The following is a 141178-nucleotide window of genomic DNA, read 5'->3' as shown; positions in this document are numbered from 1 at the left end:
AAACCCCGCATTGGGCTCTATGCTGACAGCTCAGAGCTTGGAGAGCGCCTTAAATTCTGTATCTCCCTCTCTCTCTGCCCCTTGCTTGCTCACACTCTTATCTCTCTCTCTCAAAAATAAATAAACATAAAAAAAAAAAGAGGGGCGCCTGGGTGGCTCAGTCGGTTGGGTGTCCGACCTCGGCTCAGGTCATGATCTCGCTGTGCGTGAGTTCAAGCCCCGTGTCAGGCTCTGTGCTGACAGCTCAGAGCCTGGAGCCTGTTTCAGATTCTGTGTCTCCCTCTCTCTCCGACCTTCCCCCATTCATGCTCTGTCTCTCTCTGTCTCAAAAATGAATAAACGTTAAAAAAAATGTTTTTTTTTTTTTAAAAAAAGAATGGTTATGGGTGCACAACCTGGTGAAAATATTAAAAACCAGTGAAACACACACTTAATTGTTTAACTTAAAAATGGTTTAATCTAGGGGCCCCTGGGTGGTTCACTCCGTTAAGCATCCAACTCTTGGTTTTGGCTCAGGTCATGATCTCACAGTTCGTGGGATCAAGCCCCATGTTGGGCACTGCACTGGCAGTTTAGAGCCTGCTTGGAATTCTCTGTCTCCTCCCTCTGCCCCTCCCCCACTCTGTCTCTCTAAAAATAAATAAATAAACTTTAAATTTTCTTAAAAAATTGTTTAATCTATTTTACCAGAAATGGCTACTGATTCAGCTGAATTCCTTTGGTCACACTAAGCCCAGACGTCCGTATACTTTTGTATTTGCTATTTTTTCTCCAGGGACTTGCTTATACATACTCTCAACCTCTTTATCTCTCGGGGTCTTAGTGTTGCTCTTGTAAATGTGGATTTTTTTATTTGGCAAAGGCAGCCTTGCACCCCATACCCACCTCTTCTCCAGTGAATCCATTTCTCTAACCATTGCCCACGAAGGGTTTCCACCTATGGCTTTATTGCCCCTCTCTGGTATCCGATGGGTGGAGTCTCTCCTCCCTAAATCTGTTCTCTCTTGGTCCGTAACATCACCCACCCTGGCTTCCCTCCTCCCTCCTAGGCCATTTCTTCGTCTGGCTGCCTCCTTTGTTTTTCCCACAATCAATTGCTTCTTTGGCCACCATCCCTAGTGCTCACCTAACATAATGAGAAGTCTACAAGGCTCTGGCCTACCTCACCCTGCCCGCTCTCCTCATCTCTTCTCTCTGATGCCCCACATCCCCTCCTGCATCATCACGTACCGTACCAGTCCCTGTGTGCAGCAGTCTTCCTTCCCTACCCCCAGGTTAGTCTCTCCTCCTCTTACAGCTTCCTGCTATTATTTTTGTTCTTTTCCCTGTTACAGCTCACGTTGATGTTTTCACGATTGTTTGATAAATAAACGGCCATCTTGCTTTCTAGCTGGACTGCTCCATGAGGCTCCATGAGGCTGGACACACTGTTGTATTCCCAACTATACTCCGCAGGGGATCAACGTGCCAACATCTGTTCAAACATCTCACCAAATGTTTGCCGATTTAAATGAACTGGAAGACATATTCCAATGTATTAAAATGATTGCCAACGACATGAGAGATTCTGGACGCAATTTCTTAATCTCATATTTTTCTGTACATTCTGAGAATTGTTAAAATCAGAAAACAACAAAGATATGCACTCAAGATATGGGTGCCCACTGTTCACTAGCACTGGTTCACCTCCATCTTAGTTCAAAAACATTTCTTGGGCACTTGCTGCACGATTCTAAGGGCCAGGATACAGCAGAAACAAGTTGTGTACAGTCCAGTAGGGGAGATAAACACATACAATGCATCATGTATCAATAAAGCAAGGAAACAGAATGGGGAATGTGTGTTGGGCAGGGACCGTTGCAATTTTAAATAGAGAAATCAGGAAAGGGCTCACTGAAAAGGTGATGTATAATGAATTGCAAGTGAGGAAGTGAGCCCAAATGTCTTGGGGGGAGAGGATCCCACAGCAGAAAGTGATTTCAGAGGTCCTGAGATAACATGACTGGCATTTGAGGAATCGCAGGGAGGCCTTGAGACTGGAACAGAGTGACCAAGGTGGGTATCAGAGAAGGGGCTAGGGAGGTGACAGAAGCTGTCAATTAAAAAACACTGCCAGCCCAAGGCACCTGGGTGGCTCAGGGGGTTAAACGTCTCACTCGATTTTGGCTCAGGTCATTTCATGGTTCGTGAGTTCGAGCCCCGCACTGACAGTGTGGAGCTTGTTTGGGATTCATTCCCTCTCTCTCTCCCTCTCTCTCTCTCTCTCTCTCTCTCCCTCCCTCCCTCCCTCCCTCCCTCAAAATGAACTTAAAAAACAAAAGCAAAAAAACCATTGCCAGACCAAAGAAATGATGGAAGACAAAGGAGATAACCTGATTATGGTTGAAGGTACTTGCTTCCTCTCCCCCATTGAGGATTATCCATCCCTGTCCCAGTGACTTCAGGCTTGTTGTGGACTTGCTTTGACAAGAAAAGGTGAGTGGAAGTGCAGGTGCTATTTCTGAGCAGAAGCTTTCAGAGCCTCTGGATGGATCCACTGGTCCTCCCTTCCCTCTGCCAGGAGGCCAGCAATGCCCCAGAGAGGCTGCTCCCTGGCTGAGCGAAGGCAAAATGAAGTAGAGCACTGGCGTTAGGAGCCCCAAAGACTTTTGCTGTCGTTTGTTACTGTAGCATAACTTACCTTAAGCTGCCTCATACAAGAAACCATTAGAAGTACTGCTTTAAGGTTGAAATTCAGAATGACAAAAAAAAAAAAAAAATTGACATTTCAAGTGGTGGCAAGGATGTAGATCAACAGGAAATCTCCTTTGTTGCTGGTGGGAGAGCAAAATGGTACCACCACTTTGGAAAGAACTTTGCAGTTTCGTACAAAGTTCAACACAGACTTACCACATGACCCAGCAATTGCGCTCCTAGGTATTTATCCAAGAGAAATGAAAACCTACATGTTAGAGACTGAAGGTTTGTGTCTTGCCCAAATCTATGCTGAACTCCTAAGCCCCAAATAATGGTACTTGGAGGTGGTGGCCTTTGGGCGTGATTAGATCTGAGGGTAGAGCCCACTTGAAAAGGATTAATGCCTTTATAAAAGAGACCCCTGAGAGCTCTCTCACCCTTTCTACTACGTAAGGACAGTGAGAAGACAACCAATCTGTGAACAAGGAGGCAGGTTCTCACTAGACACCAAACCTGCCGGTGCCTTGACTGTGTGCTTCCCAGGGTCCAGAACTGTGAGAAAGAAGTGTTTGTTATTTAAGCCATTCAGTCTATGGTAGTTTGTTATTGCAGCCTGAGGATTAAGAGAAGTTGAATTTTATTTGAGATCTCATGGATGACTCCCTTCTTTATCTGACTCCATAAAATTCCAGGCCCCCTTTCTTTTCTTTGAGATATTACACATTGATGAATACAAAGAGGGCTGCGGATTAATGAAACTAGAAATACGGTGGCAACCATCATGAACATCCCGTCTCATATTGGATTAGACAGCACATCTGGACCTTCCACACACATTCTTAGGCTATAGACTTCTTCCAGGATGCTGAAAGGTGTGTTCCTCTCACCCAACCTAGGGTGTGGGAGGTGTTAAGTAGAGGTAAAGGGCATCTCTTCCTTAATTTTTCTGAAATTTCCTTTCACTAATGGCTGTTCATTAATAGGACTTAATTTACTAGACTAGCTCTGGCAATAAGGGCTGTGTGGATTCCCAAGCGGCACCCGGCTGAGTAGGCCGTGCCTACTCTCAAAGCAGACAGAGACCAGCAGAGGATTTTGTTTTTCAAGTTGTGTTTATTAACTTGCTGAGAAAGAAACACACATTGAATACTTCACCAAGCAGGAGCTGGGAAGGTTAAAGGTCTGTAAGAACTAGAATGGGAGTGTGTTAATTTCCTATGGCTGCTGTAGCAAGTTAACACAAGCTTTGTGCCTTAAAAATACACACATATACTCTCTTACAGTTCTGGAAGCCTTAAGTCCAAAAATCACTTTCACTGGGTTCACAAGGTGTCAGCAGGGCTGGTGTCTTCTGGAGGCTGTGGAGGGAGAACCAGTTTCCCTGCCTCTGCCAGGTTCTAGGAGCGCCCCCATTCCTTGGCTCATGGCATCTCTCCATCTTCAAATGCATTGCTCTAACTTCTGGCTCCATCATCACCTCTCCTCTGACTTTGACCCACTGAGGACCCCTGTGATGACACCGCCCCCACCACATAACCCAGCATCAGCTCCACATCTTAAGATCTTCATCACTCCTTCAAATTCCCTTTGCATCTACACTAACAATCAAAGGTCCCACGGATTAGGATGTAGACACATTTGGGAGGCCATAATTTAGCCTTCCAACAGGAGTTCCTGATTGTTTGTTAAGGAAGAGTTGCAACCCAGCCTGTGGGAGGAAGGGGGAGGTCTTGGGTCTGGACATATGGTTAAACCTAGTCATACTGTCCGGGAGTCAGGCAGGGCTTGTAAGGGGTGATGCACCAGGCTCCTCAGTCTCTGAGCCTCACGGTCTTGGCGCTTAGCCCTGCCCACAGATGCAGCCCAGCACCCAGTTGTAATAGCTCTGAAGCAAGCGTTTTCCTCCCCCACTGCCCCAACGGGGCTCTTTTCCTAACTTATAAGAAAGAGTGGTGTAAATTGGCAATGGCCCTGCTGGAGTATCAGAAAGGAGCGCAAGGAAGAGAGGGAAAGGGCAGGCAAGTATTTTCTATAATGTGTGTTAGTTTTCTATCGTTTCCGTAACAGATTACCCCAAACTCAGCAGCTTAAAACAACATAAACTTATTATCTCACAGCCTTCATTCAGTGACTCTCAAGGGGAGCCACCCCCAGGGCTCTGCAGACCTGCCAACCAGCCTGGGCAGCTCTCCCCTGGCCAGCACTGTATTTCCCCAGGAGGGATGTTCCCAGATCATCCTAGACCTCTCAACAGCCTCCCACTCCCTATTTTCTCAGCCCTATTCTCTCACCTCCAGGTCTCCAAAAAAGGAAATTATTCTTATGCCTTGGGTCACGGGATGCCCTGACTTGAGAGAAACTTCTTCCTGGATGCCTTTCATCCATACTTATAGCTGCCCTGTGACGCTGAACTAGCCCCTTTTCATTAAAAAAAAAAAAAAAAAAAAAAAAAAGTCCAAAGAAACCCCAAATTTGCCTTTTGGCTTTCTCTTTTTATTCCTTATCAAAATATTATAGCAACAATGTATATTTTACAATATAGAAAAAATCAGACATGAATGGAGGCCCCTAAGAAAGCCATGTTTATTTCTCTATGACAAATTTCCAATCTACATCCGTATGTGCACATATCTTTACATGGCTGTAGTAACAGCAAGCCTTCTATTTTATGCTTTTTTTTATTGTTGTTGTTGCCTTCCATATTATAAGCATTTTCAACATGGTAACAAAACCTTTATAATCATGGTTCGGCATGACTGCATGGAACAAATTAGTAGTGTACTAGATGAACAATGGGGAGTGATAACAGAAATGTAAGAACTCGTTCTATTTTTATTTCCACAACTAAAGCAACGCATCACATTTCTCAGCAGCAACCTTTCCATCTTAGTACAAGCCCGCTCCAGTATTAAAAGGGAGAATTTCATTGTTCATTCACAAGCAACGTCCTCACCTACTTGCCCCTTCCGAAATAAATCCTGAACATCTGACGGGGCTGTAACATAGAAATACATACAAACAGCAAAATCTAACTGCGATTCTGTGGTTGCTGTGGGGTGGAGTGTTGTATGGGGTCTATCACCAGGATGTCTTTGTTGACACAGAGTAGACGGTAAGAGCTCCTGCCACTAATTACACTTGATCCTAATAAAAGTTTGCTTATGTACGAGGCAGATGTTCCTCATTAAAGTATTCCACATACTGATTACACACTGAACACATCCATAGGTTCTTTCTTAAGCACTCTGATGCATCTTCAGAGTACCTTCTTGACATCCACAGATTTTATTCCAGTGTGTGTGCTATTATGTTTGGTACTAGCTGCATCATTCCTGAAGCCTCTTCTACATTTACTACTACCCTGTGTTTTCTCCAGGAGTTCCTCAACGTATAGATTTAATAGTATGGCTAAGGAATGCCTCACATTCATCAGTTCACTGAATAGCTTAAAACATTATTGTCTGACAGGGAGAAGTCACCTCTGAAGACATTCCTCCTTCACACAGCTTCTTGAGAGCCAGTCAGTAGATGAATGTGGCCCACAATCATTATGCTTCCATGGGCTGCTCTCCAGAGTGTTTTCTTTGATGTCGGATGAGGGACGAGCTCCTTCTGAACGTTTTCCCACACTGAGGACACTGGCTGGGACCCTCCCTGCTGTGGAGTCTCTGATGTACCGCCAAGTGAGAGTTCTGCTTGAAGGACTTTCCACATTCAGGACACTGGTATGGGGTCTCCTTTGTGTGAATTCTCTGGTGCTTGGTCAGACAGGAACTGTCTCTGAAAGCTTTACCACACTGATTACACTCGTAGGGCTTCTCACCAGTATGAGTCCTCTGGTGCCGGATGAGGCCAGCAATGTTCCTGAAAAGTTTCTGACACTGGTTACAGCCATAGGGCTTCTCACCAGTATGAATCCTCTGGTGCCTGATGAGGTAAGCACTCTCAATGAAAGTTTTCCCACACTCTTTACATTCATAGGGTTTCTCCCCAGAGTGAATTTTTTGATGCACAATGAGGTGAGAGTTTCGGTTGAAGGACTTCCCGCACTCCACACATTCAAAGGGCTTCTCTCCAGTGTGAGTCCTCTCATGCTGGGTAAGGTATGAGCCATCCCGGAAAGCCTTTCCGCATTTGCTACATTCATAGGGCTTCTCCCCAGTGTGGATTCTGAGATGCACGGTGAGGTGGGAGATGTCGGTGAAAGGTTTCCCACACTCATTACATCTATATGGTTTTTCCCCTGTATGAGTTCTTTGATGCAAAATCAGTGATGAATTTCGGTTGAAGGTTTTCCCACATTCTAGACATTCATAAGGTTTTTCCCCAGTGTGAATTCTCTGGTGTTGTGTGAGAGCTGACCCATCACTGAAGGCTTTCCCACATTTATTGCATTTATAGGGCTTCTCTCCTGTATGGATTCTTTGATGCACAATTAGGTTGTAGTTTTTGGAGAATGATTTTCCACATTCAGTACAGGTATAAGGTTTCTCTCCAGTGTGAGTTCGGTGATGCAAAACAAGAGAAGAGTTCCGTTTGAAGCATTTGCCACATTCACTGCATTTATACAGTTTCTCTCCAAGGTGACTCCTCCTGTTTTCATTAAGAGACGAACTCAGGGTAAAGATGTCCCCCAAATCCTTACCTTCATACAGTTTCTTCCCCTTTTTCAGTACTTTTGGTTCACCAAGAGGAGTAAAATGATTGAAAGATTTAACACTTTCAGGGTATTTATAGGGTTTCTCTCTTGTTTGATCTCTTCCAAGTTGAAAAACCTCGCCAGAATGGTCGAAGGCTCTTCCACAAGCATCACTGTCACTAGTTCTCTTAGCTACGTAATTTTTTGCACAACTGTGTAAAGCTGGGTCGCAATCCAAACTTTTAACATCTGAGTCACGTATATGAAAACCATTTGTAGGAACTCTCTTAGATGGCAGAAGGTCTGAACTTGCACTCAAACGCTCCCCAAGTCCAGAATATTCACAAATTATTTCCTGAGTCCCTGGTTTCTCCTGAGTTAAAGCTGACTGCCTCAAATGTCCCTCCCAGTTCTTACAGTCCCGATTATTACCTAGAATGGAAAGATGGGAACCCTCTCTTGCAAATCCTTCCATTTCCACGTCACAGGATAGTTCTTCCTCAGGAATATTCTGAGGTGTCATTTTCAATCTCATTTCCCAGGCTGAAAAGTAAAGAATGAAAAAGACTTAAGTACATAAAGTTATATCTGAAAGGGAATAAAAAATGATGACAGGCCAGGTATGTGAATCCATATTTTTATTTTGTTATTAATTTTGCCCGGCTTATTTTTTTATTGAAATAAAGATGACACACTATGTTACATTGGTTTCAGATGTACAACACAGTGACTTGACAAGTCTACAGGTTATGCTATGCTCAGTACAAGTGGCTACCATCTGTTACCATATAACACCATTACAATACTATTGACTATATTCCCTATACTGTACCTTTAATCCCATGACTTGTTCACTCCGTAACTAAAAGTCTATACCTCACACTCCCCTTCACCATTTTGCCCATCCCCACATCCCTCCCTTCTGGCAACCATCAGTCTGATCTCAGTTTGATTCTACTTTTTATATGTTTGTTCATTTGGGTTTTTTTGATTCCCCATATAAATGAAATCATATGGTATGTCTTTCTCTGCTTGACTTATTTCACTTAGCATAATAGCCTCTAGATCCATCCGTGTTGTTGCAAATGGCAAAATCTCACTTTTTTATGACTGAGTAATATTCATAAGTATGAGTAATATGTACATAGCACAATCTTTATCCATTCATCTATTGATAGACACTTGGGTTGCTTCCATATTTTGGCTATTGTAAATAATGCTGCAATAAACAGGGGGCATATACCATTTTGAATTAGTGTTTTATTTTCTTTTTGGGGGTAAATACCCAGGAGTGGAATTACTAGATAATATGGTATTTTTATTTTTAATTTTTTCGAGGAAGCTCCCCACTGTTTTCCACAGTGGTTGCACCAATTTACATTCTGTGCTGTGTATTTTTACTTTTTCAAATTAGTATCTGTATAAGGGGAAGGTAAAGTGAGACTTTAGGGATGGAGGCAAGAACAGGTTAAAAGAGCCATACAGCATTTCATCTTCCTAGAGAAGAAGCAGGAAGAAGGGTAATGGAGAAAAATATTACCAAAAGAATGAAAGTGAGATGTGGGAGATGAGAGGCCAGGTGTCACTGCTCACTGGAACACCACCTTGGCTACTGTGTGCTTATTCTACCACCCACTACCCATATCAACAATCAGGACACATTTTCAAAGCCCCAACTTCACAATGTGCTTATGACAGTGCTGAATGAGCAGTTTTTATCCCGGCTTTGTGGTCGAGTTCTGCTTTCACTCCATGACCTGGAAGTTCTGAAAGTCCTGGAGCTGTGAATGACCGCCCCTCACCGTTATTGTGAGAGCTAGGTCACGTCTGAGTCTAGCTCTGACATGGGAAATGGATGCCATTCTGTAAGTGGCTACCAGTGTCTCCACCATTACTGATTGTCCTCTAACCACCCTCCCAACCCTTTGCATGATATCAAGACAAATGACTCCTCATATTTTGTAAGCAAAATGAAATAAGATCCTTACCTCAGAAAGAAATATTTTTTTAAATATTCTAAATGGAGAAAGATCCCAACGTAATATCAAAGTTTAAATCATGTAGGACACCTTCATGATCAACAAGCAAAAAACCGGGGCACCTGGGTGGCTCAGTCAGTGAAGCATCTAACTCGATTTCTGCTCAGGTCATGACTGTACAGTTCATGAGTCCAAACCCTGTGTTGGGCTCTGTGCCCTGACAGCCTGCTTGGGCTTCTCTCTCTCCCTCTCTCTCTGCCCCTCCTCAGCTCATATTCGTTCTCCCTCCCTCTCTCTTTATGGCGCCCCCCCCATCATAAATAAATAAACTTAAAAAAAAAAAAAGCAAAAACCATACAGATAAAGATGAACAAATGTGGTATCAACGTTTTAAATTTCCACACCAACAAAAACACAGTAAGAGTCAAAACACAAGTGGCAAATGGAGAAACAATATTATAAAATACAAAAGAGGCAAAGGAATAATGCCCAAGATCTATAAAGAATTCTTACAGAACAGAACAAAAAAGGGGGGAAGGAGATACAAAAAGGCACTTCATGGAGAGAAAATTCAAATATCCTGAACACAGGAGTATCTGCTCATTCTCACCATCACTGAGACAATTATAAATTGCAACTTTAAGAACACAAAATATGTAGGGGTGCCTGAGTGACTCAGTTACACATCTGACTCTTGATTTCGGCTCAGGTCATGATCTCAGGGTTGTGGGACTCAGCAAGGAGACTGTTTAAGAATGTCTCTCTCCTAAAAAAAAAAAAAAAAAAGTCTCTCTCCTTCTCTCTCTGCTCCGTCCTCATTCACATGTTCACTCTCTCTAAAAAAAAATTAAAGGGGCACCTGGGTGGCGCAGTCGGTTAAGCGTCCGACTTCAGCCAGGTCACGATCTCGCGGTCCGGGAGTTCGAGCCCCGCGTCGGGCTCTGGGTTGATGGCTCGGAGCCTGGAGCCTGTTTCCGATTCTGTGTCTCCCTCTCTCTCTGCCCCTCCCCCGTTCATGCTCTGTCTCTCTCTGTCCCAAAAATAAATAAACGTTGAAAAAAAAAAATTAAAAAAAAACCACAAAATATGCACTTTTCATATGAGTAAAAATAAAACAAGCTGTGAGAATAAAAACCATATGCAGCAACCATCCAAATATAAAATGGGCATATTCCACTACCCAGCAATTCTACCCAGCAACACTACTTAGGCATCTCAGACTCAAAAAACATGGAGTCTCAAGCATAAATAGAGAGCAATCTATACCTAAGAAGATAGTCTTAAAGACCAGCAGAAAGAAGAGAGAACACTGGTGAAGGAGTAAAAAGTATCGTGACAGACCACTTGAGAGAAAAATAGAAACCTGAAAGTATTGGAAGCCTACTTCAAAAGTGCTGAGGGAGAGGCAGCTCTTTCCACCCACGGACCCTGTCCCTGTGCTTTCATAAAACCATCTTTTTCTGCTCTGGGAAAAAAAAAAGTGCTGAGGGGGAAAACCTCTCGGATACACTATTAATCAAGAGTGAGGGTGAGAAGGGGCATCTGGGTGGCTCAGTCAGTTAAGCGTATGACTTCGGCTCAGGTCACAGTCCATGAGTTTGCACCCCATGTCAGGTTCTGGAGGCTGCTTCTCTCTCTCTGCTCCTCCCCAACTCATGCTCTTTCTCTTTCTCAAAAATAAATAAACATTTAAAAAAAAAAAAAAGTAAGGGTAAGACAAAGAGAGCTTCAGAAAAACAAAAAAAATTTATCTCCAAGGACATTAGCCAGAAGAATTAGAAAAAGTTGTTTTCTTCACCAAAAAAACTCACAAAAAAACAAAAACAAACAAACAAACAAAACCAAAACAAAACCCAGAAGGAAGAAATGCAAAGAAAAGGAAATGATGAACTTGGATTTAAATCAAATCCAGGGGCTCCTGGGTAGCTCATTCAATTAAGCATCCAACTCTTGATTTTGACTCAGGTCATGAACTCATGGTTTGTGGGTTCAAGCCCCAGGTTAGGCTCCAGGCTGACAGCACAGAGCCTGTTTGGGATTCTCCCCCCATCTCTCTCTCTCTCTCTCTCTCTCTCTCTCTCTCTGCCCCTTCCCCGCTCATACTTATGCGCTCTCAAAATAAACTTCAAAAAATATATACATCAAATCTAGCAATGACCATATTATATGCACCAGTATCATATAAAATGCAGCAATAACAACTGGATGAAGAGCCATGAGTCAATAATTAGAGCCTAACAAATGCTTTCCAGGTGCAAGTGGAACATTTGCTAACACTGACAATACCAGGCCAAAGAACAAGTTCAACCAAAGCCACACCACAGTATGACACGGACCACAGCCTCTTGACTACAAATGTGGTCATGTTAAAAACGAGTAGCAGAAAGAAAACCAAACATAAGAAAAACAGTAAGTGGAGTGGCTGCGTGGCTCAGTGGGTTAAACATCCAACTCCTGATTTTGGCTCAGGTCATGATCTCACAGTTCATGAGTTCCAGGACAGCATGAGGCTCTGTGCTGACAGAGTAGAGCCTGCTTGGGATTCTCTGTCTCTCCCTCTCTCTCTGCCCCTCCCCCACTCATGTTTTCTTTCTTTCTCTCTCTCTCTCTCAAAATTAAGTAAGAAACTTAAAAAAAGAAAGAAAAACAGTAAGTAAAACAAACCTCTATTTTTTTTGGAAAAATGAAAACCTATTTCTCAGTAATTCACAGATTAAAGAGAAATCTCAACAAATTAGGAAACACCTAGCACCAAACTAAACAATGGAACTGGTGTATCTCAAAACATGTGGCAAATGAGGATGCAGCTAACAGTTCCTCAGAAAGTGTTGGCCTTGTGGGGTGCCTGCACAGCTCAGTTGGTTGAGCTTCCCACTCTTGGTTTTGGCTCAGGTCATGGTCTCACACTTTGTGGGATCAAGCCCTGCCTCAGGCTGACAGCACAGAGCCTGCTCGGGATTTTCTCTCTCTCCCTCTCTCAAAATAAATAAACTTAAAAAAAAAAAAAAAAAGTTGGTGGGGCACCTGGGTGGTTTAGTTGGTTAAGTGTCCAACTTTAGCTCAGGTCATGATCTCGCGGTTTGTGAGTTCGAGCCCTATGTTCTTATTTGAAATGCCGCCAGTCTGTTATTTGAAAAGCCTGACAAAACAGGCACACTTTGGTGAGAGTGATCATAAAAAAAAAAGTCACACAAGGGGCGCCTGGGTTGCTCAGTCGGTTGAGCGTCCGACTTTGACTCAGGTCACGATCTCGTGGTTTGTGGGTTCGAGTTCTGTGTTGGGCTCTGTGCTAACAGCTCAGAGCCTGGAGCCTCCTTCAGATTCTATGTCTCCCTCTCTCTCTGCCCCTCTCCTGCTCGCGCGCTCTCTCTCTCAAAAATAAATATACATTAAAAAAAAAAAAAAGCACATATAAGCATTATCAGTCATGAGAAGGGGATTTAACTAAGAAACGGTAGAAAGTTACCAAAATGGCAACTTGGATTTATCCTAGGAATGCAAGGACTGGGGTACATTAGAATGTCAATTGATACAATTCCCCATATTTTCAGATAAAAGTAGAAGTCCTCTACACCCTATCTCAAAAAATTAAGAAAGTAATTTGTGGAAATCTCACCCAGATTCATGATCAAATGCTCTCAATTAAAGTGGTAGACCCCTTTGGTGTGCCTGAGTGGCTCAGCTGGTTAAGCGACTGACTCAATCTCAGCTCAGGTCTTGATCTTGGGGTCATGGGTTCAGTCCCTGCATTGGGCTCCACACTGGGCATAAAACCTACTTTAAAAAAAAAAAAAAGTAGACCCCTTTAACCTATATTAATAAATTCTGAAAGTACTTTAAGGAAAACTCCAATTCCTGATGAAAATTCTTAACAATTAAGGATATAAGGAATCAAGGTAAATATCACACCTAATAATAAAACATCAGAATAGTTTACTTTAAAGCCAAGACCAAGACCCTAGAAACCTGCTACATCCACAGCATTCAATAGTGATGTGGAGGAGCTAGCTGCTCAAGAGGGCCATGTCCCAGATGTCACTCCTGGTCATTATGAGTTCTTCACCTACAGGAACAGGCCTCCTGAGGCTGCCTTGCCACCATACTGCATGTTTCCCATACTAGACCCTCTGAGTACACTGGGGCCTGGGTGGCCTTGGATGTCCTGTGAAGACAAGATGGAAAGCACCTTCCTAGAGGTCTGTAGGGGAAGGATGAATGTGTGTATTTAAAAAAACTAAGTCAGACATATACACCATGATACCACTTGGGGAAATTTTTTAGACATACAAAAATTCTGGAAGTAAAAATATTAAAATGCCCTGGCAAGATACCTACCAAAGCTGTGATCACGACTGTTCTGGGAATATGGAAAATAGGCCTTAAGGAGTAAAGGGAACATCCATTTAATCTATAATAGATGCTTCCTTTATTGAAATAAGAGTTATTCACCCTTAAGAAAGTGAAATGACAACCCACCAAATGGGAGAGAATACTTACAAAGCATACATCTAATAAATGATTTGTATACAGAAGATATTAAACTCTTACAACTCAAAACCAAAACAATCCAAATTTTAAAAATAGGCAAAAGATAGGGGCACCTGGGTGGCTCAGTTGGTTAAGCGTCCAACTTCAATTCTGGTCATAATCTCATGGTTCGTGAGTTCAAGCCCTGTGTCAGGCTTTGCGCTGACAGCTGAGAGCCTGCTTTGGAATCAATCTCTCTCTCTCTCTCTCTGCCCCTCACTCTCCCTCTCTTTCTCAAAAATAAATTTTTAATTTTTAAAAACAGGCAAAGGATCTGAATAGACATTTCTCCAAAGAAGACATCCAGATGGCCAACAAGCACATGAAAAGATGATCGACATCATTGTCATTAGGGAAATTCTAATCAAAACCACAGTGAGATGCCACTTCAAACTCACAAGTGTTGCCAATATAAAAAACGGACAATAACATGTGTTGTGAGGATGTGGAGAAACTGGAACCCAGTTTCCAGTTGGTGGGAATTAAAATGGTGCAGCTGCTTAGGATAACAGTCTGACAGCTCCTCAAAAAGTTAAACAGAGAGTTATGTTACCCAGAAATCTACTCCTACCTATCTACTCAAGACAAATGCAAACATATATCCAAACATAAACTTGTATGTGAATTGCAAGTTCATAGCAGCTCTATTCATAATAAACAAAAAGTTGAAACTCAAATAAAATGTCCATCAACTGAAGAATGGCTAAACAAAATATGGAAACTCACACAATGGAACATTCTTCAGCCATAAGAAGGAATGCGGTACTGATAAATGAATGCTTCAACAACATAGATAAACCTTAAAAACATTATCCTCAGTGAAAGAACTCAGACACAAAAGACTATACATTGTGTATGATCATATTTATATGAAATGTCCAGAACAGGTAATTCTATATAGACAGAAAGTCAATTAGTGGTTGCTAGGTGCTAGGAGAAAGAGCATGGGGTTTCTTGTTGGCCTGATGAAAACATTTGGAATTACATAGCAGTGATGGTTGCTCAGCTTTGTAAACATACTGAAAGCCACTGAATTGTGCACTTTGGATGAATTTATGTATGTGAAGTATATCTCAATAAACCTGTAATAAGTCAATGCATGCTTAATAAATTTGATAATTATTAAGTTATTAATAAAGTGTCCAAATTTTGATCTTGGCACAGGTCGCGATCTCACAAGTCATGAGGTCAAGCCCTGCATCAGGCTCTGCACTGACAGTACGGAGCCTACTTGGGATTCTCTCTCTCTCCCTTTCTCTCTGCTCCTCCCTCCCTCTCTGTTTCTCTCCCAAAATAAATAAATAAACTTAAAAAAAAAAATAACACGGAATAGGTTAAGATATTTGCAAATCATATATATGATAGGGCACAGATATCTGGAATAAATAAATAACCCTTTCAACCCAATAATTAAAAGATGAATAACCCACTTAATAAACGGGCAAAGGATCTGAACTGATAGTTCTCCAAAGATATACAAATGGACAAATAAGCACAATGAAAAAGATGCTCAACATCATTAACTATCAGGGAAATGCATATCAATACCACAGTGAGATACCACTTCATGCCCAGTAGAATGGATATAATCAGTCCCACTCCTAATGCAGTTATCCAAGAAAATAAAAAAATACATCCACCCCCACAAAAGTATACATGAATGTTTACAGAAGTGTTATTCCTAATATCCAAAAAGTGGAAACAACTCAAATGTTCATCTACTAATGAACGGAAACAAATGAGGTGTATCCATACAATGGGACATTACTTACACATAAAAATGAACTAGGTACTGATAGATGCTGCTACAAGGATGAACCTTGAAAACATTATGCGAAGCCAAAGAAGCCCCCCCAAAAAGGACTATATATTGTATGGCCATTTATGAACAGTTTAGAATAGGCAAATGCATAGAGACAAAAAGATTAATGATTGCCTAGGGCTCAAAGGGATAAAAGAGATGAGGAGTGGCTGCTAATTGGCACAGGTTTTCTTTTCCTTTTTCTTTGGGGGGGGGGGCAGAGGTTTTCTATTGGGGGATAATAAAAATATTTTAACTTGATAGTGGTGATGGATGCACAATATAGTGAATATACTAAGAAGCACTAAATTGTATACCTTAAAGGGTTAATTGTATATACCAATAAAGCTGTGAAATATATCTCAATTAAGCTGTCTTTAGAATTTTTAATTTCATATTTATTTTTGAGAGAGAGACAGAGCGTGAGCAGGGGATGGGTAGAGAAAGGGAGACACAGAATCTGAAGCAGGCTCCAGGCTCTGAGATGTCAGCACAGTCTGACCAGAGCTCTCGATCATGACCTGAGGCGAAATCGGAAGCTTAACTGACTGAGCCACCCAGGCGCTACTCAATAAAGCTGTCTTAAAAAAAAAAAAAAGGTGATGAGTCTGCTGGGGTCAGAACCACTTGTCTAGATCCCATTGGAATGCTTCTGATACCTTAAGATTTCACAAGAGAAGTAACAGTTTTATATGGATGTGCCAAGCTTGTATAGAAATCTATTCCAAGGCACTGACGTCTGAAGGGCTTTATCCCCAGTCTCTACAAACCTGCAAAGGGTTCCACCTAGGCTTGATGCCTGCATGTCTGACATCAAATTGTGGCAGACCTCAGCTGTCCAACCCCATCCACATGGTTCCCCCCGATCTCTTTGGACCACCCATGATAATGTTTACTTTACTTGTTTAAGTGATGTATTCTTTAACAAAAATAGTTTCCTACCAACTTCAACTCTATCCTAATGCCAATTGTGACAAAGTGTGACTCCATTTTGATGATGACTGCTAGCATTTTTCAAGACTCCCCTGTCCCCCCCTACTGCCCCACATGTAGGTAAGCTAACTAGAAAGCCTGTGTACTTTCTCCTTGGTGTTAGCAGGGTGCTCACACCATGCAAGCCCCAACAAAAGCTAGGCCACCCTCATCCCAATTCCACTCTCTAATCACAGTTAAAGCCCAGCCAGTCTCCTTTTCCTGCTCTCAAGCTCTTTTTGGATTACCTGGGGAAATCTGCCCTACTCTCCCAAGAAAGTCTTATTATGTGAGTAATAAACCTTTTACTCTCTTGGGAGGGGTGTGTGTGTGTGTGTGTGTGTGCGTGTGTAAAATATAAAAACAGTATGTGTGTGCACATGTTTGAGGCAGGGAGAAAAGAAAAGCTAATGTGACAAAGTATTAATAACTTGAGAATCTGGATAGTTTTACAAGTCTTAATTGAACTATTCCTGCCACTTCTCTGTGTGAAACTTTTAAAAATAAAAAAATTGGGTGTGAAGAGAGAAACAAGCAATAGAATGGAGGAAAGTTCTGCTGGGGGTGGCAGGGGGAGAAAGAAAGAAAACAAAGGCTTGGTAGTCAACACATATTTTTACAAGCTCAAGTCCCTAACAACCAACTTTTTTTTTTTTTTAATTGGCAAAGGATAACAGACCTTTCTGTGGTCATGGTAATTCTGATAAAAGTTTGGGTAGTATTTGTCAAAACTATGCAGTGGTACAATGAAGATCTATGCATTTCACCATCTCACTGTAAGTCAATTTTGCCTCAAAAACTTAAAAAAGCAGTAGTGTAGTGTTTGAGAGGGAAACATTGAGGGGGAAACACTGTACTATCTGCAACTTACTTTGAATGCGCCCCAAAAAGATTAATGAATGGCTGAAAGGATGGACAGAGGAAAATATACGGATACAGCAAATATACATCAGATGTTAACGGGTCGGTATGAGGTCGCAAAAGTATTTCAACTTCTCTGTATGTACAAAAACTTTTGGGGGGTTAGAGGGATTAAAAAAAAAAGAACTACTGGGGGTTAGAGGAGTTAAAAAAACATGAACCACGAAACCAAGGAAGAGGAAGGTGAAACGGCCCCTAAACAGGTGGAACAACGCGGCCCTGAGAGTGGCAATATCTGACTTCCAGGTATTAGGTGGAGGGGAAAAAAAAAAAAAACAAAACAGGTGCGGGGTGACACCTGCGGGACTCCGTGAGAAATGGCACAATCTACCGGCGCAACGCGGCCACTTGGGCCTGAGACCCACCGACGCGGATCTACCTACTATCCGGCAGATGAGCGGTCGACTAGGGGTTCGCCCCAGCGGCCGGGCCAGGACACCCGGCAGGCCGGGGCAAACGTTCCCTGGGGAAGGACCAGCCGGATACGAGCGCAGATACCCTGAGCAACGCGAAGGAAAGAGTTGAGACGTCTTCACCCGCCGGGGGCGTCCACCCCCACCGGGGAACGTCCACACCAGCGGCGGATTTGCGTCTTTAGTCGCTAGGGCAGCCATGCCCCGGGCCGACCCGCGCCCCTACGAGCCGGACGCACCCGCTCCACCCGTGAAAACCTCCCGCGGACGCACCGGACACACCACACCGACATCCGGCTGACCCCTCCCCGCCTCCACATACCCCGCCCCCCACATCACTGTCCGGAGGGAAAGTGAGGAACCGAGAAGCCGAGGGGCGCGGCGGCACTCACCTCCCGCAGGCGGGCGGCCGGGCCCGAGGCGGCGGCCATGTTTGGGGCGGGTGCGCGTGCGCGCGCCAAGACCCGGATGTGTGCGTCCCAGGAGGCTCCGCGGCCCCGCCCCGCCCCGGGCAGTGGCGCGGCGGTTTCGGGACTTCCGCTGTTCTGGTGGCTGCGCGGAGCTGTAGACCCTCCGCGACGTCCGTGGGAGGGCTGGGGTCAGGACTCAGCCGGCGGGTCGTGCGCCTGTGCCTCACTCAGCCCTGACCCCCACCGGCGCGGGTCGTCGGAGAAAGTTGCCCGGAAGAGCTGTCCTGTCGTCTCCAATTATTTATTCACCTATTTATTGATATCAATATGGACTCGTGGGTAATTTTTTTCTCCTGTGGTTTTAATCCGACGCCATTATTATTGTATACAGCCTTATTTTTACTTACTGCGTATTTTATAATTTTGAATAAAATAATTATCTTACTGTATATATATATATATATATTTTTTTTTTTTTCAGAAAAATCTGTTAAAATTCAGGAGCGCCTGAGTGGCTCAGTGGATTAAGCATTGGACTTCGCCTTGCATCATGATCTCATGGTTCCTGGGTTCCAGCCCTGCCTCTGGCAGCGAGGAGCCTGCTTGGGATTCTCTCTCTCTCCCTCTCTCCTCCTCCTTGACTCGTGCTTTCTCTCTCTCTCTCAAAATAAATAAACTTTAAATAAATAAAAATAAAATTCAGATTAAGTACACTCATTATTCATTGACAGTATTATTTACTTAATCAAAATAAGCTACACAATTTTTAATGTTTATTTATTTGAAGAGAGAGAGTAAGTATGGGAATGGCAGAGAGAGGGAGTGAATCCCAAGCAGGCTCCATGCTGTCAGTGCAGAGCCCCTTTCCGGGCTGTCTCTTGAACCATGAGATCATGACCTGAGGGTAAATCAAGACTCAGACACTTAACCGACTGAGCCATCCAGGTACCCGCACAATTTTGAATTAATAGGAAAGCTAAGTAAGGATTTTAGATAGAATATGAATACTAAAAATCAGTGTATGCATTATAGAAAAAAATATGTAAGTTATAATTAGTAATAGACAACATGCTTGAAAAAAGATACACATTCTCAGTCTTATGTATATATGTGTGTAAATTCCAATAACCATTCGGATATATACAAAAAAATAAATATTCCTACTCCCACCATCCAGCATTAACATTGGGAATGGATGGTAGGACCCCCAGAGTAGCCCATGTAGGGTTTGAGGCCCAAGGTACTAGGTTGGCATCCTCCAACACAGCCTGGGAAAGAATGAGATGATTCTCCTAGAATCTCCCACAATATGTTTATTTTTTTTAATTTTTAATTAATTAACTTTTTTTTTTTTTTTTGAGAGAGAGCACATCAGTAGGGGGTGGGGGGGGCAGTGGGAGAGGAAATCGGAGAATCTCACGCAGGCTCTGTGCCCAGTGTGCAGACTAACCTGAGCTAAATAAAATCAAGGGTCCCACACTTAACAAATTGAACCACCCAGGCACCCCTGTTATTTAATTATGAAGGGAAAAACAGTAACTTGACAGTGGAGAAACCTGGCAGGCATCACCTTAACCATGACCTTCGTGGAATTCTTGTCAAAGATGCACCATCTCAATCTAATCATGAAAACACCAGACAAACCCAAACTGAGAGACATTATAGAAAATAACTGAGCAGTATTCTGCAAAAGTATTGAGGTCATGAAAGACAAGGAAAGACTGAGGAATTGTCACAGACTGGAGAAGACTAAGGAGACACCACAAATAAATGCAATGTGGGATCCTGAAACAAAAATGGACATTAGGGGGGGAAAAATTCAAATAAAGTCTGTACTTCAGTCAGTAGCATTGAACCAATGGTAATTTCCTAGGTTAAAAAAATTCTTTTTTAATTTCTAAGTAATCTCTACATCCAACGTAGGGCTCGAACCCCCAAGATCAAGAGTCGCATGCTTTTTCGATTAGCGCCAGCCAGGCACACTGGTAATTTCCTAGCTTTGATAAATATATCATGGTTACCTACAATGTTAACATTAGGGAAAGCTAGTGAAAGGTCTACAGGAAGTCTACTATTGTTACAACTTTTCCGTGTTAAAAAGAAAACCATACAAGTGTCTGGCTGACTCAGTAGGTGGAGCATGAGACTCTTGATCTCGAGTTTGTGAGTTTGAGCCCCATATTATGCGTAGAGATTACTTAAAAATAAAATCTTAACACAGCAAAGGAAACAATCAGCAAAACTAAAAGGCAACCGACAGAATGGGAAAAGATATTTGCAAATGACATAGCAGATAAAGGGTTAGTATCCAAAATCTACAAAGAACTTATCAAACTCAACACCCAAAAAAACAAATAATCCGGTGAAGAAATGGGCAAAAGACATGAATAGACACTTCTCCAAGGAAGACATCCAGATGGCCAACCGACACATGAAAAAATGCTCAACATCACTCATCATCAGGGAAACACAAATCAAAACCACCATGAGACACCACCTTACACCTGTCAGAATGGCTAACATTAACAACTCAGGCAACAACAGATGTTGGCGAGGATGCAGAGAAAGAGGGTCTCTTTTGCATTGTTGGTGGCAATGCGAGCTGGTGCAGCCACTCCAGAAAAACAGTATGGAGGTTCCTCAAAAAACTAAAAATAGAACTACCCTACGACCCAGCAGTTGCACTTCTAGGCATTTATCCACGGGATACAGGTGTGCTGTTTTGAAGGGACACATGTACTCCCATGTTTATAGCAGCACTATCAACAATAGCCAAAGTATGGAAAGAGCCCAAATGTCCCTTGATGGATGAATGGATAAAGAAAATGTGGTATATATATGCAATGGAGTATTACTCGGGAAACAAAAAGAATGAAATCTTGCCATTTGCAACTATGTGGATGGAACTGGAGGGTATTATGCTAAGTGAAATTAATCAGTCAAAGACAAAAATCATATGACTTCACTCATATGAGGACTTTAAGATACAAAATAGATGAACATAAGGGAAGGGAAGCAAAAATAATATAAAAACAGGGAGGGGGACAAAACAGAAGAGACTCATAAATATGGAGAACAAACAGTGTTGCTGGAGGGGTTGTGGGAGGGGGGATGGGCTAAATGGGTAAGGGGCATTAAGGAATCTACTCCTGAAATCATTGTTTCACTATATGCTAACTAATTTGGATGTAAATTTTAAAAAGTAAAAATTAAAAAAAAAAGCTGAGAGTAAACTGAGGGTTGATGGGGAGTGGGAGGGAGAGGGGGGTGGGTGATGGGCATTGAGGAGAGCACCTGTTGGGAGGAGCGCTGGGTGTTGTATGGAAACCAATTTGACAATAAATTTCATATGAAAAATAAAATAAAATCTTAAAAATATAAAACCACAGGCCCAAAATGGTGTTACTTAAGCCTAGCAATCAAATCCGGATTTAATACATTCTAAACTAACTGCACTCTCAATCTCCCTCAGAAGTATAGTCTTAACTTGTTGTCACAAATTTCCTAGTCTGTACCGAAAACGTAATCTGTTATATGGGCCATCTTCATCCCCCAGAGTTCAAATTTACTTGGTTGAATTTTGCTTTTTAACATTTGTAAGATTAAAATTATTTCTAAGATAAAAATTTAGGAAGGGGCACCTGGGCGGCTCAGTTGGTTAAGTGTCCAACTTCGGCTCAGGTGATGATCTCACAGTTCGTGAGTTGAGGCGCGAGTCTAGCTCTGTGCTGACAGCCCAGAGCCTGGAGCCTGCTTCGGATTCTGTGTCTCCCTCTCTCTCTCTGCCCCTCCCCTACTCATGCATTGTGTAAGTCTCTCTCTCTCTCTCAAGAATAAATAAACCTAAAATTAAAAAAAAAAAAAATAGGAAGAAAGCTCTAGTCCTGAAAAGGGATAGAAGCAGAAAAATGTTCACCTTTAGCCCAGAAGGCTGAACTATATAGCCTGCATAGTTCCAACAAGGTCAAATAAATACTGGTTGCTACATTCTTTTTTTTTTTTTTTTTCAACGTTTATGTATTTTTGGGACAGAGAGAGACACAGCATGAACGGGGGAGGGGCAGAGAGAGAGGGAGGCACAGAATCGGAAACAGGCTCCAGGCTCTGAGCCATCAGCCCAGAGCCTGATGCGGGGCTCGAACTCACGGACCGTGAGATCGTGACCTGGCTGATGTCGGACGCTTAACCGACTGCGCCACCCAGGCGCCCCTCTTTTTTTTTTTAATAGTTTGATCATGTCATTTTTATTCAATCCAATTAATGTAATTTGAAGTGGGGTTCCAGGAGAAATGTTATACTGTGCCTGACTCAAGTATTTGTCAACGGGTTATAAGGAAATTTACTTTATCTACCATTTCCTTCCGCCTTTGTTCCCCACATCATGACCCCCTGAGCAATCTTGACCCTTAAATCTTTAAGGTTGCTGAGGGTGCAAAGTTTTCTCTTCTTCTTAAAGAGATTCATGACTGCCTGAACATCTCACTGATAGTTAATATCCAGCTGAATGATAAGTACCAGAGAAATCTTGCAAAAGTAGTTTCACAAGTGGAAATTCAAAGAAGACATTTATGACCTAATACTCCCTGCACATCCCCACACCTTCAGCACTAAAAGCATATAACACCAGTTTCATACAGCAAAAGTGCAGCTCTTTCTGCCCACAGGTCCTGTCCCTGTGTGACTTAAATAAACTTAAGTAACTCGACCTGGAAAACGTCTTAAGAATTCTTTCTTGACCTTCACACTCAAGGGTCCCACAACAAGCCTATAATTATTCATATACAAATAAGTTCACCATATAGTGAGCAAAAGATTATATTAAGCAGTATTGTGATTCAGTTTTTGTAAAAAAAAAAAAAGAGTATAGGAAGGGGCGCATGGCTGGCTCAGTGGGTAGAGCATGTGACTCTTGATCTTGGGGTCATGAATTCAAGCCCCACGTTAGGTGTAGAGCCCACTTAAAATAATTTTTTTAAGTATGGGAAAATGGGTCAGAAATGTGGTTTATGATGGGGCAAATCACAAACTAGTGAAGTTTGTTCATAGTGTTATTTGAGTCTTCTATATTTTCATAAATCTCCAACTACTTGTTCTCTTTTTTTTTAATGTCTATTTATTTATTTTGAGAGGCAGGGAGGGGCAGAGAGAGGGTGAGAGAGAATCCCAAGCAGGCTCCACACTGTCAGCACAGAGCCAGACAAGGGGCCTGACCCCATGAACCGTGAGATCATGACCTAAGCCGAAATTAAATGAGTCAGACGCTCACCTGACTGAGCTACCCGACTTGTTCTATTAATTACAAAGAGAGGAGTATTAAAGTCTCCCACTATAATTATGGATCTAGTTTTTCTTTAATTCTACCAGTTTTTGCCTCATTTATTTTGGAGTTCTATTGTCAGGCGCATGCACATTTAGATGAATTATGTCTTTTTCATAAATTTGAACTTTTACCTTTATGTTATGTCCTTTCTAATCTTTGGCCATTTTCTTTGCTCTGAAATCTACTTTGTCTGGGGCGCTTGGGTGGCTTAGTTGCTTAAGTATCAGACTCTTGGTTTCGGCTCAGGTCGTGATCTTTCACCTTCCTGGGTTGGAGCACCAAATCAGGCTCTGTGCTGGCGGCACAGAGCCTGCTTGGGATTCTCTCTCCCTCTCTCTCTGCCCCTCCCCCACTCACGTTGTCTCTGTCTGTCAAAATAGGTAAATAAACTTAAAAAAAAAGTCTACTTTGTCTGATAACAGCATAGTCACTCCAACTTTCTTCTGATTGGTGTTTGCCATATATTTTTTCCCCAATTTTTACCTTTAACCTACCTATATCATTGTATTAAAATGGGAATCTTGAAGATACCATACAGTTGGGTCTTGTTTTTGTTTGTGTTTTATCCATTATCAAAACTACTTAAACGCATCAAGCTGAACAAAATTCAAAATGGCTGCACTAATGCTTCAGCAAAGCTCGATTTTATTTTATTTAAAAAAATTTTCTTTATGTTTATTTATTTTTGAGAGAGAGAGAGACAGAGCATGAGTGGCAGAGGGTCAGAGAGAGACACAGAATCCAAAGCAGGCTCCGTGGTCTGATCTGTTAGTGCAGAGCTCGATGCAGGGCTCGAACTCAGGAACTGAGAGATCATGACCTGGGCCAAAATCGGATGCTTAACTGACTGAGCCACTCAGGTGCCCGCAAAGCTTGCTTTTAAAGTAACCTTTTTTCTGGGCACCTGGGTGGCTCAACTGGTTAAGCGTTGGAGCCTACTTGGGATTCTCTCTCTCTCCTGTCTCTCTGCCCCTCCCCCTGCTTTCACTCTCTCGTTCAAAAATAAATAAATAAACATTTAAAAATAAATAAATAAATAGGGGCACCTGGGTGTCTCAGTCAGACAAAGGAGGCTAGCAGCAAACACACAATTCTTGTCAAAAACATCTAGATCCTGTATTTCCCTATGAATCCCCCAACCCCTTCCTCCAGACAGGCTTGTAGTTTTTTGAAGGTCATTGCCTGCTGTAACCTTCTCTGCCCGGAAAAGCAATAAAGCTATTGTTTCTCTTTATCCCAAACTCTATCTTTGCATTATATTGTGGCTCCAAAGCATGGGGGTTGGTTTTCAACAATATGACACTGTTTTTTAACTTGTTTATGTCATTCACTTTTTAAAAAGTTTTTGTACATTTATTTATTTTTGAGAGACAAAGTGTGAATGGGGGAGGGGCAGGGAGAGAAGAAGACACAGAATCCAAAGCTCTGTGAATCCAAGGCTCCAGGCTCTGAGCAAGCTGTCAGCACAGAACCCGACTTGGGGCTCGAACCCACGAACTGTGAGATCATGACCTGAGCTGAGGTCGGATGCTCAACTGACTGAGCCACCCAGGCGCCCCTGTCATTCACTTTCTTTAAGACTAAACTCTACAGGGGCGCCTGGGTGGCTCGGTCAGTTAAGCATCCGACTTCAGCTCAGCTCATGATCTCATGGTCCGTGAGTCTGAGCCCCGCGTCGGGCTCTGTGCTGACCGCTCAGAACCTGGAGCCCGCTTCAGATTCTGTGTCTCCCTCTCTCTCTGCCCCTCCCCTGTTCATGCTCTGTCTCTCTCTGTCTCAAAAATAAATAAACGTTAAAAAAATTAAAAAAAAAAAAAACTAAACTCTACACCCAATGTAGTGCTCAAACTCCCAACCCTGATATCAAGAGTCACATATTCTATAGATGGAGCCAGTCAGGCACTCGTACATCATTTACTTTTAATGTACTTATTTATAAGGTTGGATTTAGGCCTAAAATATTGTTTGTCTTCAGTTTACCTCTCCCGTGATTTGTTCCTTTGTTTGCGTTTTCCTGACTTCTCTGGATTATTTGAACACTTTGTAGCATTCCATCTTAGTTTATCTATAGACATTTTAACTATATATCTTTGCATTTTTCAGTAGTTCCTCTAGGGATTATGGTATACATACCTAACTTTTATTTAAAAAAATTTTTTTAATGCTTTTATTTATTTTTGAGACAGAGAGAGACAGAGCATGAGCAGGGGAGGAGAAGAGAGAGAGGGAGACACAGAATCTGAAGCGGGCTCCAGGCTCTGAGCTGTCAGCACAGAGCCCGACGCAGGGCTCGAACTCACAGAGTGTGAGATCATGACCTGAGCTGAAGTCGGACGCTCAGCTGACTGAGCCACCCAGGCGCCCCACATATCTAACTTGTAGTAGTCTATCTAGGGGTAATATTTTATACTTCAAGTAAAATATAGGTGCCTTACGGCCACATAGATCCCTTTACCCATGTGTATTATATCTACATACATTCAAAAGTTCTCAGGCAATATAATTTTTGCTGTCAATATTCATGCGGTGAAATTAATACAGGCAAAACTCACTACAAAGGAGTTGGGAGGCCAGAGGTGGAGCTGTCATGCTGTACCACTCCACGTCGAGAGTTGTCAGTAACAGAACCCATCAGAAGACTCCCAACAGAAAAGAATCATCTATTACAGGTCCCAACAGAAGATGGAAACTGCATTTCCCACAAGAAATCAACCGCCCCTACAACTGAGCCAATGAGAAACTGTCATCACCCGAACTCTTGCTTTTTTTCTAATGGAATTTTGTTCAAAATTCTGTGCTGACAGCTCAGAGCCTGGAGCCTGCTTCAGATTCTGTGTCTCCTCTCTCTGCCCCCCCCTTTCATTCTCTCTTTTCTCTCTCTCTCTCTCAAAAATAAATAAAACATTTTTTTAAAAAGGAGAAAAAAGTTATTATGTTTACCCAAATAGTTAATCATTTCAGCTGTTCTTCCTTCATTCTTGAAGTTCCAGTTATCCTTCTGGTGTTATTTCCTTTCAGCCTGAAGAAGTTCCATTAGCATTTTAATAGAGCAGGTTTGCTGGTGGTGAAGTCTCTTACTTTTTCTTCATCTAAGAATGCCTTTCCTTTGCTTCATTTCTGATGGATATTTTTGCTAGATATGGGTCTTCCATTTGACAGAGAGTTTTTTGTTTTTGTTTTTTTTTTCCTTTCAGCACTTTAAAGATGTTTTCCCACCCTCTCGTCACTTCTATGATTTCTGATGTGATGTCCTCCATCACTGGAATCATTGCTCTTTTACACGAAATGTTTCCTTTTTAAAATTATTTTTAGCTTGTTGCTTTCAATATTCTCTTTTGTCCTTCCTTCCTTCCTTTGGTGGGGGGCAGTACTTAGCAGCTTATGATATATGGGCATAAGTTTTCTGTTGGGGATGACTGAGACTCCTGAGTTCGTAAATGTATGCCTTTTTCCAAATTTGGGGAGTTTGTAGCCATTATTTCTTCAAGTATTTTTTCCTTCACTACTCTTTATCCTTTCCTGATGTTTTAATGACACAACTTGAGATCTTTTGATATTTTCCCATAGGTCACCGAGGTTCTGTTCATTATTTTTTTATCATTTTGTTCTGCTTATTCTTCAGTTTGATCTATCTTCAAGCTCACTGATTCTTTCCTCTGCTATTTTATTCTGCTCCTGAGCACATCCATTTGGTGAACTCTCTATTTCAGTCCAAAATTTGCTACGGTCTAATTTCAAGTTCCAGTTTTAACTTCCGTACTGAGGGACAATTCCACCTTTCTATTTCATTTGTGTTTACCTTTACCTCAAGGAGCGTGGTTATAATAGCTGCTTTTTTTTTTAATTTTTTTTCAACATTTATTTATTTTTGGGACAGAGAGAGACAGAGCATGAACGGAGGAGGGGCAGAGAGAGGGAGACACAGAATCGGAAACAGGCTCCAGGCTCTGAGCCATCAGCCCAGAGCCTGACGCGGGGCTCGAACTCATGGACCGCGAGATCGTGACCTGGCTGATTGAAGTCGGATGCTCAACCGACTGCGCCACCCAGGCGCCCCGTATAATAGCTGCTTTAAAGTCTTTGATAATTGCAACATCTGGGTCATCTCAGGATTGGCATCTGAGTCTTTTTCTCTAAGTGTTGGTCATTGGTCATATTTCCCTGGTCATTTTTATATCAAATAATTTGGATTGTGCCCTGGATATTTTGAATATTATGTTGTGAGACTCCGGGATTTGTTAAAATTAGCTGGAAATGTCGAATTGTTTGTTCTATCAGCAATCAACCCAGCTAGGTTTAGACTGTAAGTTCTGCCTCATTTTCTGTGGATGGTATTCCAATGTCATTTCAGTTTCAAAGTGTCCTATGGTGTTGGGGTCTACCTGACATATGCATCGCTCAGGGGTATCCTGGAATGTTGGTTTTGTTTTATATTTGTTTCAGTTCCCAAAGCCTTTCTTATGCCTCTTTGGCTCTGTTTCATGTTTGGTCATGACGGTGAGCCCAGGACTTATGTCAGTTCAGAAATGGAGTGTGAGGCTCCTCTTCTTCAGCTCTCTCCTCACCAGGATTTCCCCTCCCAATTTTGGGCAACCAGCAGCTCTTTTCCCTAGTTTCTCTGGCCAGAAACTTGGGTTTCTTTCAGAGTTCAGTTCTGTGCCACTGGGCCATCTTTGGGACTTAGGAGTGAGAAGAAAGCAACAGAAAAAGTAATTGGGAAATTCCCCCACATTCTTCAGACAGAAGTGTCCTCTTTCTGCTTTCTCTGACCACAGAGGCAGGTCTCTCTAAGCTTTGGCTTTGTTCTATTGTGCAGTTCTGTGCAATGGGGTGTGCTTTCCAGACAAAGTGGTGGGTGGAAAGAGCAGGAAAAGATTAGAATTCCCCTGAAACTCTTCAGTCAACTAAGGTTTCTTTTACTGGTCCTCTGGCTAGAAATGGAGGAGGAGGAGTTTCCTGGAGTCTTGCTGTCTGAACCTATTTTACAGTTCCAGGATTTGGGCTGTCCATCTGTCAAAACTGGGAGAAAATATAAGGGGAGAAAACACAAACACACCTCTATTACATACATATCATTATTCAAGTTTTTAAATTCTGTACCAAATCACCCAATCTGCCTGATATTGTTTACTTTTCAGCATTCTTAGGTAGTTGGGTTTTTTTTTTAATGTTTATTTTTGAGAAAGAGAGAGAGACAGAGTGTGGGCAGGGGAGGGGCATAAAGAGAGGGAGACACAGAATCCAAAGCAGGCTCCAGGCTCCTAGCTGTCAGCACAGAGTCTGATGCGGGGCTTGAACCCACGAACCGAATCATGAGATCATGACCTGAGCAGAAGTCGGACATGTAACTGACTGGGCCACCCAGGCACCCCAGGTAGTTGTTTTTGAATTCTATTCAGAGATTTCAGCTGTAGTCAGTTGGAGAGATAGGGTGTAATTGGCTTACACCAGCTTGAACACCAGAGATTATATCAGATGTTAGAAAGGACAAAACTGTAGAAACAGAAAGCGATCAGGGTTGCAAGAGTCTTGGGTGAGAGGAGGGAATCAACTAAAAGGGGCACAGGACACTTTTGGAGTAATGGAAATGTTCCCTGCATTGGTTATGTGGGTGGTTATAGGATTGCATACATTTGCCAAAACACACTGAACTATGCACTTAGAATGGGTGCATTTTGTTGCTCATAAATTATAGCTCAATCAGGGAAATTAAAAAAAAAAATGGACATAGCACTTCACACCTACCAGAATGGCTAAAATTAAAAGGACTCATAATATCTTTGTGTTGGCAAGAATGTAGAGCAATTGAAACTTCTACATACTACTTTAGGAGTATAAAGTAATATAACCACCTTGGAAAACTGTTTGGCAGCATCTACTAAAGCTCAACAATAGGACAACCTGTCACCCAGCAATTCCACTCCTGGGCCTATTCGCAATCAGAAAGGCATACCAAGATGCAACCAGTGTACATGCAAGAATGTCCATAACAATAGTGTTCATGAAAGTCCCAAAGCGTCATCCACCCAAATATCTACCAATAGTAGAATTAAGTGAATTTGGCGTTTTCATACAGTGGAACACTGGACCAAACTGCTACAAAAACAACAACAAAAAGGATGAATCTCACAAACACAGCGTTGAGCAAAAGAAGAGAAACAAAAACGCATACTTCAAAACCCCATTTATGTAAAGTTCAAAAACCGACAAAAAGTCTCCATGGTAACAGAAATCGGGATAATGTTTGTGAACCTTTGGAGGGGAAATGATATTGACTGGAATGAAACAGAAGCGGGGGTATCTGGGGGTGATGTTAATATTTTATTTTTTGATTTGTGTGTTTGTGATGCCCCCTTCCAGAATGGAGAAAAGGCCTCCCAGAGGCCTGGCCAGGGATCCCAGAGGACATAGAATAGAGGGTTTCTCTCAGAGGGAGGAATCAGGGTCTAAAAAAAAAAAAGAAAGAAAGAAAAAAAAAAAAGCCTCCTCTGTAATCAGGGCAGGATTTCGTTAAGTGCTGTACACTGGAAACTGCCTTTTCCTTTGAGAATCCAGTCCCTGCTCACCACCATACACTGGGAGTGGGGATGGGGCTCAGAACTTGCCTCTTGGCAAGTGGGTCCGAGGACTCTTGGGACCTGAGCTGTCTCCTGTGACTGGACAGGACTTGAACTACTCCTTTGGGAGGGGGGAGGGGGCGTTGGACCCGGAGAAAGTGAGGCCCCCGCCGGGACAGCGGATCTGGGGGACGACCTCCAGTGACGGCCACCAGTAGGCACCTGCCCCCGCTGGAGCCGCCTGCGACCCCGCCCGGGTCCTCCCGGCTGCCCCGCCGCTTCCTCGTCCCTAGCGCTACCCGCGCAGCTTTACCACCGGCAGCAAGATAGACGCCAGGTTCTACACCGCATGCCACTAGCGAAGCAGACGCCCACCCCTCCCTGCTCAAGTCACCCGCTTCTGAGATTCTCCACTACGCATGCGTGTTCCCCCGCCCCCCCGGTCGCCTACATCTCCCAGAAGGCCGCGGGACCGGGCGCGCCATCTCCTCGCGGAATCTAGTTAGCTGCAGCGGTGTCGCCCTCTACCAGCGACGGAGGGAGAGGGCAGCGGATCGTGGATGTCTAGGTCTTCAAGGTGTTCAGGGAGGATCCTGGCCGCTGGGCTCTAAGGTGACCTCCCAAGTGGAAGGAAAAATCGTCCGGAGAGTCTAGCTCAGGCCGTCCAGAGCCTGAAACCCACCGCAGTCCTCCCTGGATTCACCCTTGCGGGCTACATGCGTTGCTACAAGGAGATGGCCTGTAGGGGGCGGTAGAGACCTAGGTATTCTTACCGGAATATGGTGAGAGAGGTAGAGCAGGAGCAAGTGGGGGAGGGGCAGAGAGCGAGAGCGAGAGAATCCAAGCAGGTGCCGTGCTATCAGCGCAGAGATCAAAGTTGGGGTTGAACCCACAAACCGTGAGATCATGACCTGAGCCAAAATCAAGAGTCCCACGCTTAACAGACTGAGCCACTCAGGCGCCCCCAGGATTTTTTTTTAATACAAGGGAAATCAATGGCTTGGAGACTGTGTCTAGAAAGGAATGAGGGGTAACTCCCTCAGCCAAAGATACATGAACCTTAGAAAATATTGCATTTATTGGATTTACTTTTCCTCAACATTCTATTTAGAACATTTTCAAACAGTCAGAAAACTTAAGATTGTGTGAGCACCCATGTACCCTGCCCCTAAATTGAACAATAAACATTTGGCAATATGTGATTTATCACTATCTACATATCCAACATTGGGCTTATTTTGATAATAATCAAATGAGATTAAGAATGGCTGTGAATTTAGGGGCGCCTGAGTGGCTCAGTCGGTTGAGCGTCCGACTTCAGCTCAGGTCACGATCTCACGGTTCATGAGTTCGAGCCCCGCGTCAGGCTCTGGGCTGATGGCTCAGAGCCTGGAGCCTGCTTCCGATTCTGTGTCTCCCTCTCTCTCTGCCCCTCCCCCATTCATGCTCTGTCTCTCTCTGTCTCAAAAATAAATAAACATTAAAAAAAATTAAAAAAAAAAAAAGAATGGCTGTGAATTCAAACAGGCACAGCCTGTGCCTCAGATTAGCACAGATGCTTTCTAGCTTCATCACTTAAGTAAAAAGACCTCAACTCTCTAAAACTAACCTTCGTCATCTGAAAATCGGAGTAGAGAGCTGTGTGAGGACTGTATTGCTAATACCTATGTGCTCTACACACACTAAACTCTCAATGCGAATTTACTATTGTTTAACTACTAAGGCCTTTTAAAGAACTAATAGAAGTGGAATTCGTAAATGCCAGAAAGAATAGTATGAACATTTTAAACAGTTTTATACAGGAGCACCCGGGTGGCTCAGTCAGTGAAGCATCTGACTCCTGACTTTTGCTTAGGTCATGATTTCATGGTCCTGAGTTCAAGCCCTGTGTAGGGCTCCGCAGTGATAGTGTAGAGCCTGCTTGGAATTCTCTCTCTCCCTCTCAGAATAAATAAATAAACTTTGGGGCGCCTGGGTGGCTCAGTCGGTTAAGCGTCCGACTTCATCTCAGGTCATGATCTCACGGTTGGTGGGTTCGAGCTCAGAGCCTGGAGCCTGTTTCAGATTCTGTGTCTCTCTCTCCCTGCCCCTCCCCCATTCATGCTCTGTTTCTATCTCAAGAATAAACATAAAAATTATTTTTAAAAGAATAAATAAACTTAAAAAAAAGTTTCATGTATTAATGAAATCTCCCTTCATACATCGGTCACCTACACTCACCAGCAGGTGTCTCCAGAGTCAAGTTCTCGGGACCAGCAACTATACAAATAAAGTGGGAGGAGAAATCAAAGGCACAAGCAAGGCTTTATTGCGGTCACAGCTCAAGCTGAAAGGAGACAGCACTAACAGACAGCAGTGAAACTCACCTCTCATAGTAGGGGAAAGGCCCTGCTTACTTAGGAGTGTTCTCTCAAGTTCCCACACTGGCCCAACACTCTGATGGGGGGGGGGGGGGGAGGATGCGTCATTCTGATTGGCCCTGATTGGCCGATATTGGCAGGTTACTCAGCCAGCTCTTTTAGTGCTTTTTGGAGCCAGGATCCTGTTTGAAGTCTAGCTTGTATATAAGTCGGGGCCCCAGCCTGGCTGCATCATGGTTCTACTCTGTAGGAGAAGCAGTGCAACAACAGAAAGCGCCCCAGGTACACAATGTTTTTTCCCCCACCTGGGGCTTGTTCCCAGGTCCGTTTCATATCTCTATTGCTTTTCTTGCTGTGTAACAAACTACCATAAATTTAGCAGCTGAAAACAACATGCATTTATTATCTCATAGTTACTGTGAGTCAGAAGTTTGGCATAGCTTAACTGTGTCTCTGTCTAAGGGTCTACAAAGGCTGCAGTCAGGGTGTCACGTATACACTTGACGGGGTAAGACTCTGCTTCAAGCTCATTTGGGTCGTGACTGAGTACATCTCCTTGCACTTGTAGAGCTCACAACAGCTTGCTTCTTCCAAACCAGCAGGAGAGAGTCTCTAAACACTCTTAAAGACTTCAGACTAAGGCCGACCCAGAATAATCTCCCTTTTGATTAGCCTATGTCAACTAATTTGGAACCTATCTTCAAAATCCCCTCGTCTTTGCCATACAACCCAAACTAATCATGGTATAACATTCTCACAATTCTACCACAATATCCAATCCAGAAATTGCAGCGTATCGTTGATTTAACTTGCATGTCCTTAATAATTAGCAAATATGCACATTTCCTGTATGTTGCTTCATTAATACCCAGTTTGGGGGGGGGGAACTAATCACTTAATATTGTTTATTCATTTTATGCTGGAATCTATTGATTTCACAAATGTGTATGAACTTTTACATGGAAGCTCCTTTTCCTCTGATTTTGTCTGGCTTCCCTAGGTGGTGCAGTTCCGGGTCAGCATACACTGAGATGGGCGTTAAAAGTGCAAAAGTGATACCAGAAACTAGGGGAGTTCTCCACACCTGAGACTTTGACCATTAGCCAGTGCCAGATTCTTGACTTCAGGGTAGAAAGATTTCAAGGATGAATCAGAGTAAAGTATAGCAGAATCAGCTTTATTGCAAAGCAAAAAAAGAGGGGGAGGGCTGCAGGGGCATTTAGCTAGAGCATCTTAGTCGCAGGGTACGTGTACGGTTCTGATCTTTGTGAACAGTTATAATAAAGAGGTGAAATATTCATGTAGAATTCTGGGAACAGGCGGGGACTTCCAGGCCTTCTGCGTATCATTACACACGCGCAGTGCTGGACTACACGCAGGCGCAGTATGATTTTTCTCGTGGGGCTACTCTAGCCAAGATCTACCAGGAGTCCGCTAGCGCCCCCAGTGGATGCGGTCATTCTCACTCATTTGCAAGCTAAATGTGTCTTGGTGTGCACGCGTGCTTTGGGCTTGGGCAAAAACAAGATGCTTGTGGCAGTGAGAAACCACAGGGATATAAAGAGGTTGTTTAATCGCCAAAAAGTCTGTGAGGTGGCCGACTCTGTTTCCCCGTTTTTTGTCCCTCCAGCAATTTCTCAAGGCTTCCCTATTCTTACTCCCTCAGATGGTTTGTTGGGGAATAACACTGGTAAAAGAAAGAAAAAAAATAAAGAGGAGGAAGCCGGATTGCGCAGGAGGCACTGTCAGACCACAGTGCTACCCAGCAATGAGCTCCAGAACAGAGACGGCCAGTTAACGGAGTGTCATGTTAAGTGCAAACATTCAGGCCTTTGGACCACGGCCTTATTCGCTGAGTGGCCGGGGCTGCTGGGCAAGGAGCATTACCTTGGCTCCTGAAAGAGCTCACAGCTAACAGCAGGACCCTCCGTGAAGGGGAATTTGGGCAGCAGCCAAACCAAGTGTCTATCCTTGGTGCCTTCTCCGTTCGTATACATATTCCTCTTAAAAATAAAATCCTTCACTCAGTTTACAAGGCCATGCCTGATCTGAGCCCTGAGCGCCCCCCGCCCCCCCCCCCCCAGCTTCATCAGGCTCTAGCCCCTCGGTGTGTGTGGCCTCTGATCTTCTTTCAATTCCCAGACTTCTCCATCAGTTACAGAAAACACAGTATCCGGGGCCCAAGATACCTTTGAGGGTCCACAAAAATGGTATAATTTCTTTTAAAATTAGAAGTGAAAAATCCTATCTGGACTACATTAATCTTTATACCAATGCAGTCATCAAATATAATTTTCTAATTTTTTTTTTTATGAAAGAAGAAGCCCACGAAGGCCAAAGTGCCTCAGGTTTGGGAAAGAAAGTCCCAATCTGCCCCTGCTGTGTTGCTTCTCACACTACGTTCTCTGCCATTTATCGGGCTCCTCTGCTAATTAGCACTCCCCCCTCTGCTCCTTCTTCTAGTCAGCCTTCTCATTTCTTTGGATCTTCCATTGCTTTCTATGACCCCAGGTGTATAATCTCAGCCCAGACTCTTCCCTGAAGTCCAGACTAAAACAGTCACCTGCCTCCTTGACACTGCACTTGAAAGTCTAATGAACATCTTACATGCCCCAAACCAAATGCTGGTGCTTCCCCCATTCCCAGCCCCTCTCACAGCCTTGTCTGTATTGTCACCAGCATTGTGTTCTTTCCCTGGTGCAGGCTGAAACCTCATTGGTGTCTGCACCCTCCTAATTCCTATCCTGAGTGTGACCGGGCAGCAGGTCCTGACAGTATCATGCTCAAATCCACCCAGAACGCAGCCTGCTTTCACTTTCTGCCCAGCTGCCAGAATCTCTCAGAGTGATCATGTCACCAACCTTCCTGCTTCTATCCTCGTTCTCAGGTCTATTTCTCCACAGCAGCCAGAGTTCCTGTGGCACCTCCCTCCTTTGCTCAAAACTATTATGGGTTTCCACCTCCGTCAGGGTAAAAGCCCATGCCACAGCCTGAAAGGCCTGACCAGGTTAGTTCGTAATGCCTTTCTGAGCTCATTGTCCACTCCTTTTCCTCTGCCTCACTCAGGTCCAGCCACATGGGTCCTCTTCCTGGTGCTCTTACATGCACGATATGCTCGCACCTCAGGGCGTGTACGCATGCTGTACCTCTTGACTGGAACACCCTTCCACCAGATACCTGCCCAGATTATTCCTTTACCTCTTTAGGTCATTACCCATACCTGGCACATACTAGATGCTTAATGATTTCAATGACTGAAAAACCATCAATTGAATTGTTGATCCCAATATTTTGCTACCCTTCCCTAAAGGACACTTGCATGTCCTCACATTTGCTAGTGACTTGCAAGACCTCCTTGTGGGATTAGGAAGGAGGCATATATATGGGTGATATACATGTACGTCTATGTTTCTGTGTGTGTGTGTGTGTGTGTGTGTGTGTGTATTCATATACATTTAAAGAACAAAGGAAGAATAAACCAAAACTAATGAAAAAGGATTTATTTACAGGTAGAAGAATCGAAGTTGAAAGGACAGGGATGGGGGCACCTGGCTGGCCCAGCTGGAGAAGCATGCAATTCTTGATCTAGGGGTCATGAGTTTGAGCCTCATGTTGGGTGTAGAGATTACTTACATAGATTAAAAAGCTTTAAAAAAAGAAAAGAAAGGACAGCGATGGAAGGTAGACTTCTCTGAGTATACTTTGGCATCATATAAATGGATTACAGGATTTAAAAAATTTAAAGACCTTATCAGTTAGAAATAGTTTAATATTAAATTAACACTAAAAATAATGTTCAGGGGGTGCCCGGGTGGCTCAGTCGGTTAAGTATCTGACTTCGGCTCAGATCATGATCCCGTGGTTCGTGGGTTCGAGCCCCTCATTGGGCTCTGTGCTGACAACTCAAAGCCTGGAACCTGCTTCAGATGATCTGTCTCCCCCTCTCTCTCTGCCCCTTTCCCACTTCCGCTGTCTCCCTCTCTCAAGAATAAATAAACATTTAAAAACTTTTCAAAAATAATTTTCTTTTTTTTTTTTTTTTTAAATTTTTTTTTCAACGTTTATTTATTTTTGGGACAGAGAGAGACAGAGCATGAACGGGGGAGGGGCAGAGAGAGAGGGAGACACAGAATCGGAAACAGGCTCCAGGCTCTGAGCCGTCAGCCCAGAGCCCGACGCGGGGCTCGAACTCCCGGACCGCGAGATCGTGACCTGGCTGAAGTCGGACGCTTAACCGACTGCGCCACCCAGGCGCCCCTCAAAAATAATTTTCAAATGTTTAGTAAAAAGAGAAAAATAGGAAGGGAATTGCCCAAGGGACTCCCTGGGGAGGACTGCGGGGACTCTAATTGTCCTCACACCTACCTCTTCAGGCAATGCCGCCCACCTACAGCACATCACAGGCCGTTGCTGTCTGGCAGGTGGCTTATGCTCTGCCTCTGGTGTATTGGTGCGGATGTGGGTACCTGACTGCGGTTAGGCCCTTTTCAGTCCTCCTCCAGGATGATGTGGTCAGGAACACGGAAGCCGGCAGAAAGACAAGCTGGGACCCATGGATGGTGATGCTATCCTCACAAAGACTATAAGCTCTGGCAGAAGAAGGCAGGAGCTACGTTTTTTGTAGCAAAGTTCTTCGATGCTTTCTTGGATTCCAGAACAAATTTTCTTGTTTTCCACAACTGCTTACAGTAAGTTATTACTAGCAACAATGGAACAAGGGTACGTGTACGGAGAAGCTCAAATAATTGAAACATGATCTCTGTGAAGATTTTAGCATACTTACTTTCATTAGTTGTTTTCTTCTCCTTGTGCTTTTTTCTTTTGTCCTAGTTAAGATCATACCATATAGAATTTTTTTAACCTTATATCAAGATTAAAAACAATGACCATTTCTGTTTTGACCAAAAGCCACTGATAACTGAGAATATGTATCGGTCAGTTATTACCATAAGAAAACTGTGCAACAAGTCGCCCTTAAAATTCAGTGGCTTAAAACAACATTTCATTTCATTTTTGTTTTTAATGTTTATTTATTTATTTATTTATTTATTTTATTTATTTTTTTTTTTTGGAGAGAGAGAGACAGCGTGCAAGCAGGGGAGGGGCAGAGAGAAAGGGAAACACAGAATCCGAAGCAGGCTCCAGGCTCTGCGCTGTCAGCACAGAGCCCGACGCAGGGCTTCAACTCACAAGTCATGAGATCATGACCTGAGCTGAAGTTGGGTGCTGAACCGACTGAGCCACCCAGGTACCCCAACAAAGTCATTTCTTCTGGCACAATATGCCCACAGGTCAACTGGGGGTTTGCTGAGCTAGGCTGGGTTTAGCTGGCCTTCAGAATGATCATCTTGTTCTTGTCATCACAATGGCAGAGGCACAAAAGGGTAAGTCCAGCCACATTAGCACATTCTATACCTCTACTCACATGATACCTGCTAACCTCCTATTTGCCAAAGCAAGTCTCGTGCCTTAGTCCAAAGTCAGGGGCAAGGAGATATAGTGTATATTAGTTATACACTATATAACTAATATATAGTTATATATTATTTTATATATTATATATATGTATATAATATATAAATTTTACACTTGAGGTAAAAATTACCCCAAAATAGGGGCGCCTGGGTGGCGCAGTCGGTTAAGCGTCCGACTTCAGCCAGGTCACGATCTCGCGGTCCGTGAGTTCGAGCCCCGCGTCAGGCTCTGGGCTGATGGCTCGGAGCCTGGAGCCTGTTTCCGATTCTGTGTCTCCCTCTCTCTCTGCCCCTCCCCCGTTCATGCTCTGTCTCTCTCAGTCCCAAAAATAAATAAAAAGGTTGAAAAAAAAATTAAAAAAAAAATTACCCCAAAATATAATGGCTTAGAATAAGAGTAGCAAGCTTTTTCTATAAAGAGCCAGATAGTAAATATTTTAATTTTTTAATGTTTATTTGTGAGACAGAGAGAGACAGAGCATGAGTGGGGCAGGACCAGAGAGAAAGGGGGACACAGAATCCAAAGCAGGCTCCAGGCTCTGAGCTGTCAGCCCAGAGCCCGATGCGGGGCTCGAACCCAGGAACTGTGAGATCATGACATGAGCAGAAGTCAGACACTTAGCCGACCAAACCACCCAGGCACCCCGATACGAAATATTTTAGATTTGGTGGGCCACATGGTCTCTGTTGCAGCTACTCAATGCTGCTTTTATTGTAGACAATAAGTAATGAATGGACATGACTGTGTTCCCATGAAGCTCTAGGGATAGTGACATTTGAATTTGACATTTTCACATGGCATACAATATAATTCTTCTTTTGATTTTTTTAGCCATTTAAAAAATGGAAAAACTGTTCTGTCTGTGAGCCATCCAAAACCAAACCAAGACAAAAAAGACAGCTAACTAGATTAGGCCTGGAGGCTGTAGTTTGCTGACTCCTTGCTTAAAACAACAAACATTTGATATCCTCACAGTCTCTGTAGGTCAAGAATTTAGGAGCAGCTTAACTGAATGTTCTTTCTCAGGGTCTCTCATGAGGCTGTAATCGAGATATTATTCGGGGCGATGGTCATTGGTCATATGAAGCCTAACAGCAATAGAGGGTACATTTACATGTTTATCTATGTAGTTGTTGGCAAGAGGCCTCAGTTTCTCCTTGAGCCTCTCTCCACATGGTTACTTCACTGTCCTCTTAACATGACATCTGGCTTCCTCCAGAATGAGAAGAGATAAAGAAACAATAAAGACTAAAGCCACAGTGCCTTTTATAATCTGCTCTTAGAAGGGATATACCATCACTTCTGCCACATTCTGTGAGTCACACATACCAATCCCAGCACAGTGTGGAAGGAGGGAACCAGAGGAAAGTGTGAATTCCAGGAGTGGGGAATCACCAGAGGCCATCTTGGAAGCTGCCTACCACACCAGCATCTATTTATTTTCCTTCTACTTGACCTGTTGTGAAACATGGTCTGTGGGACTGTAAAGTTTCCCATGGTCTGGATTTTGTTGATCAGATCCTTATGGTGTGCAATTTAGGATGTGTTCCATCATCTATGTTCCCTGAAGTTTGCAGGCCAGGCTTCTTTCTTGCCTAAAGTCATTCCTGCCTTGGTGTTTTTGGTTTACACTGCACTCATGACCTGGCGTCTCCATGTTTCTCCTCCTCCCAACAAGATTGCTTGCGGCCTGCAGTGTCCCTGGGATGAGTCTTCCCTAAGGACTGTAGGCTATAGGCAGCTCTTATGTCTCTCAGTTGAACACCCAAATAATTTACTAAGGAGGAAAGTGGAAGCCCAAGGCTTCCCAGTGAGCCCAGGTCACCATGCTGGAGAGATTAGAGTTCAAGACCAGTGGAACCATAGAGTGTCAAAAATGATGTTCCTGGGGCATAGGAAAATTACTCTGGTATCAGGGTGAGTCACAGAGCAAAGACTAAAGATAGAAGATTAAGATTGCTTCAGTAATCCAAGTATGAGGTACTAGGGCCCAGACTCTTCCTTCATAGTTCCTTTTAAGTCCATCACCTCTGTTTATTTATCAACTCTATTCAGTTCCTACTCCATACCAGGCAGCTGTTGGGCCAGGGGCTGAATATTCTCTGAAGAATCTTCCCTGTATACAAGTCATCATCATATATCATGATAAGCATGGCAAGTGAAAAGAGCAAGAAATTATGAGGGAACAAAGGAGAAGGTGCCTTAGATCATATGGACTATCTTAGTTTCCTGTTGCTGCTGCAACAAATTACCAGAAACCTAGTGGTTTAAAATAATACAAATTTATTATCCTATAGTTCTGGAAGTCAGAAGTCTAAAATGGTATTCCTTCTGGAGACTCTAGGGGAGAATCCATTTCCTTGCCTTGTCCAGCTTCTAGAAGACACATTGTGTGCTTCATGACCTTAAATCACTCCAATCTCTGATTCTGTCATCAAAAATCTTCTGATTTTGACTCTCCTGCATTCCTCTTACACTTTTGAGGACCTTGTGATTACACTGGGCCCACCCACATGACCCAAGATAAACTATCCATCTCAAAATCCTTAACTTAATCATATCTGCAAAGTCCCTTAGGCTACATGAGGTAACAGGTTCTCAGGTTCTGCAGATTAGTACATAGACGTCTTTGGGGGACTATTACTGAATTCACCACACAGCTCAAGAAAGCCTCTCTGATGAAGTCAACTTTAATCTGAACTCTCAGGTGTGAGAAGGAGCCAGTATATAATGACTTGGGGAAGAGCATTTTAGCAAAAGGAGAAGGGCTAGCAAAGGCTCTGAAGTGGGAAGAATCTGATGCAATCAAGAAACTGATGGCAGGCAGTGAGGCCAGAATGGATGGATGAGGGAAAAGAGCAGAAGGACAAGAGTCAGATGCAATGAGCTCAGACGTTCCAGGTCTTGTGGACACTAATTAGGAGTTGGAGCTTCCTTCTGAATGCAATGGGAAGTCACCTGGGTTGAGGTTACCCTGGAGAGAGATAAAATTAGATTTACATCATTAGAAATTCATACTATGTTGTGTAGGAAAGATCTTCAGACATTCTGTCACTAACTTTGGAAATTTAGAAGCTGGGGTTTAATGATCTTGACTTGGAAGTCATCCACATACTGGTCAAGAGTGAAGTGGTGAGGAGTCTGAATGACCTCAAACAACTGGCCAATAAATAGTCTTGGCTTTCCCGTGCAGATGCTGGGACTAAAAGAATAAACAAACAGATATGGTATTTGCCTGTATGTATCTGTCATCATAGTGGAGGTGGATATTCTAGAAAAATATATAAATAGGTAAGAGCAACCATTGATTAAGTTCAAGTAGAAAAATGTCAAAATCAGATTTATATTTTTGAAAGATTTTGCCGGATGAGTGTTGGGACAGAAGTAAAAACAAGATGGGATGACAGAGCTCTACTGCAGTAGTTAAACTAACAAGTGCAGTGACTCGGAGTAGGAGGGGGCTATGGAAATGAAAAGGAGAGCAATTCAATGTATACTTAAGGTGGACTCAAAAGTTGGTGACTGATTCAAAATAGAGGGTGGGGGGGGGGGGTCCATGGCTGCTCACACAAGCAACTGGAATGGTGATGTTGTCCATTAGTAGAGAAAGGCTAGGATAAGAGCAAGTGGTGGGTGTGGGATTAGTATTCAATTTTGACAGGCTATGGTTGTAGAATAGAGATGCCCAACAGGCCGTTGAATGTGTTCAATGCTCAGAAAAGAATCTGGGATGAAGCTAGAGAAGTATGATTTATCAACATTAAAAATAGTGTTTGAGGGGCGCCTGGGTGGCTCAGTTAAATGTCCAACTCTCTGATTTTGGCTCAGGTCATGATATCACGGTTTGTGAGGTGGAGCCCTACATCAGTACAGAGCCTGCTTGGGATTCTTTCTCTCCCTCTCTCTCAAAATAAATAAATAAACATTTTTATAAAATGGTGTTCGAATACGGGAGAATGAAAGAGCTCACACTGGCAGGAGACAAAAAAAGGGCTCAGGACAGGTCCTCAAAGAATTGGGGTCCAAAAGAGCTTCTGGAAAAGGAGAGGGAGGAGTGATCAATAGCCAAGATTGACCTATCTTCCCATCAGCCACCTCAAGTGGTTGGGCTCATTCTCTCTCACAGGTCAGTCACTCTTTGAAAGGCAGATTTGAAAAAAAAATCCACATGCTTCCAATGTGCTTCTTCACTTAATCTCACTATTTTATCTCCAGAAGTTTTTCTCTAAGCACTTAAAACTATCTTTTTCAGATTGGGAAAGTAGACTCAAAAGTGAAGAGTGAACCAGAAAGCAGAATATTTCTCGTAGAAGCATATGCTGCCCTGAAAATAGAAAGATTCACAAGAGATGAACTGTATCCTTCCATATTTGTCAAAGACCAGTAATATAAGCCCACTTAAGGAAGCAGAAGGAAAACCAAGGAAGATGGGTGGAACATATCAGGAAACAATGATTCAGGACAGAGGCTGTAAGAATAGTGTATTGGGGGGAAAAGTTAATTAGGATGCAATCGTTCTTCCACTATGTAATGACATCAGAGAGGTCATACTTAAGAAAAATCATATAAATGTAATGAATGTAGAGAAGTTTGAACAGAGCTCAACCCTTTTAACTTTGAGAAAATCCACTCAGGGGACAAACTTTACAAATGTGTTGAGTGTGGGAGAGTCTTCACTGATAAGTATTGCCTTTCATTGGTTTCAGAACTCATAGAAGATAAAAACCATATAAATGTATAAAACACAAATTATTCCTTACTCAGTATGAAAGAATTTATACTTAAGAGAAACATTATATTTGCAGTGAATTCAGGAAATAATTTTTCTTTATTTTTTTTTTAATTTTTTAATGTTTATTTATTTTTGAGAGAGAGACAGAGTGTGAGTTGGGGAGGAGCAGAGAGAGAGGGAGACACAGAATCTGAAGCAGGCTCCAGGATCTGAGCTGTCAGCACAGAGCCCGATGCAGGACTCGAACCCACAAACCATGAGATCGTGACCTGAGCTGAAGTTGGATGCTTACCAACTGAGCCACCCAGGTGCCCCAGGAAATAATTTTTCAAAGAGGGACTGTTTCACACTACACCTAAGAATTTATAAAGAAGGGAAACACTACAATGCAATTATTCAAGGAAAGTTTCATGCTTTTCTCCTTCCTTACTTGACATCACAGAATGTACACTGAAGAGAAACCTATGGATGTACTCATTGTGCGAAAGGCTTTAAGCATAACTCAGCAATGGGGCACCTTGGTGACTCAGTCAGTTGAGCTTCTGACTTCGGCTCAGGTCATGATCTCATGGTTCATGGGTTCGAGCCCCGCATGGGGCTCTCTGGGGTCAGCACGGAGCCCATTTTAGATCTTCTGCCCCCTCTCTCTCTGCACCTCCCCTACTTGTTTGTGCTCTCTGTCTCTCAAAAATAAATAAATGTTTTTAAAAATTAAAAAATTAATTAATAAACATGGCTCAGTACTCATGTTGCTACATCAGAGAACTCATACTGGGAAAAACCCCTATATATGTAATCAGCATGCAAGAGCCTTCAGGAGGTGTTCCTCCTATATTCAACACAAGAGGACTCATACTACAGAACACTGTGAATGAAGTCAATGTTGGCAGGCTTTCAACTATGGTTATCATCTTATTACCTTATTTGACACTGGGAAATTCATATAGATTTGAGAAACTTATTGAATGTAATCAATATGGAAAAGCTATTAGTTAAAATTCCATTTTATTTGACATCAGAAATCACAAAGGAGGCAGAATACACAAGGTATATTTGACCCATAAACAGGTAACTGCATGTAATAAGACTTTGCACTTGTGGTTCACTACAATCATGGATAAGCAGTTATAAGCAGTTGTGTTCTACATATCTCCTTGATTTGCCATAGAAACACCATTTAATGGGATTCAGGGTCTAGGGATGATGGAAAATGTCTCATAGGGATGACTGCCACAAACAATAAAATGTAAAGGTTATAACAATACCATATCTATCTTCTTACATCCTATATGAATTAGAAAACCATCAAATTTGAGGTGTCATGCAAAGATCACTTATCTTTTAGTATCATGGGGATCAATATATGCATAATTTTTTTTAAAAAAAAAATTTTTTTAACGTTTTATTTTTGAGACAGAGAGAGAGAGCATGAACGGGGGAGGGGCAGAGAGAGAGGGAGACACAGAATCAGAAGCAGGCTCCAGGCTCTGAGCCATCAGCCCAGAGCCCGATGCGGGGCTCGAACTCACGGACCGTGAGATCGTGACCTGAGCCGAAGTCGGACGCCCACCCGACTGAGCCACCCAGGCGCCCCAATATATGCATAATTTTATAGTATTCATGGGGAGAACTGAAGAATAGGTCATCAAATTTTTCCCCTGCATAATCCAAATGCCTTCACTTCAAACAAATCAGAGAGCTTTATACTAACTCACCAATATTTCACAAACGGCATTCTACTATTAACTTTAAGAAAGATATCATAGGGGCGCCTGGGTGGCGCAGTCGGTTAAGCGTCCGACTTCAGCCAGGTCACGATCTCGCGGTCCGTGAGTTCGAGCCCCGCGTCAGGCTCTGGGCTGATGGCTCGGAGCCTGGAGCCTGTTTCCGATTCTGTGTCTCCCTCTCTCTCTGCCCCTCCCCCATTCATGCTCTGTCTCTCTCTGTCCCCCCCCCCCAAAAAAAAATATCATAAAGAGTAGTGTGCATCTTCACACTTCTAGGGGCATAGTCAGGATACAGGAAGGATTAAAAAAGACATACCCTAACCTGGTGGAATGTCCACACTCCATGGATCATCTACATCTCACAAACTTCAACTAAAATACCTTTACAAGTTGGGATCGGGAGGAAACCTCACCCATAGCTGCCCAAAAGGGTATCTGGTGTGTTCTTGGGGAAAAGATGAAGAGGAAGGTCCCACATGTTAATTCTGAAGACTTTCCCCTCCCTCCCCCTTTATAAGAATCTTTTGAAATGCTGGCTTCCCTCCTAGACCCAAGGAAGAGATCCTGCTCCTCTAATACTCCATGGAATACCACCTTTTCTTTCCAGCACAACCATCAAATCCTCTTCCAGGATCCCCATCTCCTTGCTGTCCCCTGGATGTTGAAACTTCATTCAGTTCTAGATCTCTGCTTCTAGTAGCAAGCCCAGAAAATTCCAGTATCAGCTGCTCTCAGATTTGGCATGTGGCCTTATAACTCAACTTGAGAGGCCTATGTGGCAGAGGGGCCTCACCTAAGAAGACTTTTTTGACAACCTCCATTGCTGTGTCACCCTCCTCATTGTCAAGAGCCCATCTCCCTCTACAGATGCCAAAACGTCAGCCACTCTCTTTAACAGCTTTTCTCACAGACAGGATACAGACACAAGTGTCAATCCTGGCCAATGGGGTTTGAGGAAGTCTATGAGAAAAAGGGTTTCTGGGGAAAGATTTTATCCCTTCTCTGTGCTACGAAGAGTAATGGCTCCCCCAAATGCGCATATCCTAATGCCTGGAAACTGTGAATGTGTTATTTTACAGGGCAAAAGGGACTTCACAAATGTAATTAAGTTAAGGATCTTGAGATGGGGAGATCATCCTGGATTACTTGTAGTGGGCCCAATGTCATCACAATCATCCTTGCTTAAGAGGAGGCAGGAGAAGCAGAGTCCAAGAAAGCAATGTGATTATTGAAGCAGAGGTCAGAGTCAGAGGGAGACTTGAAAATGGCATGCTGCTGACTTTAGTGTTGGAGGAAGAGACCATGGGCCAAGGAATGCAGGCAGTCTCTACAAGCTGGAAAGGACAAGGAAATGGATTCTCCCCTAGAGAATCTCCTCTAGAAGGAATGCAGCTCTGCCAACATCTTGATTTTAGCCCATTAACCCATTTGACTTTCTGACCTCCAGAGCTGTGAGATGGGAAATTTGTGTTGCTTTAGGTCACAAAGCATGTGGTAATTTGTTACAGTGGTACAGGAAACAAATACACTCCCTGATGCCAATATCTTCAGCCGAATGTTGCATGGCTTCATGTAATGTGTGGAACTGTGACAACCACTTTAAGACCATGAGGACACAAGCTTTAGGAATAACTAAGGCAATACACTAAGAAAAGATGGACAGTACCTGGCTAAGGGTGATAGTCGAGCCCAGGAACCATCCCTGGAAGCCCTCTGCCTCTGGATTTCATGCAAAATCAGATAATGAATGGTGACATATTCTGTCACTTGGGGGAAATCAAACCAAACCAAACTAAACCAAACCAAACCAAACTTCTTACACTACAACCCTTTCTTGCTCCCAAAACTAGCTTCTGCTTTCAAGTCTCTTGCTTAGTCACGCTGAGCTACTATGCAGGGACTCCTAGAAGTAGCCATCACAGGTAACCAAATTCTGCAGGCTCAGGCTGACCCTTGCTCACCTGATTTAGAGCCAATCCTCTGGAGGTGGACAACCCACAAAGAGCAGAGATCCACCGCAATCAGCAGGAAGGGCCAAGTCACCTCAGCAGCAATCTCCAAGGCACAGGCAAGGCTGCAGAGAAGGCAGCGAGACATTTCAGACATCCAAGGGTATGATGTAAAAATGCAGAGTGGGACCCAGGGGAGGTGGTAGCTTCATCAAATTACACATGCAGATATGGGTAGTCTTCCCCTCATGTCCCTGTTTATAGAAGGTGACATAAGTGTTTGAAATGAAGCACACACCTCTACCTAAAAAACTTGTGCCAACTTGCTGAACCATAAAATGAGTCTTCTACCACCACCATAAAAAAGTTCTGTGGCTATAACTGTATGCTATGGATGGCTTTGAAGTCTAAATTTTTTTTTTTAATTTTAAAATATTTATTTATTTTTGAGAGACAGAGCGTGAGCAGGGGAGGGGAAGAGAGAGAGGGAGACACAGAATCTGAAGCAGCTCCAGGCTCTGAGCGGTCAGCGCAGAGCCCGAGGTGGGGCTCAAACCCACAAATGGTGAGATCATGCCCAGAACTGAAGTTGGACGCTTAACTGACTGAGCCACCCAGGCACCCCTGAAGTCTAAATTTATTGACAAAAAAACAAAGAATGTTTTTGAAGTAATAGTTTCTAGGAATATTTCTCCTTGAGAGGAATTTGATTCCATATTGATTGTTCTTATGAAAAACTACAGTCAGTTCCTTCTCCTACATTTTGAGAAAGAAGGAAATACAGAGTAAAGTGTGAGGGCCAGTATTCCAAAAGGCCCTGCTGTAATCCTGTTTACTATTGCATTGAGCCTAGTGATGATTTGGGATTTAACAATTGGCCTTCCCATCCTGCAACATGATAAGCATTTTTATTTATGCAAATTTTTTTTTTTTAATTTTTTTTTCAACGTTTATTTATTTTTGGGACAGAGAGAGACAGAGCATGAACGGGCGAGGGGCAGAGAGAGAGGGAGACACAGAATCGGAAACAGGCTCCAGGCTCTGAGCCATCAGCCCAGAGCCCGACGCGGGGCTCGAACTCACGGACCGCGAGATCGTGACCTGGCCGAAGTCGGACGCTTAACCGACTGCGCCACCCAGGCGCCCCTATTTATGCAAATTTAATTGTAACTCTTTCCAGAAACTTATCTTCATGTAGGTGGCCTGCATTTCCCAACAAATTAATCCCAGACATTTTATGTTTTTATGATTCTACTGTGACAGAAACCTTTCAATATACTTGTTAGGGTTATAGAGATTTTGTGTGTACGTGTGTGTTGATTTATGTGTCTTTATTTATTACTCTGCCTGGTTTATTGCAATCTCATTGATTTTTTAAATTTTCCAGTTGATTTTTTTTTAGGTGTGCTAACACTATCTGTTGATAAGTGCATCTATTTCCTTTTCCAATAGTTACAGCAGTTAGATCTGTTTCATATCTTATTTGTGGTAACATAAATATCCAGGGATTTTTAATACGTTTTTAATGTTTATTTATTTTTGAGAGAGAGAGAGAGAGAGAGCAGAGGAGGCAGGGGCAGCGGATCCAAAGTGGGCTCGGTGCTGACAGGAGACAGCCTGATGTGGGGCTGAAACTCACGAACTGTGAGATCATGACCTGAGCCAAAGTCAGATGTTCAACTGATTGAGCCACTCAGGTGCCCCATTTTTAATTTAAGCTTCTTAAGAGCTGATATTCTTCTTTCATCTTGGATATATATATCCATTCATGGTTGTTGAACAGAGGAAGAATGGAGAGAGACTCAAGAAGAAAGATTGGAGTTTGTAACGGCCCCTCAGATCAGTTTGATGCTTCAAACATAATACTGGAGGAAAACATTAACTAGAACTATACAATAAACAATATAGCTCTAAGAGAAACATCTAGTGAAATGTCTTTCTGGGGAGGCGGTTGATGTTGCTGAAGCCAAGCAGCTGGGAACGTTATCTTTGATGTTGGGGAGAACAGGCAAAGAATAAATGTTTAGCAGTAATAAATAGATCCAAAGGTGTATTTTCTGGGAAACAGTTATTACTAATAATTTATAGGTAAAATGCTAATTTATTTCTGCTTCTCCAACTTGAAGTTCTCAAGGTCTGAGGAGTTCTGAGAAGTCTCCTAGAGACCCATGGGTTTTTTTGTTTTGGTTTGGGTGGGTTTTTTTGTTTGTTTTTTTGTTTTTAAGTAGGCTCCATGGCCAACAAGGGGCTTGAACTCTCAACCCTGAGATCAAGAATCACATACTCTGGGGCGCCTGGGTGGCTCCGTCGGTTAAGCATCCGACTTCGGCTCAGGTCATGATCTAACAGTCTGTGAGTTCAAGCCCCGCGTCAGGCTCTGAGCTGAGCGCTCAGAGCCTGGAGCCTGCTTCCGATTCTGTGTCTCCCTCTTTCTCTGTCCCTCCCCCATTCATGCTCTGTCTCTCTCCTTCTCTCAAAAATAAATAAACGTAAAAATAAAATAAAATAAAATAAAATAAAATAAAATAAAAGAATCACATACTCTATCACTGAGCCAGCTGAACACACCTATCTGTTTTAAAGACAAAAAGGTTGACCTTTCTTTTCTTACTTTTTTAAATTTTTTTCAAGGTTTGTTTGTTTATTTATTTATTTATTTATTTATTTATTTATTTATTTTTAAGAGAGAAAGAGAGAGTGGGGGAGGGAAGAGAGAGATTGACAATCTGAAGCAGGCTCTAGGCTCTAAGCTGTCAGCACAGAGCCCAACGCAGGCCCGAACTTGTGAACGGCTAGATCATGATTTGAGTCGAAGTCAGCTGCTTAACCAACAGAGCCACCCAGGTGCCCTGCTTTCCTCCTTTCTGAAATGACTTTTAAATGTGTGTTCCCCCTCACATGAAACAATCTGAGATGCTCTGTACGGTGAAAGAAGAATAGACAATGGTGAGTGGAGATCAAATTAGGTCCATGATTCAGTTTTATGGCACGTTTAAGACTCCATTGAGTGCCATCAGCTGCCATAGTGATTTTGCCAATATACAGTTTTATATCTCTTATTTTTGGTCCTATGTTAAATCAGTAGTGGAATATTAAAGAAAGTATATAGAAGAATGTTAATATATTGCAACAATTTAGTATCTCAATAAACATGTCTTTGACTATATGGAGTATATTGAGAGGAAAAGTACAAATTAAGCTTTGCAATTGAATGGGGGCACCTGGGTGGCTCAGGTCATGATCTCGCAGTCCATGGGTTCGAGCCCCATGTTGGGCTTTGTGCTGACAGCTTGGAGCCTGGATCATTCTTCGGATTCTGTGTCTCCCTCTCTGTCCCTCCCCCACTCGTTCTCTCTCTCTCTCAAAAATAAACATTAAAAAAAATTTAACTTTGCAATTGAATGAAACAAGTATTGCTAATCTAGCCATTTTTACGTATGATCCACAATGCCTTTTCTGCAACTCTAAATTCCAAAAGCTTTTGTAATGAAGTTTCTTCCTCTATTATGTATCTGCCAAATTTACCAGAAATAACAAGGCTATTTACACATTTTCTCCAACCTAATGTGACTCTTCATGTATTCTGCTCCTGCTCAAGATGTTACATAGTATGTGATATACGTACCTTACTATCCTGTTAAGATCCAAACACTTGTGAATTCCAAAACAGTTCTGGCCCTGAAGGTTTTGAATAAGGGATTGGGGCCCTGTATGAAAACAGGATACATGACATTTTTTATATTTTACTTGCGTAATAGTTATTATTTGTTCATAAATGCTTTAACATGATCAATCACAGTAAACTAAGTAGCATGCTTAATTTGCTAAGTGGGAAAAAGAACACAGAATTTATTGTTAAAAGTTATATTTATTTATTTTTTTAAAATGTTTTTTTTTAATTTATTTTTGAGATAGAGCATGAGCAGGGAAGGGGCAGAGAGAGAGGGAGACACAGAATCTGAAGCAGGCTCCAGGCTCTGAGCTGTCAGCACAGAACCCGACGCGGGGCTCGAACTCACACACTGAGAGATCATGACCTGAGCCAAAGTCGGATGCTCAACCGACTGAGCCACCCAGGCGCCCCAAGTTATATTTATTTTTTAATGTTTATTTATTGTTGAGAGAGAGAGAGGACAAGCAGGGGAGGGGCCAAGAGAGGGGGACAGAGGATCTGAAGTGGGTTCTGCACTGAGGCCAGTGAGCCCCATGTGGGGCTTGATGTGGGGCTTACCACCTAAGCTGAAGTCAGATGCGCAACTGACTAAACCACCCAGGTGCCCCATTAAAAGTTGTATTTAAAGTGGCTTTCATGAATAAGTCTCCAATAATATATTTATTGAAAATCACCTTTTAACTGAAAATCATGTTTTTATCCCATACCATATAAACAGAAATTGACAGAACTTCCAAGGGGACTTGCTTCCTTAAGATGTTAAGGTCCTTCATCAAACTGGATGATGAACCATGACAAGCATCCCCAGTCACATCCAACACAAAGCGAAAATAACATGACTAATTAATGTGGCTCTGTCACACTACCTAGGGCTATAACATAGATTTTTTTTTTAAGTCAAAATATGGAAAAGGAAGAAGCCAAATTACTTACAGAATGGAGATTGTATTTTCTCTACAATAGCCACAAGAAAATCCAAGGAAACACTCTTAGTATAAAAGACTTCTTCTCAGTTTCTGAGTAAATACTAATCAAAATCAAGACCGTCTTATTGCAACAAATATGATGAACAATGTGCAGCTGGCAGGTAGATGCTCTCCACAGTAACAATAAAAATTAACAACTCCTGGGCGCACCTGAGTGGCTCAGTCCATTAAGCATTCAACTCGATTTCAGCTCAGGTCATGATCCCAGGATTGTGTAATCGAGCTCTGTGATGGGCTCTGCACACATTGTGGAGCCTGCTTAAGATATTTCTCTCTCTTTCTTTCTCTCTCTCTCAACAAATAAATAAATAACAACGCCTGGAACAAGTTTGGCAGGCTGTGGACAGGATGACCCAAAGGGAGGCATAGGGTTGCTAAAACCTGCTGGGAAATTCCAAGAGGAGAATCCACCAAGTCTGGGGCCCAAGAATATTAGGAGAGCCCCGAGAACATCAAAGCCTGGACCCTGAAGAAGTCAAGACCACAGTAGGCCCTGGGACCTGACCAAGATGAGAAAACACCAGATACTGGACTCTGAGGAAGATAAGAGACTACTTAGTCCTTGGCCCCCAGGGAAGACGAGCACACACCAGATCATGGGCAGAAACAAGTCTTCTTTCATTTCCTAGACAGGGGCACCATGGCTCCCAGAAGAGGACACTGCGCAGAGGATCCTACCCATCCCACTCCTCCTCCCTGACCAAGATTCTTTGCTTACCCAAACTTTAGTCGGATTCCCCTGAACCCTCTCCCCAACAACCTTCCATGTACTTCCTTGTAGAATCCAGTTTTAGCAAGAATCCTGTCAGTTTAATAAGAATTCTCTACCCTTGAAAACTGATCAAACTTCATCCCCACGACTGCCCCCAGGTGGTATCAGATCACCTAGGCCTGCCTTCAGCAATAATCTTATTAGGTTGGTACAGCCAAAAGCCGCCGGACTGTGTATTTATCAGCTAACACCCCCAACTCTAACTTGTTTAGTTATAAATCCCCACTTGATCTGCTGGTATTCAGAATTGACCCCAAGTCTATACTGGAGTGTGTCTTCCCCTGTAGCTACATTATGGTGAATAAAATTTATTTCCACCGTTTTAGCTTATGTCTAGCTCTGGTTTTCTTTGACAACCTACCCCCACACCCGTTCCTAGGGTACAGTTAACCCTGCCTTTCTACACACAACTTGAGTGGACATTTAAGCCTGACCCTTCTCCCCTGCCTACAACTGGAGGACACAGAGCCGCACCACCAGCACCTTCGGGGCAGGCCCGCCCTCCTTTCCTCTCAGGACCTAGGCGGTCTCCAACACATTTCCGGCCCTCCCTCCCCCTCCTAACTTCTTCCTCCCCCTCCTGCCCTTCTTCCTCCCCTTATACGAGGAACGGCATTTAGCACCGCCCCCACTCACTTCCGTCCTTCCTACAACAGCCTCCTCCCAGTATTTGGGTGGACTTTAGCTCCTCCCCCCTCCTACCCGCTCTCCGCCCGCTCCTCCTCCTCTCCCCGAGCTTGGAGGGACGTTAGCTCCGCCCTCTGTACGCTTCCCTCCCACGCGGTTCCTGCCCTTCCTTCCTTCACGTTGGGTAGGAATAGCAGCCCCAACCCTCTACGCTTCAGGCCCTGCCCGCTCTTCCTCCTCCGCCAAGGAATGTAGTAATCCTTCCCGCCATTCCTCCACCCAACTTTAATCTACTTCCGGCCCACCCCCTCTGCTCTCCGTCCCTTCCCCAACTTCCGGTCCTTCCCACGAGTGGTCGCCCTCGTGGCGGAGCACGACTCTGTTCTGGCCTGCGCCGCTGCTTGGTAAAGTGTTGAGGCCCCGCGGCCTGGCGTACCCGACTCAAGCCCCCCCGCCTCCCGACCCAGCTGGACCACCAAGGGTCGCTGGCGAGTGCCCTCTTCCGGCCCGCCCAGGCTTCGCTTGCCATCCGAGATGGCCGGCCAACATGGCCGCCGCCTGGGAGAGGTCGGGCGGGCACGCCGCAGGGGTGGCTGGGAGTTGTAGTCCGGCCCTGCGCGCTGACGCATTTCGCCGCGGGCCGACGGTCGCCATTGTGCGCCGCGCACTGGGTGAGTGTGGCGCGAAATCCGCTCCCGTCGGGCGCTGTGCGGAGACATCCCGGGGCCACTCTTCGGGGTGTGCGGCCTCAGTCCCTTCCCCGCCAACCTCTGGAGTCCAAGGCCGGTCTTGCCTGCCGTCTTCCTGCTGCGGGGCCGGAAGGGGCGGTGTGGTCGGGAACCCGGGGCCCAAAGGGAAGACAACTCCCTCCAGGCGTGGGGCTTAAGGTGGGCCGACCCGTTCTGGGCGCGTGCGGACTAGGGAAGGGTGTAACTTCCTCTGGGTGAGAAAGGTATGAAGACGATCTCCTCTTGACCAGGGGGAAACCGGCCCTCCAGGCGTCGGGGAGAAGGTGGAGACGACCCCTTCAGCGCGTTTTTCTAGGTGGCGGGTGGACCTGTTATTTCACATTGATGATGCCGGTTCTGGGCTAAGTAGGGGGCTCCCTTCCGCATAGACCTAACACCCCTTCCACCTCCCAAATTCGACCTTCTCAGGACTGCCCACTCCCACGAGGTACGTCGAGGAGAAGGAAGGTATGGCCTCCGGGCTTCCGACGGCCTGGTTTCGTGTGAGTAGAGGCTTCTTTGAGTTTCTGAGTCTACCCCGGGATCGGGGGGTGGGGGGGGCAGGGTGGTAGTGAGATGCCACCTTCCCTTGAGATGCCTTCAGGCTCCAGAGCATCTTCGGGAGGATTGAGAGACTAGCTGGGCATGAGAGACTTTGCTGAATGGAGGAACCGCTGGTTGTTTAGCTTTCCAAGGGAATGGTTAGAGTACAGGTCAGGTTCTGGGGGACTCTAGTTTATCCTCTGTATCGAGGATAGGTATTGACAGGTTTAAGTAGGGATTAGGTTCATATTTACATTTCAGTAGCCATTTTGGCATCAAAGCTGGAGGGGATGAGAGCTCTATCACTAGGAAAAAAACGATAGAGGAGGATGGATCCTTGACCAGTGAAGGAAGTAGAAGCAGCCTAGGCGATGGACGGGAGCTGAAGGCTTGGGTGTGATGATTCAGCTCGCAGAATTCCCTAATGAGACGCATAGACGCTAATACTAGTACTGGAATGTCCAAGTAAATAAAAAATGGGAGATCTTCAGCGAATAAAGAACTCTCTCTGGCTTCACATGTCCTCCCTGCTGTGACCTGAATAGGGTCAAGCTTGGGTTTGCTCAATTTCAGACAAACGCAGAAACACACGAGACGTCGGGAATGCTTTCAGGTCATCTTGTAGACTGTGCCCTCATGTGCTGGGTCAGCCTTTCCCTTCCTGTCAGCGTGGGTGATGACAGACCCTGGCTGAACAGAAACCTGTGGGTTTTAGGAACCAGTGACCTTTGAAGATGTGACCTTGGGTTTTACTTCAGACGAATGGGGACTGCTGGACCTCGAAAAGAAGTCCCTGTACAGGGAGGTGATGTTGGAGAACTACAGGAACCTGGTCTCAGTGGGTAAGGATGGCCTCCATGTCAATAAAGATCTGCGCTTTGCAGCACGAATGTGGTGCCTCTGAAGTGTGTGTCTGCTTTGGCTCAGGCTGCAGGGATCAGAGTGCAATTGTCAAGGTCCTGGAGTCTGAGGGAGAGGGCTTTACTTTGTACCTGTAGGGAAAGGGCATCTTCACATGACTTCTAAAGCTGCCTAGTCCATCCCTCAGAGGCCTTGAGTTGCTAGGGAGGTAGGTCTATCAGGAATGTTTCCAGCTACAGTAGTAGATGTTCATTTTTGTAACAATTCTGGAGGATGTGGGGTCAGTGTCCCAACAGATCAGAAGTATCATTGAAGACTGATCCCTTCCATTTCCCTGTGCTTAGTGTGAACTTTTCCACGCTTATGTTAGTGTCTGCATGGCTGAGGCACCCAACATCATATCCATGTTCAGGGCAGAAAGAAGGCGAAGGGGCAGTCCTGACTAGTTCTCTTCTCACACCTGCCATTATTTAGCAAGAAAAAAAAAAGGCCCTAACGTCTCCAGCTGACAGATTTCCCTTTGTGTCTTGCTGGCCAGAACTGGGGTCCCACTGCCACTTTTATTGGCAAGGGAGTCCAGGAAGGCAAGTAACTGACAAAGGGGATGGATTGCATTATCATCACTGCTGTAGACCAGAAGTCATGCCCTTGCAGGGAAGAATTCAGGGACAGCATGTGCCACAGGAGGAATGCATTTTCTCCTGAACACAGACCCCCAAGCCCTGTCTCTTTTCCCTTGGGCAGAACATCAGCTTTCCAAGCCAGATGTGGTATCTCAGTTAGAGGAGGAGGAAGCGCTCTGGTCGGTGGAGAGAGGAATTCCTCAAGACACCTTTTCAGGTGAGACCCAGGCCCATGGGAGTCCTGGCAGGGAATGGGCTGGTTAGTCAGGGACTGGTGTCTTAGAAAACAAGGTGACAGGGGAAACCCCCAGATGGGGTGCTGTGATGACTAGCTCAGACATGCAGCATCAGACTGTTTCTTCCTCTGGTCTGAGTCAGGGGCATACTACTTGGTTTAATGAGAATTTGTTACCAGTGGCCAGTTGACTGTTAGGGGCTCCTCTGCTCTACTACTCTTCCTTCATGTGATCACCAGTAACTGGTGCATCTGGCCAGACTTTTTTTTATAGATGTTTTCATGTGTGTATATGAATATGTTTATGACTTGGGGGTGTTCTACTGGATACAAACAGGTCTGTTGTATCCATTTTAACAGTTGCTATGTAGTCCACATTTGATGTTTCCTCTTGATAGTCTTTCAGGTTGTTGCAAAAAACATTATTGCATATTTTTTGTTGTTGCATATTCAAGTTGGGGTGTTTTTTGTTTTTGTTTTTGCAGGTAGGATTTCTTAAAATAGAATTTTAGAATCAACCAAGATAGAAGCTAAAAATCTGGTAGCAACAGATTGCTCTCTAAAAAATACATATAGCTGCTCAATTACATGAAAGCTTTTTCCCCTTCATTGCCAGTGATTTTTTTTTTTTTAATTTTTTTTTTTCAACGTTTATTTATTTTTGGGACAGAGAGAGACAGAGCATGAACGGGGGAGGGGCAGAGAGAGAGGGAGACACAGAATCGGAAACAGGCTCCAGGCTCTGAGCCATCAGCCCAGAGCCCGACGCGGGGCTCGAACTCACGGACCGCAAGATCGTGACCTGGCTGAAGTCGGACGCTCAACCGACTGCGCCACCCAGGCGCCCCTGCCAGTGATTTTTAATGATCTTTTTAAGGTTGGCAGATCTGATACTATGTTTAGTTTGTTGACATTTCCCTCATGAAGCTTACACATATTTTTATGTTTATGGACCATTTGTACTTTGGTGAGTTTATATACTTCCCCTTTTTTTTTTTTTTTTCTTCTTTCTGGGAACTCTGTATTAATTATGGGTATTGATACTACAAATATCCCAGACCAACATTTATTTATCTTCTACCTTTAATTTTTTTTAATGTTTATTTATTTTTGAGAGAGCACAAGTGGAGGAGGGGCAGAGAGAGAGGCAGACACAGAATCCAAAGCAGGTTCCAGGCTCTGAGCTGTCAGCACGGAGATCAATGTGGGGCTTGAACTCACGAACCGTGAGATCATGACCTGAGCTGAAGTCGGATGCCTAACCGACTGAGCCACCCAGGCGCCCCCATTTATCTTCTACCTTTAAATTTAGTTTTCATAAAGAAGTTATATAATTTAGGTATTTTTCCTTTCAGATCTGTTTTTATTCCTATCCCATTCATAGATAGGCAGATTTCATAAATACTTTCTTGTATTTCAGGGTTTTTTGTTTGTTTTTGTCTGATTGTTGCACTTATCTGGAGTTCTTTGTGTATATGGTATGGAGCATATGTTCTTTCAACAAATTTTGACTAGATTCTTCTGCTTATTGGAAACACCGTCCTTATTACAGACTAAATTTCCGTGGTACTTATTGGGCATAGGCTTTGGTCTTGGTCCCTTCTGCTTCGTTGATCTTAGTCTGAGTACACATACTGCTGTACATATGGTAGTTTTATAACTTGGATAAATGATAGTTCTCTCATTATTTCTAAAAAAACCCAAAAAAACAAACAAAAAAAACAAACTATGAACTATTTTCACCCACCTGGTTTGCAAGATGAGTGCTTGACATCAGTTTGTCAGGGGTTCATTAAGAAAATCCTGTTAGCATGATTGCATTTAGAATTCCTTGATGCAGAATTGGTCTAGTCGAGTTTTGGCGCAAGTGTACAAAGAGGGATCTCACTTCACTGTGCTATGTCAGGCCTTCTGAGTGCTGTTGGGCTTTCACTGTAGTGGCTGCTGTTAATCTGCTCAGGTTAATCCTCTGCACTCTTGCGTAGTTGGTCCAGATGAACCTGTCATGCTGTTAAGTTCTCTTATTAGTTATAACAGTCTTACTAGAGCCTCAATTTTCTCAGTACAGTCATTTTACCAGCAAGTATAAAGGAGGAGGCAATCATATTAGTATTGTTTTACTCTTGCCCAGTTACATAATGACCTTTGTCACAGCTGGTACTTCCAAAACACTGAAGTTGAGAGTGTGAAGAGTGAGTGACCTAAATGGGAAAGTTTCTGGGTCTTGACAAGCATGATGCTGGACTCTGCTTTGATTCAAGTCAGTTTTATCTGGACAAAGCAATAGTCATCTAGCCCTTTCTAATAAATGAAAATCAGTAATAGCCCGTTTTCCCTAATAGTCATGCCAAGGTGATCATAGTGATTTTCTCCTTTGAACAGTTAACACAGTGACATAATAAATGTAGAAGTGCCCTTGTAAGAGCTGCTGGCATCCACAGACAGATCCATATTCATAAATTAGGTTCAGGAGGTGGGTGGATTTCTTTTTTGTGTTTATTATCTTTTAAAAAAAAATTTTTTTTTAACGTTTATTTATTTTTGAGACAGAGAGAGACAGAGCATGAACGGGGGAGAGTCAGAGAGAGGGAGACACAGAATCTGAAACAGGCTCCAGGCTCTGAGCTGTCAGCACAGAGCCCAACGTGGGGCTCGAACTCACGGACCGTGAGATCATGACCTGAGCCGAAGTCGGCTGCTTAACCGACTGAGCCACCCAAGCGCCCCGATTATCTTTATCAGCTTTGTAAAGAAAACTTTGGATGCTCTCTTCTTCCCTTTGTTTTCTGTGTTCTAATGCAAATGACATTGGAACTACCTGCTTCTGGTAGTATTCAGTTACGAAATCTGCACCTGATCCCCATCTTTGGTGATGTCCGTTTGCCACAACATAGACTGCCATCTCTATGAATCTCTGAGCCCTTTTTCTGAACTCAGTTTGATGGCTCAGTATTAGTGGTTTTTCTTTTCCATAGAGTCATTCTTTTCATCCTCTTCATTGAAAACCTCTCTAACATCCATTAGCACAGGTCACTAAATTATATGTCACCTGGAAGGTCCCCAGCAACACAAGCACTTTGTATCCACCCATCATGGTGTCTTTTCCCCCTGGCTGTTCCCTGTGATCTAGCCTCCCAAAGTCCCTTCCTGTCTTGTGGCTCTGATTGTGGCAGGTCTGTGTCTCATCCTCCCTGAAGCTCAAATCCCGTGTCCCGTGTTGGCAGACCTTCCAGCCTTGTACTTCTGGATGATCCAGTAGTTCCCTGAATCTAGTTGCCATGAGGGATTTGGGGCACCTGTGGTTCTGTACGTCTCAGGGAGAGTTGGCTTGACAGGTGCCAGGAGATTCTGAGGTGATAACCCAGAGTGAGAGACCACATCCAGAGAGGCTTATAAGGACATTTTATTACAGACTAGGCCTCAGGTGCCTGACTCCTCTCTGCTCTGTCACGATGAGTCCTTTACGTGTTGTTTTCCCTCCACTGCCTCCCCTTTTACACCTCACAAATACTTGTGGAACTCCTCTTGTGTTCCATATAGTATACTAAACACTTTGGTAGTAAACCAAAGACCTAAAGTAATCCCTGATACTGTGGACTTTGTAGTCTAATAGATTATGACCTCTACAAACACGTTCCCCAGATATAACTCTGTAAAGATGAGTAGTGGTTAAATACTGAGAAGGGAAAGAGTGTAAAGTGGGGGCCATGAATAATTACACTAGAGGAGGTATTTTGAGGGGCACTGCAGGGGTGAGCTTTAAGCCAATCCCCAAAGTGAAAGAATTCTACACACCTATAAGAGTGGTGGTGAAGAGAGCTTCCAAGCACAGAAACAGCATTTGGGGTGACCATGAAAATGGAACAAGCTTGGCACATTCAGGGAACATGGAGTCACCCAGTGGGCTGGTAGGAGGTAACTGAGGTATACTGACAGGCAGGTTAGGTTTGGCAGAACACACAGGGCCTTCACTGTGAAGGTAGTTTGGTTTTTATCAGGCAGATGTGTGGTACAGCTTTTCAAGCTCACTGCAGGTGCTTAGGAAAAAAGAACTTAATAGGATGCAGATGGAAGTAAGGCAGGTTACCGTGGTAGTACTGCCTAAGGAAGAAGTGAGGTCACCTGGCCTGAGAGTAGCAGAGGGTTTGGGGAGAAGCTGGCATCGGCTTCTCCCCATTCATAGTGGATTCACTGGGGCCAGGTGAGTAATGGCCAAAGGAAAGGAAGCTGCCAAGAATCTCTCGTAGGTGAAGGCTTCAGGGATTTCCTGTGAGTATTCTTTGTAATGTATGCATTTACCATATATGTTCTTTTTCTATATATCAACATCCAACTTTAAAAGAAGAAAAAAGAAAAATTACTACTCCTGAATTTTTGGTTTTAATCAATAATACGAGGAAATCTGGCAAAGGCAAAAACTTTTGAAGGGTAGAAATAGAGGTTTTGGTTTTACTTTTGTAATGTTTATTTCTGAGAGAGAGTGAGCGAGCACATGCACACAAACAGGGGAGGGGCAGAGAGAGGGAGGAACAGAGGATCCAAAGCAGGCTTTGCTGACAGCAGAGAGCCCCACAAGAGGCTTGAACTCACGAATTGCAAGATCATGACCTGAACCGAAGTCAGACCTTAACCAACTGAGCCACCCAGACACCCCTGGTTTTACTTTTTATGTTGAAATAATTTTTTAGACAGTTTACATAGAACTCCCTAATAGCTTTCACCTAGATTCAAGAGTTTGTGGAATTGTCACATGTCTTGACTGGTTCTGTTAAATAAGTATGAATGAGAAGGGACTGAGAGACATCCAAGTACAGGTTTGTGAAGCCAGCTGAGTGCACCTCTCTGGACTCGAGAAGGAGGTCCCAGCAGTGCATAAAGACTTGGGAATCCTAGATGTTTGGAATAGCGTGTTCTATTTACCATCGGATGAGACAACCATCTCTAGCAGTGGTCTGTCTCCCATCACTAGTGTAGCTGTGCCTTTCCCTAACTCAAGGGACTGAGTTTAAGTCGAAAGCTCAGCCTTTCTGAGGCAACTCATTTTGTATGGCTATCCAGCTGTCCCTGATAGCAAAAATGGCAGCACAGACATTGGTGGAAGCAGAAGGGAAACTTAGTAATAAGTGCTTAAGACAGAGGGCATTGGTTTTTAATGTTTTTTTGTTTTAAATTAAAAAAAAAATTTTTTTTATTTTTGAGACAGAGAGAGATGGAGCATGAGCAGGGGAGGGGCAGAGAGAGGGCGAGACACAGAATCTGAAGCAGGCTCCAGACTCTGAGCTGTCAGCACAGAGCCCAACGTGGGGCTCGAACTCACGAACCACCAGATCATGACCTGAGCTGAAGTCGGATGCTCAACCCATTGAGCCACCCAGGCACCCCAGGGCATTTGTTTTTAAGAAGGCACTGATTTGGGAAGATACTGTGAAGATCAGGAATATGGACGATATTTGATGGCACTCAAACCTTTAGCCACTGCTCAGTGTCCTTTCAAGGAAGTATTGCCATTCTGTGTAGTTTGGGTAGAAAACTTGAGATCTGGGCACCTGGGTGGCTCAGTAGGTTAAACATCTGACTTTGGTTCAGGTCATGATCTCGCAGTTTGTGAGTTCAAGCCCCAGGTTGGGCTCTGTGCTAACAGCTCAGAGCCTATGGCCAGCTTCGGATTCTGTGTCTCCCCCTCTCTGCCCCTCCCATGCTCATGCTCTGTGTCTCTCTGTCCTCAACAATAAATAAACATTAAAAAAAAATTGGAAAAAAAAAAAAACTTGAGATATAATCTAGATTTAATCATTGATAAGCAATAGGGTGAAGACACTATATTGAAGATCGTGATTATAGGAAAGCCTGCAAGACATTTAACTTTTTTGACTTGACAAGTAATGAAGCAGGAGAGATGAGCCATACAAATATGAATGTAGCAATACTCAAATCAGTGCAAACTTTAGTAGAAAAAAATAACATCTACAAGAAGATTGTTTTTTGGAAGGAAGAGAAGAAAATCCTCTTCTAGATTTCATTCATCCCTTGTGTAGTCTGAGAGGATTCATATGGGCTATAAAGCAGACACAGGGGATGTAGAAAATCAGTTGTTTTATACAAAGGATAATCCATTCAAGAACAAGACTGAAAAAATGTGTTTAATGTGAGAAGGCCTGTTTTCATTCAGCCTTTAACTAAGGCTCACATGGGAGGAGACTAACATGCAAAGACCTTGAATGGAGGAACTCATGTGCATGAATTTTTTGACATGAGAACTCAAACAGGGTAGAAACCCCAGGAATATGATCCTAGCAGGAAAGGCTTCTGGCCTGATTCACTGTGACTTGAGAAAACTCATATTGGACCCCCCCCCCCCCCCGCCAAAAAAAAAACCCAGTTGTAATGAATTTGGGAAAGTTCTTAGATCAAATAATTACCTATGAGAACTCCAAAGCCAAGGGACTATGATTGTGTAAAAAGGTTTCTTTCAAGCACAGCTCTCTTACTCAGGATCATGAGAATGTAATCGGGTCTTAGGAAGGCTTCAGGAGTCACAGAACCCACTGGCAAGAAGCCCTTCAGTAGGAGTCCTCATTGTATTCAACATCAGAGGACTCCTATGAGAGCAGATCCTCAATGTAATCCGTGCAGGCAAATCATTAGCCTTAGCTCCCACCTTATTTGACAGAACAACAAAACAGAAAACTTACACTGGAGAGAACCACACTGAATAATAAAAATGAAATGTCTCATCCTATTTTTATACCAGATAAGTCATACAGAAGGCAAGTTCTAAATAAAATTTTGATCACATATGTATACAAATACAGAAAAAGAGGTCTTTTCCAACTTGTTCTGTTATCTGACTGAACACCTAGAACAAATATTAAACAAGAGAGCAGGTGTCTTTATTTCAGTTTCCCATATATATCCCCAGTTGCTAAGACAATGACTCCATCTCTAGCTCAGGAAACTGTTGAGTGAATAAATGATTGAAGAAATTGTAAAAAAAACAAGAGGATGTCTTCAAAGAGGAGACTATGAAGACAAGGCCAGGCTTTGAGACAAGAGGGTAGGTAAGGGATGATAAGGGGCAATCTTGAGATATATAGTGCTATTAAGAACTCTGAAAGGCTCACATCCTAGGGAGTGAGTCAAGAATTTAGAATCTTGAGTGACTATCAAAACATTTTGGCAGGAATCCAGCCTAGCAGAGTGTGGTAACACTGTGTAAACCTTTATTCAAGAATACATTCTGTGACCCTCCACGTATTTGCTCATTAGGACCCATGTAATCTTGATCCTTCTATCTGGAAACCGTTCTGCCTGGTGTCCAAATATAATACCTAGGGTAATTTCAAGACCTGAAAATGCCCTCACTATTAATTAAATAAGGAAAACAAATGAACTACACATTTGACTCAAAGTCCTAAGGAAACAGAAAAGATAAATACAACACAAATAAATGAATCAAATGGAGAAGAAAAAAAGAACCCAAGAACTAATTTTCTGGAAAGACAAAAATTCAAAACCAACTTTGATTAAACAGAATAAATCAAAGGCAAGCTAAAAACTTATACAGGGAAATAACACTACACACATATTCAGCAACACATGTAATTTTCATTATAGAACTTTGTACAACAGTAACTGCGTGAGCCAGCTCCATGTACTGATATGAAAGTCTCCAAGATACGTGTATTTCTTCAATATGTATCTTTAATACGTATAAAGATAAGCAGATACACATAATATCATTTTTAAAAAAATATACATACAAGTTCAAATATGTGTGTCAGGTGGTAATCACTGAATGTAGATACTGACAGGCTGTGACAGCCTCCTGAGAAGGAAACTGCTACCTCCTTCCTGCTGTGTTACCAGTTCCTGACACAGCCTAGATGCCCAGAAATTAACAAACAACAAAATGGAAAGATTTCGGGAAAAGTGGAAGGTTGTCAAAATTGGTCCTAGGAAAAATGTTAAAATAATTTATAAAAATTTTTCAGAACAAAGTGGCCAGCTACTTATTATTACCTGGGCAGTGAGTATCTTCCAACTTCCTGTTAAAAGGCCATTTCGATGGAACACGAGCAGTTCAATTACAGAACAAGGCTGGAATGTTGACAGATTCTGCAAGGTATACATAGCATTTTTGTCACTAAAGCACAAAATGAGAAAAATATTAAAAAGGAAATATTGATAGCTCGTGACAATTAACCACCTTAAACTAATCCTTTGAAATAGTTAAAATAAGAGTTCATCGATGTGACAAATAACAATAGAGATGAATAGCCTTGGCTTACACAAGGAATACCCAATTTAACACAAAGATATTAATAGGTTTTTGAAATGGGATATAAGAATGAATTAAATGATTAGGAATTGGTTTTTTTTTTTGTTGTTGTTTTGTTTTGGGTTTATTTTGAGGAGGGGAGTGGCAGAGAGAGGCAGAGAAAGAATCCCAAGCAGGCTCCACCCTTGAACCTATGAACCATGAGCTGAAATCAAGAGTCAAACGTTTACCTGACTGAGATACCCAGGCACCCCGAAATGATTAGGAATTGTTAAGGAATAAATTATTAAGGCATTTCTATTTGAAACAAAATTTAAGTTAGTGGGATATAAAATAAGTAGAAGCAATAACTTTTGAGGGCTTATAAAAATTTTAAGTTTATGCATTCCCTTTCTTGACTTAAGTCCTTCCATCATTCCAGCCTCTAGAGAAGTGTTGGAGCCATTATACATTGGAAGCAGAAATGCAAGTCTCTGACCTAGCTGGTTGGGAAAGAAGCAGGAGTATAAACCAGGTGTCCTCTTACCCGGTGGCCTGCACTCCCAGCTACTGCTCAGGCTCCCAAGTGGAAGGGAACTTTGTAACAATAGCAATCCTCCCATGATAGTTTAAAGGTGGGACACAATTAAAATGCCAGTGAAATTTCCTGTAAATGACAGAAATACAGGAAAATCCAGAGAGCTAAAAAACTCAAAAGGCACTTTTTAAGGCTATGTCGAGCCATTATTTCTTGAGCGCCTGCAAAAATGCCACGAACTGTTACAGGGATGGGTCACAGTATTGAACATGGTGGTAAGGCCCCTGTCTTATGAATGGGCCTACATTCATTTCAGAGCAGCCACTAACACGTGACTGATTAAGCTTAAACAGACTAAAATGAACTTAACCAGTTTAGTTCCTTAGTCACAGCCATCTTTCAGATGGTCATTGGTCAGCTGCAGCTAATAGCTACTATGTTGGACAGTGTAGATCTACATTTCCTTAAAGAGAGCTCCATTGGGCAGTGCTGCTGTAGAAAAGGTAGAAAGGTGATAATTAACGAAACAGATATTTTGAGATAGCAGTCAGTGCTGTGAAGAAAAATGAAACAATGGAATATGCTAGCGGGAGGAGGCGTGGGTGGGCAATACTAGTTGAGAACTGCTCAGGAAGACAGTTCTGAGAGGACACAGAAGCTAAGAGCTGGATGAGGAAGGGGTATCAGGTGAAGATGTTGGGAAAGACTAACAGGCAGGGGTATGGCACACTCTGGCATGTATGAGGAAAATTAAGATAGTGGCTATGGGAAGCATAGCCTTTGGTGTAAAGGGCATAAAAGAACAGGGCTTGGATCCCAGCTGTATGTTCCCCAGTGTGGCTTTGGACAGGGCTCTTAGAGTCTCCCAGTATGGACTTCCTTTGTATAAGAATAGATGCTATTGCTTACTGGGACTATGGTGTGTAAAGCCCAGGTCTTGAGGGGTCTTCACGTAACTAACCACTGCTATTCGAAGACTCTGATGTTAAGATGACCATCAGCACCTTTGGGAGATCTTCTGCTGGGCCTGGCTTTAGGGTTTCTGATGCACAAGAACCAGCTGACATCCTCAGCAGTCCATGGGGGTAAACAAACTTCAAAGGCAATGCCATGGAGGGCCCAGAAGAGATGAAGAGTGATGGGGAGAGGAGGAGAAAAGGTGTAAAGCTGGGGGCATTCTGGACAAGGAGAAAAAGGAACAAGGGAGTGTGCACAGGGATGAGAGGAGCTGAGGTGAGCGTTCCTCCTGACCCTGCCCCCAACAAGATCTTGAAAGGTCATTGTTATTAGTTATTATTTTATTTGTGGACTGGTAGCCCTAGTGTACCTGGTTAGTCAGCGTTCACTGTGGAACTCTAAGCACTGAGGGAGATGGCTTACCCTGGAAGGGAAGAAGCAGACAGGGAAGTAAACTGTAAGAGGAGGAAGAAAAACATCCTCCATCATCCTTTCCTACATGCTATTCCTGGCTTTATGTAACCTAATCACTTAGAAAGAGGAAACTAAGGCCCAGAAGGATTACGCCCCTTTCCCAGAGGCTGGGTGAGTTTGTATAACAACCCACTAAATAGATAGTTGCAAGTGAGGGGACTAATTGCTAAAATTCTACACATACACACACCACCGGTCATTCAGGTGGTGGATTGAAAACCAGTACTTGGCGAGTGCCTGGGTGGTTCAGTTGGTTAAGAGTCCCACTCTTAATTTCAGCTGGGGTCATGATCTGACTGTTCTGTGAGTTCCAGCCCTGCATTGGGGGATCGGAGCTTGCCTGGGATTCTTTGTCTCCCTCTCTCCACCCTTCCCCTGCTCAAGCTCGCTCTTTCTCTCTCAAAATAAATAAATATTTTATTTATTTATTTTTTTACATTTATTTATTTTTGAGACAGAGCATGAATGGGGGAGGGTCAGAGAGAGGGAGACACAGAATCCGAAACAGGCTCCAGGCTCTGAGCTGTCAGCACAGAGCCCGACGCGGGGCCCGAACTCACGGACCGCGAGATCATGACCTGAGCCGAAGTCGGCTGCTTAACCGACTGAGCCACCCAGGCGCCCCAATAAATAAATATTTAAAAAAAGAAAAGAAAACCAGTACTTGGAGCTGCAGTTGATACAGATTATTTTGTGCAGCCCCACACAGATGAGTGGGTCAGTCAGCCCGAGCTATGCGCCAGTGAGTTGAAGATCCAGTTTCAACTCTGCCAGCTGTAAACTTAAGAGTACATTTTCTCTGTGAAGTGAGGTGAATACTTTCCTGACAGCACAGGAAAGGTTACCTTAGCGGCCTTGGGGGATGATCCAGAGGACTGCAGTGACTAGAATGACACTTACCCATCAGCTTGCAGGTTGTGGCCCATCTCATTGACCACATAGCACCCAGGAGGAGCTTTACAATAACCCTGCGGAATATATGTTGTCCTGAATGTCTGCTACTGCAGGGAGAGCCAGGCTGCAGATCCACTGAGCTCCCAGCACCACAAGGATGGGCAGAGTTCTCCATATCCACACCTAGACAGGCTGTGAAACTTAAAATGGTTAAGAGTTAACATTTTAATGAGCATTCAATTCAAGATTTTGAGAAATTGCCCTAGTGTCCCCCAAAGATAGGAGGAACAAAACACATGATCCAAGACTAAAGGAGAAATAAAATTAGAAATGGAGAGTGGATGGGAGTAGAATGAAAAGAACCTACAGTTAATTTTCTTGAGGGATAAAGTACTAAATAATCCGCGTGATTAAGCAAGAAGTAAAAAACGAAAGTTTTAGAAGTTAGAAAGTTGTGAAGCATTGTGGAGAATGAAGATTTCAAGTGTCATGCATGATTATTACTCAAAATGTTGCCTGTGGCCCAGCAAGGAGCGGCCAGGGAGCGCTACCCGCCCCCCCCGCGCCCCCCCCCCCTCCCCTGCTTCCTAATATCCCTTAACTGGGGCACTTTTCAAGCCCAGCCCTGCTGGGAATCCGGGAAATTGTCATCCTTGGCTTCCTGAGTTGTTCTCAGGGCAGTTTGAAGCTCTGAGAACGCTAACTGGAAGTGGGGAAATGAATTTTGCTTTTAAATCAACAATCTGGAGGGGAAAATGAACCCCCAGAAATCCTAGGGAACAGGAAGGTAATTAAATCCTGAAGACAAGGATAAATATAAATGAGTTGGGAAGGGCAAGCCCCCAAATAAAATTAATAGAAAAGTTTGTTTAGGGAAGGAGGTCAGAAATAGGAGATCAACGTAGTTATTTTTATCAAGGAAAAAAAATCCCTTGGACTAGGATTTTGATTCTAGGACTCTTGATCTTGTGGTGAATTCGAGCCCCACATTGGGTGGGGATTACTTAAAAAGTCTTTTAATAAAAATCTGTTTAAAAAAAAAAAAAAAAAAAAACTAGGAAAGGAGTGACTGGCGATGGCCGAGATTAAAAGCGCGGCCCAGGACGTGTTTTGCAACCCCAAGCGCCCAAGGCCCGTCCGGGGCAGCGGGCCCGGCCCCACCCATCGCTGGTGACTCCTGACCTCGAGCTGACTCACTTCTCGAAGAGCGTGCCAGCAATTTCCAACACCGGTTAGATCTGTGAAACCAGTAAACCGAGGAAACCATAGACGAGCCAAGGTCTGTAATCCGGAAATTTGGAGGGGGAGGGAAAAAAAAACCCAAAAAACATCCTACGCAAACGGGGAGGAATGTAGAATCGGGGATCCGAAAATGGATAAGGAATCCGGGCGCTCGCTCCCTTGGGGGAAGCGACTGCGATCCTCAGCCCTGCGCCTGCCCGAAGGGTGAAAACTGGCAGACCGGGAAGGTGTATATTGAAGTTCCAGCTGCGCCGGCGCCGCCCCAGGGTGCGTCAGCCGTCGCGAAGGGGGGCGGGGGAGGGAACGAGAGTGCAGGAGGCCGAGAGCCCAGCAACTCGCCAAGGGGCGGCCGTCCGATCTGGGCCTGGGTCGCACCCACAGCTTCAACATGGCCGCTCCGGAAGTGTGCACCGCGAAGGGCCCTGGGAGTTGTAGTGGCCCGGCACCAGGCTCGTGATGCACGTCCGGACGGGGGGGTCGGGGCGTGGCTATGGGGACGTGGGCGGTGTCGTCCCGTTTACCCGGTGGGAGGGGGACGGAAGCTTCAGCTTCCCGAACGCGGGCCGCAGTGTACCTGTGGCTGCGGCCTCCGCCAGCGCCACCCTCCCGGACGCCGCGGTGCTGGAAGGCCGGCCGGGCCGCTGCTTAACAGTGCGGGTGGCGCGCAGGCAGCCGCTGCTCTTCGGGTCTTTCCGAGTTTGTGTGTTTAAACAACACGGGTGCGGTCACTTCACACTTCCTGCTGCGCTCTTTTACTTCACGTGACGGGAGCTTTCCTCCGATGTAATGATCACACTAAAACCAGCGTAATTTTTAATGCTTACCTGGGAATCTTTCAGTTTTCTTGAACGGTGCTTTAGCACTACCTGTGTTTTCCAGTTTTGCTCCGTCCTGCACCCCTGCTCAGGAAACGTGTGTTGTGGGAAAAAGACCACCCAAATGAGGACATGCGGAGGCCATCTACTCAGGCCACTGTAGCAGGGCGTTTGCCACCACACCTAGTGTTTAGTTGAGACTGGCAGGGAGGCAGGCGTGGGAAAATTTATAGCGGAAAAAAGGAAGGTTCTGACTGGAGGTTATTGACTTGGGGGTGAAAAAAAAAACTGGCGGTCAAACAGGTCAAACAAGTCCTGAGGTTGCGGGGTCAGGGTTCTATTGTCGTATGCTGTCTGGCCTTTGTCTCCAAATACTCTTCTCTTGGTGTCTCTACAGTGGTCTTCCTCTCCAGATAGTTCCCTGAACAGGATTAACCAGCTGAAAGTCCCCGGGCATTGATTGCCCTGGCATTAGTTGCTAAGGCTTTGAGTTCATGCTGGAAGTTCCTTTGCAGGTAGAGTTGTGCTAATCAGGTATATTCAAAACAGCAAGTGTGAGCGGGCACATTTGCTCTTGACATCAGCCGGACCATTTCTATTTTTATAAACAAACAAGCCTAATTGGAAGTAAACCATAATCCGTGATTTACATTTTTTCTATTTACTTTTTTTTTTAATTTTTTTTAATGTTTATTTATTTTTGAGACAGAGAGAGACAGAGCATGAACGGGGGAGGGGCAGAGAGAGAGGGAGACACAGAATCCGAAGCAGGCTCCAGGCTCCGAGCTGTCAGCACAGAGCCCGACGCGGGGCTCGAACTCATGGACGGTGAGATCATGACCTGAGCTGAAGTCGGACGCTCAACCGACTGAGCCACCCAGGCGCCCCTCTATTTACTTTTTAAAAAATGTTTATTAATTTACTTTTGAGAGAGAGAGGGAGTGCAGGAGCACAAGCCAGGGAGGGGCAGAGAGAGGGGGAGACACAACTGTGAGATTGCGACCTGAGGCGGTTAGATGTTTAACCGACTGAGCCACCCTGGTGCCCCTCTATTGACAGTTTTAAAGCTTTCAAGTCATTTAGAGTTAGCATTTCTCGTTACAGTTGTAGAGTGCTTTCTTATTTCCTTTGGTTTGTGTGCCCTCCTTAGCATTTCAGGGCCGTGCTGGAGTTGTGTTCTTGTGAGTTCTGTGCCAAGACACAGGGCTTCAGACTTTCCTGTCTTCTTGGCTCCCCTGGAGGCAGGATCAGGTTCTACTCCCTGTACATAGCTGTGGGCCTATAGAGCATCACAGGTCTCTTCTTAAGCCTCCTTGCCTCTTGCGTTCCCACCCCCCTCCCATATTGAGGTATAATTTACATACCTTAAAGTTCACCCTTTGAGAGTGTACAGTTCAGTGGTTTTTACTATAATTCACAAGGTTGTGTAGCTATCACTACAGTCTACTTTCAGAACGTCTTTATCATCTCCCTGAAAAAGCTTCATTTTTATTAGCCAACACCCCCTAATTGTCTGAATTCCTTATCTCCTGGAAACCACGAATCTACTTTGTCTCAGTATATTCGTCTATTTTGGACATTTCGTATAAATGGAATCTTAAAATTAGCCTTTGGTGTCTGGCTGCTTCCATTCAGCATAATGTTGTCGAGGCTTAGCTCGTATCACTACTTCATTCCTTTCTATGGCCAAATAATATTCCAATTTGTGGATAGACCATATTTTGTTTATTCTTCCTTTGATGGACATTTGTTTTTCTTTTTGGCTATTAAGAATAATGCTGCTGTGAAAGTTCCTGTACAAGTTTTTGTATTGACATATATTTTCATTTCTCTTGGATGTATACCCAGGAGAATTCCTGGGTTATAATTCTGTGTTTGGCTTTTTGAGCACCTGCCAGACTGTTTTGCAAAATGATGCAGCGTTCTGTGTTCCCACCAACAGCAGTTTTTCCACATCCTCGCCAATAGTTGTTACCACCCATCTTTGATAATAGCTATCCTAGTAAGTATGAAGTAGTATCTCACGATATATTTTTTTAAGTTTTTGTTTATTTAGGTGATCTCTACACCCAACAAGGGGCTCAAACTCATGACCCCAAGATCAAGAGTCACACGCTCTTCTGACTGAGTCAGCCAGGTGCCCCTCACAGTGGTTTTGATTTACATTTCCTTGGCGGCAAATAATGTTGACTATCTTTTCATGTGCTTGTTGGCCATCTCTCTGGCTGTGCTTTTGACTTACAGAGTGTCCTGCGGCTCAGTTGGACCCTCAAGTGGATCCTCTTCCTGCTGGGAATCCCCTGATGAAGATCGAAGTCGTTGAAGTCCTCACACTGAACCAAGAGGTAGCTCGTCCCCGAAATGCCCAGATTCGGGCCCTCTATGCTGAAGACGAGGGCCTAAGCCCAGAAGTACTTGGGGAGCCCACTCAACAGCTAGGCAAGCATCCAGCTGACCCTGAGGCTGCACGCCAGAGGTTCCGGGGGTTCTGCTTCGAGGAGGTGGCCGGGCCCCGAGAGGCCCTGGCCCGGTTGCGTGAGCTGTGCCGCCAGTGGCTGCAGCCCGAGGCGCACTCCAAGGAGCAGATGCTGGAGCTGCTGGTGCTGGAACAGTTCCTGGGTGCGCTGCCCAGGAAGCTCCAGAGGTGGGTGCAGTCACAGCACCCAGAGGACTGTCAGGAGGCAGTGGCCCTGGTGGAGGATGTAACCTGGATATCTGAGGAGGAAGGTAAGTGCAGTGGAGGGGCGGAGAGGGACACTCCTGTGGACGCATCTTGGAGAATGGGGAAGGAAGAACTCAGGCTTCCTCGGAAGGGTCGGGGAAGGGTCATGCCTCTTCATCTAGGCCAAGAGCATCTACCTCCCCAACGTGTTCCTGAGTCAGAGCTTCAATGGTTCCTTGCCGAAATACCTGCCATTGCCCCTAGGTCAAGGGATCTGAGTATCCCTGGACCCATCTACCAAAATGGAAAGTCTCAGACCACACCTCACAGCTACTGAAACCCTTGGGCAGGGCCTGGGACTGCACTCTTTAACTAGCCCTCCACAGGCTTGTGATAGAAGCTAAGGGATAAAGTCGTTCATTCTCATCCTTTTGGAATCCCTGCTGTGCTACAAGCCAATAGGAAACGTGATTTTAGTCACATAGGCATATTCCCAGAATGCTTTTTAAAAAATTTTTTTAACGTTTATTTATTTATGAGAAAGAGAGTGTGTGAGCAGGGGAGGCACAGAGAGAGAGAGAGAGAGAGAGACAGAATCTGAAGCAGGCTCCAGGCTCCAAGCTGTCAGCACAGAGCCTGATGCGGGGCTTGAACCCATGAACTGTGAGATCATGACCTGAGCCGAAGTTGGACAGTTAACTGACTGAGCCACCCAGGCACCCCAAAACTTAATTTTTTTTTTTAAATTTTTTTTTTTTCAACGTTTTATTTATTTTTGGGACAGAGAGAGACAGAGCATGAACGGGGGAGGGGCAGAGAGAGAGGGAGACACAGAATCAGAAATAGGCTCCAGGCTCTGAGCCATCAGCCCAGAGCCTGACGCGGGGCTCGAACCCACTGACCGCGAGATCGTGACCTGGCTGAAGTCGGACGCCCAACCGACTGCGCCACCCAGGCGCCCCACCAAAACTTAATTTTTTTAAGTAATCTCCACACACAACTTGAGGCTCAAATTTACAGCCCCAAGATCAAGAGTTGCATGCTCTACCAGCTGAGCCAGCCAGGCACCCCTCCCAGAGTGGGAATTGTGGATAAAGTGGTGACCAAGACAGGATTCATAGATGCATGAGCTCAACAAGCCTTAGACCCAGTAAGAATGATGGGAATTTGAGAAATGAATACGCGTTTGACAATGATGGGGTTGAGAAGAACCCAAGGGTGCTGGTGGGGCTCCTGGAGGCAAGTTGCTTGTAGCCGACACCTGGTGTGGAGTGGAACTCAGAAGGGTACAGGAAGGATGTGCTGAGCAGGAGAGCATTGCCTGTGAAGGCCCAAAGTGGGAGCAATGACAGTATATTCAAAAATCCGAGAGAAATTGGGTGGGTCTATGGTAGAAGGGAGCAGGGGACAGGGCTGGCAGGGCCCTTGCAGGGGTTTTCGTGTTGTCCTAAAGGAATGGGAAGAGTTACTGTAAAGCAGTGGGAACCAGTCCATGAGCTCTAGGGACATGTGGTATTGTCTGACAGAGTAAACATTTTCCAGGTTGGGGGTGTTACATCCACACGACTCCTGAAACAGAAGGCTATGGGCACCAGTGACAGTCACAACAAAGTTTACTGCAATGAGAGGCAAGGCTGACCGATCGGGACCAACACTCTTGATAAAGAGTGCAGCCTCGAACAGCTGGGGTACAGAGTTTTTATGGCTGATCACATCGTTTTATCATCACCTGGGAACAGAACAGAGAAACAGTTCCCAGACGAGTTAGAAACAGTTGCCAGATGAGGTGATTATTTTAGACATTCTGCCGCTTAGTTGCAACCAGTGGATCTCCTTGACCTTGCCTCTGATGCTCTTTTCTTTGAGCTTTTGTTTCCTTCGTTGGTGAAGACTGATTTACAAGAGTATGAAGCATAATTTACAAGAGTAAAGCAAGGCTGTTATCTCTTGACCTTCAGTGTCAGAACAAAGCTGTTATTTTTCAAGCTAGGTGTTAGCCCTACACTACACTTTAATCCTTACATTTCTCCCTTTTCTTCTCAGTGAATCAATCCCTTGATTCATCATTAGGAACTAAGGGGACGTAGTTGGACCTAATCATCATAATTTTATTTCACCAACTCGCCTCTTGACATACTGTACTAACCAATTGATAATGCATGGGCCGATAGTTAACCCGAGAAGTAACAATAGCAGTGGCCCAGCTATGGTGGTGAGCAGTGATGTGAGCCAGGGGGACCAAGAGAATAAATTCTGATACCAATTATTGCTGGCCTTTTCCTTCACATTCGACCTTCCTATTTGCAGGGCAACTGTATAACCCTGGTATGTTAGCCAATTTTTGTTCTTGATCCCTGCGTCCACATCCATAGGTAACCATATAGGGGTTTTCGGGGACCGGAGGAGCGAAGCCCGTTGGCTGTTTATAATTAGTAATTAAAAGTCCCCCATGAGTCCCTCACCAAGTCGCATAAATCAAACAAAAAACAAGGCACAGTGGAAGAGGTATTAAATGCTATCACCTTCCCCGTGACAGTGTCCCTGAGTTCCCATCGGTATGGCCAAAAAGATAGGGGATGCAATTCCGTACAGTCCCCCACGCTTATCATTATACAAACCCAGACAATTATTATTATTATGCCTGCATCAGTCTTACCTTTAAAGGATCCTCTGAGTGCCTTCGGACCTTCCATTGCTGTTCATTATCTGGTTCCGTATCAGTCTGGGGTGTTCCTGCCTTCACACAGTTTTTTTTTTTTTTAACCTGAGAGTGATGAATCCAGGTTCGGACACCATCTACCTTCACGGCCGTGGGTGTAGTCAGGATCACGGCGTGTGGTCCTTTCCAGAGCGGCTCCAGGGTTTTAAGCTCGTGCCTCTTGACCCAGACTAAATCTCCTGGTTGAAAGGGGTGGGGAAGAACAGGAGGATGAGCGAAGGCTTCTTTTAAGGCCCTGGTTATTTCCTTTTGTACATGTTGCAGGGCCACGAGTGAAGCCAGCAAGCGGTCCTGTTCCAACTGTTCCATTATGTCGCCTCCTAGCCTCGGCAGGATAGGTGGAGGTCTGCCAAATAAAATTTCATAAGGGGGAAATCCCTTGACAAATGGAGTACAACGCGCTCGCAAAAGGGCAAAAGGCAGGACGTCAACCCAATTTTCGCCCGTCTCAAGGGATAATTTGGTTAAGGTCTCTTTTTTTTTTTAATTTTTTTAACATTTATTTATTTTTGAGACAGAGAGAGACAGAGCATGAATGAGGGAGGGTCAGAGAGAGAGGGAGACACAGCATCTGAAACAGGCTCCAGGCTCTGAGCAGTCAGCACAGAGCCCGATGCGGGGCTCAGGGACCGCGAGATCATGACCTGAGCTGAAGTCGGACGCTTAACCGACTGAGCCACCCAGGCGCCCCGGTTAAGGTCTCTTTTAGGGTCCGATTCATCCTTTCTACCTGACCCGAGCTCTGGGGTCTATACGTACAATGTAATTTCCAATCTATTCCCAATGCCCGGGCTAGACCCTGGGACACCTGCGTCGTGAAGGCCGGGCCATTGTCCTATCCTATGCTCAGAGGCAGCCCGAATCTAGGAATTATTTCATTTAATAATTTCTTAACTGTCGCCTGAGCCGTTTCTGATTTAGTGGGGAACGCCTCGACCCACCCAGAGAAGGTGTCTACAAAAACAAGCAGGTATTTGTATCCGTATTTCCCTGGTTTAATTTCAGTAAAATCTACTTCCCAAAACCGGCCTGGCTCAGTTCCTCTATCTCTTTTAGCTTCTGAAACCTTCCTACTTGCACCCTGATTTACTTGGGCGCAACTTGCACACCTTTCAACCACCTCTTCGATCTCTTTTCCCAGCCCTTGCGCCCTGAACTTCTTCCGCACTAATTCCGCCATCTTCGTTTTTCCCAGATGAGTCCCTTGGTGGAGCTGACACACCATGCGCCGCCCGAGTGCCGTGGGTAAGAGGATCTTACCTTCAGGACCCTGAGACCACTTTTGTCCCGGCATCATACTTCCCCCTTTTCTTGAAACCCACTCCAAATCTTTAGGAGTGTAACTGGGCTCCCTCGGTCAAGATCGGTAGCTCCAGGGCACTTTTACTTTTAGTTGGGGCAGCTTCTCGGGCTGCTGCATCAGCCAGGCGGTTTCCGACTGCTTCTAGGGAGTCGCCTTTCTGACGTCCCGGGCAGTGAATGATTGCCAGCCTCGCAGGTTCCCAGATGGCTGCTAGAAGATCTAAAATTTCAGCTTTAGTTTTGATGGCCTTGCCTTCCGCCATGAGAAGACCGCGCTCTTGATAAATGGATCCGTATACATGCGCGGTTGCAAAAGCATAGCGGCTGTCTGTATAAATATGAACTGCTTGTTTCTTCCGAGTTGGAGGGCTTTTGTTAGAGTGATGAGCTCTGCTGCTGGGCTGAAGTTCCCGGGGGAAGGGTCTGTTGCCATAAAACCTCGCGGTCCGTCGTCACTGCGGCGCCGGCGTGCCTTTGCCCTTGAAACACAAAACTACTGCCGCCTGAAAACATGCTGATATCAGGGTCCTGTAAGGGAACGTCCGTAAGAGCGGAGCGGAGGGACGAGATCGTCGCCAAGGTTTCTGGGCAGGAGTGCAGAGGGGGACCTTGTCCTTCGGGCAGCAGAGTGGCTGGGTTTCAGGCTGCGGGGGCACAAAAACGTATTCGGGTCTGGTCGAGTAGCAACACTTGATATTGGGTAATCCGAGCATTTGACAGCCGTCGCTCTGGGGGAGCCCGCAGTAAAGCCTCCACTTCGTGGGGCCCGGTGACAGACAGTGCCTGCCTCAAGGTTAGTTTGTCTGCGTCTTCAACTAAGAGCGCGGTGGTGGCAATTTGTCGAACGCGTGGGGGCCACCCGGAAGCGACTGGGTCCAGCCGCTTGGATAAATAGGCCACCGGTCGGCGCCAAGGTCCCAGGCGCCGAGTCAGAACTCCCTCGGCTACCCCCCTCCCCCTTTTCGGCTACAAACAAATGGAATGGCTTGGTGGGATCTGGCAGGGCCGAGGCCGGAGGCCGGTGGGGTCATGAGAGCCTCTCGTAAGGCTTGGAAGGCTTTAGTTTGAGTCTCCCCCCACGTGAAGGACTCCGGAGACCCCTTGAGAGTGGCGTACAAAGGGGCTGCCAGTTCAGCAAAACCAGTTATCCATACTCTGCAGTAGCCTGCTGCCCCCAGAACTCACGAACTTGTTTGCGAGTTTTAGGCTGAGGAATATCGAGTATAGCCCGAATTCTTTGTTCACTGAGATAGCACTTCCCTTTTGAAGGTTGTAACTTAAATAGGTCACTGCAGTCCGACAGATCTGCGCTTTTCTGGCTGACACTCGGTACCCCAGTTTCTGCAGAAGACTCAAGGGTTCTCTGGTGGCACTCAGGCATTCTAAATGAGAGGGGGCCGCCAACAAGATATCCTCAACATATTGCAATAGGGTTACCTGCGGGTTGGAGATTCGAAATGGCTCTAAATCCTGGTGTAGGGCGTCATTAAAAAGAGGAGAATTTTTAAATCTTTGGGGGAGTTGCCTCCAGGTGAGCTGTCCCTTTTCAGGATCAGTCCATTCAAATGCAAATAGTGGCTGGCTTTGTGGGGCCAGCGGGATGGCAAAGAAGGCATCTTTTAAGTCCAGAACTGTATAATACGCCTGAGAAGGGGGAAGCAAACTAAGGAGAGTATAAGGATTGGGTACAGTGGGATGAATGTCCATTTATAAGTCTGGGGCTGCCTGTAAGACGAAGGCCAGATTTAATGCCCTTCTATTTTTAGGTGCCTCAGGGCCTACAGGGGTAAAGGTGCGGTACACCTCCGTGAGCCTTTCTAAGAAGGCTGAGGGGCTTTCCTCGGTCCCCTGAATTACTTCTGTTACCTTAGACATGTTTGTGGGCCGGCGGGCGGCCGCTCAGAGACCTCCCAGTAGAGTCTGGTGAAATAGGGTCAATGATCGCCTACCGTGAGGAGCGTTTGGGTCCCAATTTTCAGGATGCGAGGAAGGAAAAACTTCCTTGAATCCAGCGGGATCCTCGGTGGGTTGCCCGTTTGGCCCCATCACTAATTTCCGGGCCTCGCGACGGATCTTATCCCGCTCCTCAGTGGTGAAGAGAACCTGCAAGAGCTGCTGGCAGTCATCCCAGGCTGGCAGATGGGTCACAAATAGAGTTTCAAGAAGAGAAATTAATGCTTGGGGTTTCTCTGAGAACGAGGGGTTTTGAAGCTTCCAGTTATAAAGGTCACTAGTGGAGAAGGGTACGTAAGTCATAAAGGGTCGGACATCACCCTGCAGGGGTGCAGGGGTGGCCTTGGAAGAAGGGATAGGGCAGCGGGAGGGGGATGGAAGGGAGTCCCTGACCGGGTGTGAGACAGGCTCAGGGGAGTGTCCTGACTTAGGCTTGTCTCCAGATCTGAAGCATCTTGACCTGTATTCTTTGGGCGAGAACTATAGGGCGGTGGGTGGTAAGTTGCTTTTTTTTTACCCCCCTCCTGTGCAGGTGATAGAGGGGGCGGCCACTTAGTCTCATCAAGATTCTTATTCTGAGCTCCAGATGGGCGACCTTTGAGGGGCAAAGCCTGTACTTTAGGGAGGCGAGGGGGAAGGGGAAGAAGTTTTAACCAATCTGGAGGTTTTTTGATGAGGGTTCTCCGTGCCCCAATGTATGGGATTTGGTCTTCGTGCCTAGAAAAGATACTATCACGAACCTTATATATCAAAGTAAGGTTAAAGGTCCCCTGTGGAGGCCATTCGACCTGAAAGCTGGTCCATTCCACCTCGCAGAGTTCGAAGGACTGGCTTCTTAACGTGGAGGCCGAAAACTGAGGCAGCTCTCTTATAGTCCTGGAAATGGGTTAGTATGAGACTCAGCGGGGTGGGGGTAGTCTGATTCTGACCGATGACAAAGATAGGCAAAACTGACAAGGACGCACAGCCAGTCAACAGGAAGAAGACAATTAAGACACGAAGAAAACACAAGTTCGAGATCTCAAGGCCAGTAGGCCGTCGCAGCCACCTGAAAATAGTATCCTTCTTGACAAAAACCAAACCTAATGGGGTCCACCGGCGTCCCGGTAGGATCCCTGACTCTGGTTCTATAGCCGCGTCAGGCAGACCCTCCTGAGTCATTCAAATGGCGCGCCCCAAGAATTCCTTACCTCTCCCAATCCCGAGCTTCCTCCTAGGGGTCGGCAGAGCAATCCGGGGAAAGGGCCCTGTTTCAGACCTTTAACTTTCCCGGCCAATGCACCAAGTGTTGCATCCACCCGACTCCTGAAACGGAATGCTACGGGCACCAGTGACAGTCACAACAAAGTTCATTGCAATGAGAGGCAAGGCCGACCGATCGGGACCAACACTCTTGATAATTTTATGGCCGATCACATCGTTTTATCATCACCTGGGAACAGAGAAACAGTTCCCAGATGAGTTAGAAACAGTTGCCAGATGAGGTGATTATTTTAGACTTTCTGCCGCTTAGTTGCAACCAGTGGATCTCCTTGACCTTGCCTCTGATGCTCTTTTCTTTGAGCTTTTGTTTCCTTCGTTGGTGAAGACTGATTTACAAGAGTACGTGCGAAGCGTAATTTACAAGAGTAAAGCAAGGCTGTTATCTTGACCTTCAGTGTCAGAACAAAGCTGTTATTTTTTCAAGCTAGATGTTAGCCCTACACTACAAATTAACCCTTACAGGGGGCACCCAGGCGGCTCAATCGGTTAAGCATCTGACTTGATCTCAGCTCAGGTCATGATCTCATGGTTCTTGAGTTCAAGCTCTGCATCAGGCTCTGTGCTGATGGCACGGAGCGTCCTTGGGATTTTCTCTCTTTCTCTCTGCCCCTTACCTGCTTGCGCTCTTGTGCTGTCTTTCTCTTTCAAAATAAATAAATAAACCTTAAAAAAAAAAAAAAAAAAGATTTACCAGGTTGCAATTTGCGATGGTTGGTGGGCAAAAAACAAGGGCAAAATGAGAATCAGATTGGCCACCCAGAGCCGTTACCATGCCCACCGAGAGGTGTGGTGGCTTGGGCAGGACTGACAGCGGTGGGGGGCTGGGATGGGAGTACGTTTGGGGGTGAGATTCCATGAAATTTGATTTGTCAGGCTGAGTGCCATGGAGCACTTGCTCACCCGAATATGTAACCTCATACAGCAAAATTGACTTTGCAGATGCAGTTTATTAAATTGAAGATTTTGAGGTGGGGAGATTATACTGTGTTATTTGGATGGGGCAGGCACGAGAGTTCAGGGCAGGGAAGACACGAAAAAGGGCTGGGCGCTAGGTATTTTAGTTGGCCTCCAGAAACCGGCAAAGGTGACAAACATATTTTCCCCTAGAGCCTCAGAAGGAAGGTAGCCCTGCCACCAGCTTGATTGTAGTGCAGTGAGGCTGGCGTCAGACCTGATGTCCATAATCATAGGAAAGCAACTTTGCTTTTAGGCACCATTGTGGCAATTTGTTAGAGCAGTAATAGGAAACTGATAGAGGTGCCAAGGAGACAGTTGGGAAGCCCCTAAGACAAAAGCCAGTCTGTCTTACATTTCACACCTTGGGGGTGAATGAAATCAATTCATATTATAGTGGATGGCAGGAAGAGAGGCCTTCCAGAGAACCCTGAGAATCCTACATTCATTATCAGCGAGTTAGTTGCGACTCTCAGTTGTGAATGCCAGGGGAGGAGAATTTACTGAAAAAGTCCCAGGGTGATCTAGCTTCAGGCACGGGTGGACCCAGGGGCTCCTGTAGTATTCTCAGGACTCATTCTCTCTCTGCTATCATACTTCTGCTGGCCTCCGTTAGCTTCACTCACAGGCAGGATGTCTCCTTAGGGAGCCTCCCTGCACGGAAATGTTCTAACAAAAGCCTCTTTGGCTCTGCTTGTCTAGCTCTGTGCCCTGTATTCATCTCAGATTTAATTATTGTGGCCAGGAGGAGGTGGCAGACTGGTGGGCCAGAATGGGTCACATCGTGTTTCCCCCTTGAGAGCAGGGGTGGAATCATCCTTATGGAAGACCATGTACCAGGCAGCAATAGATGAGGAGAGTCAGGCATGAAGGAGCTGTGGTTAAGAGGGGCTGGAAGTCCAGGCAGAATGGTTTTCGAAGGTGGAGGAAACTTGATAAAATTCTCATCTAGATGGGTGTGTGTTATGAGAGTGGGTCCAGTCCCGGGGGTCAGAGGAAGTCCATGGAAGAAGGCAAAGAGGAAGAGGACAAGGAAGGTAAAGAGGCAACATACTCGGAGGCTAGAAAAGGGGTCTTTGCTTCTGAGGAATAGTGTGAGGCCAGCTGTTGAGGCAAATGGAGAGATGAGGCAGCCGTCTCAGAGGAGGGACAGGATCCGGGACAGTCCTTGGAGAGGGAGGCAGTGGGGCCAGGGGTCTCAGCAATGGGGACATTGGTGCCCTACAGTCACCCTTAGGGTGATGCATCTTGAGCTAACCAGGTGTGGGGATTTGGGCACAGGCTGTGAAGAGGAGCCAGAGTGGGGACTTGAGCTGGTGGCAAGAAAGGGTGGGCACAGATGCCCTCACAGCAGTAACAGCAGATATGATGTGCGCACTGGCCACAGGGGTCCCAGAGAGAGACGTGGGTATCATTGCCCCATCCTGGAAGTGGCACCACATCCGGCTGATCCCCTGTGCTGGTGTCTCCCCACAGCATTACCTGCCCAGGACCCCACCTGCTCTCTTGAGACCACAGCTCCTCAGGAAGAGAAGGAGGAGAACATGACCACCTGGCCGGCAAAGGCGCCACCTGAGGTGAGTGGGGGGTGTCACCCTTTTGTTCTCTGGTCACAGTGTCCTCTATGAGGTGACCTTCCCCCTACCTCCCAGCCTCCCACAGGGCAGACCTTTCAGAGTTTCTGAGCCCGAAGGGCTGGGCTGCCTTGTTGCTGCTGTGGAGACCAAGAAAGGGCACAGGGACTGGGAGGCAAGAAATCTGGAGGAGAAGGGAGGGGCCAAGTGTTTATAGATGCTTGGGAGCCCCAGGTAGGGACATGCAGACCACATCTGAATTTGTGTTAGAACAAGAGAGCCCTTGTCCTTCAGAAATGCATACTTAGGTGTTGATGATGGAAAAAATATCTGGAATTTGCCTCAAAATATCCCAGAGCTGGGGCATAGATGAAAGCACTGGCCGTGTCTTGCCGACTGTTGAGGCTCAGAGAATATGACAGAGTGATGTGTGGTATTGGTCAGGACTCTTTCTGCTGCAGATGGCTCACAACTGGTTCAACCATAGGGTGAATTTACTGGCTCTCATGTAATGAGTGGTCTGTGATAGGCTTCAGGCAAGACTGTATTCAGGGGCTTCCAGGTGATGAGAGAGGAATGTGTCTCCAGTCCTGGTCTCATGGCTCAGCTTTCTCCCATTCCTTCTTAAGCAGGCTCTGCCCCTGGTGGGTAAAAGCCCCCACAGATCCAGGCAGAGTGCCATGGGGAGGCCTCTTCCTGCCAGAGTTTTGGCCAGCTCCCCAGAAAGGACTGATCTTGGCACCGCCTCTGGACACACCACCCTCTGGCAGCCACCATCCACAAAGGCAGGGATGGTTCCTTCACAGGCAGAGGGGCTGTTCCCAGAAGAAGGGAGTGTGCCTAGCAGGCAGGGCTGGTCTGAGGGGCAGTCTTCTGTGGGAAGTTGCACAGAAAGGATGAGCTGCACATAGGCCGGGGTACAAGGGAAGCAGTTTGCTTATGGCGTTTGTAGCTCTTAGTGAAGTAGATTCTGCCTCCAGCCTGGGCCCCAGACTCTGGGTTTGTGATAGGGGACCCACTGGGCCTCTTATGGGCCCAAGTCAGTGTTTCTGAGCAAACTCCAAAGCAGGGGTGTCCTCAGCACAGCAGACTCTGTTGGGAGGCCCTGGTCATCTGTTCCTGTTGATGACCCTCCTGCTGATCAGACAGAGTGATATTGCAGGAACCAGTGACCTTCCTCGATGTGGCTGTGGACTTCAGCAAGGAAGAGTGGGGGCTGCTGGACCCGATGCAGAGGACCGAGTACCACGACGTGATGTTAGAAACCTTTGGACACCTGGTGTCTGTGGGTAAGGCTGTGCCCGTGCTGGCCACTCCACCCTTCTGGGACTGGGAACCTCAGGGGCCCTGAGTTGGGGCCTGCACCTTCTCTGGGCCCAGTGTGAGCACTGGACATGCTGACAAGAGTTCCTTGCACCATCCATGCTTTCAACTGGTCCTATGGACCTCAAGGGGTGGGCATTGTGTGGACAGTGGAGGCTCAGGCCCAGGGAAAGACTGACTTACCGCCCACCTTGAAGGCATATGAGGAGTCAGAGAGCTGGGAGAGTGCTCCCTGTTCTTGCCCCATCCCTGACTGCCAAGCTTGGTGTTCCCCTCTTTGCTACTTCACTTCTTTCCGTAGTCTCCCCAGGTTGCGTGACGGTACCTGGAAAACAAAAACAAAAGAACACCCAGCTTCTGAATACTTGATGATGTCATACTGATAGCCCCTTTTACCACTCTCTCTATAGTATCTGTATCTTTTGGGTTCTTTCAGGGTGGGAGACTACACTGGAAAGTAAAGAGTTAACTCCAAAGTCTGACATCCCTGAGGAAGAACCAGCCCCTGACCTAAAAATGGAAGAATTCTCAAGGGATGACACCTGGTCCTCTACCTCAAGAGACATCTTGCAGGGTGGGACCCAGGAAGTCTTGGACACAGCACTGAAGCAAGTGGAGCTCACTCAGGAAGAAACCCTCCCTCAGAAAAGCCCCCAGTCCCAGGCAAACACTGGCCTTGTCACCAGCCCTATTTCACTCCAGAAAACTCTGCCCAGGAAACGCTTGCGCAAGCGTGGCTCGCGGGTTAAGAAGGTGACGCGTGGTCCATGTGTAAAAATTCATCAGAAGGGCCACAAAGGGGAAAAAGCCAGAGAAAACAGTGGTTGTGGGAGAGCCTTCAGCCGGAGCACTCAGCAGATTACGTTCACAAGAATTCACAAAGGGAGCCAAGTTTGCCGATGCAGTGAATGTGGCAAAACGTTCCGGAATCCAAGATATTTCTCTGTACATAAAAAAATCCACACAGGGGAGAAGCCCTACGTGTGTCAGGACTGCGGGAAGGCATTTGTTCAGAGCTCCTCCCTCACACAACATCAGAGAGTCCACACCGGAGAGAGGCCTTTCGAGTGTCACGAGTGTGGGCGGACCTTCAATGACCGCTCGGCCATCTCTCAGCACTTGCGGACTCACACTGGAGCCAAGCCCTACCAGTGTCAGGACTGTGGAAAAGCCTTCCGCCAGAGCTCCCATCTCATCCGGCACCAGAGAACGCACACGGGGGAGCGCCCCTACATGTGCAGCAAATGTGGAAAGGCCTTCACCCAGAGCTCGCACCTCATTGGGCATCAGAAGACGCACAGTGGGGTGAAATGCAAGAAGAAACAGCCTACCTCATAGCCCTCAAGCTGAGCCGGTTGAAGAGACATGGCCTTTTCAGCCTGATCCTGCAATGTAACACGAACGGGCGTGGTTGGCATTTGGAACTGAATATGAAAAGCAGCACTGAGTGATGACGTTCTCAAGACCAAAGGACAACCAGGGAGACCACCCTGCACACAAGTAAATGAGAAAACTGGTGGGGAGTTGTTGCTAGTGAATATAAGTTGGGAAAACATTTAATTTTTCACTCACTTGATTTGCTGTTATAATTTGTTTGCTCATTTGGTCATTAAAAGTGATACTAGTGAAACCTGACCATGTTTATAATGTAAGTTTAAAAAGCCAGGTACCAAAAAGTCTGTGCACTGATATTATATTTGTGGTATTTATGCATATGGACAAGGACTAAAAGAGAACAAAGAGAAATAAACTATATATTTCTGTGATAGAAATCTCTGGGTTTTTTTCCACCTATTAAATTTCTTTCATTAATAATTTGATACTTAAAATAAGCAGTGTTAAAACAAAGTGAAGGAGATTGTCAGACCAGTTCTAGCAGACTCTGCAAAAGGCCACAGTCCCTCTGGCCCAAGATTCCAAATGAGTTAGGATGAGTGGGTCATCCTAACCCTGATCCTCAGAGCATCATCAGGATGCAGGGAATGTTCGATTCAGGGAATGGTCATCTTAAGCAACCAACCATTGGAGGCCTAGAGGGAGGGAAACCCCCGGCAAGGGGGGGTGGGGAGCTTCCCAGAAATGTTCATGTTGGTGCCCATGTTTCACATTTTACATGAGATGATAGATTAAAATCCTTTCTCCAGGTCACACAGCCTGTAACCTGCAACCCATCCAGTCCTTGCTCCATGACTCTACCTCTGCTCTCTCAAGTTGTACATAAGATTTCAAACTATGTCCTAAGACTCTGGGTCAGATGTTAAACTTCTGCTCATCAGATATTAGTTGACTGCTACAGGGCACACCCCTTCAGAGCCCTTGGGGTCATAACACTGACAAGGGTGAGGCACAGTCATGCCATCTGGAGTGAGCGTGTTTCACTCCTTTCTCTACAGGAGTGAACAGCCCCTGGAGACAGACTAGAGAAGCCCAGAGGCCAGGTGCCTGGGGAATGGTGATGGCACACTAGCTGTCGTATTGCTTTTCATGCATCAGGCACAGGGCTCATGACTGCTATCATCACATCTCCATGGTAGCTTCTTTGAGAGATGAAACATTTGGGGCTGAAGAACTTGCCAGGACCCCACTGCCCTCCCACTACACAGTTGGAGATCTTTAACAGGAGAACATCAGCAGCTCCTTCTCCAAGTACTGATGATGTAGGGATGTCCATTTACTTGGGGGAGTGGCCTCACCATGATGCCCAGTGTCCACTGGGGAATGCCACAGCCATGTGCTCAAATGAGGTCACTTAATCCTGAAATGCCATACAGTTTTGTTGCCAGAAGATGGTCACTGAAGGAGGTGTGCTGACTGCTTTCACATCTATGGCAGTTTCAATATGGCCACAGACTCTTTGCCTTTCCTCCATTCCTAGAATGTGGCTGGGCTTGTGACTGCTTCCACCAATAGGGTCAGCAGAAGTTACACCATGTAACTTCCATGAAATGAGGTCATAAAGGATGCTGAGGACTTGTTTCCTCAGCGAAATGAGAAATGGTGGTGTCAGCTGAAACTGTGACCGGGCTGCAAGATGTTGGGTAGTGAATGAGGAGAGGAGAAATCATCCCTTCACAGGAGGTGAACAGATGAGGGTAGGCTTGCCCAGTAACTCATCTGGGGCCCTGAGGTTTGGGATCACTAACTGCAAGGCTATGGACACTTTAACATCCAAATTTGAAATCCAGTTGGCTGCTTTAGAAGCTGAGAAATTTATCTCTGAAGTGAATGGAAGAGTTCCCACTTTCCTTAAAGTAGGATGAGATGATGCAGAATTTGAATATATGCAGCTGGTGGTCTCCCATCTTTTCCCAGCCACACATAATTCATTATCAGCAGCACCCGCCATTACACTCAAAAGTTTGCCATTGGGCCTCAGTATGCCTGAATCTCCTGGGGGATTTGGGGAGGCAGAGTGATGACCCCCACATATGTCTACTGCTAGGCCCCAGAACCTGTGAAAATAGTGCTTCACATGGCCAGAGGGACTTTGCAGATGTGATTATGTTAGGATTTTGAAATAGTGAGATTATCCCGGATTATCCCCATAGGCCCAATGTCATCACAAGGGTCGTTATAAGGAGACAGTAGGATCCAAATAAGAGAGGAAGATATGACAAAAGCAGCGATTGGAGTGATACATGGCCATAAGACAAGGAATGTGAGTGGCCTCTAGAGGCTGGAAAAAGCAAGGAAATGGACTCATTCCCTAGAGTCTTCAGAACGAACACAGTCCTGGAGACACCTTGATTTCAGTCCAGTGATAGATTTCTGAACTCCAGAATGTTAAAATAATAAACTTGTATTGTTTAAGCCACTAACTTTGTGGTAATTTGTTTCTGCAGTAATAGCAAACAAATGCAGGGGGTATATGTGATTTGCAATTTTCCACCAGTGGGTGCTGATTTGTGCCCAAAGGGATGGTATATCTCGCTGGGAAGCACTGGATCTGGGGGAGGGAGTGGGAACAGGCACTCTGCCTAGGGTTGGCAGCCTGAAGGGAACTAGTTTGGTGCTAGTGGAATGGTTCTCAGTCTCACAGACATGTGGAGATTGATTAGGTAGGAAAAGTCTAACAGTCTGGATGAGTGAGTAGAATGCTCAGCTCAGACCTTGGGACAAAGACTGCTGTCCGGTAGAAAAGTGTGCAAATCTAACTTCTGGGGGAAGAGACAGCTGCACTTGCAGAAATGGATGAGGATAGGGGCGCCTGCATGGCTCAGTTGGTTAAGCATCTGACTCTTGATTTCCCCTCAGATCATGATCTCATGGTTCCTAAGACTGAGCCCTGTGTTGGGTTCTGTGCTGACAGGATGGAGCCTACTTGGGATTCTCTCTCCCTCTCTCTGTCCCTAACCACCCCCCTCAAAATAAACATTAAAAACAAACATTTTCTAAAAAAATGCAGACCCTCCCCTCCCAAGAAAACAGAGCCCATTACATTAGGTGAAAAAAAGTTCAGTCACACCTTTCTAATTTGAGATGCTCTAAACCAAAATGTTAAAGAATAACTGGAAGTAAATAAAGTGCCACATAAAGTGATACCTGCAAAAGCAAACAAAATAAAATGTGTCAATATTAAAATCAACCAAAGTGGGATTAAAAGTTAGAGGGTTGATCAGGATAAAGACATTTTGGTGTGATCAAGGTACTCTAAAAGAAGAAATAACAATTTAAAACCTATATACAACTAAAAAATGGCACTTAAATGACACAAAAATCAATTTGAGATACAAGGAGAACTTGATTAGAGCAAAGCAAAGAAAAAGCAGTTATGGAGAAAGAATTTAATATACTGCCTTCGGAATCAGACATATCTAGTATATGAAATAAACCTAATGAAAAAATTGAATAATAAAATTAACAAGTTCAATTTAATAGATGTATATATAGGATTTTTGCGCCCTATGATTTCAAGAATATATGTGTGCTTAATCAAACAAATAATATTAAAATATAAATTTTTACAGGTGACTTATCTGATCATATATTAATAAAAGTATGAGTAAATAATAAAATTACAAAAATATCTTAATTTCCTGGACATTAAGAAATAACTTTCAAATATTTGAACCAAAGAGAAAATAAAATTGGATTACTAACTCCCTTAAAAAAGAAAACACAACATGGGGCGCCTGGGTGGCTCAGTTGGTTAAGCGTCCGACTGCGGCTCAAGTCATGATATCATAGTCAGTGAGTTCGAGCCCTGCGGCAGGCTCTGTGCTGACAGCTCAGAGACTGGAGCCTGCTTTGAATTCTGTGTCCACCACTCTCTCTGCTCCTCTGCCACTTGTGCTCTGTCTTGCTCTCTCAAAAATAAATATTAAAAAAAAATTAAAAAAAAAGAGAACATGATGCATCATAATAAACGGTGCACAGCTCAGCTGTATAGCAGGAAAAATTACAGCCTTAATTGTATTATAAAAGTAGAATTATCAAAAATTAAGGAATTAATATTTTGCCTTAAGGAACTGGAGAAACAGTACAATAAACCAAAAATAATAAAATAGAAATTTATTCAAGTTAATGAAAATTAAAGCCAAAGTAAATGAAATGGAGAGCAAAGGGAAAGAAAAGTTATGGTAATACACCTCTCAAAAGCCTGACTGAGAGAGCAAAAGTATTACAATGTAAATGAGAAAGAAGATAACCACAGGAACAGAAGCAATTAAAAGAATTATGAGACTATTATACAGAACTATATGGAGAATTTCCTAATATAAATAAACAAAAGTGAACAAGAAGCAGAAAACTCCAATAGAATAATTACCATGGAAGTGACATGGACACAAAGCCTAGGGTTTATAGCTGACTTTAAACCTTTCTTTTAAATTTCTTTTTAATATTTAGCACAAATCCCAACGTGGGGCCTGAACCCACGAACCATGACATCCTGACCTAAGCCAAAGTCCAATGCTTAACCAACTGAGCCACCCAGGCACCCCAGACTTTAAATCTAACTTTAAGGAATAAACTATTCCAATTTGTTAAAAAAATTCCATATCAACACAATGAACAGCTTCACAAAATATTAAATGATGATAACATAATACTCACATCTGATAAAGATGGTATAAAAAAGAAATGTATCACCCAGCTTCATCTATGAATATAAATACGTGAGTTGAAAATAAAATATTTAATCAAATCCAGCAGTATATCTAAAGAACAATACCATGACCAAACAATTTATTTCAGGAATCCAAGAATACTTCAATTTCAAGAAATTTATCAATTAAGTTTAATCAACTGTATAAAGAACTCCTCATACCCAAGAAAAACTATGAATGTAATCAACATGGGACCCTTTCAGTTGGCCCTCCTTACCTGTTAGACATTCTTTAATTCATACTGGAGAGAGACCCCATGAATGTCATTAATGTGGGAGAGCTTTTGGTAGGATGTCTCACACTTAAAAAAAAAAACTATTCTGTTGTAATCACTGGGAAATCTTTCAGTCACATCCTTGATTTTAGTATTTATCAAAGAAAGCATAACATGGGCACCTGGGTGGCTCAGTCAGTTAAGCATCCAACTCTAGATTTTGGCTCAGGTCATGAGATCATGGTTTGTGGGTTTGAGCCCCACATCAGGCTCTGTGCTGACAGTGTGGAGCCTGCTTGGCATCCTCTCTCCCTCTCTCACTGCCCCCTTCCTGCTCACGAGTACACTCAAGCATACTCTCTCTCTCAAAAAAAACAAAACAAACAAACAAAACATAATAGAGGGAAGCCTTATGAGTGTAGTCAGTATAGGAAATTTTTTTCAGAGCTCTGGCTTTATTTCACACCAGAGAATTCACATTGAAAAGAAGCCTTATGAGTGTAATCAGTGCGGGAAATACTTCAGTGGGAGTTCTCACTTTGTTACTCATCAGAGAATTCATACTGCAAAGAAACTGCATGAGTACCTTCAGTGTGGAAAATCTTTCATCTGGAGTTCTTATTAGGCATCAGAGAACTCACACTGGAGAGAAAACTTATGAGTGTCCCAAGTGTGGAAAATTAACTAGAATTCTCATGTTATTGAACATCAAAGGACTCATATTAGAGAGAATCCCTATAAATGTAGTCAATGTGCCCCAGCTATAGCTTTACCGTACCCTAAAGGGCCAGGGAGTAGATGAACAGAGTAGACTAAATTTAGTGTTGTAACACGAGCAAAATTAAAAGTAGCAATTTGATGTTATGTAGTATTTTTTTTATTTTTTAGTTGAATATGGTTGCCATTATCATTACTTTATCCACCTGAAACAGGGATACGGTTCAAAGACTAAGGATCCATTGTCCTTCCATCTCAAGTCTTTCTGAGTAGAAATTGGGGAAGAAAGCCCAAATTAAAGTAAGTTATTCTTGGAGAGGACCTAAGAGAACATCCAGCTCTGGAGGGAAAATGGTGTTCTATCCAAGTCCAACCTTGTTTTGCTCACCACACAACAGGCCTATATAAGGGGAGAGGCAAGACACTGAGGTAAGGAAAGTGACTTTATTCAAAAATCCAGTGGACTGAGACTTTTGTCTTAAGAACCTCTATAGTTATAAAGACTTTTATCCTAAAGAACCATCTTAACTCAGCATGAAATCTCAGCTTCTTTTGTAGCCCAGGCACCTGGATGCAAGCACACCTGGCTCCAGGGATCCCTAACAGACCAGGGTTGGCCACACAATGCTGACAAAATCCAAAGGCAGAGAGACAAGTGGTGAAACAAGAAAAGAATTAATTTCGGGGCGCCTGGGTGGCTCAGTCAGTTAAACGTCCGACTTCAGCTCAGGTCATGATCTCGTGGTTCATGAGTTCAAGCCCTGCATCGGGCTCTATGCTGACAGCTCGGAGCCTGGAGCCTGCTTTGGATTCTGTGTCTCCCTCTCTCTCTTTGTTCCTTCCCCACTTGTGCTCTGTCTCTGTCTCTCAAAAATAAACATTAAAAAAAGTTTAAAAAAAATTTTAATTAATTTCAATGAGGCCAACACCAGTTGGGACAGCGGACTAATGTCTCAAAGACTATCTCCAAAGTGATGAGAATATTTCCGTGTTTATAAAAGGAAAAAGTGGGGCAAAGGTGGGTGGATACATGCAGGTAGATATTGAGAGTCAAATCAATGGAGTCAAATCAATGTCTTGGAGTCAATCACAGGTGGGGTCTTGCTGGCTCAGGGCAGTCCTTATGGGGGGGGGGGGCGGTAGTTTTGGTTCCCCTCAGGGGATGCTTTGCCATCAGGGTCTTCTGTCTTAGCCAAGAGACAAGCTGGAAAGAACCCTACTGGAAAGTGTGAGGTCAAAACAGAGACAGCTGAAGTCTGAGCCAAAATCTAGAGTCAGACACTTAACCAACTGAGTCAACTAGGTATCCCTGTGCCTCAGTTTTTCTAGCTGTTCAACAGGGAAGAAAGTGTCTATCTTATAGGGCTGTTGAGAAGAGTACTGAGTTAATATACATATGTGCTTTACAGGGCTGACAGTCAGTAAGCCCTTAATCTATTAGTATTGTTATTATTATTATTAATAGCTCCTCTTTCAACTCTCCACCAATTTAGAAGAGCTAAACAATAAAAAAAAGTGTTAACAGCCAGAATCATCCTGAAAAAGAAGGGCAATGAGGTATGCTCTACTAAATAGTAAAACATACTACAAAGCATCCATAACTTAAAAATTGTAATATTGACACATGAATATATACAGATCAACTGAACAGAAAATCCAGAAATACTCAAATGCATGTAGAAATTTAAGTGTATGATAAAAGGGGTACCTCAAAACAGTAAGGAAAATGTAAGCTACTTAGCTAGTGTAACTATGGAGCCATAGGACAAAAGATAAAACGGAAGTCATTCCTCACACCATACACTAGGATAAATTCTAAGAATTCATACATTGCCATACTATACCATAAAAGTACTAGAAGAAACATGGGTAAATTGCCCCATAACTTGAGAATATTTCCTATCCATTAATCAAAATCCAGAAGCAATAAAGGAAAAACTCATAAATTTGATTAACTTTTACATGAGAAAGAAACCCACAACACTATTAGCAATATAAAAAAGATTACAAACAGGGTGCCTCAGTGGCGCGGTCAGTTGAGGGTCCAACTCTCGACCTCGGCTCAGGTCCTGATCTCGCGGTTCATGGGTTCAAGCCCCGAGTTGGGCTCTGTGCTGGTAGTGCGGCTCCTGCTTGGGATTCTCTCTCCCTCTCTCTCTGTCCCTCTCTGGCATGTATACACGTTCTCTTGCTCTGGCTGTAACAGTAAATAAATAAACTTTAAAAATTTTTTCAAAAAGATTACAAAACGAAAAATTGCAATTTGTAATATAAGCTACAGGTTAACATTGCTAATCAAGAACTTCTAAAGCTAGAGTAAAAGACTAACAACCTTGTAGAAAAATGGGCAAAATATGAACAGTTCACAGAAGAAATGAAATGGCTCTTAAACATATTAAAAGATGCTCATAATTAGAGAAATTCTACTCACAATTAGAGAAATGCCAATTAGAACTACACTGAAATACTGTTTCTTACCTATCAGATTCACATAGAGTCAAAGTTTGGCATCAAACTTTGCCACACTCAGGTGATGAGACTGTAAACCCTCCCATACATTGCTGGTAGAATGTAGTAAAGTACAATCCCAAGGGAGAGGAATTGGGCAAAAGTACATATACATTTATCTTTCACTTCTATTCCAAATATAAACTGGCAAAAATACACAATTACGTAGGCAGAGGAGTATCCATTGCAGCACTATTTTTAATAGCAAAAAGCTGGACACAGATTACACGGCATCACTAGGGGCCTGGTGGAAGAACTGCCATCATGCCACCCAATACTGCCCAGGGCAGCTGCCAGAGAGTGGTCTCCCCAGCCAAATGGTTAGGTGGGAACAACAGAGTACATCACAGGACCATGTGTGGTATAGGACCTTTACCTAAGGAAGAGGTAGATTCTGTGTCTCCCTCTCTCTCTGCCCCTCCCCTGCTCATGTTCTGTCTCTCTGTCTCAAAAAAATAAATAAACAAAACATTAAAAAAAAAAAAAGAGGTTTATAACAATAACTACTCTAGTAGTAATGGTACTCTTAGTGCCCAGGTCTCTAAAAGACATTTCCCACTAAAAAGAACCAGGATTCCTCAGAGAAGTGCCTAATTCCAGGGTTGGGGCAGGAAATTTACAGAATGAGCCTTGCAATATCATCTCTGACTGGAAAGCAAAGAAGTTATCAAAAGCTTGAGATCATGTCAAAAGGACACAGGAGTCAGCATAGAGGGAGCTGCTTGTGGCCAACATTTGGACAGTTGGAGCACCAAATTATTCACTGTAATAGATTAAAACAGATAAAATATGTTAAAAATCATGTATATAAAACATACTCACTGGCTACCTTTGGAAAATGCTAATATATCTGTTTTCTCAAAGCATAGGCGAAGAATGAAGCATTTATCCTGCTTTTCTTGAATAAACTCTACCTCCTTAGAGTAACCAAAATGTTTGTGAGGGAAAGTTTTTCCTTATGGAAGAATGCAGAAGATGCAGCAAAAAGATGCAGAAGAAATGATGTAATTAGAAAATAACCATTTTGGGGGCGCCTGGGTGGCGCAGTCGGCTAAGCGTCCGACTTCAGCCAGGTCACGATCTCGCGGTCTGTGAGTTCGAGCCCCGCGTCAGGCTCTGGGCTGATGGCTCGGAGCCTGGAGCCTGTTTCCGATTCTGTGTCTCCCTCTCTCTCTGCCCCTCCCCCGTTCATGCTCTGTCTCTCTCTGTCCCAAAAATAAATAAACGTTGAAAAAAAAAAATTAAAAAAAAAAAAAGAAAATAACCATTTTGTAACTCCTAATAAAATAACGGGTAATAATGGGTATAAGCAACAATCTTCAATGACTGCGAAAACCACTCTGCGAAAAATGCTGGACAATTCTGTAATAAATGGATCAAGCTGTCAACCCTTGATCAAAATAAACATCACAGAAGTGCACCAGACATTACATACCTTCTGATATGATTCCAAAGAAAACACATGCACCACTTATGAAGGATTGGCAAGCATAACAAACTTGAATCTAATTAAGCCTCAAGGTTCAACTACCAATTCACAGGAAAATAAGGGAACAAGAAATGACACCACAAGGATACTATCACCAAAATCCAGAATGTAGTAAATCCTTTTGGAAAATTTACCTAGTTTCAACGGATGGAAATAAAAGGAAAAAGCACATATGGGGCAAATCCCTAAATTATAAGACTGAAGCACACATTAACCAAATGTAAAGTGTGAATCTTGTTCAGATCCTAATTTAAATAAACAAAATGTTAAAAAAAAAAAAAAAGGACACAAGTGGAATTAACACTGGATATTTGATATTAAGGAACTTTTGCTAATATTTTTAGGTGTGTTAAGGACTATGGTTATGTATTCAGAAGTCATCTTTTTCCCCCATTATATGTTTTTCCAATAGGTGTTGGCAACCTTATGTACTGATTTTTAAACAGCCTTATTAACATAATTCACACACACCCACGTAAACTGTACAATTCAATGGTTTTTTACTGTTTTACAACCATCACTGCAATCAACTTTAGGACATTTTCATCACCCCCAAAAGAAACCAATATCCATTTAGCAGTCACTCATTTTCCCTCAAACTTCCCCAGTCCTAGGCAACCACTAATTTACTGTCTTTATGGATTTTCCTATTCTGCCAGAAATCATTATCTTTTACAGATAACCTTAGTTATTTATGAGTGAAATGATAGGGAATCTGCTTCAAAACAATCCAGTGGTGGCTGGGAGCAAGTGGGGATAAATTTAAAGAACAGAATGAGGTGAGTAAAAGAAGTTGAGTAAATGCATGGAGAGAAGTATGGGTTTTCATCACACTATTCACCTTACTCTTGTATGTTTGAAGTTTTCCATAATAAAAATAAACAAGGTCGTTTATGGTATCATAAGGAAAAGTCCCAAGATGGCCACAGGCAGTATTAGTTGATTCGGTGACTCTGATTCTTTCCATCTTTCTGCTCTGCCATTCTCAGCATGTCGACTTTGCCCCTTGGGCTGGCCTCTTCAAGGTGCTGGCAGGCAGTACGGTTCTACACATTATGTGCAGACAATGCTGTTCAAAGACAATAAAAGGAGACACCCTATGGTCTATGTCAATTACTGAGAGGGGCACTTCCCCAGAAGCCCCCAGCAGACCTGTCGTTTCTCCTTGGCCAAAGGGCTTTTGCCTAATTCAGTGACACAGCAAGAGGCACGAGCCCACTCCCATCAAGACTCTCCCTTTGGAAGTCAGATTCCAGACTTCCTGGAAGAATCTACAAATTGCAGGGTCATGTTAACAAGTATGAAATACGCAAGTAAGAAGCTGATTGTTGTTGGGTAAAGCAACCAACGAGGTCAGGCCCAGAAGAGTCCAAGCAAGGAAGGCTGGTCACAAGAGCACCCCAGACACGAGGGAACAATCAGGAGCTTACGACGTTCAGGCAGAGCCAGAGTGGCTCCCGCCAGCAGGCCGGCCTGGGAAGGTTCCTGTGGCAGGTCAGCAGGTGGAAGGTCTCACACTCTGCGCCCCACGGCGCAGTGAGGCTGCAAACACAACAACGGGCAGACCACACCTAATAGAACAGACCCACAACCTCTCCGGCTACAGGCCCCCACATTCAGGACTTGGTCACTAACTGTCAGCTTACCTATTTTTTTGTCCCTGGCCCACTTCGGGCCAACCGGAGAAAGCCAAATATACTCCCTAAGCCATCCCAGACAGGATGACCCGCTTAGTTAGCCCGTCTCCAACTTCCACACTCGCCAAAGTGCATCCAAGGCGCACCCGAGGCCTCTCCTGCTTGTCGCTGAAAAGCTTTCCGTGCCTGCCTTCGAGCCTCCGCCAAAGGCCCAGGATGGTGGCGGACTCCCTCGCTTTAGCGGGGTCTAGACCCTTTCAAGGCGTCTTCGTTCACTTCCACAGCAGGTCGAGGCGCTGGAAAGGCCGACGAGGAAAGGATGCGGCCGAGCGCAGTTCAGACGCGAATCCCGCCCTCGACGTAGATCGCAGACGTCCGCCATTCTGGCGTCGCGGCCTCGGTTGCCGGCTGAGGAGAGTCAGAGTCGCGTACGTTAACCCGGGCCGAGCGGAGAGGCACGCCAAAGAGCACAGCCCAAGGGAAACCACACTCGAAACCACAACACGAGCCGCCGTAAAAGGGAGACGGCCGACTCTGAGTCCCAGGGAGCCGCCGACGCACAAACACCTCCACCCTCGAACAGTCGCCTGGAGCAACGGTAGCCGCCGCGGGAAAAACCGCCACCGGCGCGCGGCTTTCTGGGATTTGCAGTCCGGTACGCCCAGCGCGCGCACTTCCGCCGGCCGCCGGAAGCGCAGCCATTGATCCGCACGCTCAGGTGAGCCTGAAATCCGGGACCCGCGCGGAGGCTCCGCTGTCAGCTGGGCGGGGCGGGCTGGAGGGCGGGGCCAGGCCGGACCGAAATTATCTGGGCGGTGCCCGGGAAGGCAGGAGACTGGCCGAGGTCCCTCCTCCTGCGGGGCCGCGCTGGGCCTGTCGGAAGCGAGTCCCTCTCTGTACAGAAACTGGGAGGGAGCTGGTGCAGCCAGGGCCCCTCCTGCTGCAGAGCGCGGCTGGGTGTGATCTAGTTTGAGGTTCTCCTGCTCCGGAGCGCGGCCGGGAGCCGGTTTGGTTGAAGCTCTCCCGCCGCAAAGGAGACCAGCTGTTGTTGAGGGTTTCTGGCCGGCCTGTGGGAATCTGGGGCCTGCCCACCCAGACCCAGCCTCGCGTCTCTTTTCTTCCCTCAGGTTGTTAACGCCACCTACCCCGGGGGCTCTCTGTGCAGGAGGTGGTAGCCTAGGCCTCCCGGCAGCAGAACCAAGCAAGTGAGGCTTCCTTTACCCAGAGGCCACCCCAGCCTCAGAACTTGGACGCGTTTTCTTCCACTGGTATGTGAACTTGAACTCAGTTTGAAGAGTAAGTGTATGCTTTCCAAGCGAACAAAGAATTAGGGGCAGTCCAGGTAGAGCATCAATCAACTCTGCGCCCAGGGTGTTCATTGTGTTTGTTGATACCCCCGGTTAAGGGCTGGGTGAGAGAAGGGGCTGGAGGTGTGAAGAACACGGCCATGAAGCTATCCAGTACGTGAGGCATTAGAGTTGGATTTCAAAGAGCCTCAGAGTAGAACCGTCTGGCTGTGGAAATAACTGTGCAAGAGGGAATGCCAAGGGGGTGGGAAGAGCTCAGGACTCTTGAGTTCCCATTTCTAGTGAGGAGCCAGGATGGAGGTCACAGAATTCCTGGTCACTCAGCTGTGTTGAGTTGAGGAGTCGATAGGAGGTGGGCTGGAAATAGAGGAGGAAGTGGCATTGGCAGGGAGCCTGGGAGGGAGGTCTGGGCTGAACTTGAAGCCTGGCACAGCACTTGAAATCCCACTCTCCAGGCAGGGAAAGAGGAAGCTGTGAAAGGAAGAAGAAGAAAACAACCTCTGCCCCAGCCCTGGAGACAGAGGAGACAAGGAGAGACCCTGCCACACCAGCCCCCTCCCAGGTCCAGCAGGAGGCATAGAAGAGGAATTTATGTATAATGTATGTGACTAAATGTGCTGTGTCCTGTGTGTCGCATGATGTTGAGCTCTATAAATACAGCTCATTTAATCCTCACAGAAGCACGATGACATAAGGCCTGCTGTTCTCCCAGATGTCTACAGATCAGGAAACTGAGGCCTAGTGAGGTTAAGGAGGGCTGTTTAGGGCCTACAGAGGCAAGTGGTGGAGCTGGGACTTTGAAAGCAGTCAGTCTGGCTGCAGAGTAGTGTTCCCAGCCCTTGCCCTTGGATGCCTCCAGACAAGGAGAGGATGGGAGAGTAGAAATGGTTATAGGCAGGAGGAGACTGCCCAAGGATGGGCAGGAGTGTCAAAATAAGATGGCATCATCTAGAATCTTTGTCCGCTTTCTTGGGTGTGGTGTGCATTTGTAGTGTGTGTGTTCAAGAGTGAGGGTAGAGTGGGGCGCCTGGGTGGCTCAGTCGGTTAAGTGGCCGACTTCGGCTCAGATCATGATCTCACGGTCCGTGAGTTCGAGCCCCGCGTCGGGCTCTGTGCTGACAGCTCAGAACCTGGAGCCTGTTTCAGATTCTGTGTCTCCCTCTCTCTGACCCTCCCCCGTTCATGCTCTGTCTCTCGCTGTCTCAAAAATAAATAAACGTTAAAAAAAATTTTTTTTTAAAAGAGTGAGGGTAGAGAGAGCATGGACAGAGTGAAGAAGAGGGGACTGAGGTGTCGGCTGCTCCAAGGGCCTAGCTGTGAGGAGCAGAAGCATGGAAGTAAGGGTTGGGGGTACTGGGATGCAGGAGTTTACTTGACTAGAAGGGAAATCTCTCCCCTGAGAAGTTGAAGGGAGCCACTTGGGAGGGTTTTGGCTTAGAGGAGTCAGTGCCTGGAAGGTGGTAGAGCCTAGGGTCATTGACTGGAGTGAATTAAGAGGCAGGTTTGTCTGCGCAGATCGGACAGTAGTGAGAGGGGTGGGAAGAGGGAGTGAGAGCATGGACTTGCTGCTGTAGTGGGGATACAGATGGGGCGGATGTGTCTCATATGACCTAGGACTCAAAAACCATCAGTGGCAGGCAGAGAGGGTGGCTGGTAGCATGAGGCAGATTGTGTTGAGCTTCCAAGTGAGAGAGGCTGAGGGGCAGGTCCTTGATGAAAGATGCTAAGAAAGGGGCAGTGGGCTGGGCAGCAGTGTACCAGAGGGAGAGGCAGAGAACCAAGATGGCAAGATGGCACCCTGTGTATCTCTTTATCTGGTTGTTCATCTGTGTTCTTTGTCATATACTTTAATAAACTGGCAAATGTGTACATTACTTTGAGTTCTGTGAGCCACTCCAACAAATATAGGATCTAAGGAGAGGAGGTCATGGGAATCTTCAATTTGTAGCTAAGTCAGAGAGGAGTTGTGGGTAACTTGGGAACCTGCTGCTTATGGTTGGCATCTGGAGGGATTGGGGCAGTCTTGTGGAACTGAGCCCTTAAGATGTGGGATCTGAGTTGAGTTAAATTGTTGGACACCCTGCTGGTGTCACAGAGAAGTGTTTGGTATGGGAAAAACCCCCACATATGGTGAGCAGAAGGGTCAGGACTGTTGAGAATGTAGGGGTAAAGGAGAATCTTGGGAGAACAGACAGGGTTTTTCCCAACTCAGTGTCCAAACTGGCATTTAATGTGTACTTTTTATTTTATTTTATTTTATTTTATTTTATTTTATTTTATTTTATTTTATTTTATTGTTTTAAGGTTTATTTTAATTTTTGAGAGACAGAATGCAAGTGGGGGAGGGGCAGAGAGAGAGGGAGACACAGAATCTGAAGTGGGCTCTGGGCTCTGAGCTGTCAGCACAGAGCCCAATGTGGGGCTTGAACTCACCAACCGCAAGATCATGACCTGAGCTGAAGTCGGACGCTCAATCGACTGAGCCACTCAGGCGCCTCTCATGTGTACTTTAAAAAAATTTTTTATGTTTTTTTTTGAGAGAGAGAGAGAGAGAGAGAGAGAGAGAGAGAGAGAGAGAGAGAAAGACAGAGTGTGAGTGGGGGAAGGACAGAGAGAGGGAGACACAGAATCCAAGGCAGGCTCCAGGCTCTGAGCTGTCAGCACAGCTTGTGACCTGAGCTGAAGTTGGATGCTCATCTGACTGAGCCACCCCATCTCATGTGCCCCATATCATGTGTACTTTTTAAAAAAATTTTTTTGTAATGTTTATTTATTTTTGAGAGAGAGAGAGAGACAGAGCGTGAGCAGGGGATGGGCAGAGAGGGAGGGAGACACAGAATCTGAAGCAGGCTCCAGGCTCTGAGCTGTCAGCACAGAGCCCAATGTGGAGCTCGAACTCACAAACCATGAGATCATGACCTGAGCTGAGGTCGGATGCTTAACCGACTGAGCCACCCAGGTACCCCATCATGTGTACTTTTAATACAGAAAGGAACTTCCAGAGCTTGTGGAGGAACTTGAACTTGAACCTGAAGACAGTGGGAAACTGCCACACAGTGACAGAAGCTGCATTCTACTATGGTCTCTGTGGCTTCCTGGGAGAAAGGGGGAAAGACAAGAGATAGGACCCAGTCAGATCTTCTTCAGTAACTCAATCAAAAAGCAGTAGGCCAGACATTGGGAACCAAGGGTGTGGAGAGGTGCATATTTGAAATGTGGGGGACCCCAGGTCTTTGTGACCAACTGAATGTGATAGGTGAGTGTGAAGGAGGGGTCAGGAAGGACTTCAGGGGCACCTAGGTGACTCAGTTGGGTGTCTGACTCTTGATTTTGGCTCAGGTCATGATCCCAGGGTTGTGTGATTGAACCCCATTTCGGGCTCTTTGCTGAACATGGAACCTGCTTGAGATTCTCCCTCCCTCTCTCTTTCTTCCTCTCTCCCTCTACCCCCAGCTCATTTGCTCTCTCCAAAAAAAGAAAGAGAAAGAAAGAAAGAAAGAAAGAAAGAAAGAAAGAAAGAAAGACAGACGGACTTGAAGCATCATTCTCAGATTCTCAGTACACGTGTACACATGTGAAGACCAGAGAGTTAATCATTTCCAGGCTAGGAAATCTTGGCACTGTTGACATTGGAGGCCAAGTCGTCCTCAGGTGGGGGAAATGTTTAGTGCCCCTCTCACCTCTGCCCACCCTCTACAAGTTGTGACAACCACGTGTCTTCAGACATTGCCAGATGTCCCTTGAGGGCACCCCTGCTCCCAGTTGAGAACCACAGCTGTGCAGAAAGGGCCAACTTTCTCACACTTCCTGGAGATGGGGTTCTTTTCATGGCCTGGTCCTTTAGTTGAGCCTGATGCACACTGTGTACGGTGTCCCCAAGTAAACGGAGACAATTTATCAGGTAGGATATCCCTGAGAGCTCAGAGGTTACCTCCCAGCAGCTAGCTGGTCAGGGAATAGGCCTTTCTTTGAAACGTGCGAGTCATGGATAATCTAGGCCTGCTGAGTTACACAACCTGTTATGCACACAGTATGTTAGGTGTGCTGTGGACGGTGTGGCCATTCCAGCATTGTTATGGATGGATGGAACTTTTGCCTTCTTGGGGTGGGGGTTGTTCTGGGAGTCAGGTAAATTCGTACTCACACCAGCTCTAAAGTAGAAAGTTGAACTTTTTGTCACAGACTTATGTTCTGACTTAAACGTTTTTTAGTAGGATATAAATGGTTTTCCTCTAAAATTTCTTATTTGACAGCTATTCGAAACATTCTGGCATTCTGTTTCTTGCATGTTTATTGCTGCCTTATCTGTACTGGCCTGAGCGCCAAGGTCAGACACAGCCCTGCGTTTTGAAGCCATCATCTTCCGCTTCAGTATTGAATTTGTTGCTCAGCACTCTCCCCTTTTTACAGCAATTCTCAGAGGACTTGGGTGCTCTATTTGCCTGAAGAATATGAGGTCTCTGTGAGAGAGATTGGGACCCACCACGAAGGTGATGACCAGAAGAGAGTGTCTGCAGAATTAAGCTCAGAAAAGGAGTTCTCAGACCTCGCTGCATTGGAATCAGCAGAGTGCTCGAAAGAGACTGTCTTGGAAGTGGGAGAACAGTGGAAAGCTGCCTCTGGTGTCTTTGTGGCTCCAGCAGTTGCAGGTGCTGAGGTCCTGGCCCATCTGCAACCACCGTGCTCCTGCTGACTGTGGCTAGGGGCTGCCCCCAGCATACTCTCCGCGGAGCTCAGGACCTATGAGAAACCCAGCACCTGGAAAAGCTCGAAGAGGAGATGACACTGGTAGAGGAGACTATCCGGACATTTGAAGGCAGAGGTGAGAACTGCCACAAATGTGAAGCATGGGGAGAGCACGATTTCCCCAATATGTGAGTGCTTTTTGATTCTCTGGGGAAATGGTTTTACAGACAAAGGAGAACAAGAAAAATGCTAGCATTCGGTCCTGGGAGAAGAGTGAGCATCTGCCTCCCGGAAGCAATGAATGAGAGTCCCGAGTCTCCGTGGGCCTCCAGCCCAGACGGTAGCTGTTCTGAGTTTCAAGGGGGTGAGGGTTCAAGGTTCTTTGTGACCTGGATGGCACCATGCAAATGAAAGGTGCCATCTGGCGGAATGAGCAGGAGCTCCATGTGAACAGACACACAAATGCAGCATATATTTCTGGAATGTTGGGTCATCCCAAATGACCAGTGACGAGAGTTGGTGTGTGGGCGTACACAGGTGTGGGTGTGCTTCTGGTGCAAGTGGGTGAGCAGGAGTCAAATATGGGGAAGGTTTGGCGGCCATATTTCATGGGATTCTCACCCGGCTGTCTCAGTGGGACAGTCACATGCCTGCAGCCAAGCTATTAGACAAGTAGGGTATGGGAAGCAATGGCGAACAAGTAAAGCAGCAGGTGATGGGCACACCCCACGCGGGGGCAGCGTCCTGCACCTCCAGAGTAGCTTGGGGGAGCACATACCCGGGGTGACACCCCCTACAGAGCCCTTAGTTGTCCTCCTGGGGATTTTTATCCTCCTTGTCCCCATTCCCCTTACCCCCATTTTTGGAAACCAGCTGATGTTTTATTGTGATATTTTAAAATTGTGAGTCTTTTTTTCTTTTTGAAGCCAGTTCATGTGTCACTGGTATTCAAAAATCGTGCAGTTTTCGTGGGAAATTAGCTGATGTTTCATTGAGGTATCTTAAAATCGTACAATTGTCTTAACACTCTGCTTCCATCTCCTCCGATTTAGTCCCTTGAAATGACAGGAGAAACTGGCCAGCCCTTTACTTAGGTGTCTAGGGATGGCTGTGTGTCTGTGGGGTCACAGTTCAGACACACCAGCATGTGACTGGGCATTTACCTTGAGCCTAGGGCAGCCCATGTCCATCCCTAGGCTCGGACCTGGGCTGGCTGGCCCACTCCACATCTGGAAAGCTGGCTTGGCTGCCAGAGCTGACCTCAGAGCCTTGGACCTTTAGGAAACTGGTCAGAGCCCTATCTCCCAGCTACTCAAACCCCAGGGGAATGTTCCTCAGATGGCACTGGCAGGCCTCTCCTTTGTTGGGGTTGTGGGTGGTTTCTGTCCCGTGGGCTTGCTGAGGAGGGGCTGAATTGCTAATTGCTCCCTCTTTCGCCAGCCCTGCCTTCTGAGGATCCCTGCCCTCTCCACAACAGCTTCTTCAGGTATGAGGAGGAAATGGAAGCACATTCTCAGCCAGTCCCATCCCAGGTGAGTTAGGGACCTTTTCTCTCTTTGCCTCAGTCTCCTCAGGTGCAAAATGGGTCCAGGACTAGCACCCAGGTCCTCAGGCCAGCCCATAAGAGCACTGTAATGTTGTCCTTAGCCTTCATGTGAAAGCCAAGGGCTCTTTGCAGATAAAGCACCTTCCCTGTACGGATAAGCCAGGAGCTTCTTTTTTTTTTTTTTTTTTTTAATTTTTTTTTTTTTCTCAACGTTTATTTATTTTTGGGACAGAGAGAGACAGAGCATGAACGGGGGAGGGGCAGAGAGAGAGGGAGACACAGAATCGGAAACAGGCTCCAGGCTCTGAGCCATCAGCCCAGAGCCCGACGCGGGGCTCGAACTCACAGACCGCGAGATCGTGACCTGGCTGAAGTCGGACGCCTAACCGACTGCGCCACCCAGGCGCCCCAAGCCAGGAGCTTCTAGGATCAGACCCAGCATGAGGCTTCCACACCTGGTCTCCTGGGACAGCTGGTGCCCTGTGGCTCAGACTGTTTGTGACGGCTGCTCAGCAAGTTATCGAGGATGGGCAGAACTAGGCCTCCATACCCCATTTAGCCACACTGGGCCCTTGACCCTCACTGAGACTACTCAGGAGGGCCACTGAGAGTGTCCCCTTAAAGTGCCATAGTCGCCCTTAGATGGCTCACAGTGCAGCACACAGTGGGGTGAGGAGCAGGTCCCTGACCTTGTTCAGGGTCCCATCACCACACCCATTATCTGTGTGCTTACTGGGTGCCTGGGGGTCACTGCCCCTCACGTCCTGTGAGACTTCCTGATGTGGGAGACTGTCTTCATGAGGGACAGCAGCTCAAGCCAGAGGAGTTCACGGACATGTCCAGGTGTCCCTCAAGTGAGTCATGAAGCTGAGATGCTACCTCAGGCCTGGCCCCCGAGGCCAGGACACATGGCTTTTTGCCTGCTGGCGGCCTTCCTTGAAAGTAGGCTTCACCTAGCACTCTCTATAAAGGGCCAGGTAGGAACTATTTTAGGCTCTGTGGACCACATACAGCCTTTGTCCCATCCTTTTCACACATGGTGAAAAATGGATTTAAAAATGTAAAAATCCGTTCTTAGCTATATTAGTCCGTTCGTGCTGCTATGACGAAATACCACAGGCTGGGTGGAGTAAGCAACAGACGTTTATTTTCTCATAGTTCTGCAAACTGGAAATCCAAGATCAAGGTGTCAACAGCGTTGCTTTCTGGTGAGGACTGTCTTTCTGGCTTGCTGGTGGCACCTCCTCTGTGTCCTCACGTGGTAGGGAGAGAGGCCTCTGGTGTCCCTGCTTCCTCTTATGAGGACACCAATCTCATCACACTAGAGCCCTGCCCTCATGACCTACATTAGCCTTAATTACTTCTGGGTAAAGTCCCTGTCACTTTGGGGGGTAGGCCCTCAACATGTGAATTTGGGGGGAAACAATGCAGCTCATAGCACTAGCCTTATAAAAAACATGCCATAGCGGGGCGCCTGGGTGGCGCAGTTGGTTAAGCGTCCGACTTCAGCCAGGTCACGATCTCGCGGTCCGGGAGTTCGAGCCCCACGTCAGGCTCTGGGCTGATGGCTCAGAGCCTGGAGCCTGTTTCCGATTCTGTGTCTCCCTCTCTCTCTGCCCCTCCCCCGTTCATGCTCTGTCTCTCTCTGTCCCAAAAATAAAATAAACGTTGAAAAAAAAAATTAAAACAAACAAACAAACAAACAAACAAAACATGCCATAGCCCTTATTTGTCCTGCAGGCCAAAGTTTGCTGACCCCTGATTTAGAACCTCCTCTTTGGCTTCAAATTTGTGACTTTGTAGAGAAGTGAGGGATGGGATGTCTGAGTGGGATTCCTGTTGTTTCCCAGTACAGGAAATCAGAAGCACCGGTGTGACCAGGGGTAGATGAGACACTCAGAGAGAAGTGAAAACACCATGGGCCTGGGTCTGGGTTTGGTCCCAAAGGTGGGAACCCCATGAGTGCTCATGGGGGTCATCCTCGGCCCACGTCCTCTCCCTCCCCATGCTGCCCCATCCCCCCTACCCAGCGTCCACAATGTATGATGATACAGGTGATGTTTCAGCCACCTGTGAGCTTCAAGGATGTGGCTGTGACCTTCACGCGGGAGGAGTGGGGACAGCTGGATCCAGCCCAGAGGACGCTGTACCGCAACGTGACTCTGGAGACCTGCAGCCACCTAGCCTTCCTGGGTAAGATAGGCTCCGCCCATCACAGCAGTTTTCTGCTTCAGGGACTCAAAGCTCTGGCTCTTAAGGGTATGCCTGGGCTGGGCCAGAACATTCTAGAAATGGGTTCCTTTGAGATGCAGATCCCGGATATTGCCACTTTTCTGCCTCTAAGGAGCCGAGAGTTTTGCTGGGAGTTTTTTCGGGATGTGCAGGGCCTTCCTAGTCCATCCACATCTAACCCCAGGACTGAGGGCTGGGCTAGAGGACATAGTTCTCCTCTTCCTCAAACAGAGCACAAAGTCCTTTGTTTTCCCCCCAATGACCAGGGTTTCTGCTTTCGAAACCGGCTGTGATCTGCTGGCTGGAGCAAGGACAAGACCCATGGAGGGCAGAGCATGGACCTCCCAGAGGTGAGAGGAAATCAGAGGCCTGGTGAGTTAAGGGGGCCAGAGAGCTCTCCCCAGGACCCTGGGTCCTAGGAGGGGAGGAGGAGCAGGGAGCTTCCCCAGGCGTCCAAAGAGCCTCATTCTCAGCCACATCAACCCATCCCTCCATCCCCAGTCCATGAAAAACACATCATTGTTGTCCTGACATTTCTTATGTACAGGTTCTTTTCTGTTCCCATCTTCCCTTGGTCTTCATCCCTTAGCTGCTTGCTTCATCTACTCCCAGCTCCTTGTGCCCCCTTTTCCTTGAGTCCTTCGTCCTGACTTCCACCCAAGGCAGCGGCTCCTCAGACTTCCCCTTCAGGCCTGGTCTTTACCCTGTAGTTGGGTGTCCATCCCTCCTCCATGTTGGACATTCCCATAACTACTAGATGATCCAGAGGTATGGTGAGAACTTGTGCATCCTGGGAAGTGGCAACGACCTATTCCTTCCAGAAGGATTTCTACTAAATCAGTTCCTGGACTTATTTTCCCACCTCTTCTCATCCACTTCCTGATACATCCCAGTGTGGCAGCCTGGTTGGAACTCTCTTTTTTTTAGTAGCTGTGTCAGATACAATGCACATACCATACAACGCACTAATTTAAAGTATGCAGAGGATTTTAGTATATTCACAGATTGTGCATCCATTTCTACGATCAATTTAGAACATGTGCATCATCCTAACTAATTAGGCTGCTTCTGATTTTTGTTGCTGTTCTGTTTTAATTAATAGATTTTATTTATTAGAGCAGTTTTATGTTTACAGAAAGTTGGGCAGAAAGTACAGAGTTCCCATATTTCACCCTTCCCTCCCCCACCACACACACACAGTTTCCTCTGTTATTAATATTTTATATGCTGTGGTACTTTTGTTACAATGGGTGAAGCTGTATGGGGCGCCTGGGTGGCTCAGTCGGTTGAGTGTCCAGCTGTTTATTTCAGCTCAGGTCATGGTCCCACGGTCCACACTGGGCACGGAGCCTGCTTAGGCTCTCCCTGTCTTTGCACCTCCCCCATTCACGGGTGTGTACGCTGCATGCACATGTGTGCTCTCTCTCTCTCTAAAAAGAAAACAATGGGTGAAGCTGTATTAACCCATTATTACCAATAGAGATCAATAGTTTACATCAGGTTCACTCTTGGTGTTGTACACTCTATGGGTTTGGGCAAATGTATGATGCCATATCATGCAAAATCATAGTATCATGCCAAATAATTCCACTGCCCTAAATATCCTCTTGGCTCCACCTATTCCTTCCTCCCTCCACCCTAACTCCTGGAAACCACTGGTTGTTTTACTGTCTCTGGTTTTACCTTTTTTAGTATGTCCTATAGTTGGAATCCTGCAGTACATGGCCTTTCTTAACTGGCTGCTTTCAGTTAGCAGGAAGCATCATGTGTATCCTTCACACCATCTTCGACCTTCACACTGCCTTCTGTGTTCCCCTAGCCAGAGGCATTGAGTTTATCTTATGTGCTCTTGTTGCTTCTTACCCTATAACTCGCACTTGCAGCCTCTATTATTGTTATTTTTCCCTCTGAAGCGTCACCCACTTTTACTTGTTCTTGGTCATTCTCATGATGCCATCCTGAATTCAGTTTATGGGCAGCATCTTTATTCTCATCAGTCATAGACATCACTATCTCTGGTTTCCTCATTTTGAAATCTTAATGGAGACACTGCTGAAAAATGTCTAACCTCCTTTGCCCAGTTCCCAATGACCAGACACAATTTAGACACCTTTAGCCACCCAAAGACTTCTTTCCTCCTTCTCGTCCCCAAATACCTTTTCACTCCCCTTCATTGTCTCATTTGAAAAAGTTCTGATCATTAGGGATTCCAAGGCAACATCACAATGGAACACAACAGAGTCTTGGGAAGGAGAACAGCATTGCTTGTGGAGGGTTTTGAGCTTAGATAAGGACTTTGTCCAAGTCGGAAATGTCCTCCTGGAGTTAAAGGAGAGCCACAGAGTATAGTTAACATTTTGCCAAATGGAGGATCCCTGTCTCCATGGCAGACATGGAGAGTGAAGCATGGGGACTTGAGCAGAGGCCTTGATAGTACTAAATGTGGGCAGCTATACACCTGAAATAGGAAGAGTGACACGTAAAGGGGGAATCTTGGAGAACTCAGGCAAGGGTCCTGAGCTGGGAACCTGTAGCACTTGTTAGAGGCCCACTATTTCAACAGAGGGAGGAATGCTTGTTAGGACAATCAGGGGTGATGATATCAATGGTACCATGAACTAACAGTGCACTCTGTGCCAGGCACCATGTAGGACTCACAGATCGGTTCATTTGTGCATCAAACCCTGTAAGCTAAGGATTTTTATTCCTGGCTTACCACCGAGGAGAATGAGCTTCAGAAGTTGCTGGTTAGTGAAGCCCAGTTGCAACCCAGCCTGGCCAACCACACTGTTTCAAGGACGACAGTGCTTTTCTGGGGGTGTCGGTGGCATTGACTATGGAGTGGTGAAAGAGTCTTTTTTTCTGTGGGTAGCCTGAAGAAACAGTAGAAATAGTGTGTTAGGAATATTAAGTCAGTGTTGATGTTTGGGATCCTGTTTCAAGATCCAGAACCAGAAAATAAATAGAGTAAGATTCTGGATCAATAATCTAGATTGAGGTACCAGATAGGCCCCTGTATTAATTTCCCATGGCTGCTGTAATATTACCAGTTGGGTGGGTTAAAACAACACAAATTGATTCTTCTAGTTTTGGAGGCCAGAAACCTGAAATCAATACCATGGCAGCAGAGTCATGCTCCCTTGGAAGGGTCCAGAAGGAAATCTGTTCCTTGTTTCTTCCCACTTCTGGTGGCTGCAGCATTCCTTGTTTTGTGCCCATATCACTTCAGTCTTTAAGGCCAGCATCTCTAAATCTCTTTGTTCCGTGTTCATATCACCTTCTCTGTGTGTGTCAAATCTCTCTCTACCTCCCTTTTAAAATTTTTTTTTTTTCAACGTTTTTATTTATTTTTGGGACAGAGAGAGACAGAGCATGAACGGGGGAGGGGCAGAGAGAGAGGGAGACACAGAATCGGAAACAGGCTCCAGGCTCCGAGCCATCAGCCCAGAGCCCGACGCGGGGCTCGAACTCACAGACCGTGAGATCGTGACCTGGCTGAAGTCGGACGCTTAACCGACTGCGCCACCCAGGCGCCCCACTACCTCCCTTTTATAAGGACACTCCTGGTGACATTTAGGGCCCACACAGATACTCTCCCTATCTCAAGTTCCTTAACTTACGCATCTGCAAAGACCCTTTTTCCCAATCAGGTACCATATTCACAGGTTCCAGCAATTAGAACGTAGGTATCTTTTGTGGTTATTGAGGGCTGTATACCTTCAGACACCCCCCCCCCGATTCTTTTTGTGGATTTCTCCTTTATTCTTTACCCTCCCCTGCTTATTCTTATTTCTCTGCTCCTTCTTTGGGGACCAGTCCCCCAGTATCTTTGCTTGTTTTTTATACTTTATCATTGATTTCCTGTTTGCTGATCCATCTTTTTCCCCCCCACATCCTGCATGAAATTACAATCCACGGGTTAGAAACAAACCCAGAGACACCTCTTATACTAGGTGGGTCTCCTTCATCCCATCCTCTCCCTCTAATACATATCCAGTAATTAAGTATTTTGGATTTCTTTCAGACTGGAAGAATACACTTGAAAAGGAAGAGTCAGCTTCTAAAGAGGATACTGCTGTGGAAGAACCATTCCACAACATAGAAATGAAATGCTGCATACAGGAGGAGGGCCCCTGGTTGGTAACATTGGGAGGAAGGCAGAATTGGAGGGACCAGCTAAGGGAGCACCAGGAAGACCCTTTGAGTCAAACGATACTCACCCCAGAAAGACCGTTTGCTCACGGGAAACATTGTGAGCCTGACCTTGGGGGAAGTTACCTGAATTTAAGACTTCTACCTCCAACATTACCCACAAGAGCACATTTCCATACACTTGAGTCACAGGTTAAAAAGTTGAAACCGAATTCAGTTTTCATTAATCATGAGAAAGGCTGGGCTGATCTGAAGCCCCATGAAAATCACCAAAGTCCTAGCGCCTTCTATCAGAGCATTTCCTTGAATAAATTTACAAATGTCGAAACGAGAAATAAAAAGCCTTATGAATATACTGTCAGTAGTGACTCTTTCAACTATGATACCTCCCTTCAATACCATAATAGAATTTTTTCAGCAGAGAGCAGCGATGACTGTACAGACTATAGAAACATCATTAATCATAGCATGTCTATGAATGAACACAAACCAATGCATTTTAGAGAACTCCAGTATGAGTGTGACAAATGCCTTGTACAAACTGTGATAAGTGATCCTGAAGAAGCACCATTTAGATGTGAGGAGGAATGTAATACCTTCCATGAGGCGTCATCTTTTACTGACTGTGACATCATTCAGACTGGAAAGAAGCCACATGCATGTAATCAATGTGGAAAATCTTTCAGCTGTTGCTCTAAGCTTGTTGTACACCAGAGAACACACACTGGAGAAAAGCCCTATGAATGTTCTCTGTGTGGGAAGTCTTTCAGCCAGAGCTATGACCTTGTTGTACACCAGAGAACCCACACTGGAGAGAAGCCCTATGAATGTAACCAGTGTGGGAAATCCTTCACCCAGAGTTCCAAACTTATCAGGCATCAGCGAACTCACACCGGAGAAAAACCATATAAATGTCACGAATGTGGAAAATCTTTCAGGTGGAACTCTAACCTTATTGTACACCAGAGAATTCATACTGGAGAGAAACCTTATGAGTGTGGTCATTGTGGAAAGTCCTTCAGCCAAAGTTCTGACTTTGTTGCACACAAAAGGACTCACACTGGAGAGAAACCCTATGAATGTAACCAGTGTGGAAAGTCCTTCATTAGAAGCACTCAGCTTATTAGGCATCTGCGAATTCACACTGGAGAGAAACCATATAAATGCAATCAGTGTGATAAAGCTTTCACTGGGAGCTCTCACCTTATTGAGCATCAGAGAACTCATACTGGAGAGAAACCTTTTGAATGTAATCAGTGTGGGAAAGCCTTTGCTGGGAGCTCTCACCTTCTTTCACATCAGAGAATTCATTCTGGAGAGAAACCATACGAATGTAATGACTGTGGGAAATCTTTTCGGCAGCGATCACAGCTTGTTGTGCACCAGCGAACCCATACTGGAGAGAAACCTTATGAGTGTAGTCATTGTGGAAAAGCTTTCAGCCAGAGATCTCCCCTTATTGTGCATCAAAGAACACACATTGGAGACAAGCCGTATCAGTGTAATATGTGTTTTAAAGCCTTCAGTCAGAAGTCACGCCTTATTGAACATCAGAGAACACATACTGGAGAAAAGCCCTATGAATGTATTGACTGTGGGAAAGCCTTTAATGATCGGTCAACTCTTACAAAACACGAGAGGACACACACTGGCGAGAAACCCTATGAATGTAATCATTGTGAAAAGGCCTTTAGTCAGCGATGTCAACTTACTAGGCATCAGAGAATTCATACTGGAGAAAAACCCTATGAATGTAACGAATGCGGGAAAGTTTTCAGTTATATTACATCCCTTATTCAACATGAAAAAATTCATGGGAGAGAAACTCTGAATAACCAAGATGGAAAAGCTCACTGCGAAACCTTTATTAGACATCAGGTGACCAAGGTATGACTCTCAGAGTGTGCTCTAATGACCACATATATCAGATTTGCTTGGAGTGTTCATTGAAACTGCATTATTACCAAGCTTACCTTGATCTACTAAATCAGAACCTCTGGCAGTAAAACCCAAGAGCTTACAATTCCCAAACGTAGCACAAGTAATTTGTATGTACATTAAAATGTGTTTACTTCTGCATTTAGATGAGAAACTATGAACATGATCACTGATTTAAAATTTTCAGTCAGAGCTCTTAGTAGGAGTTAGGAAATTCAAAATGTAAGTATACCCACCAAATAATCTTTTTAGTGAAAACAACCACCCAAACTTACTCAGACATTGTCCCTGTAACACATTCCTAGAAATAATGGATTGGAAGATATTCTTGATGTAAAGCCCCAAACACTGTCTAAAATGAAAACATTGCATGCTGAAGTTGGTACTGAGTGATGAAATATGTAACCAGCAATGATCAATGTAAACCAGCAGTTAACATGAACTGGAGGAGGTCTAAGGATGGGAAGTCTTCTGAAATGGTTTTTATTGGAATTAAAAGTAGACTCAGGGGGCGCTTGGGTGGCTCAGTTGGTTGAGTGTCTGACTCTTGATTTCAGCTCAAGATCCCAGGCCATGATCCCAGGATTGTAGGATTGACTCCCCGCATTGGGCTCAGCGCTGAGTGTGGAGTCTGCTTAAGATTCTCTCTCTCCCTCTGCACCTCTCCCCTACTCAAGCTCTCTAAAAAATAAAAAAAAAAAAAAGACTGAATGTCAGACTCTGTTGTGCTCTAATTTAACTTTGTTGCCCAGTTAGGTTGACTAATCAGAGCTGGATGTATAGCAATATGAAAAATATTTATCACTGGCTACTCAGCCAGTGGAGCATGCAACTCTTGATCTCAGGGGTCATGAGTTTAAGCCCCACATTGGGCATGGAGCCTACTTAGAAAATGTATATATATATATCAGGTAAAGTGAAAACAGGACCCAAAGTAGTATTTACACAAAACGTTACAACCACATAAAAAACATGTACACAGATGGTTGGTTAAGAAGGTCAGCTCAGGGGCGACTGGGTGGCTCAGCTGGTTGAGTGTCTGCCTTTGGCTCAGGTCATGATCTCATGGTTCATGAATTTGAGTCCCACATTAGGCTGGCTGCTGTCAGCACAGAGTCTGCTTCAGATCTTCTGTCTCCCACTCTCTCTACCCCTCCCCTGCTTGCTCGTTCTCTCTCTCTCAAAAATAAACATTTTAAAAAGTCATTCAGCAACATGTTCAAAAAAAGACTGAACTGTAAATCAACCATGGTGAAGAAAGTGGGAGAGGCCATACCTGCAAATTTGAGCAAGGTGAAAGCAGATGTGAGGGCATCAGCTGGAGATGCAGAGTGGGAAAGGCTGAAGCCAGGGTCCTGTGAAGAGGTCTGCAGTAGAGGCCACAGTCCCCTGGCAGAGCTGTACACTGAGAGGTGTGGGAGAAAACAGGATTAATTGAAAAATCTGTTCTGAAACTGAATTTCCTCTCCCTCCTCCCCCTTTTTTCTTGTCTTGCAGTAAGTATCTGGCTGTGGGCAAGCAAAAAATATAGGAGGGAGAAAGTTATGTGCTAGAAACAGTTTGAAGGACTAGAGAATTAGGTGGATTATGTTCCAGAACAAAAGCTGCCTTGTTTAGGCATTATAAGGACCTTCATCCTAACAACTACTTCTTGCACTTTTCACCCTATAGCAAAGCATGCCATTAAACCAGTCTCACCCACCTATGGAATTTCCCATCTTCTTTGATAGTCTTTTCACTATGGGTGGGAGCCAAGGTGTGAAAAATGATGAAAGCTTTCAACATAAAATGAAAAATATCTAAAATGAAACAAAAACCGACCCCAAAGAGAACAGATATTCAGGGAACCAAATATTTAAAAGCTTTATTCTAAGAGTGGGTCAAAAAATAATTTCAAGTGAAAAATAAATCCAAGATGCTCTTTTTAAAAAAGAATTATGAAAACAAGAATAGACTATGAAATTAAAAGTGAGATTATTGGACAAGAAAGAAAAGAGGAAGGAAAGGGGAGAAGGGAAGGAAAAGGAAGGGAGAAGGGAAGAGAAGGGGAAGGAAAGCTGAAAGATCTTCAGATCTTGCCAACTACAATCTATGATGAATAAGATCCATGCATTTGACCCTGATGCTAATATTTCTTCTTAGAAGAGGCAGAAGACTCATGATATTGGAATAAAAGAAAGAGATATATAATCAGATTGTTTTGGTCTTTCACTGAACAGTATTTGCATAGATATAAACAGGAGATACTGGGGGTTTTTTGTTTGTTTGTTGCTTTTTTTAAAGAAAGAAACCCAGAGCTGTGATGTGAGGGTTTCATAACGGCAGGAGTAGAGCACCACTGTTGTCAGCACTAACAGTGATGGTACAGTCTGCAGCTGTTGTAAAGTAGGAGAAAGAGACATAGTGGGGAGACAGAGTATCCCTGTATCCTCATCTTAGGAAGTGGACTTTTAAATATAATACGATAGGTTATTTAGGAGACTAGAACTAGGGCTCAAAATGGTAATGTGACAAATTAGATGCAAATAGAGGAGGAACAGTCTGAGCCAAATCTACACTGCTTACCAGAGCAGGAAGTCAGTTAAGTCTATAGGCCATAAAAGATCAGAATTATAGAGATGGCCTCAGGAAGAACTGGAATAGAAATGGTTAAAAAAAGAAAGAAATGGTTAATAGTCATTGATGGAATGTGACTCTTGAGTAGGGTAGGGCAGGAGACCCGGATTTCATTTTATACCTTCTGTAGTACTTCATTCCCTGGTGGTACATTCCTTATTTGGGTAACAAATTATTAACAATGTGTAACTATAGGTGAGCAAAAACCACAGTACATGAGGACATCTGCAATTGATTTGTGGGATTAGGTACAATTTTCCTTCTTTTGATTCAGTGTTGCTGTCATAGTAGATTGACAATTTAAAAAGCAAGAGCAAAAAGAAAGATGTCAGACTTTTCTGTTTAGCAAATTAGATTTCATTCCAGAAGAAGGAAGGCTCCTTGGCTTCTTAGAAGTCCCTGGAATTAAAGGGGAATGGCTTAGTCTTTCAAGACTTGATTTTCCAGCAGCCTTATCACCAGGAAGCAGAAGGCAGCCCCAGAGTGGGGACCTGGAAAGGTGCTGATAGCCTGGGACAACTAGATGTGGCAAGACAGTTGTGTGAATTTGTGTAACCAAGTACTGAATGTGCTTCCCCCAAGGTCACTCTGGCAGTTACCTGGTTTCCATCATAAAACACTTCAAGTAGTATAGCTGCTGTGGTTCATATGAGACTCTGAGGTTGAGGTGGAAAACACCTTGGCTAGGCAGCCTGGACAGAACAGATGGGAACTTTGCTTGTGATTGGATAATTGGTCCTGCTATTGCATAACTCTCAGAAGATGGCAGAGCCTGGGGGGAAGGACCTGCCCAACAGACCCAGCGGAGTGAACATCGTTTGACAATTCCTGTTGGCTAAAACATCTGAGAGATTTCTGCATTCAGCAAGTCACGAGAGCAGCCTCATTCAATGAAGGCGCTACTGGAGACTTGGGTACAGAAGAGTGTGCAATGCCACAGTGTCCTCAAGCCATAGTGGGGACTCCACACGTGGTGGTTATGTGTGCCTGGAGACTAAGCCCAGTGGGAATTAGAAGAAGGAGATGGAGGGACTGGGGATTGAAGGGTGCAGCTCCTGCATATGCAGCCAGTGCTTCAGCCTTGCTCTCATAGGTATTCTACCCCCACACAAGTCCTAGGACCCAAGAAGTGGGCTCATCTGAAATAAGAACCTGAGCCCTTTCCACCCGAATTATTCTCATACTCAGAGGTCAGTGGTTCCTGATCAAAACATGCATAAGACCCACCTGAGAGGAGCTATTAGAATTGTGGCTCCTGGGCCCATCTTCAGAGAGTCCACTTGGTCAGGCTGAGGTGATACCTAGATACCTGGATAGTTCAAGGACACTTTCTATTTTTTCCTTAACATTTTGGTTGTTTTGTTTTTTAAAGATTAAAAAAAATTTTTTTTTTAATGTTTATTTTTGAGAGAGAGAGACTGAACGCAAGCGGGGTAGGGGCAGAAAGAGAGGGAGACACAGAATCCGAAGCAGGCTCCAAGCTCTGAGCTGTCAGCACAGAGCCTGATGTGGGGCTTGAATTCATGAACAGTGAGATCATGACCTGAATCTAAGTCAGATGCTTAACCAACTGAGCCACCCAGGCGCCCCTAAAGATTTTTAAGTAATCTCTGCACACAATGTGGGGCTTGAATTTACAACCCGAGATTAAGATCGCATGCCCCACTGACTGAGCCAGCCAGGCACCCCTATTTTTTTTTCAACATTTTGTAAATAGTGATCTCAAAATTGTATATCCACATATCGCTTTCCTCTTTGTTAGTTTTATTTAAGTTTGTGGCTTTTTTTTCCTTTTTTGGTAAAAACACTAGATACCACATCTATTACATGTGACCCAGAGGTTCCTTTTAACGAGAAACAGAAATCCATTCTCCCCTCCCCCATTTTAGAATACAGATATCAAAATAATCCTACACATAATTTTGATACAACTAGGCAGCGAAACTGTTGAGGGCCACAAGACCATCCCCACATCCAGAGATTTCCAGGCGATTTCATGAGACTCAGCATATCCTCATACTCACAGCTAAGGCTTATTGTAGTGATGTAGCAAGGACACACAGGTGGACCATAAGGAGAAAGGTGAAGTCTGGGGAAATCCACGCGCAGGATTTCTGTCTTCTCTTCTCCCCTCTTCTGAGGGGGTCACACAATGCACTGAGATGATGATGGGAGTTTAAGTTCACTGTGATTTCCACACCGAGCAGGATTACAGGGACAAGAGGACAGATTGTGATGCAATCTCTCCCTCTTCTGAGGGGGTCACACAATGCACTGAAGACCAGGCAAGTAGGCACCTTCTGTCTAAAACATACCACATTCCAGGGGCGCCTGGGTGGCGCAGTCGGTTAGGCGTCCGACTTCAGCCAGGTCACGATCTCGCGGTCCGTGAGTTCGAGCCCCGCGTCGGGCTCTGGGCTGATGGCTCAGAGCCTGGAGCCTGTTTCCGATTCTGTGTCTCCCTCTCTCTCTGCCCCTCCCCCGTTCATGCTCTGTCTCTCTCTGTCCCAAAAATAAATAAACGTTGAAAAAAAAATTAAAAAAAAAAAAAAACATACCACATTCCAGACTCCCAGAAGGAAAGCAGGTGTTCAGTGTAAATCACATCGTTTGCATATTCTGGGCACAGTGAGACATGCTTATCAGTTGGGATACACACAAAACCCTAAAAGCCAAGTTGCCAGGTGTCAGCCAAGGGCCAGGCCAACCCTGAAAACGGGACTTGTAACAGGTGGAGCCTAGGCTGCCATATTAGCCTTCTTTGTGCGAGCTCTCATGCCTCTTCAAACATGAATATATTTAGCCGTATTCACAGTACCTGTTCCATTAGTAGTTCAGACTATTGCCCTGGCTGCTCAAGTGGGTAAAACACACGGTTCATATAAATCCTGCTTGAGGCTGGTTTTCAGAATCACACCTCCATACCTCAGACTTGACACTCCTTGCCATGATTCAGTTTGTAGACTCAAATCCCATTTGGATCGTTCCAGGCTTAAATGACACAGTACCTTGGTAAGAAAACAAAAAAATGATATTGTCTTTTTTTCTTCTATAAATACCCTAAACATAAAACATAAATTTATGTTTAAACTTTTTTTTTTTTAAATGTAAGCTCTATGCCTAACATGGGGTTTGAACTCACAACTCTGACATCAAGAGTCACATGCTTTACCATAAGTCAGCTAGGTGCCCCGGTGTGTTAAACACCACTAAGAATGTTAAACATTCTTAGTAATGTTCAGGTCCAGTTTACCAGCTGCAGACATGTTGCATCATGGTATTTAATGAAGATAGCATGAGCAGAATGTTCTTGACCTAAGATGACTCTGAGATACACTAATTGTACATTTGTCCTTCTGGGGGCTGTGGAAGCTTCTGATTTTCTTTCAACATCATCAGCTCTTGGCATCTTAATTCTTATGGATGTGATGCTAAGGCTGTATGAATTTTGCCAGCTGGCTGTCAACAAATGTGCTCTGTGTATATAACATCACCCAAGAATTATTTACACTATTCATATTCATTCTTGTAGAAACAGAACTGATGGAGGAGTTCTGGATATTTAGGTCCTTGCTCCACTTTCAGGTTGCATGTTCTGTTTTCACAATCTGTCCTCTTGTCCCTGTAATCCTGCTTGCCATCCACGTACGTACCAGAGCTGTGTCTTCCTTGAGCCCCAGCCCACCGAGCTCCTTGTTGGTCCTCAAATTCTCGGTGTGGAAATCACAGTGAACTTAAACTCCCATCATCATCTCAGCAGTTGATCAGCAGCAGCAGCAGCAGCAGCAGCAGCAGTTGACACTTGGATCTGTCACCTCCTCCTCCACACCACTGGTGGCTGGTTGCAGATCTCACAGAGAGAAACTCAGTCACGCTGTACAAGTGATTGTTGCTGCAGGGGATGCAGAGGGAGTCAAGACAAGGAGGCTCTGGTAACCAGCAACACCCATCATAGCCATGATGAGCTGGACAACACCCCTTTCCCCTCCCACTCAACTGCCAACCCCAGTGGACAGAGAGCATGACTAGTAAATCAACTGTAAGCAGACACGAGCCATTGAAAGTGGGGTCTTGTTTGTTAGTTCAACAGAACCTAGTTCATCCTAATACCATCTGACATAAAAAATATGTAATTAAAAAAAATAATTCTAACCCACCCCACCTTCCACACACACACAAAATGTCAGTTCATAAGCGTAGGGCTGTTGTCTGCTTCACTGCCAAACAGTTCCTGGTACATAATAGCCATTCTTGGTTCAATGAAGAAGCGCTGGAGAATCATCTCATCTCATCTCATCTCACTCATCTCATCTCATCTCATCTCATCTCATCTCATCATCTCATCTCATCTCATCTCATCTCATCTCATCTCATCTCATCTCATCTCATCTCATCTCATCTCATCTCATCTCATCTCCAGCACTGGAAGGATGATGAAGGAAATAGAGAGGAGCAGATTTGAGGAGGAATTGTATGAGATTAAAGACTCACTAGTCATATTTGGTGAGTTTTCCTTAATGAACATGCTGTGTGGCCTGAGGGACTTTTATGCCTACCTCTCTGTTCCTCAGTTCCCTCCCCTTAGATGAAGGATGTTATCCAGGTCTCACTTCCTACTGCAAAGACTGGAACTGATCTCCTGACTTCCAGAGAAGAGTTTGACACATGAGATGGCAATCTTACTCTCTCAGGGGTTGGGGATCAAGCAGTCACCCTGTGTGTGTGTGTTGGGGGGGGGGGTTCAGGAACAAAGAGTGAGTTAGTGGTCAAGACTTGGCTGGAACTATGATCTCTGGAGAGGAAAATGAAGTGTCACTCCATAGAGCCATGCCCAGCTGTGTTCTCAGACATTCTCGTGTGTAAGAATCTGTCTAGTTGGAGTTGGAGAAGATGTAGATAGCTCGATGGTGGTTTCTGTGTCTCCTGCACATGTGGAAACCCTTCGCACATTGCCGGGCTCAGAGGGAGTGGGAAGGGATTGCCCTTTTTCTGCGGCACATTGAGGTCACAGATCTAGCCATCCCAGGTAGAAAACAGCTTGTTCATCGGTCCAGATTTGAGGATTCTACATCTGCCCACTTCATAGCAGGACCCTTTCCCTAACAGATCTGGGTATTCCAGTCACACTGTATCCTGATCTTGGAAACGCTCTGCTCCAAAGGGGCTACCTCCCCCAGCAGTTTTCCTGGTGTTTGGCCACAGCTGTGCTGAGCTCTCCAGAAAGATGCTCAAAGAAACCCAGCATCTTTCTCCCATGAGGTCAAGCTGTTCCTAGCTGCCAGGAAGAGGGCCCAAGCTGGGTCTGCCCCAGAGAATCTGGAACAGAGAGGGCACCCAATAAGCGCTAGATGAACTAACACAGAATGATCATATAATAAGCAAATGGTCTGAAATTAGCTGGAAAAAGTAAAGCTAAGACAATCCAAAGTGCTTAGAAGAAAGGATTCAAACATGACCTAGAAGTAGATACATAGATCTAACCTAGGGAAATGCAAATTTAAAAGGCCAGTCACTGTTCCATGCCACTTGGCTTTGCAAGGATTCTTTTAAAATTGTAAAGCCCAGGGGCGCCTGGGTGGCGCAGTCGGTTAAGCGTCCGACTTCAGCTCAGGTCACGATCTCGCGGTCCGTGAGTTCGAGCCCCGCGTCAGGCTCTGGGCTGATGGCTCAGAGCCTGGAGCCTGTTTCCGATTCTGTGTCTCCCTCTCTCTCTGCCCCTCCCCCGTTCATGCTCTGTCTCTGTCTCAAAAATAAATAAACGTTAAAAAAAAAAATTAAAATAAATAAATAAATAAAATTGTAAAGCCCATACGTCAGAGGTTGGTGAGGGAGATACACTGATGCAGAAGTGTCAAGGGGTATAATTTCTGGAAAGACCCTGGGGTATGAAGAACTCTACAGGGTTTCAGACCACTTGATTCAATAACCCTCTCTGTTCTGCAGAGGGATATTTTATATTAATAAAAGGTAAAATCTACAAAGATTTTAAATGACCATGAACCTTTAGAAATGGCACTACTGAAAAATAGTAGAAATACCAGGAAAAATGGGTAAATCTACAGTACAGTCATTTGGGGAAACTTTAACATATTTCTCAGGAAAAAAAAATGGCTGTTTAAGTAGATAAGTGATTCACCATGAAATGATTAACAAGCTTGGCATAACAGTCACAATAGTTGTATTTACACACTCATAACACACACACACACACACACACACACACACACACATACACACACACAATTTGTGACCAAATGGATTTTCAAACAGTTTAATACATCACTCCTTCCAAGAACTCGGTGAGCCCTCTCCAACACTGACAAAGAGTTTCTTCACATCAACAAACTTTCCTCAGTGATTGCCTTGATCATGAGATTCTCTCTCTGTCCCCCATTCTCCATCTGGGGTCCCATTATTGGCCCATGAGGCTTTCTGGATCTGTTCACTTAGGCTATTACCTTCCATCAAAATTTCCATCTCTTTATGTTTTGTTCTGTCATGAGCTATTTCTTCTGTGGTTCTCAACAGACACTCTCCTGCAGGCCAGTTTGTCTACTGAGATTCTTAACCTAAGAGTCATTTTCTCAGCCCCAGAAAGTCTCTATGCTCCAACTGGGGACCCCACTTTAAATAGATGAAGAGGAACTAATATCTCAATAAAGTTGTTAAAAATAATAAGGAAGGATCTTACATGCTTGTATGGAAAGATTTCTAGAATATTGTTAACTGAATAAAAGCAAGGTAAAATTCAATGCGTGGTAGCCACCACTTGTATAAGAGAATGAAAAAATATTTACATATATTTACTTGTGAATACATAACGTGTCTCCAGAAGGACCTACAAGAAACTAAAAATAGTAGTTGCTAGAAGTAAGGAAGTCAGTGGTGGGAGTCAAGGGAAAGAGGAAGATCTCACCAGATACCATAGTGCACCTTCTGAATTTCAAGTCATGAGAATGTATTACTTGCTTAAAAACATGTGTTTTAGGGGCGCCTGGGTGGCACAGTCGGTTAAGCGTCCGACTTCAGCCAGGTCACGATCTCGCGGTCCGTGAGTTCGAGCCCCGCGTCGGGCTCTGGGCTGATGGCTCAGCGCCTGGAGCCTGTTTCCGATTCTGTGTCTCCCTCTCTCTCTGCCCCTCCCCCGTTCATGCTCTGTCTCTCTCTGTCCCAAAAATAAATAAACGTTGAAAAAAAAAAAAATTTAAAAAAAAAAATTTAAAAAAAAAAACATGTGTTTTATATTTTTAAAAGCAACGATGAGGGACTGAACTAACAGGAAGGAATAAGCAAGAAAGATTTTTAGGAAGGTAAACATCCACAAGCCACAGATTCACTTTTCTAATATTATGTAACAAACATCCCAAACACAGTGGTTTAAAACAATAATTTCTTACCGTTCTATAAGTTGACTGGGTAGCTGGGTGGTTCTTTTCACTTAGGGCCTCTTGTGAGGTTTCAGGTCAACGCGATCAGGGCTGGAGACATTTGAAGGCTCAGGGTGAAGATTAAGGCTGGCGCTGGCTGCCAGCTGTGAGCTCAGCTGGGACTGTTGACTGGAGCACCGACATTAGACCCCTTCAAGTGGCCTAGGATCCTCTCAGCATGGTGGCTGGGTTCTAAGAGAGGGTGTCCCAAGAATGAACATTCCAGGAGACCCAGGCAGAATCTGTAAAAACTTCTTATGATTTGGCCTCAGAAGTCACACATCATCACTTTTGCTACATTTTATTGCATAGTCAGTCAGGGGCAGCCCAGACAGGGGGAGGGGATATAAATCCCACCTCCTGGTGGGAAGAGACACAAAGAATTTGGGGCTATCTTAATCCACCATGGATCCTCAGTGACCCACGGAGGAGTAACAGAGAGAAAGGAGTCTTTCTCAAAGAATCTTAATCTTATATCAGATTATGATATAGAGAGATGAGTAGGCTGAGGTGACATGAAGGAGGAAGCTTGGAGCACAAGAACAGCACGTATGCTTTTGGACAGGTTATATTGAGGCGCCCAAGGGACATAAAGTGGAGCCGCCCAGTTTAAAATATTAGCCAAGGATGGGGCGCCTGGGTGGTGCAGTCGGTTAAGCGTCCGACTTCAGCCAGGTCACGATCTCGCGGTCCGTGAGTTCGAGCCCCGCGTCGGGCTCTGGGCTGATGGCTCGGAGCCTGGAGCCTGTTTCCGATTCTGTGTCTCCCTCTCTCTCTGCCCCTCCCCATTGATGCTCTGTCTCTCTCTGTCCCAAAAATAAATAAACGTTGAAAAAAAAAATTAAAATATTAGCCAAGGTAAGGAGAAAACATGATATACACCTACATATATTTAAGTTTCACAAGACAGTTCTTTGAGCATCTAGAGTCTTGCTATATTCTGTGATCTCTGCCTGGGACACTTTCCACCGAAATATCCCCATCACTCCCATCCAATCTCCTTTAGGCCTCCCACTTGTGGATTTTCCCTCTTCAGAAAGTGGATTTTCAGGCACATAGAGGAATGGTGTGAGAATGCTCTAAAAGGGTTTTAAAAAAGATTTTTTTTTAATGTTTATTTTTGAAGGAGAGAGATAGAGCGTGAGTGGGGGAGGGGCAGAGAGAGAAGGAGACACAGAATCCGAAGCAGGTTGCAGGCTTTGAGCCATCAGCACACAGCCTAATGCGGGGTTTGAATCCACAAACTGTGAGATCATGACCTGGGCCAAAGTTGGACACTTAACCGACTGAGCCACCCAGGTGCCCCCTAAAAGGGTTTTAAAAAGAAAGATGTGGGGGCAACTGGGTGGCTCAGTTGGTTGAGCATCTGACTTCAACTCAGGTCATGATCTCACAGTTCATGAGTTCAAGCTCCGTATTGGTCTCTGTGCTGACAGCTCAGAGCCTGGAGCCTGCTTCAGCTTCTGTGTCTCCCTCTCTCTCTGCCCCTCCCCTATTTATGCTCTCTCTCTCTCTCTCTCTCTCTCTCTCTCTCTCTCTCTTAAAAATAAATAAACATTAAAAATTTTTTAAACATTAAAAATAAATTATCATCCAAAAGCTATTTGGTCAAAGAGGAAAATAATAAAATAAGTAAAATAAAAAATAATCTGATTTTGGGGCGCCTGGGTGGCACAGTCGGTTAAGTGTCCGACTTCAGCCAGGTCACGATCTCGCGGTCCATGAGTTCGAGCCCCGCGTCAGGCTCTGGGCTGATGGCTCAGAGCCTGGAGCCTGTTTCCGATTCTGTGTCTCCCTCTCTCTCTGCCCCTCCCCCGTTCATGCTCTGTCTCTCTCTGTCCCAAAAATAAATAAACGTTGAAAAAAAAAAATCTGATTTTGTTTACACAAAAAAATAATATACTCCATATCAAAACCAGAGGAATACATACAAAATTATTATCAAAGCATGCTTTCATTTTTTTAATGTTTATTTCTTAAAGATTTTCAACAAAAGAATTTTTTTTAATTTTTTAATGTTTATTTATTTTTGACAGAGAGAAAGAGAGAGAGAGAGAGAGAGAGAGAGAGAGAGAGAGCAGGGGAAGGGCAGAGAGAGAAAGGGACAGAGGATCCAAAGCTGGCTCCAGACTCTGAGCTGTCAGCACAGAGCCCAGCGCGGTGCTTGAACTCCCCACGGGGCTTGACCCGAGCTGAAGTTGGACGCTCAACCAACTGAGCCACACAGAAACCCTGAGAATGCTTTTTTTTTAAAAAAAATTTAGTTATTTATTTTGAGAGAGACAAACAGCAGGAATCAGGGAAGGGCAGAAAGAGAGAGAGGGAGAGAGAGAATCCCAAGCAGGCTCCACACCACCAGCACAGAGCCCAATGCGGGGCTCAAACTTACAAACCATGAAATCATAACCTAAGCTGAAACCAAGAGTCAGTAGGATGTTTAACTGACTGAGCCACCCAGGTACCCCAATGTTTATTTATTTTTGAGAGAGAGAGAGAGAGAGAGAGAGAGAGCTTGAGCATGAGCAGGGGAGGGACAGAGAGGGGGACAGAGGATCCAAAGTGGGCTCTGTGCTGACAGCAGAAAGCCCAACGCAGGTCTCGAACTCACGAGCCCTGAGATCATGACCTGAGCCAAAGTCGGATGCTTAATCGACTGAGCCACCCAAGTGCCCCTGGTGTCTTTATAAAAAGAGGAAAATTCTAGACAGACGTGCACACAGGGAGAAGTCATATGAAGATGAAGGCAGAGATCTACAAGCCAACGGATACCAAAGATTGCTGGGAAACCACCAGAAGTTGAGAAAAGAGGGATTGAGCAGAGTATCTCTCTCATGCCCTCAGAAGGACCAAACCATATCAAAACCTTGATCTCTTGTAGCCTCCATAATTGAGACAATACATTTTTGTTATTTAAGTCACCCAGTTTGTGGTACTTTTTTATGGTAGCCCTAAAAAACAAATACAACATTTTGTTTTTGTTTTGTTTTTTTTTTCAAAACCCCCACTTTATGGAAAATAACTACAGTTTCCAAAACAAGTAAATATTAGTGACTAGTGTTGCATTATATTTTTGCAAATCTCTTTAATGTCTGGCAGTTGGGCTTCCATAGCTGCTTGTGCCTTTGAGACTTGCAGAGTCTCAGTACTCTTAGTACTCTCAGTTCAGTCCTAACCTCTTCAGTAGGAGACAACTGGACTCTGGCATGGCTTCTAGCAGCACAATCCTGTGTCCCTAGAAAGACACCATCCTCCCAGTGAAATGCCTGCTGACTGCCTCCCTGAGAAATGCTGCCAGGAGAATTTGCTGTTTGTTCTGGTGAACACCCAAGGATAGCTCCTGACCTCCTCTTCTTATAGCATTTACTAAAAAAGAGCTTAGAACTGAATTCTTTCTGTCTGAGATGTCTGTGTACATCCTACAACTCAGAGTCTTTTTTAAGGAAAGTTTCCTTTGAAACAGAATGGTCAGAAAGGAGAGGGCTGCTGTCTCTAGTCTCTGTGGGAGGGTAGAACCCTAACTTTGATAATCACCAGGCAACAGCACACTGGCTCAATCATATTTACACTGACCAACACTTTGTAGTTTTCCACATGAGTCCTGCTCTCTCCCCCTTCTGATTCCCTTATTCTTCTTTAAAAGGCCCAGTCACCTCTGCACAAATGCAAGTGGGGTTCAGTGCTTTCCCCCACTGTCAGCAGTTACTGAATAAAATCTGTTTTCACCATGTTAATCAATGTCCATTTTGTTTATCTTTAACACTATCATTCTGTTGCAATGTTACACATCCAGAAGTCTCTGGAAAACTCTATTGTACATTCGTGAGAAAATGGGAGTGGGGGGGAAAGCTATTATTATGAACTCATGGGTTTTTTTCCTTCCTTTTCAAGTTTTTATTTAAATTCTGGTTAGTTAACATATATGGTAAAATTTGTTTCAGGTGTAGAATTTAGTGATTCATCAGTTACATATAACACTCAGTGCTGAACTTAGTTTTGAACTCACCAACTCACAGGGTCTCAGGAAGCTCCAGGGTGTCCCTGGCCCATTCTTTGAGAACTACTGCAACAGACAAACATCCTATAATATAACCAAGGAGAAAACAAAAATATAAGTAGTAGAAAATTAAAAATTGAAACAATAGGGAAACATCACGCATTGAAACTTCAGCACTATTAGAACCAGGAGGAAAGTTGTGCCCAGTGACTCATTCCACATAAATACATGGGGCTGCTCTAAGATAACAGACTCAACCCTCCTTCATCTTTTCCACCCTTTTGGGGCTGCTGCAGAGAGGAAGGCTATACTTCCTCCTGGGACTTCTCTGCCCACCGAGAAAGGAATACTGCCTGGAAATTGTGTGGGAACCCAGTAGTGGCCACATTCAGTCTCCCGGAGACTGCCTGATTCATGGTTCCCACAACAGCTCCTGCCCTCTGCTCAAGTCAGTGAAGATGCCTGACAAATGCCCCTCCTGGTGCTGCTGACCCCTGCCTCGCTGGGCACTGGGCGGGGTGGCAAGGGAGATGCCCAGCATTGCCAGCTAGGACGCGCAGGCCCCGGGTCTCAAAGCAGGGCACCCCACTCCCGCGTGGACAGACGCGCACCTTCAATGGGGGCTGGAGGAGCAAAGGCCACCTAGGCGCCGCGGATGCGCGCAGACACGAACCCCCAGCTGCCAGGCTGGGAGGACGGACGACCCCTAGCACCAGGGTCCCCTCGGAGCCCGCCCCGGCGCCACAGCCCTCGGCGGCCCCCGGCCGCCGCCGCCCGCCCGGCCAGCCTCGCGGGGGTCTGCGGCAGGAGCGCCCCCAGTGGCCGGAGGCCCGAAGGAAGGACAGTCCCATTGGCCCGAAGCCAGAAGGCTCTCATTGGTCGAAGGTTCGACGAACAGAGGTTTCCATTGGTCAGGCTCTGAGGCACGCCGCGCGGCCTTCTGGGAGTTGTAGTTGCAGCGTCACCAGCGCGGCCGCCATTGTCCCGCGGGCGGCGAGTGGAGTGGTCCCTGAGGCGGGGGCTGCTCTCGGGTTTACTGCCGCTTCGGGCTCCTGTTCTCGACCTGTCGGTCCAGGATGAACCCCGAAGAGGAAGCGACAGCACTGGAGATGGCTACAGGGCTGCCAGCGGAATGGCTTCAGGTAAAGTAATAATAATGATTGCAGCGGGTCCAGCGTCTCCCGCAGGTATTGGCCCTTTAACCCTGGCAGCGCACGGTGAGCAGGGCCCGGGCCTTATCCCCCTTTACACATGAGAAAACTGAGGCGCAGTTCAGGGCGCGCTGACTGGCCCGACTGGTGAGGGTGGAGTTTGGATTCGAACCCGGGCCATCAGGTCCCCCAGTGCGCATGCTCCCCTAGTACGCCAGTTTCCTTGTTCTGGGATGGGGCTTAGTATCATTTCCTAGGACCAGGCTGGCCCGGCTCCCGCCGATTGCTTTCCCCGCGAAGGCCATCTGCCATGTGGTGGTGTCAGTGGAGCGCCGAGATGGCAGGTATTTCCGAATAGAAATGCTTTAATTCACGGAGCCAGCAAACACTCCCCGAGAGCCCTGCTCCGCGAGGTCCCTGGCCAGGGGGCTGGGCACAACCCCTGAGGATGATGACAGGTCACCATGCACGGCATAACTGGGGCGGGAGCGACTACCGGGGCTCCTTCCCAGCACCGCTCCCTCGCGGGGGCTGTGGGCGAATTGCACACTGGGCGGTCCGTGCCTGCAAGGCCATCTGGGAAGGTGCCTGTTTCAAAGATCCTGCAATTGTAGACAAAGTGGCCGCTCCCTGTGTTCTCCATAAAGTGCTGTCTCCACGTGGCAGAAACCAAAAATAATTCATAATTCCTGAAGCTCCGCATCTTTGAAATTCTGGACTTACTGTGTTTTGTTGTTGTTTACAAGGATTTGCATTATTTCAGATTTTGTATGCAAAGTGAGATTATTGATAACCTTAGATTTGCATGTTTTCAGATATGTGTTATGCAGATTTGCATTAAATCACACTTTAGTGGGGCGCCTGGGTGGCTCAGTCGGTTAAGCGTCCGACTTCAGCTCAGGTCACGATCTCGCGGTCCGTGAGTTCGAGCCCCGCGTCAGGCTCTGGGCTGATGGCTCAGAGCCTGGAGCCTGCTTCCCATTCTGTGTCTCCCTCTCTCTCTGCCCCTCCCCCATTCATGCTCTGTTTCTCTCTGTCCCCAAAATAAGTAAACGTTAAAAAAAAACTTAAAAAAAAAAAACTTAAAAAAAAAACCACACTTTAGTGGGGCACCTTGGTTGAACATTTTTTTGTATGTGTGTGTGTTTATTTATTTTTGAAAGACAGAGGATGAGCCGGGGAGGGGCAGAGAGAAAGGGAGACCCAGAATCTGAAGCAGGCTCCAGGCGCTGAGCTGTCAGCACAGAGCCCAATGCGGGGCTCGAATTCACAGACCGTGAGATCATGACCTGAGCCATAACCGACTGAGCCACTCAGAGGGTCTGACTCTTGATCTCAGCTGGGGTCTTGATCTCTTGGTGGTGAATTTGCCTCCAGCTGGGCATGTGAAGCCTACTTTGAAAGAGAAAAAAAATCACACTTTGGTCTGCAGTGGATGGAGGGGGTGGGGCAGGGAATGAGCAATGTCAGTGTAAAACAGTAATTAAGGCAGTCAAAACAGATTTTATTCAGAAACTATTGCAATAGAGGGAAAGAGACTTCAGTATAGAACTGGACTCAATTCCAAATACTACAAGTAAAAGTGGGAATTTCTAGCTGGGTTCTGGGGTGGGTATAATTCTTGCCAAACTGACCTAGGGATTCTTGCTGAAGCAGGCTAAGTGATCAGATATTACCTGAAGGATTCTGTGGGATGAGGGCTTTGAAAAGATACAGAGAATAATTAGATATGGTGGGTGGGGATTCTGAGTAAACCAACTCTTTTTCTTTTTTTTTTTTTTCTGACTAAACCAAGTCTTATGAAACTGGGTGATGCAAAGTGGACATAGAAGCCCAGAGGTCAAGGCCTAGTTGAGAAAAGGGTTCAGAGGAACGAGACTCTCTCAAGGAGAGTCTGTCAGCAGTAAGATAAAGTGTATTAGTTATCTGTTGCATGTAACCCAAAACCTAGTGGTCTAGAACAACAATAAATATTACCTCAGTTCTGATAGCAGGAATCCTTGAATGATTTAGCTGGTGGTTCTGGCCCAGGCCCATGAGGTTACCATCAAGATATCAGTGTGGACTGCTGTCATCTGAGACTTGACTGGGGTTGGAGGATCCACCTCCAAGACAGTTCACTCACATGACAGTCCCTCCCCATGTGGGCCTCTCTGTGGAGCTGCTTGAGTGTCCTCACAACATGGCATCTGGCTTCCCAAAGAGTAAGTGGTCCAGGAGATGGCAAGGTAGAAGCCCCAATGCCTTTTGTGCCCTGGGGTTAGAATTTACACACTCATTGGTACGGTATCCTATTGGTTGCCCAACCCTATTGGTTGTCAAACCTGCACAGTATAGGAGGGGACTGCATAACTACACAAGGACTGGGGACCACTGGAGGCCATCTTGGAGGCTTGCCACCACAGGAGGCAAGGAAGTCGAGGGCGTTGAGGTCCAGTGTATAGCTTTCTGTGGCTGCTGTAACAGAGTACTAAAGACTTGGTGGCTTAAAGCAATACACATTTATTCTTACAGTTCTGGAGGTAAGAAGCCTGAGATCAGTTATACTGGGCAGAGCCACCCCTGGAGGATCTAGGGGAGAATCGGTTTCCTCACCTTTTCTAGCTCTAGTGGCTGTAGTCCTTGTATTCCTTGGCTAATGGCCCTGTGTCTGTCTTCAAAGCCAGCAGCATGGCATCTAGCCGTAGTGGTCACATTGCCTTTTGTCTTCTGTAGTTAAATCTCCCTCCACCTTCTTAGAAGGACATTTGTGATTGCATTTAGGGCCCACCTGGATAATCCTGGATAATTTCCCCATTTAAAAATCCTTTTTTTTTTTTTAATTTTTTTTAACGTTTATTTATTTATTTTTTAATTTTTTTTTCAACGTTTATTTATTTTTGGGACAGAGAGAGACAGAGCATGAACGGGGGAGGGGCAGAGAGAGAGGGAGACACAGAATCGGAAACAGGCTCCAGGCTCCGAGCCATCAGCCCAGAGCCCGACGCGGGGCTCGAACTCACGCACCGTGAGATCGTGACCTGAGCCGAAGTCGCCGCTTAACCGACTGAGCCACCCGGGCGCCCCTAAAAATCCTTAATCAAATTCACAGAATCCCTTTTGCCATTTATGGTAACATTCACCAGCTCCAGAAACTAGGACCTGGGTATCTTTGGAGGCCATTACTCAGTCAACCATAGCCAGGCTGAAAGAGGCCATCCTGTACCCAAAGGTGAAAAGGAGCCATTCAAGATTTTTTTAAAGCAAGTATAGCTTGGGTTTGAGAAAAAACATTAAAGCATCTGGGAAGGTGGGGGTCGGAGAAATACGGAGAGCTAACCGGGATGCGGGGAGGGGGCCAGTGACCAGGTGCTGGATGATGCCAGGGTGGCCTGGTCAGCTGTGGGAGTGTGTGGAGTAACGGAGTCTGATAGCCCATCTCTCCGGGCACCAGTAGTGCAGAACAAGAGGAGAGCCACAGGGGTCTGAGGTGGAGCGGCAGAGAGGGCCATGAAAAAGCAAGGAATGGGCTCCTGCTAGAATTCCAGGAGGAGACGTGAAGGACTCACGTCATGCCACTGAGAGCTCTTATGGCCTGGAGAGATCAGTACTCAGTGGGCCCGGCGCCTGGGCTGTTACTGAGGACCCATGCAGAGTGGGTGATAGTTGAGGGGGCGAGGCAGGGACGGCAGGAGGCACAGGGAGCATGTATCAGAGCTGGAGGACCTGAGTGGGATATGAGGACACGGGGACAAGAACAGAGACTTCTGTTCCCAACCAAAGGGTTCTCATGCTTCCTGAACAATTTTTGTCACAGCTGTATGCCACCTGTACTATAATTTCTTTAAAACTTTAAAGCCTTCTTGTGTTTTTCTTAACATACCCCTTTATAATTGAGGTAGTTAGTAAGTGATTGTGATTTGCATTTCCCTGGTAGCTAATGATATTGAGCATCTTTTCAAGTGCTTATTCAGTATTTGTATATTTTATATTTTCTTTGAAGAAATACCTATTTAGGTCCTTTGCCCTTTTTAATTGTGTTGTCATTATTATTGAGTTGTAAGAGTCCATTATATTTGCCAGATACAAGTCACATACAAGATTTGTGATTTGCTATTAGTATTTCCCAGTATGTGGATATTTTTTTTTACTTTATTTTTTTAATTAATTTATTTTTTTAATTTGTGAGAGAGAGAGAGAGAGCACGAGTGGCGAAGAGGGGCAGAGGGAGAGAGAAAATCCTAAGGAGGCTCCATGCTTAGCAAGAGCCCAGTGTGGGGCTCAATCCCACAACCCTAGGATATTCACCTGAGCCGAAACCAGGAGTCAGATACTGAACCAAGTGAGCCACCCAGGTTTCATTTTCTTGATAGTGTCCTTTGAAGCACAACAATTTTTAATGTTGATGAAGTCCAACTTACTTATTTTTTTCTTTTCTTGCTTGTGCTTTTGCTGTCAGATTCTAAGAACTCTTCGCCAATCCAAGATTGTGAAGATTCATTACTATATTTTCTTCTAAGAGCTTAATCGTTTTAGCTCTTACGTTTGTCTTTTATCCATTTTGAGTTAACTTTTTATATGGTGTGAAGTAGAGGACCGATTTTATTCTTTTGCATCTTGTCCTGTAGAAAGTGTTTCACGATCACTTATTCCCCATCACAGCCCCCAAGGAATGATTCTTTGTAGACAGGGAAGCATGGCAATAGAAGTGGTTACCTGCTCTATGCTTCTTGAGGAAGAAGTAGCAGAGTCAAAACTCAGATCCAGAAATATCTAGCTTCTGACAGTGGCCACACCGAGCCCACAGAAGGGTTTCATTTGTAGGACATGTTTTAAATACGTTGCATCAACTTACAAAAATTAAAAGTTTCATTAAAAATGTGGCCTAATTTTCAGCTACTCACTAGAGATGGGCAGTTCTGACCCATCACCTGCAGTGTCACCTCTCACAGGTTAAGTACCCTTGTAGGCTCTTCCAGTAGCCCACTTCAGTCTTTGATGAGCCTGCCTGGTCCCTGAAGATAGGTGAGTTTCTGACTCCAACTATAAACCCCTCTTTTCAGGTAGGATACTGAGTCTTGCCTTGAATCTGAGAGTTATTTAATGTATCAGTTAGATTTTACTATGTAACAAACTATCCTAAAGGTTAGTAGCTTAGACCAGTAACTGTTTCTTTAACCCACAGATCTGCAAGTCAGCAATTTCTGTTTGCACCTGCACCTGTCTGAGATCAGTTGTAGGTCAGCTGTGGGTGGCTTCCATCTTGCTGGGATACGTTCATATGCCCTCACTATACAACCTAAACGTGACAGTCCAGTAGGTGCCCAGTGAGACCTGACTTGGCATTATTCAGAATGGGCACTCTCTCAGGACACTGGCCTGCCCATCTTCTGCTTCTCCATTCCTCCTTCTCTTCCTAAGAGCACTGACGGGGGCAGTCCAGCTGATCAAGAGTGCGTGTGTGATATTTCAGGAGCCGGTGACCTTCCGGGACGTGGCTGTGGACTTCACCCAAGAAGAGTGGGGACAGCTGGGCCCCGCCCAGAGGACCCTCTACCGTGACGTGATGCTGGAGACCTTTGGGCATCTGCTCTCTGTGGGTAAGGCCTGCTTCCCCAGCTGATGATTGGATTCCTACAGGGACTTATTTTTTTATGGGTTATAGGTCATAGGGCCTCTGGTATGAGGACTTGATCTTGGGCTGGGGGACAGGGATCTTGCATTCTCATTCCTTGTGGTACATACAGGCAGGAGGAGGTTTCTGCCCTTTTCCGTCCCAATGCAAAGCCGTCACCTTATTGTGAGATGTCCTCATGCCCTATCAGGAGTGTAGGGCTGGATTCTGAGCTGGTTCTTTCTGTGGCAGGTCCCCACATCCTGTGTCTTTCCCTTGTTCCAGGGCCTGAGCTTCCAAAACCTGAAGTCATCTCCCAACTGGAGCAAGGGGCTGAGCTGTGGGCAGCGGAGAGAGGAATTGCCCAGGGTCACTGTCCAGGTGAGAAGCTGCCAAGTGGGAACTCCTAATGGGAGCAGCCCAAGAGGCGACTACAGATGTGCTGCTTGGAAAGGGTGGTGTGTCAGGGTCCCCAAGACCCCAAAGAGCCAGTGATTACAGCGAAAGAATATAGAGGAAAGTCGGCAAGGAGAAAAGGCAGATGGGGTGAAGTCCAGAAGCCAGCCAAGATTCCACAGTTCCTTCCTAGTAGAGTCACACTGTACATGCGTAGTTCCCACAGTAGTGAGTTGTGACGACACATGAGGAATGCTAGCTCCCAGGGAAGCTTGTTAGAGGCTCAGTGCCAGGGTGTTTTATTGGGCGCTGGTCACTTAGGCACCCTGTGCCTGGCACAGAGCAAGATTCCAGACTCGCAGGAGAGAGCAGGTGTTCACCGTAAACCATACTGTGGGCACAGTTTGGGCACAGTGAGCCACTCTTATCAGTTAGGGTGGTGGGAACTCTCTTGAAATCCAAATTCCCACACACAGCCCTGGGCCAGTCTCAAAACTGGCCCCTCTGCCCCTCTAAGGATGGTAGCCTTAGGCCTGCCCTGTTAGCTTTTCTCTGTGTAGGAGGTCTGCGCCCTGCTCCTGTGTTCTCTGTTCTTCTCATCCGGGCTCTCCCTTCTCTGAGCACAGAGACCATCTGCCTCTCCTCCAGTGGTCAGAATCCCACCCTGTCCTCCCTCTCATGTTCTCTCTTGCCACCTCAGTGTGCCCTTGCCACAGGATCATTTCTAATGTGTGAGCTTGCTCTCCATCTTCTCCATTTTCATCTTTCATGTCCAGATTCTGTAAACCTGTTCTCCACACCCTTGTGTTCTCTCAGCAACAAGGATTGTATTCAGCTCTAAATTTCTGAAACCTGGGCTAGAGTACTCAAAAAAAGAAGCAATTTTTTTCACAAAGCAGCCACTGCTGCCTCTGACTCAGTATTCAGTGGCAAGGCTTATGGTTCTGATTCTTCTGGCCTTTCCTTGAGGTCATGGCATGGATGCAGCAGCTCTGGCCATCACATCTGTGCTCCAGGCAGGGGGTGTGGATGTGGGAAGAATAGTGCCAGTAACATTTCACCCCTTTTATCTGAATGAACTCCAGATTTCGTCCTTTGAGGTCTCCTTGGTCGGGACTGGGTCACATCTACCTGCCCTTATGCCACTAGGGAGTCTGGAAAGGAGGCCTAGATTGTCATAATTGGCTTATGCCTGTCACAGTCCCTTCTCTGGGACTGGTGCATTGGTACCCTGAAGTGCGTTGGAAGAAGTAGGCTATGACAGTGGGATACACAGCCAGCAGTACCTGCTGCTCAGCCTCTGACACCACCCAGGGCTTTTTGACCTGCAGGGAATCACATGTACCTCCACAATGAGGTGTAGCCTATTACCCGAGGGCAAGGGTGAATCTGCAGCAGATGCAGAAGTACCATGTCTCCTCTGAGGCAAAAGAGCCTGAAGTGCCCCACACGTTTGACATCCTCCAGTCCCCAGTGCTGGCCTGCACCCCCAGGCCCTGAGCTGACTCCTACCAGGCTAGTTGCCTCTGGATGCCATGGTCCCCAGCGGACCATAAATTTCACCATGTAAAACGTACAATTTAGTGGTTTTGAGTATATTCACAGATTATACCCATCACCACTGTCAAGTTCGAGGACATTTTAATGGCTCCAAAGTCACCAATTAGCAGTACCGTGATTTGTTTCTACCCATATGACACTTGTGACACCAAATGTGTGGGGTTTTTTCCACACCAACAAACCGTTCTCCAACTCTCCAGTTACTAGGTGGGTGTCCAACAATGAAGTCCAATTCTGACACTATCTACCTGGAGTTAGTGTAGACCCCACAGCCTGAGGACTCTGTCTCTTAAGAATGCCTCCACTTCAGATGCCAGTTGACAAGTCAGGGCATCCCATACCTCTGCCTGACGAGCTATAAATCAGGGGTTCCCATGACCCTCTCCTTAGGTTCAGTAATTTGCTTTTACAGCTCACAGAACTCAGGGACACTATTTATTACTGGTTTATTACAAAGGATAAAATGTTGGGGCGCCTGGGTGGCGCAGTCGGTTAAGCGTCCGACTTCAGCCAGGTCACGATCTCGCGGTCCGTGAGTTCGAGCCCCGCGTCGGGCTCTGGGCTGATGGCTCAGAGCCTGGAGCCTGTTTCCGATTCTGTGTCTCCCTCTCTCTCTGCCCCTCCCCCGTTTATGCTCTGTCTCTCTCTGTCCCAAAAATAAATAAACGTTGAAAAAAAAAAATTTTAAAAAACAAAGGATAAAATGAACAGCCAGATATCAGGGGTTGGGGTCTGCTGGCTCTGGAGGTGAAGGAAGGGGCCATGGAATGTAGTCAGTCTCGTGAAGCTGGAAATGGCACGGAAACAGATTCTCTCCTAGAGCAGCCAAGAGTCATCCAGCCCTGCTGATACCTCGACTTGGGACTTCTGACCTCAGAACTGTAAGAGAAGCGTGGTCTCTTAAGGTGATACGTTTGCAGCACGTTGTTAGAGCAGCTACAGGAAGCTGATACCCTTGCCTTCGCTGCACTGTAAGAAAGTGGGGAGCCCGCCTGCCTGCATGCAGTTCTTGTTCTGGAGGATTCTGCGACCTGGGCTGGTCCTCCCAAGGTGTCCTACAGACATGAGCGTACCTCTACTTGGGTATCTGACCTACCAAACTTCGGTTTTCTAAAACTGAGCTCCTTGTCTGCCTCCCAAGCCTGCTCCTTCGATGGTTTGCTCAGTAGCTATTTCCCTGGCTCCTGAGGACTGGGCTTTTCATGTGTTGGGGTTGCAGTTTCTCCCCAGCATCAGGGGCCAGACAGTGAGTATTTCAGGCTGTGTGGGCTAAGTATACTCACTATTTGTTTTCTGTTCTCTCTGAAACGAGTTACCATAAACTTAGCAGTTTAAAACAACACCCAGTCGTTATCTCACATTTCTGTCAGTCCTGACTGGTTTGTCTGCTCCAAGTCTCACAAGACTGAAGTCAAGGTCCTGACTGGGCAGGGAACTCAGAGAGAATCCACTTCCAGGTGTGGTCAGACAGAATGCAGGTCTGTGAGGCCACAGGATTGGGGCTCCTGTTTCCTTTGAGACTGTTGCGGAGGAGTTGTTCTCAGGAAGTGCACCCATTTCCCGACTGAAGTCCTCCTGTGCAGCTAGCCTCTCCCTTTTACCTCCTTCTGCTTTTAAGGGCTCTGGGGGCCACTTCAGGCCCATCCTGGTAACCCAGCATCATCTCCCTATTTTAAGGCTTCAGGTCAGCTGATGAGTCACCTGCCAAGTCCCTTCATAGCAGTACCTAGATGAGTGCCTGATTGCACAGCCAGGGACATCTTTAGAATTCTGCTTCTGTCATACACCCTTCTCTTTTTTTCCTGCAGCCCTTAAAAACATAAAAAATACTCGTAGTTGGGGGCTGTAGTCTGCCAGCCCCTTGTCTAAGGCCAGTGCCTGGGCCTGTGGCAGGTACTTGGGAGATTTTTGTCGAACGAATGAAAGCATGAGACTGTTTCTGCAGACGAGGCACTTGGTGTCTGCACAGGAGCAGAACTGAGATTTTCCTAGAGGTGGGAGGAGTAGGAAGGATGGAGGCCCAGCGTGTCCTCTCTGTGTTTTTTCCGCCAACTCCCTCAGCTCTTTGGTACTCTTTCAGGCTGGGAACCTGGACCCGAAAGCCAAGCGTCACCCAAGGAGCTGGGCCTTCTTGAGGAGGAGCCATCCCATGTTGCAGAAAGGGAAGGCTTCCTGAGGGACACTCCCTGTCCCACCACACTAGGGAAACACTGGGAACGTGAGCGCCAGGTACAGGTGCCTGAGAAGGGACAGGATAATTTGAGGCGATTGGAAGTTAGCCTTGAGGAAGTACCAGTTCAAGATAAAAGCTATGAAAGTTTCAGACCTGGGGAAAACAGTGTCCTGAATGCAAACCCAGATCCATCCTCGGAGACTTCTAGGAGAGACTATCTCTGTGCTTACGACTCACAGGCTATAAACTCGGAAGGTAACTCAAGCTCATTCCAGCAGACAGGCTCCTCCGGCAAAGGGCCGTGTGACAGCAGTGACTGTAGCAAAGCTTCCAGTCAGGCCGTTCCCATTACAGAACTCACCCGAAGCCAAGTACAGGATAAACCCTACAAATGTACAGACTGTGGGAAGTCGTTTAATCATAACGCACATCTCACAGTGCATAAGAGGATTCACACGGGAGAGAGGCCTTATATGTGCAAAGAGTGTGGGAAAGCCTTCAGCCAGAACTCCTCCCTGGTTCAGCATGAGCGAATCCACACGGGAGACAAGCCCTATAAATGTGCTGAGTGTGGGAAGTCTTTCTGCCATAGCACACACCTTACTGTCCATCGGAGAATTCACACCGGAGAGAAACCCTATGAATGTCAGGACTGTGGGCGGGCCTTCAACCAGAACTCCTCCCTGGGCCGGCATAAGCGGACACACACCGGGGAGAAGCCATACACTTGCAGCGTGTGTGGGAAGTCCTTCTCACGGACCACGTGCCTCTTCCTGCATCTGAGGACACACACAGAGGAGAGGCCCTATGAGTGCAACCACTGTGGGAAGGGCTTCAGGCACAGCTCCTCCCTGGCCCAGCACCAGCGAAAGCATGCTGGGGAGAAGCCTTACGAGTGCCGCCAGAGGCTGATCTTCGAGCAGACGCCAGCTCTGACGAAGCATGAGTGGGCAGAAGCCCTCGGCTGTGACCCACCTTTGAATCCAGATGAGAGGGCTCACCGAAGCGACAGGCCTTTTAAGTGTAATCATTGTGGGAAATGTTTTATTCAGAGCTCGCACCTCATCCGACACCAGATAACTCACACCAGAGAGGAGTCCCAGGGCCGGAACCGGCGACGGCTTGAGCAGTCCTTTGCCCGGGGCTCACACCTTGCCCGGCATCAGCACACACACTCCAGCGAGAACCCTGGGGGTGGGACAAAGGCAGGACAACCCTCGAGCCGAGCGCTTGCCTTGTTTGACATCCATGAAATCATGCAAGAAAAAAACCCGGTTCACGTCATTGGGGTTGAAGAGTCTTCCATGGGTGCTTCTGTGTTATTTGACATCAGAGAATCCTCGTAGGAGAGAAACTCTACAGATGACTTTTGAACCACAGGTACAAAAATGTGGTAAGTCCACATAGTGCATTCAAAGAAAGGGGGACTGGGGGTAGAAACGTCTAAAGCGACCTCTGATTCTTAAAGAAATGGTGCTTCCCAAATACTGGAGATTGATGGTTCTCAAATCTGCCAAGCCCAGTGCCCCCTTTAACCACACGTGTTTTGTGCTGTTCCCTCTATTACTGCAAAATGAATTCATAGGTAATGTAACCCACACACATGTACTGTAAAAAATCGATATACGGCCCCTTTTTGTAAAGCATAATTAAAACAAAAGTAATTTATGGTAGAGTGATGTGGACTGAGTTGGTGCGGTACCTCTCCACGTGACTGTGTGGGCCATTGTGCCTGAACACCTACCTGGGGCATTGCCAGTGCCGTCTGGCACATGGGATATGGTATTGGTCATGGAAATAGTCCGAGTGGCATTCCTGTATGGGATGTGATTTTCCTAAGTGGTGACTAACTCTTGCAAAAGTTTTGGACAAAACAAAATACCATTGCATTTCTGGAAAATTCTGTATAAAATTCTAAGCGTGCAGGGTTAATTTGTGTTTCTATGTGAAGTTGACTTAGGATCTCAGTTCACACATGACAGACTTGTTTCACAGATTTGTACATGGTCCACAGGAGCCAGCTCTGCACTTCACAAGAGCACACTTGGCCCCCACCCACATGTCAGCTGCACCCATGCCCAGAGCAAAAGACAAAAAGGCCCCATGAAATTCTGCTACATTCCCTGGGCATGTCACAGATCCTTTTGAAAGCCGTTGCCTTGAAATTGCCAGCGTTGCTTAAGCCACAGGTTTTCCATCAGGGGTGGATTTGTCCTCCAGGAGACATCTAGTGATGTCTGGAGACATTTTTGGTTGTCATAACTGGCAGAAGAGAGGGGTGCCACTTGGCAACCAGTGGATGCTTCTGAACACCCTCTAATGCCCAAGACCGTCCCTCAACAAAGAATTACCTAGCCCCAAATATGCCAAAGTAAGGAAACCATGCCCAGAACTACAGCCAACTTTTCCAGAGTCTAAATTGATCAGGGCTGCACTAACAGTCCTATACCTTTGATTTTAACAAATGATATCATTAACTGATTTATACCCAATGTGTCTAGGGGCCCCTGGGTGGCTCAGTCGGTTGAGCGACTGACTTCGGCTCAGGTCATGATCTCACGGTTTGTGAGTTCGAGCCCCGCGTCGGGCACTGTGCTGACAGCTCAGAGCCTGGAGCCTACTTCTGATTCTGTGTCTCCCTCTCTCTCTGCCCCTCCCCCACTCATGCTCTATCTCAGAAATAAATAAACATAAAAAAAAAAACTTTATACCCAATGTGTCTTATAGTAGCCTTTTTGACCATTTTGCAGCATTCCTAACTGGTGTGAAAAAAGAAAAAGAATCTACTTATTTTTCTGAGTAATCTAAATTTTAGCATTGTAGGGGTGCCTGGGTGGCTCAGTCGGTTGAGTGTCCGACTTTGGCTCAGGTCATGATCTCGCAGTCTGTGAGTTCGAGCCCTGTGTTGGGCTCTGTGCTGACAGCTCAGAGCCTGGAGCCTGCTTTGGATTCTGTGTCTCTCTCTCGCTCTCTCTGCCCCTCCCCCGCTTGTGCTCGGTCTCTCTCTCTCTGTCAAAAATAAACATTAAAAAAAAGTTTTTTTAATTTTAGCATTTTATCATGGACATCATAAAACATAGATAAGCCCCACTTTTGACCATTCCTCTTCCCTTCCCCATCAATGGTGTGGGGTGCAGCTTTGGGAATGTTCTACCTATCAGTGCCCTATGTGGAGGAGAGCTCCAGTGGTAACTTCATGGTTCTAGGCAGCTGTGGAAGACAGGCCTACAATTGTCCCTTTCCCTCCACCTTGGCCCACAAAATGGCAGCTCCTAAAGGGTCTCAGAATGGTTGCTGGGTGGGCTGAAGTTACAGTGGCCTCAGTGGGTAAGCTGGGAACAAGCTTGTCACTCACCTCCCTCTCCAGGCAGCAGAGATGATTACAAATGTTTCATTTCTCATTTCGGGTCGTGTTTTCTAGGCATAATGTTCCTACTGATTTCCTTATAGATGTTTTGAAACAGATAAACTCCTCAGAGGAAGTTACTATAAACTACGGCTTTATCAGTTTATAAAAGTAATGCAAATTCTTTACTGTAAAACATGGAAGATGCACAAAAGTAAAATTTAATTCCTCATACTTCCACTATCCAGAGATCGTCATTACGATTAAGATTTTGTTAATTTCCTTTGTAATTTTTTCATAACAATATAAATGTATACATAGAGTGTACATGTGGGTATATAGATCTTATACTCACAAAAAATATATTTCTAGTTGTGTCGTGTTTAGAAAATTGGAATCCTTTCTAGTAACACATGCTTCTTAACTGTTTTGGGGGTTTTTTTGAGCATTTTCCTCTGGCCATGAATCTCATATAGCTTTTTAAGTTACCTTTCAGGAGGGTTGTAGGAGCATGACCACCTAGCATTTTACCAGCCTTGACTTTTATCCAAAAGTGGGGGAGTCTTTTCTACATGTTTCCAGGGAGAGTAAAAAGTGATACAGCCTCTGTGAAGGACAGCTTATCAGTTGCTATCTAAAATTACAGACACACACAGGGTGCCTGGGTGGCTCAGTCTGATAAGCTTCAGACTTCGGCTTAGGTCACAATCTCGTGGTTCACGAGTTCAAACCCCATGTCAGGCTCTGTGCTGACAACTCAGAGCCAGGATCCCGCTTCTCAGATAATGTGTCTCCCTCTCTCTCTGCCCCTCCCCCACTAATACTCTGTCTCTCTCTCTCTCAAAAATAAAACATTAAAATTTTTTTTAATAAAAATTAAAATTATAAATACACAAACTCTTTGTCTCAGTAAACCTGTTGCTGGGAGATATATTTGTACATTGTAGACTGTACATGGTTTCATTATGGTATTGATTTCAGAAGTAAAATTTGTAAACAACCTCAGTGTCCACCCTGGGGAACTGGGTTAGTGATTGCTGGAATGGAGCATGACACAGTCTTAAAAATGGGGACTGTCTTTATGTACTAATACGGGAAAGAGCTCCAAGATACATTGTTAAATGAAAAGGTGTAAAACTGTAAAGTATGTTTCCATTTGTGTAAAAAATCCTTTGCTTACACACACATACACAATATCTCCTAAGGGTATAAAGTAACCAAGCATATTAGTTGCTCTTGAGGAGGAGAAGTGGGGGGAAAGGGATGAGGAATGATTTTCACTTTATATCTTTTGGTATTTTTGGAATTTTGAAATATGTAAAAGTATTATCAGTTCAAAAAAATTTAAATTAAAAATCTCAACTCTTTCAAGTTAAACTAAGTTTGATAATTGGTTTCATTGTTTTCTGTCACACACACACACACACACACACGCACACACACACACTAAATTCTTAGCCACACCTGTTCTTATAGAGGCACACATGCATGAACCTTGAGTTAATGGAACCAGTTAAGTATAAAATAGCTTTGACTTCACACATTTTCCTGCAAGCTATTTTAGCACATATATTTCTAAGTTATTTTATTAAATTCCCTGTATCAGCCCAAATTATGCCCACATGTAAATTGTGGCCAACAGCCAAGTTCCCCATTTTCAGTATCTCCTTGTACATCCTCAGAGAGATTCAAGTCATTTGTGCAAAAGTAACTGGTAAGAAATCTGCATCGTCTAAAGAACAGTCTCCTATAGGTCTCCTTGTAAGGAGATCCAAGGTGAACATCTAGATGTACCAAGTTGTCCATCGTCATCACTAGCTAGGTATAGCTATTTAAATGTAATTTTAAATTCACCCTAGGGGCGCCTGGGTGGCTCAGTCGGTTGAGCGTCCGACTTCAGCTCAGGTCAGGATCTCACGGTTGGTGAGTTCGAGCCCCGCGTCAGGCTCTGGGCTG

General features: G+C 45.2%; 5 protein-coding genes and 3 long non-coding RNA genes across 32 annotated transcripts; 3 read left to right on the top strand and 5 right to left on the bottom strand.

The window, feature by feature from the left end:
• Window positions 1-5340: 5340 nt before the first annotated feature.
• ZNF329 (zinc finger protein 329) lies at window positions 5341-18355 on the bottom strand. The gene is made up of 2 exons (XM_047094409.1): window positions 18321-18355; window positions 5341-7858 (listed from the first exon to the last, which is right to left on the bottom strand). The coding sequence occupies exon 2, from the start codon at window positions 7848-7850 to the stop codon at window positions 6225-6227; it is 1626 nt and encodes a 541-aa protein (XP_046950365.1). The 5' UTR covers window positions 7851-7858; window positions 18321-18355; the 3' UTR covers window positions 5341-6224.
• Window positions 18356-53110: 34755 nt separating this feature from the next.
• On the top strand, window positions 53111-84199 carry ZNF274 (zinc finger protein 274). 3 transcript variants are annotated; one of them, XM_047094392.1, is made up of 8 exons: window positions 53111-53187; window positions 53674-53747; window positions 54503-54629; window positions 55393-55488; window positions 70928-71410; window positions 81013-81113; window positions 82273-82399; window positions 82870-84199. In XM_047094392.1, the coding sequence occupies exons 2-8, from the start codon at window positions 53715-53717 to the stop codon at window positions 83769-83771; spliced, it is 1869 nt and encodes a 622-aa protein (XP_046950348.1). In that variant the 5' UTR covers window positions 53111-53187; window positions 53674-53714; the 3' UTR covers window positions 83772-84199. The 3 variants fall into 3 exon arrangements, with proteins under 3 accessions (XP_046950348.1, XP_046950349.1, XP_046950350.1); XM_047094393.1 differs by lacking the exon at window positions 53111-53187 and adding an exon at window positions 53195-53403; XM_047094394.1 differs by lacking the exons at window positions 53111-53187; window positions 53674-53747; window positions 54503-54629; window positions 55393-55488 and adding an exon at window positions 67610-67905.
• On the bottom strand, window positions 56841-63948 carry LOC124522807 (uncharacterized). Its single transcript, XR_006964860.1, has 2 exons — window positions 61926-63948; window positions 56841-57514 (listed from the first exon to the last, which is right to left on the bottom strand). It is a non-coding gene; the product is annotated as an uncharacterized LOC124522807 (long non-coding RNA).
• On the bottom strand, window positions 72267-95730 carry LOC124522801 (uncharacterized). 15 transcript variants are annotated; one of them, XR_006964847.1, is made up of 7 exons: window positions 95115-95730; window positions 94310-94537; window positions 91484-91668; window positions 83765-83923; window positions 82617-82758; window positions 74002-74410; window positions 72941-73074 (listed from the first exon to the last, which is right to left on the bottom strand). XR_006964847.1 is itself a non-coding variant. In XM_047094440.1 (3 exons), exons 1-3 carry the CDS (start codon window positions 77620-77622, stop codon window positions 72487-72489), a joined length of 729 nt encoding a protein of 242 aa, XP_046950396.1. In that variant the 5' UTR covers window positions 77623-78709; the 3' UTR covers window positions 72267-72486. The 15 variants fall into 15 exon arrangements, 2 of the variants coding, with proteins under 2 accessions (XP_046950396.1, XP_046950397.1); XR_006964850.1 differs by lacking the exon at window positions 94310-94537 and adding an exon at window positions 86899-86975 and having other exon boundaries at window positions 83765-83818; XR_006964854.1 differs by lacking the exons at window positions 83765-83923; window positions 94310-94537 and adding an exon at window positions 86899-86975.
• A 217-nt stretch (window positions 95731-95947) lies between these two features.
• ZNF544 (zinc finger protein 544) lies at window positions 95948-111506 on the top strand. 9 transcript variants are annotated; one of them, XM_047094376.1, is made up of 7 exons: window positions 95948-96373; window positions 96868-97012; window positions 100823-101286; window positions 102539-102630; window positions 104699-104837; window positions 105143-105226; window positions 108901-111506. In XM_047094376.1, exons 4-7 carry the CDS (start codon window positions 102598-102600, stop codon window positions 110919-110921), a joined length of 2277 nt encoding a protein of 758 aa, XP_046950332.1. In that variant the 5' UTR covers window positions 95948-96373; window positions 96868-97012; window positions 100823-101286; window positions 102539-102597; the 3' UTR covers window positions 110922-111506. The 9 variants fall into 9 exon arrangements, with proteins under 9 accessions (XP_046950332.1, XP_046950326.1, XP_046950328.1 ...); XM_047094370.1 differs by having other exon boundaries at window positions 100823-101234; window positions 108901-111505; XM_047094372.1 differs by lacking the exon at window positions 96868-97012 and having other exon boundaries at window positions 100823-101234; window positions 108901-111505.
• Window positions 106269-115971, bottom strand: LOC124522811 (uncharacterized). Its single transcript, XR_006964864.1, has 4 exons — window positions 115607-115971; window positions 112243-112371; window positions 107593-107749; window positions 106269-106306 (listed from the first exon to the last, which is right to left on the bottom strand). It is a non-coding gene; the product is annotated as an uncharacterized LOC124522811 (long non-coding RNA).
• Window positions 115972-116119: 148 nt separating this feature from the next.
• On the bottom strand, window positions 116120-125736 carry LOC124522805 (uncharacterized). The gene is made up of 5 exons (XR_006964859.1): window positions 125615-125736; window positions 125013-125087; window positions 120980-121201; window positions 117236-117474; window positions 116120-116590 (listed from the first exon to the last, which is right to left on the bottom strand). It is a non-coding gene; the product is annotated as an uncharacterized LOC124522805 (long non-coding RNA).
• A 267-nt stretch (window positions 125737-126003) lies between these two features.
• ZNF8 (zinc finger protein 8) lies at window positions 126004-137549 on the top strand. Its single transcript, XM_047094402.1, has 4 exons — window positions 126004-126145; window positions 131607-131733; window positions 132033-132128; window positions 135784-137549. Exons 1-4 carry the CDS (start codon window positions 126080-126082, stop codon window positions 137220-137222), a joined length of 1728 nt encoding a protein of 575 aa, XP_046950358.1. The 5' UTR covers window positions 126004-126079; the 3' UTR covers window positions 137223-137549.
• The last annotated feature ends 3629 nt before the right edge of the window (window positions 137550-141178 follow it).

The sequence above is a fragment of the Lynx rufus genome, unplaced genomic scaffold (assembly GCF_022079265.1).
Source record: "Lynx rufus isolate CCGP_SWC_20201006 ecotype Redwood Valley unplaced genomic scaffold, mLynRuf1.p SCAF_39, whole genome shotgun sequence".
Taxonomy (NCBI): Eukaryota; Metazoa; Chordata; class Mammalia; order Carnivora; family Felidae; genus Lynx; species Lynx rufus.
The sequence above is the reverse complement of the archived record's forward strand: the minus strand, read 5'-3'. Positions and strand labels throughout refer to the sequence as shown.

Excerpts from the sequence above, each read along its gene's own strand:
- ZNF329 (XM_047094409.1), bottom strand. The coding sequence starts at position 7,850 with ATGAGATTGAAAATGACACCTCAGAATATTCCTGAGGAAGAACTATCC.
- LOC124522801 (XM_047094440.1), bottom strand. The coding sequence starts at position 77,622 with ATGACTTACGTACCCTTCTCCACTAGTGACCTTTATAACTGGAAGCTT. Across the intron at positions 74,244-77,315 it reads GGACCCAAACGCTCCTCACG|GAGATTTAGTCTGGGTCAAG; the intron begins GTAGGCGATCAT and ends CCTTTCAACCAG. Across the intron at positions 72,667-74,001 it reads ACTCAGAGGATCCTTTAAAG|GCAATGCTCTCCTGCTCAGC; the intron begins GTAAGACTGATG and ends GGGCCTTCACAG.
- ZNF274 (XM_047094392.1), top strand. The coding sequence starts at position 53,715 with ATGGCCTCCGGGCTTCCGACGGCCTGGTTTCGT. Across the intron at positions 54,630-55,392 it reads CAGGAACCTGGTCTCAGTGG|AACATCAGCTTTCCAAGCCA; the intron begins GTAAGGATGGCC and ends TCCCTTGGGCAG. Across the intron at positions 71,411-81,012 it reads CTGGATATCTGAGGAGGAAG|CATTACCTGCCCAGGACCCC; the intron begins GTAAGTGCAGTG and ends GTCTCCCCACAG.
- ZNF544 (XM_047094368.1), top strand. The coding sequence starts at position 101,345 with ATGCTAGCATTCGGTCCTGGGAGAAGAGTGAGCATCTGCCTCCCGGAA. Across the intron at positions 101,439-102,538 it reads GTGGGCCTCCAGCCCAGACG|CCCTGCCTTCTGAGGATCCC; the intron begins GTAGCTGTTCTG and ends CTCTTTCGCCAG. Across the intron at positions 104,838-105,142 it reads CAGCCACCTAGCCTTCCTGG|GGTTTCTGCTTTCGAAACCG; the intron begins GTAAGATAGGCT and ends CCCAATGACCAG.
- ZNF8 (XM_047094402.1), top strand. The coding sequence starts at position 126,080 with ATGAACCCCGAAGAGGAAGCGACAGCACTGGAGATGGCTACAGGGCTG. Across the intron at positions 131,734-132,032 it reads TGGGCATCTGCTCTCTGTGG|GGCCTGAGCTTCCAAAACCT; the intron begins GTAAGGCCTGCT and ends CCCTTGTTCCAG. Across the intron at positions 132,129-135,783 it reads TGCCCAGGGTCACTGTCCAG|GCTGGGAACCTGGACCCGAA; the intron begins GTGAGAAGCTGC and ends GTACTCTTTCAG.